We start from the raw sequence: 144,179 nt of genomic DNA on the forward strand, positions 1-144,179 counted from the left end.
TACACTGTACAGTCACCATCCACTTCGTTCACAAAGTGTTGAACAGGTGTTCAACTCTTTGTGAATGAAGAGATCGACTCACCTGACAGCAACTCAATGCATTTACATGCAGACTTTCTGAAGTTCAAATTGAGTATTAGAATGATGAAGAAAGGTGACTTAACTGACCTTGAATGTGGCATGGTTATTGGTGCCAGATGAGCTGAATATTTCAAAAAGTGCTGGATTTTCGCACACAACCATTTCTAGGGTTTACAGAGAATGGTTTAAACAAAAAAAAAGAAGAAAATATCCAGTGAGCAACTGTTTTCTGGGTGAAAATGTCTTGTTGATGTCAGAGGTCAGAGGAGAATCGCCAGAGTGCATCCAGCTGATAGGAAAGCAAGAATAACTCAAACAACGACTCCTTACAACCAATGTATGCAGACACACTGAACCTTGAAGCAGACGGGCTACAGCAGCAGAAGACCACACCTTCTGCCGCGACTGTCAACTAAGAACACGAAACAGGCTAAAAGACTGGACAACAGAAGACCAGGAAACTGTTGCCTGTTCTGTTGAGTCTCACTTTCTGCTGCAACATTCAGATGGTAGGGTCAGAATTTGGCACAAACAACATGAACAACTGCCTTGTCTCAATAGTTCAGGCTAGTGTTGGTGTAATGGTGTGGGAAATGCACACTTCGGGCCCCTTAGTACTAACCGAGCATCATTTAAATGCCACAGCCTACCTGAATATTGTGGCGGACCATAATCATTCCTTTATGACCACAGTATACCCACCGTCTGATGCCTACTTACAGCAGGATAATGCACCATGTCACAAGGCTTAAATCATATTAAATTTCTTTCTTGAACATGACAATGAGTTCACTGTACTCTCAATCCAACAGAGCTCCTTTGGGGTGTTGTGGAATGGGAGAGTCACATCATGGATGTGCAGCCAACCAATCTGCAGCAACTGTGTCATGCTATCTTGTCAGCATGAACCAAAATCTCCAAGGAAGGTTTCCAGCACCTTGTTGAATCTGTCATGAAGAATGAAGGTATTTCTGTAGGCAACATGTACCTAAGGAAGTGGCCAGTGAGTGCTAATTTGCTAATTTAACTTCTAATTCATAGGCAAAAGCAGTATAATTTAATGCATTTAATTCGAATTTGCACAGCTCTGCTGGAGCTTTACACAATATTTTCCATATATTTAGCAGTACTCCACAGCACATGTACAGCTGGTGATGGCAATTTTCAGCTTAATCCTTAAGTTCTTAATACTTCTCTAGAGAAATTATCACATGTAGCTCAGCTCGTTGCCATCACTGAATATTTTTTTAATCTAAAATTCCAATATCTTCAAATTAACTGAGACTTTTAATAACAATTTGTATTTAGTAATTCTGATGTAGGGAGTTTGATAAATCAACTGTTTGTTCTCGCTAGTACAGACTGAAAGTAATGCCTTTAATAATCTTGTTTTCACTAAAGCTGCCTTTCCCTTGAAGTGGTCTTTGTCAGATTGATTTTACATCAGCTTTTGGAATTTACCGATGACTGCATTAAATATCATGAGACAGCTTTTTCTACCATTTGCTGTGTGAACTGAAAATATAGGACAAGCTTTGCCCTTGATCTTTATGATTTGTTATGTTTCAGTGAGATGGCTTATGCACAAGCCAGCGGCCTACATTTTTCTCTCAGTATCATTCATTAGTCTGCAAGGAATATATGTATACTCTCCAGGGAGACTCTTGCTCTTTTCTCCACCCCCCCCTCTTTTTCCTCTCAGTCATTTCTGGTCATTCTGTGCTCTGTCATAATCTCTTCTTCCCTCCCACCATCTTTCCATCTCCACACCTATCAAAAATCCTTACTTATTCCCTTTCATTTCTTCCTTCTTCCCAATAATCCCTGACATTCGTAAATCCGACTTTGTGTCTCCTGTGGATAATGACTATGCACAAGAATCAAGTCAAGTGAAACAGGAGGAGGGACCATCAGTCACACAACACCATCAGTTGATGGTAAGCCAGTTCAGACCTTTCACATTCCCTATGCCGTCTTTAATTTGTGTCGCTAAGTCATCATCCATCCACAGACTAAGGTGTCAAACACCTTAGTCTTTCACTATACAACCAATGTATGCAGAGGAGCAGCTGTCAATGCTCACTATACCCTCATTATATTTACTGTGGGGATTGTGGAAAATTCAATGTTGGAAAGGAAAGAAGAAAACTGGATTGCTGTCAGTAGTTTACTTAGAATTTTAATGTGTACATGGAACTTAAAATATTAACATTAAAGTAAATTTAAGCACAAAGCTTAGTGCTTAACAAGTGTGCAAAGTCCTCAGCACACCTGTTATTATGTTTTTTCGTCTTTGCACGATTATATGAAGGTAAACAAAGAGGAAGGTCAAAGGCGATGATGCAAAATTTTGATGCGAATGCGAAAGAAGGCCCTGTTCTCTCATTTGCTGAAGCCACTGTAAGTTACAAGAAAATATTAATAAATGAATAAATCTGTGAGCCTGGTGTTTTTGTGAGGATGTTAAGAGGCTTTCAATGGATTGATTCTTCTTAGCAAAGTTACATAAAGTAATCAAATTAACAAGTAATTTTAGTTCCCAACATCATGTCTTTCAGGGTGCTATTTTTGTCATTATGTGAAACCTGCCTGAGAAACATTTTCCAAAATAGCACCAAGTCACTAGCAAGCCTGAACACACTTAATTTTCAGAACTGATCCAGGAGCAGCAGTCAGTGACTTTTCACAAAATCTAAGGTTATTCCTGAAGGAACTTAGGCAGCAATCTACACTCAGAGGCCTCACAGGCTACAGCAGCAGAAGACTACACCAGGTGCCACTCCTATCAGCTAAGATCAGGAAACTGAGGCTAAGATTTACACAGGCTCACCAAACCTTTTGAGGAGTGCATCCTGGATTCAACCCACATTTATTGGAGGTGTTCTTTGGAAGTGGTACATATAGGCTTAAATATATATTTTTAAAAAAATCCAAGGCACCCCCTTTTCAAAAATAAAATTAAAATACCTTTAGTTTCATGGCAAAGTTATGTAAAAACCCAGCACACAGGCCTTCATCAGGGAATAAAACAGAATCCACAAGCACACTGAATCTTTTCTAATGGCAAGTCTTATTGATCATGACATTAACAACTATATTCCTTAGCCACTTAAAAGGGAATGGCAAATCTTAATTAAATATGATAAAAGACCACCCCCACCCCAAAAAGCACAATAGCTCAATATTTTACTTTAAATTTCAGGCCAGGCTGTATAAAACATATTCATACTAGGACAAAGTTTGGTTGCAAAATTTAGCAATAATCAGCACAAGCAGCACTCTGAAAGTTTAATATTTACTCAAAATTCATCTCTGTTATTCTGATGCACAATCCAGGAAACACATGTGAGAGGAGAGGTGCAAACTGATATGTGGTTCATGCAAATGAAGGAGGTGAATCTGAAGCTGCGTTCCTACAGCATTTGTGGAATGAGTCTCACATATCAGTTTGCGGGCAGCACGGTGGCGCAGTGGTTAGCACTGCTGCCTCACAGATAGAATACCATCTGGAAGGCCTGGGTTCTTTAAATTGTTCACCATCATCCTACACTGTAAAACCTAACAGTATATCTTAATAAAAGAAATACGTTTTTTTTTAACTTAATCTGCTGAAAAAGTTGGAGCCACTCATTCCCACAAATTAAAGAGAATTAAAAATGAATTGTTGAAGTTCTCACTCAGTTGTTTTGAGTACACTTAAATTTGTTGAGTATTTTAAGTTGTGGTAATATAGTTCCAGTTAGCTCCACTGAGTCATTTTCTTGGAGTTTACCTTATATCATTACAAAAAATGTAAACACCACTTCATCTTTCACCTTTCTGTTGTTGTTTCTATTTCAGTTTTTAAATAATCACATACCAAATATGCAGATAACTGTTAACAATCCCCCAGAGTGTAAAGATTTGATGTTGGTCATATCAAAAACATAGAATAATTAATTAAATCAGTAACCATTAAATAAGTTGATTCACGGAAAATTCACTATTTAATTGAATAATGTTTGTATAAGTACATTTGTAGATTTAAAATATAGAGGCACTCATAAACGCCTGGGTGGCTCAATGGAAGACCAGGTGACCATGCATGCCACATAGTGCAGGTTCGCATCCCGTCCTGTGTGTGGTAAATTCCCTGTCTCTCTTCACTGCTGACTGTCAAATCCCCCCGCCCCGCACACTTAAGAAAAAAAAAATGGCAGTCACGGTATGTTTCCTTTTAATTAAATCAGAGCATTTTTGGCTTTATTCATCCAAGCTGCTTTAACACAAAATATCTGAGCTACTTTTACTCAATGAGTAATTTTTTCATGCTTTAAATGTTTGAGTTAATGAACTTAAATGATTCAAGGCAATCGGTTTCCTCAAATAATTTGAGTTGAACTAACTCATCGGGTTTTACAGTGTATCAGTTTTGAATTGTTCACAGTTTTTACCTAATACCTGAAAAACATGGAAACATAATCACATTCCCATTTGCTTCTTCCTAATTTGACATATGTTGAAGAATTTGGATTGTGGAGAAGCAAGATATTATTAAGCTCTTTTATATAAACTGAGGTTATGTTGCGAGGATGTTGGCTTTGTGCAAAACTGTACAACCTTATAATATACAGCGCTCCCTACTCTGAATGTTTATCTAAGCCTTTTATTGGTCTTGAGTGCATATCAACAAGAGACATTCATGCTGTGTCTGTAATGACCCCCCTTGTTCACACACTGATAATGTGCTTCACACTCTGTAGTAAAAAATTTTGAGACACACAACATCCATTTCAACATCTACTGTATATAAAATGTTTAGCTTAAAACAATATGTGCAGAAAGTGCACATGGCATGACAAGAAATCTAACCCCAGTTCCAAAAAAGTTGGGATACTTTGTAAAATTTAAATAAAACAGAATGCAGTGACATGCTAATTTTATAAACCCACATTTTATTCACAATACAACATAGCAAATATATTAATGCTTAAACTGAGATATTTTACTAGTTCATCAAAAATATTAGCTTATTTTCAATGGATGGGCAACAGAAGGCTGGAAAAGTAAGTGGTGCTAAACAGCTGGAAACAGCTGGAGGAACATTTTGCAGCTAATTAGGTTACCTGGTAACAGGTCAGTAACATGACTGCATATAAAAAGAGCATCTTAGAAGTAAAGAGAGGCAGAGGTTCACCAATCTGCTACAAACTGCATTTACAAATTGTGGAACAACCTTCCCCAATGTAAAAATTGTAAAGACTTTGAATATCTAATCATCTATAGAACACAATATGATCAATAAATCCAGCAGCTGGTCTTCTCAGTTCCCAGATGTTTACGGACTGCTGTTAAAAGAAGAGAGGGATGCTACTCAGTGGTAAACACGACCCTGCCCCAACTTCTTTGAGATGTGCTGCTGCCACCAAATTCAAAAATATTTTTCTTAAAATATTTCTCATTTGGTATGTTTTCTGTGTTATATTGTATATAAGCGTTTATGAGATTTGCAAATCTTTGTGTTTTGTTGTTATTTACATTTTACACAGCATCCCAACTTTTTTGGAATTGGGGTTTGGATGTCTTAGAAAAATGAGAAACTGCTTGAGGGGCAGAATGAGGGTATCATACAAAACCCTATAAACTCAACAGTGTTAATGCAACAGATAGCTGAGGCTTCACCTGCAGTGTAACCACTAAATTCAACTACTCGAATGACACGACTGCAGGTTCTGAAGTTTGAATGAGAAAATTCAAGGACACTACAGCGTGTCTGTATGCTTTTTGTAATGTGCACCATCTGACTATTGTGAGTGCCAGTGCAATCGGATACAATGTGGTAGGACAGGTGCTACAAGAACACTATGGAAATCTGCTACCCGTCACCTGTTACTACTTACCCATGGAACACTGAGCCCTCCAGGATGAGAGGGTTAAGGTGTACACGTGTCAAGCATGAAGAGCTAAACACTTCAAAAAGGGAAAGCAATGGCACATCATTGACCTAAACATGATGCAGACAATATTTTGACAACAGAAGGGGAAAAAAAAAGCAACTTGAAGCATTCCATATTTGCATCTGGTTGCATGTATTATGCTGATTAGCATTTGTTTAATTAGCTTGAGCTTGAAATGGAGACTATTTAAAACTGAGTTTGTACTGCAGATTAAATCAGCAAAATATACTGCCACTTTAATGAAAGCAGAACAAACACACAACTGATTACAAAAGGCTTACTCAGAGACTAAGAGGGGAAATACACAGCAGGGGCTCAGGGATCAGATTTTGCAAACCAAATCAAAGGTCAAGACAAATATTACTTTAAATATTTATAATTAAATTGAAGAATTGTGATGTTTTCACACTGTACATGGACCTGGTGAATACTAGCTCATAACAGCTTGTTGACAAACGCATGACACTGTAAATGTTACATGATTCTAATAAAGCTCCGCTGAACTGTGCAGAAATTAGGGAGGAGGGGACAGACTGTGAGGAGAGGTGGGGGGAGAGAGAGAGAAGGACGCAAGAAAGGAGACAGAATGAAAGAAAGAAGCGAAGGAGAGAGCAGCATAGTATGAGAGACACCGCGTAGGCTCGTCGTACCGACGTCTGTCTGTCTGCAGCCAGCCGAAGAAAAAACAAAAAAAAGAAAAAGAAAGGGAAAAAACAAACAAACAAGCAAACAAAAAAAAAAACCGCTGACCCCTTGGAGCGCGTCTAACGCCCCGCATCTCCAAGCTGCGTTTTCACCGACACGCAGCCCACATTACGCAGTGAAGACATGTGTCACGGGACTAAAATCCCTGTGTAACTTGGACCACTGTGCCTGAGAGTTAGCGTGTAGTCGGCTGGAAATGAACTGTGAAGGTGGGCTGCACGTCGGCGCATTCACGATAAGACCCGGCGGTTCCGCTCATCACCAATCCACATGAGAAGTTTGACAGGAGCAGGTTGAAGGGAGTCTACCCGTGCTTCCTATAGGCTGCTCAATTTGCTCACTTAGCTCGACCACTTTTCCACAGGACACTGAGGTGAGTTTTTATTTGTTTGTTTTGCGTCGTCCTCGTTTAAAATAATTGGTTTTTATTTCCGTCACAGTAGCAAGTGAATTAAATCACACTTTTCAAAATATCTGCATTATCTCTAAATTATCTCGTTACGTTCCGACAATGTATTTTAAACCAGATTCATCTAGATTTTAATCAACGAAAACAATGAAATTGAAGTTTATGCAGGTCAGTGAACGGCACTGGTTAGCAGTGGTACAGACTATAAGATATGCAGGGAATTTTTTGAGGGTTTTTTTCTTTGCTTTTGTTTTTGTCACACGGCACCTGCAGTACCTGCATGGCATCCTGACAAAGGAGGCGTAGAGCAGCATCCCGAGTTTTAATCTGCCAGAGATGTTTCCTGCGTTGAAACATGTTCCTTTGATGAAGCTTGACCTGATTAATAAGGCATCATGAGATGTTGCTGCTTTAAAATACCACCTTAATAAAGGTCTCAGAAAGGACGTTCATAAATTGCTGGAATAGTGCTGACACTAAGTCCTCCTGTAGGTACTGGGTACTAGATACTAAAATATTTGAGCTCTCACTTGTAGTAGATCATATATGTTAACTGTCTCCAGAACTGACAGGTGATTTAAATATTGTTTAAACTATAGCAAAGATGGAGATGGATGGAGAGAGACTGGAAGGTCCTAACTTTATTGTTTCCAAACTTTTCCAACATCTACATCTAAATGAAAGCATTGAAACATTTCCCATAAGATATGTGCTGTTAAGCCTGTGCAAAGTGTTGATATTTTTACACGGGCAGTAAAATACCATAAGTGTGGTGTTTCATCTATCCACTGTAATTCTCACTAAATGCAGTTGGTGACATGGACATCATGGAGGTATAAAAATATATATTTTTTTTACCCCCCCACACGATGTTGCCTTTAAGCAGCACCTTTGATTCCAGCAGGAAATCATTCGTTTCTGTTTAGATTACCTTAGATTTCTGTTATGAACTGAGATTTTACAAACAGAATATAAGAGAAGAGCACATATGTCTCCCGCGCTAATAAGAAAGAGGTAAAGAACCAGGCTTGACGAGTAAGAGGGCAGCACATTCAGTCAGTTACTGCTCATGTCAGGTCAGATGACAGTATATGATTGAGCGGATACTTTGAATGGCCCATGATATTTAGGCGTAGTTTCTGTTTATGCAAAATAGATATGTGCTGAAATCTCACAACAGTGAGTCCATTTTTCGGTAGTGAATAAAAAGGTTGTGTTAAATGCATTATAAAGCTTGTACCGAGACATACAGTATATTGTTTTATGTTTTTTTTTAAAACGCTGACTTACAAGTCACCTTATCAACCTGACGATTCAGAAGCTGAAGCCATCCACTTCTGGGCCTGTTGTAGTGACTGCTTTTAGATCACTTTTTGAGATGTGGCCCAATACTGCCACATTAAATGCTGTTTAATGTAATACTGCCAGCTAACTAACTTTGGGATTTTTTTTTCAGAACCTTCTGTTTGTGTGGTCACTGTTTCATGAACTCAATGAGCTACTGTTGGTCCAGAATGTAGGTCAGACCTGTTGCAATTAGCCAGCTCCTGTAGTCTGCTGTGAAAACCAAAAAGAAAAATCATTCAGAGAGAAATGTAAACATGTTGCATGCAGTACTAACAGCAGTGCTGCTGACATAAATGGTAATAGTGTTAAGTTAGTCTTCTTTTCTGCAACGCAATTGTCAGCTCACTTCCCTGGAGCAATTGCATTCACTGTTTCACATGACTGCTGAAATGGACTGAGGAGGGAGGAGAAGAAAAACGTGAAATAAGCAGGACAAATGTGAGGAGCTAGAGATAAAGAATTTATACACAGGCAGAGAAAGGGTTCAGAGACGGAGGAGCAGTGAGAGATTTAAAAGGAAGGGGTAAACGCAGCATCATTTATTTTATTTATCTATCTTTAGACTTACCTTTTTTGTTTTCGGTTTTGTAGTTTACCATGCAATACGTTCTCTGCAGACTACAGCTATTTTTTTTTTTTTTTTTTTTCTTTTTTTGATCCACCAGTATCTAAAAATGACCTCTGTGGCTGATTTACAGTCACTGCTTCACATAAAATTTCACAGAATGAACAGCATTATGAAACGCTGCTAACAAAAGTTATAGAGATATTAAACACTGTGAGGCTTTTACAGTGAATCAGCTGCTTTCACAATATGTTGATTTGCCAACAGCCAGTGAGACAAATGAGACAAATAAAAAGAAATAAAAAAAATTTAGATCATAAAACAATGAGGCCTCTATCTGTTTAGATTTATCGTAAGAACTGGAACATAAAAACATTAAAATTTTTGCATGGCAGCTATAAAACAACAGAACAGTTAGCACAAGTGTGAGTGTATTATAGGAAACCCCTTTTTTTGTTTTACCCACACTGATAATCCTGATAAGCGGGCGGTATCCTTTCCTATGCATATTATATGTTCTTTTACATTATAGTTAAGCTAGTCTGTAAAAGAGAAGTGCAGGTTAATGACATGGCAGCGTGCTGACCATGCTGGTTTTGGTGTACCTGACAGGAAATCGCAAGGATGTTTTTTTTTTTTTTTTAAGGCCTGGAGTTGTGCATTTCATGACCTTTATTACAAGATAACTAACTAAATAAATAACAGTTATAGCCTGACCCATTTATTGGCAGTCCAATATTATTAATGGATATTGGCTATTTAAATGGACATATATAACTGAAAATTAAAAAAATAAAGAAGGGACAGGGCAAACGTCGTTCAGCCATGTTTTGAGTGGTGACACTGCATAGTGTGTCCACCAAAGGACACTGTGCAACTTCCCTGTTTGTATACACACCCTCAGCTGAGCTGAGCAGAGAAAATGAGTAAATAAATAACTACACGTGACAAATGTTACCTAAATCTGTTTATGCTTCACACATCTGAAAGGAAAAAGAAAACAGTTGATATATCAGAATATCGGATTTTTAAAATGCAGCGGCTCTAAAAACAATACCTTTAAGTCCCAGTGGATAAACCAAGACAAATACCCACTCCCTTCACATCATGGCGTGGCCACTTGATGCACAGATTACTGACAGCAGAGTCATGTTAGAGCAAAATTAGATCAGCAGTTCAGTCATTGTTCTGGCACACTGCAGTTATCATTAAGTAGGATTTTCTTTTGGCTGATTTCAAACACATTTTCACTGAGTTTATAGAAAACCTTTCCACATTGACAGCATGCATTGCTGGCCCCCAGAAGCATCTGTTTATCTTCTAGCAAATCAAATTACCTCTGATATGATTTCGTTGCACAGAGAATCTTCGACTTAAGATTACAGTCTTAACATGCTCCACAGCCTGGGTTTATGCCTCATTGTATTCTGTCTTGCAGCCTGTTACAGCCTCTATAATCCAGCCGCCCTTCCACTGAAACCATTTTGATATGTTGGAATTTTTCGTTTAGAGGTTTTTGTATTGTTTCGATATTGTGGCTTAAAATAGCTGACTGAAAACAAAAGCTTTTTTGTTCTGCAAAACCACTTCACCTCTAATAAAGCAATGTTGACTTCTTTTTATTTGGGATTTCAGTTTTAAGATCTCTAGAATAAAATAAAGAATTGTGTTTTTATGTTTTGATATTTTTTCTCTCTTTTTTTTTTAATGATTATGAGTCAGTCTCCCCTCTGCTGGCTGCTACAGACATGTTTCTGTTTTTTTGTGCTGAGGATGAGAAGTGGGTCACATGCTTGAATTATCCATTTGCAGGGTTGCATGCCTCAGTGCCAAGAAATTGCAATACGTGGGAGACTTCTGCTAAGAAGACGCAAATACATTTGTGGAGGATGGAAGAGAGAGCTGAGCAAGGACACACACAGGAGAACGGAGGCAGTGATTGTGCAGCCAGACAACCCCGCACCTCTCCCTGCACCAGTCTGAGGGTACACACGCACTACCATGTCCTTGTTGTAGAAGTAGTGAGTGTGTGAGTGTGTGTGCTGTGGAATCACATGCTCTCTCTATGTATGCTTTCATACATGTGTGTGTGGAGACCTGAAATAACTAAATAACCAAATTAGAGCAGTCCAATAATCCAGCAAGCCACTTCCTATAAGAATGATTTGCAGTACAGTACTGTGCAAAAGTCTTGAGCCACCCCCCTCATTTGTTTATATGGAAATACAGTATATAAGAAAAGCAGGTTGTACAATTTTAACTAACTTAAAAGTCAAGTGACCACTTCACATGACTTCTTCAACACAGCCTGAACTCTCTTGGGCAGCATTCTACTATTTTGTTTAATTAGTCTTCAGGAATAGTTTTCCGCACTCCTTGAAGGACATTCAGAGCTCTTCTTTGGATGTTGGCAGCCCTTTGTCCTGTTCTCTGCCAAGATGATCCCACACTGCTTCAGTAACACTGGGGTCTGGGCTCTGGTGGGGCCAATCCACGACTGATAATGCTCCATTGTATGATTTTCTATTCAGTTATGCTTTTACTGCATTAGCAGTGTGTTTGGGATCATAGTCATGCTGAAAAATAAAGACATTGTCAATCAGATGCTTTCCAGATGGTATTGCATGGTGGATCAAAGTCTTACAGTACTGTTCTTTATTCATAATTTCATCAGTGTTGACAAGATTCCCAGCACCACTACCTGAAATGGAGCTCCAAACCATGACAGAGCTTCCACTGTGCTTTACAGATGGCTGTAGGCACTCACTATTTTACATCTCTTTTGGCCTTCTCTGTAGATATTGACAACCATTTGAATCAAAAATTTCACATTTGGATTAATCGCTTCATAAGACCTGTTGTCCGTCTAGTGCTTGTGTAATTTGGCATACCTCTCTCTGTTTCCCTTCGTTAAGAATGGCTTCTTAACAGCCACCCTTCCACTGAGCCCCCTCCTGATGAGGCTTCAGTGAACAGTAGCTGAATCACCTGAAGGGCCAGATGGATCTCTCATGTCCTGTGTCAGGTCTTTGCTGGATTTCTTTTCCTATTTCTAAAGGCCATGACTTTCAGATACTCTTCATCTGCTGCACATAGTTTTTTAGGCTATCTTCTTTTGTCCCCCACTTGTCCAGTTTTCTCTGTTTTTTGAGATATGCCAAGTTTTCATCTAATAGCTCTTTGGGAATCACCTTGTTGGTGAAAAATACTATTTTATGCCTGTCAAATTGTGTTAGCGCTGGGCTGTTGCATAGATTCAATTAAAGAAATGGGAACAAATTATGTGTTTTTGCAAGTAGCTGCTAGCAACTAAGTACCTAAACACAAAATTTAAAACTGGTTATTTGCTGCTATTTGTAGACACAACACTGATTCATCCCTTGAGTTAGGTGCCTTTTTTGTGCTTGAATGAGTCATTGGTCAGTGTTAAGTTGTCAAGTTCTGCTGGCTTAGGCAAAGCAGAGGACCCCAAAGCAGGACTCAGAGGCAGAGCTTATACTTAAGCTTAAATTTTATTTACAAAGTTGAACATAAAGTGAGGCTGGTCAGGAGCCAACAGTACACATTACTGAACTTGAACATGAACATAACTAAGAACGTGACATGAACAAAGAATGTGGCATGAAACATGAAGTGCACAGCAGGGCAGTGATGACAACACTGACCACACAGAGACGAGAACACAACGAGGAACAAGTGAGAACACAGACAATATATACACAGAGGGATAATGAGGGAATGGGCAACAGGTGAGATGACAGCTGACCACAATAACATAGACAAAACAAGGGGAAGCAAAACTAAAACACACAAAGAAGACAAGACTATCAAAATAAAACAGGAAGTGACCAAACCTAACACACACCCAGACCTAACACAGAAAACCTGACAGAGGGAAACAAACATTACACAAGGAAACAATGGGAAGGGAAATTAAACACAGAAGGGCCAAGACATGGGAACAAAACAGACAGGAAGATAAATGAAGAGAAACCTGAATAATATACAAATAACTAAACAGACAGATCACCCAACAACAAACTGAGAAACTAAACTACAAGAAACACAACCCGGAAAATATAACAAGACAAAACTACACAAGACATGAGACAAAGGACTAAGACATGAGAACAAAACAGATACACTATAACAGAAAACCACGGTAACCTAAAATCCTAACTCATAACTCAAAACATAACTCAAAGAAACAAGGCGCACTGGGCCAGTGGCCCAGGATCATGAAATAAGTTGCTTAACAAACAAAAACAACAACAAAACATTCCTCTGAAAATGATTAGGTACAATGACTGGACTCAGCCTTTCATAATACTTTGAGCGGCCTTCAGAAAGCCTGGTGAAATACTGATCCTGATGATATTACAAGTCTGGGTCCTTGGAGGCAAATTATAAGGAAATGAGGGGTGTCTCAAGACTTATGCACAGTACTGTATGTGTGCATATTTAATACCGTATAGTGTAACTTTTGACCCATCGTTCTTAATAAAAAGCACAATAGATTGCCAGAGGGAATGAATGAATGAATCATCTTTTCTCTTCTGCTTAATATGCTGTTCCGGCACTCTCACCATTGATCTTCTCATGGCAGTAATCTCTGTTTGTATAGATTTAAAGCCTTCCATCTCTTGGATGTCATCTGTTGAAGAGTTTCATTATCTCAAAGCACAAAACACTACCTAGTAGCTACCAAACAATTTTCCAGTGTTATGAAGCAACTTCATCCTAAGTACACAGTGTTTTCTTCCTTATAAAGTAGTAACAGCTTATTTGTCTTTAACTACTTTACTTCATGAAGTGTGCCTAAACCATTTTTAAAAATTACCTTATTGTTCGACATGCAACAGCTCACACCCATAATTCATCTTTACAATATTGTCTCAGCAGACAAAGGTAAAACAAGCCGGATTTCTTTGTTGCTGAACAGTAAAAATTATCCAGCGATAAAGATCCTCAAGTCAAGCATGCCCAGGGTAATGGTTTTCTACTTTAGCTATTTCATATTTTTTTCTTTTTTACAATAATCTTCCTCTTGTGTCTTCTTGTTGCCACAGTGAAAATGTAATAACGGTTATCAACGTTTCTTTCTGAAGTAAGATTGACGAAAATAGCACAGAGCAAGATGCAAATCTCAAACTGTCGCATATTGACCACCTCGGGCTTTCTGTCTTTGTCTCTCCCTTCTCCCTCCTCAAACAACCGTTTATATAACATGAGAAAACTTCCAATTGGCTGAAAGTGTGTCTCTGCTGGCAACATGAAAGTTATAAAGCCCTAAATTAGATCAGACAGTATTGTTGCTTTTCCCCCACATGAAAGTAATGTGAGACAATGGTGTTCAAGCAGCTTATCATAATACAGACTGCAGTGGCAGGACAGACTTATTTCTTCTCAGAATTGTTTAGTTCCCTGACCGGCAGGGCGGGACATGCCACAGCCCGTTTCAACTAATCAGGTGCTCAGTGTTACTCTCTGCTTTTTTGTTAAATCTACCAGCAACTAGAACTGTGGTGTCATAGCGCCTCAGTGTTTCGTTACTTCAAAACCATACTTCCTTTCTAATCTTGTATAGTTAAGTATTTTATTCTTTTGGACCTCACTCTTTCTCTCACTCTGTGTGTGTGTGTGTGTGTGTGTGTGTGTGTGTGTGTGTGTGTGTGTGTGTGTGTGTGTGTGTGTGTGTGTGTGTGTGTGTGTGTGTGTGTGTGTGAGAGAGAGACACCTTTGTTAGTCTAAGCGTATTAGGTGAATGACCTTAAATGAGCTAAGAACAAAAGCGGGTCACAGTTCACGAGGAAGCTTTGTTTCAATTTTCACACAGTCTTAATGTGAATGTCTTTTAAGTGATTTAGTGATCTTTAATCATATTGAGATCACTGCTTATTTGCCACTTGGTGGAACACCAGTTAGGAGGTCACAATGCTTGGCCTTGTTGAAAAATCCCAGAACAAGCAAGATGTTATTCAGAAAGAAAAGCAGTCCATTACCAAGTTAATAATTTTCTTAAATTGTTAGGATGACTTTACTCACGAAGGAGTAATCAGCCACTGATGACTCAGTCTTTTGAGTCTTGATTGTACTTTATTATACAAGCATTTGGGTTCATTGTCAGGGTTATCTGCAACAGGACAGGGTGCATTTTTTTTTTTGGCGAATTCTTTTACAGAGATGATGGCGGTTTTGACACTTTCCGTATTTTACAAGGATGATTTTATCTTGTGTGACAACGTAGCTTGAATTTACATATTATGTTGTGAGGCAACTGGCACAACAAATGATGACTTTTATTTTAGAACATTTCTTTTACAATCCTACTTTAATTCTTAAAAGGATACTGAATACTGAATAAGAGTCTGTACCAAATCATTTACAGAAAATATGAATTATGTCAGGAGTTGACATGCATCTGCCATTTGGATCAGCTTCAATCAGCTTTCAGCTGGTAGCACATTAAAGAGAATGGATAAACTTCATGAGTTACCTACAAAATGTGGAGGTGCAAAGCAGGTACTTTTCCAAACACATATGCAGGAGATTCTTCCACTCACCGTAATACAAACAGTGTGATTTTAGCTGTTACTGAACATAACTGAATAAGTGAATGACTGCAGTGGCGTCAAAAGTGACACTTGAACCAACTCAGACACAGTGCACTGACTCAAACTGGTTTAAATGTGAAACAGTAATGTGTGACACTGCGGTTTAATTCCCTCTGTCACTGCTGATTGTTGGCAGGGGCCCTTTGCTTGCTGGGAAAAATGTGTATGCATGCTTGTTTCATCCCCTCCGTTAAATGCATACGTTATGCCCTACTGCCGTTAATGCCCTCCAGCTAGGGCTGGCTGACATAATCTCAACAGAGATCTTTTTACATTGATGGCGTCTGAAAATCAGTCCTGCTTATAAGAATAAGTCATAGCATAAGACATATTGTTACTTGGAATCTTAAACTCATAATTATCTTTACATAGCTTGTTGAATATGCTAAATGTACTTAGAGCTACTTTTATTTATCTAATTTGCTAATGTGGTTTTATCACAACTTATACATATGGTTAAAGGTAATATATAGCTATATAGTTATAGTAAAAGTAAAGGGAATATGAAAAGGATATATAGTAAGAAATGGAAAAAATGAGTAAGAAGTGGCAAAATGTTTTCGGTGTCTCTGAGCAATAGAGCCATAATAGCCTTTTATCATATAGACTTTTATTATTGTAATTCAAGCGGTCTCACAGGAAGTGAGACTCCTTCACTTTTTCTTGGCTCTGTTTTTAGGCTTTAAAACATCACAAAGTCACTGATCTTTTCACACATGATCAGGTTAGAACTGCAAAGAGAGAGAGAAAAAGTCCACAGTGGAACTAAGATGTGGTGGTAAGTTGCAAATTTTCATCTGGGAGAGTGGAGGCCAAAGTCAGCACTAACTTATTTTGTGACATCTGTGGCATGCAAAGGCTTCTTTTAACCCTCAATAAATCATGACAAAGTTGATTATACAATATTAACTTTAAAACCATTCAAGAATCATATCATAATTGTTCTCTATTAGTATTACTGAAGTCTAGCTGCAGTTTCTTAACTCTGCTAGCTTATTAAGGGCATTAGAAACCTTCACTGATTTACACAATTAAATAACTGGGATTAGCATGTCCTTAATCTTATAATGTTATGCCAGGATTATTAAGGTATGCCCTGTTTGTCTCTGTGTATTGTTGGAGCACCTTGTTGCATAAATAAACATATTAATGAACATTTCTTTAGACCTAAATTTAGACTTGTAGACTCTTTTATTCACACTCACCATCCACTTCATTAGGTACACCTTGCTAGTACGGATTTGAACCCTCGTTTGCTTTCACATCTGACTTAATTCTTCATGGCATAGATTCAACAAGATACTAGAAATATTCCTCAGAGATTTTGGTCCATATTGACACGCTAAAATCATTCAGTTGCTGCAGTTTTATCAATTGTACATCCATAATGTAGATTTTTCCACATCCCAAAGGTGCTCTGAGATCTGGTGACTGTGGAGGCCATTTGCATGCAGTGAACTCATTGTATTGTTTAAAAAAAAACAGTTTGAAATGATTTTGAGCTTGTGATGGGGTGCGTCAACAACTACGGCTGTGGAATATAAATAGTGCTCAGTTGGTACTAAGGGTCCCAAAATGTACCAAGAAAATATCCCCCACACCATTACTGTAACTTATGAACCAGTGATACTAGGCAGGATAGAGCCTAGTATCACTGTTTTTCATGTTGTTTACACAACATGAAAGCATTACCTTAGTGGTGAAGCCGGCGACCACATACATATGCCGCGTTGCGGTGCGCGTTCGAGTCCTGGCCCGTCGCCAATTTGCCCGCGTATCTTCTTCTGTATCTTTCCCCCATTTCCTGTCTCTGTCCCCTGCCGAGAAAAGCCGCTGCGGCCAAAAATGCAAAAAAAAAAAGAAAAGTAATTGACCCCTTGCCAAATCATAGACAACTATTATTAAGCACATTTTTTTGAAAGTTGAGTGCAATTTCACTTGCCAGACCCAGATCAGATCATTGCCAGACCTGTTGAATCAAGAAATCCCTTAAATAGAACCTGTCTGACAAAGTGAAGTAGGTTAAAAGATATTAAAAACCAACACAACATTCCACTAGTTGCTGCCATCCAAAAGAATAATAAAATGATTAAAGACAATAATAGTAAAATTATTTGAGCTCTTTTTCCCATTTTTTATGACAGATAATTATGTTTGCTTTATACACAATATTATACCTACTGCCTCAAAAGACAAAAATAAGTAATTAAAATAGGGAACCTCACAGGCAGCATAATTAGTAGCTTTGTTTACAGTACATCCGGTGCAAACACTGTAGAGGGGAGTAAAATAAGTAGTGTGCACAGTGCAGATCACAGATTTTCTTTGTGCTTAATTAGAAACATGATTAGAGGAGACAGACAATAAATACCATTGAGGGGTTCACTCCTATATATAAGCAGGGAAAAACATTTGCCTATAGATTAAACTCCATCATCCATTTCATGTGAAACTTTAAAACCTATCTCTAGCTATTGGAATAGCTCAGCATCATCCTATTTGTCACTAAAATTATAGGTGACATAATAGTTCAATACCATTTCTGCTACAAGAGTAAATGACATCTGAAGCATAAAGCTTTTTTTAAATGTCCTCTTGATGGTGGTTTATTATATAATCAGCCAATAAACAGTAAATCCCAAAATTCAAACTTCCCAATATATACCGTACAACATCCAGCCATAAGGGAAAAGGCAGAATAAAGGGAAACTATTGATAATAGGGATTTGAACCACAGTTCGATTCTGAAGGCTTTTTTCTTTAATCTAAATAATTTTAGGATCACCATCACAAGAAAACATCATAAGTAGAGGCGAATAGAAGAAGTGGATGAACTGATGTTAGCCAAAGCATGCTGCCAATTGACTGCAGAGTTCATATTACTATTGTATATTGTTGGTCTTATTTTGCTTGTTCAATGCACTGGATGATTGCTCTCAGAGTAGCTGACTGGTGGGTTAGTGCAGACGTTTCTTTGGAAAATTGTTGACATATTAGGAAATACGTTTCATCCATAGTGACAGAAAACTCACAGTGAGGTGTGAGCAGTCCAATACATGAGGGGTGTTATCTTCAGCACGCAACACTGCAACTGACACCTTGCTGATATTCAGAAAAGAGTAAAACCTCCAGTTTGACAGAGCTTTATATAGCAGCTTTGCCAGTGCCATTTATCAGTTAATATATGCAGAATCAGATTGTGATTGGTTTGCCTGTTTAATGAATTATTTATCTCCACCTATAGAAATCCACAACAAATTAACCTTTTCCTGCACTGTGGTATAGCGGCTGATGCATGCAGGCCCACACATTACCGAAGTGTACCTTCTTTATATGAATATTATTAGTATTAATATGTCCTAGATAGTATGATGAACCATTAGTTTCCTATTCTTCATAGATTGTCACCAATTGTTTTTAGTAAGCTTTCAGACAAGCAAGAAAAATGTGCAAGTCACAACCATAGTCTCTTTTTATGTAAAGCATCTTGGACTCATTGCCTTCATCTCCCTGCACAAGACAGTTTATGTTGGGCAGTGGTCTAGGCTGTGGTTAGTGTAAGATTTACTTGTCACTTCTTTTTTGCACATCTTAGATAACATCCGCGAAATCTGTTTATTCTCAGGGGAATGGTAGCATAATAGAACCTGTAAGCTGCCACTTTTACCACCCTGGGTTGCAGGCTTTTGTAACAGGCAGAATTTTGGTTACATATTTTTCAAGCGATAAAACCAGGAAGAGGGAATTTCCTTGCTTCTCAAACATACCACTCCTTTGACTTCGTCTGTCTCTCTCCAGAGGGTCTGTGATTGCAGACGTCATGGTGAAACAGTCCATTCAAATCCCATTTTAGGACGAAAGAATCAAGTTTGAAATCTGGATTTCTTTCATTCCACCTGCAGCCAAAGTGTAACTGAATATTTTACCAGACCCTGATTGGTAAACTTGTGGACTGCCTGGTTTTAGTACTGCAGAATGTTCTTTTAAAATCAGAGGCTGGTGTGTCTTCTCTCTTTAACAATATCTTTTTTTGTTGTTGTTTATTTAGTCGAAAAAAGGAATGTTGTATTCATAAACATAAACATGTGTAATTATGTCTTCCAACAAATTGATGCATTCTCATGAATTTCGAATTAATCCATAAAAAATACATAGGAACGGGCGCCAGTTTGTGGAAGCTGCCATGTTGCTCTGCCATCTTGAATACTGTGGTTGTGATGGACTTTGCTATTCTGCCTAATCACGTTTTATGTACGTGGCTAGACACCGACAACCAAAGGCAGAGGAGAATATAACTCATAGGCATTTGCATGCCATGGAGGCAAGTTTTAATTTGTGTCTGCACCTTCAGACTCAAAATATGAAGGATCATGCTATCACCTGAGAAGGGGTCCCCTTTACTAAAGAAGCCAAAACGCGAAGGAAAGAGACAATGTGATTGGTGTCTGAATAAAGTGTCATCCTTTTTCTCCTCACTTCATCTCCTGAACTGAAGTCAGGACACACATGAAAACGTGCATAAACATGCTTATTCAATCCCGATATTATCACAATTACTTATTGTCAGCAGATTAGAGATGCGACCCTCCTATCTCTGGACAGCTGACAATGAGCTGACTAAAAACTAACATCTGGCTTTCTAATGATAGTCTCCAGTATCCTAAAAGTCACATTTTTCTCTGATGAACAGTTACATTCTCACATTGTGTGAGAGTTTATTCACTAAGTGTCCGAGTCCAACAATATTAGATCCTACAATTTCAACAACCACAAAATCAAAACACCAAACACCAGAATAACAATAAAAGAGAAATGCAAACTCAAACATTAACTAGAAGTTAGGAAACCCCCCAAACCCTGGGGCCATGACACAGGTATATTTTTGCAAACTTTACTGACTGTGCTTCTTTGTCTGAGTGCAATCTACCACTCCACTGGCTACTGGCTACAGCCTATTAAAGTGTTGGTTTCAGCTTAATTCAATGATGCCTAAATGATTAAATTTTTTCATAGACGTCATGGGCTTTTTTTCCCCTCTTTTTCTGGGAGCTTGAGGCTGTCTTTAAATAACTAGTCTGGACTTTTTTTCTGGAACTGCTTAATATAACCAGTCTTGACTACATCACTAGACATAACCCCATAACAGGGTTGATTTTAGCTCAGTCACTGTTGATAGTCACTATCAGTACAGTGGCAGCAGATGGCTGCCCCTCCTTGAGCCTAGTTCTTCTTGTTAAAAGGAAGTTATTTCTCTCCACCAGCACCAAGTGCTTGCTTATAGGGAATCATCTGATTGTTCAAGTTCTCTCTTGAATATTGCATGACCTTTAGCTTGCAGTATAAAGCATGCTGATATGACTGTTGTTGTGAACTGTTGCTGTACAAACCAAATTTTAGTTGAATTTGAAAATAAATTTATAAGTAGAAGTATTTGTAAGTTACTGTATTATAAGCTCCTCTCTTCACCCAGGTGTCAAGGACAAATGGCCACAGATCTGATACAATAGCAAAATCAATCATCGACCTGCATTCTATGGTGTCCTGGTGCCACATGCACTTATGGACGCCCTTATGTTCATTATGGACAAACTGTGATTTCCACAGAAGTCCAATAACAGAACACCACTCGGGTTCAAATCAGGCAGGCCAATCATGTCCCCCAAGGTCTCACTGTTGTTGCCTACATGAATGTTGATGTCTACCAGTTGGAGTTACCAGTTGGGGCACCCTCGAGCACCCCACCCAATGACTCCAAGAAGGCTGATTACTCAGAACTGTCTTTTGGTGCATAAGTGCAAATAACAGTCAGGACCCATACCCTGACCTGAAGGCACAGGGAAGAAACCCTCGTGTCCACCGGTAAAACCCCCAAAGTACAGGCAAGAAGCTGAGGGCAACTCCAGACTGGAACAGAGTCCAGCCCCTCTCCAAGAGACTGGTTCCAGTGCCCAGGCCTTGCGTTGAAGTGAGCCCGACTATATCTATCTGAAAGACAAAGACATATCTTTACATTCAGCTACTTTCAGTACTGCTGGTATTTGTTTAGACTCTTTCTCTCTGACTGAGCTTTCTGAGTAAGCTTCAATAGTTACTTCCTCCAATCTATCAACATGTCTATTAGACCTGTTTCTAGAAGTTCTACCATTAATTGATGCTTCAATCTTAAATATGATCAGTCTATCTTTATTAATTGGCTATGTACCACAGGTTTTTAAGGTGGCAGTAATTAAACCAGTACTTAAAAAGTCATCACTCGACCCAATTGTCTTATCTAATTATAAGTCAATCTCCATTCTTTTTCTCTCAAAATTCTTGAAAGAGTAGGTGTAAAACAGCTTATTGATCATCTTCAGAGGAATAGTGTATTTGAAGAGGTTCAGTCAGGGTTTAGAATTCATCACAGTACAGAAACAGCATTAGTGAAGGTAATGAATGATCTTCTTATGCTTCTGACAGTGGACTCATCTTTGTGCTTGTCTTACTAGACCTCAGTTCAGCTTTTAATACTGTTGACCATAATATTTTATTTCAGAGATTAGAGCATGCCATAGGTATTAAAGATACTGCTCTGCAGTGGTTTGAATCACGTTTATCTAATAGACTCCAATTTGTTCATGTAAATGACAAGTCTAATTCACATACCAAGATCAATTATGGAGTTCTATAGGCTTCTGGGCTAGGACCAATTTTATTTACCCTATACATGCTTCCCTTAGGCAGTATTATTAGAAAGCAAATTTTCATTGTTATGCAGATGATACCCACATCTTTATCTATCCATGAAGCCAGAAGATACACATCAATTAGTTAAACTGCTGGAATGTCTTAAAGACATAAAGGCCAGGATTACCTCTAATTTCCTGCTTCTAGAAACACGATGTTTAACCAGATGCTTACTCTGGATGGCATTACCTTGGCCTCCAGTAACACAGCAAGGAATCTTGGGGTCATTTTTGGAGTTGTGGAATGCTGGACCAGCTCTTTATTGTCTCAAAGATATTAAAGTGTGCGTGGGAGTTTGCCCATCCAGCCTGCATGTGCTTTGGGAACATGGTGTGTCTCTGCTTTTTGTGGATGATGTGGTCCACTTGGTCCTGTCATCAGGTAGTGGCTTCCAGGTCGCACTGGAGCAATTTGCAGCAGTGTGTTAAGCAATGAGAATGAGAATTAGCACCTCCAAATCTGAGGCCATGGTCTTCAGACTTAAAACGTATCTGTAACTGATACGTTTTCTCTCATTTTATTGCTTCCCACTCTACTCCCTTGTGATGCTGGCAAATGTTAATTATTAGTGATTTTTGTATCAGCTGACAAAGATGAATGAGGAGGGTCTGTGCATTGTACATGCCACAGTGGTGACATTATTGTTTGTTTTCTGTCCTTTGTAGGTGGACAAAAACAGAAGCATTACACAATCAAGTGTATTGTGGAAAATGATTATGTTAAAACAGTGTATGTTCTCCTTTTGCAGTTTCATGCATATCAATGCGTTTGTGTGTCTTTCTGTTTTACAGATGTTTCTGGTGGCATTGTCCTTTGCCTATTTTGCAAAGGCTCTGTCGGGGAGCTACATGAAGAGCACAATAACCCAGCTCGAGAGGCGCTTTGACATCCCAAGTTACCTAATAGGTGTCATTGATGGGAGCTTCGAGATAGGTGAGTAGGCCTGCCTGTGACTGCTGTTATTTTGTTGTTCTATTTGTAGGCTCTGTGTCATGGGCTCCCCTTGCTTCTCTCGTTCTGTTTTTGGGGAGAAAAATATGAATGGGTCATCAAGATATTCAAGCTTCAGATAAAAGATTCATCAGACTTCCCAGAAAAGGACAGAGGGATGTGTTTGTGTGTGTGTGTGCGCAGATGGTGAGTCATAATGTTGAGCAAGGACATAACCTGAGCTCCTAGTTGTCTTTAAGCTATGGAAAATCCGCATTCCAAAATTTGAAAGATTTTGTTATGTAATAACTTACCTATACTATGAATATAATGTAGTGGTCACATGCCATTTATTAACTGTTTATTTGCCATGTGAATAGGCTAAAAGCAGACTGTTTAGGCCATGTAAAATAATTTGGGATGGGCATCCAACATTTGTCTGTCACCCCGTTCTTGCAGTGCATTCCCAATTCTTCTTTTGTATATGTTTTGCTCTTTCTTTACACCTTCAATTGATTTCTGAAATGCTATTTAACAAAATGTGACCCAACATGAGATAAACTATTACATTAAGCTTGCTCATAAAATAATACTCAAAATTCAGTAAAGCTAGATAACTTAAGTTTGGTTAAATCATTTCAGAATTATAAAAGCATTTATGTCCATGGACACTCGCCAGCCATTTTATAAGGTTTAGTGCAGGGGGCGGCAACCTGTAATCCGGAAAGAGCCATTTGAACCCAGTTTCCACGGAAAACAAAACAGTGAGAGCCGCAAATACTAGCGGAAGCCGGTACCGTAAGTGACGCATATATTGAGTAATGAAAATAAATAAATAGATAAATAAAATGATTTTATTTTAATATTTCAAGATCACAATAATGTTCCAATTTAAAACTACAACAAAAACCGAACTGACAAAAATGAAATGCACTTCAATTGGATACTTACAATTTACTTCTGTGAGCCGCGCAGAGCTGCAGATTAAGCCTGGATGAGCCTCATGCGGCTCTGGAGCCACAGGTTGCCGACCCCTGGTTTAGTGGGTTGGATCCCTTTTTGCCTTCAGAACTGTCTTAATTCTTCATGGCGTTGATTCAACAAAGTGCTGGAAACATTCCTCAGAGATTTTGGTTCATGATGACATGATAGCAACACATAGTTGCTGCAGATTTGTCAGCTATACATCCATGATGCGAATCTCCTAATCCACAACATTCCAAAGGTGCTCTGTTGGATTGAGATCTGGTGATTTTGTAGGCCATTTGAGTATGGGGGTATACACTGTCATGTTGTAGAAACCAGTTTCAGATAATTTGAGCTTCGCAATATGGTGCTTTATCGTGCTGGATGAAACCATCAGAAGATGGGTACACGGTGGTCATACATGGACAGACACGGTCAGCAACAGTATTCAGGCTGGCTGTGGCATTTAAACAATGTTCAGCTGTTACTGAGGTGTTAAAAGTGTGCCAAGAAAATATCCCCCACACCATTACACCATTGATAAAAAGAAGGCTGAATCCATGCATTTGTTGTTTATGCCAAATTCTGACTCGACTATCTGAATGTTGCAGCAGGAATCAAGACTCATCAGGATAAGGCCATTTTTTTCCCGATCTTCTATTGTCCACTGTTGGTGAATTGTAGCCTCAGTTTCACATTCTTAGCTGTCAGGCTTGACACCTGGTGTGGTCTTCTGCTGCTATAGCCCATCTGCTTCAAGGCTCGATGTGTTGTCTGTATACTTTGGAAGTGGCTATTTGAGTCACTGTTGCCTTCCTATGAGCTCGACACAGTTTGGCCATTCTTCTCTAACCTCTGGTATCAACAAGGCATTTTCACCCAGAGAACTGCTGCTTACTGGAGGTTTTCTCTTTTTCAGCCTATTCTCTGTAAATCCTAGAGATGGTTGTGTGAGAAAATCCCAGTAGATCAGCAGTTTCTGAAATACACAGACTAGCCTATCTGGCACCAACACAAGTCAGTTAAATCACAAATCAATTCTTCAGTTTAAACACTCCATGTGCAGAAAGTTGAAGTTTATTGAATTTTTTTTTTTTTGTTTCTGCCACGGCTAAAGCAGAAATGTAGATTGTTTTCATTCAAAATTTTAAGTGACTTCAATATTCTGCACATACACCTTTTACTCTGAACTTGTCTTAACTTGTTTTACATGCTCAGAATTAATGCCCAAAAAAAGTCACAGATGTCATTTTGAAGCATTATTTCAGGGCACTAACAACCAACTTGGAAACTGGGTAATCCTTCAGGAACTCCCAAAACAGAAGCTGCATTTAAAGAGAAACTCAATAAATTTTACAAATCAGAATCTTTGTTGAAGGGGTCATATTGCATTTATTAAAAAAAGTTGGATAAAGCCTTTAAAATCTCAAGAACAAGAAATGGGACTAAGTGTGGATGTGAAAATATGGTGTTAAAAAGAAGCGAGTTCCTTGGATTTTCATTCTTTGGTAAAATAGGTTTAATTTGTAGAAAGTGTACAGTCAAATGTAGTGCCAGTAGTGCCACTATGCATACCATGACTGCTGTACATACTGTTATCTGTCTTCCTCAATGGTCCACTGACCAATTTCTGGGACAGTTATGTAAGTCTAATCCATTCATCTGAAGAGTCTCTTGCAGGTTATAAATTATACATGGCTTGCAGTGCAGACTCATTCCCAAAGAAACATGTGCCATAGAAGATAAAAGTCATTGTGTTATGGTGGCACACCGAACAATAATTAACATTTTGATCTGCAGCATTGTGGGTTGCACACGTGTGTGCACCCTGGTGGTCTGCCAGGGGAAAAGATGGTGCTGGCACCTTAGTCAGAGTCAGCGCGGAGTATCCTGATTCTCTCTATCTCCATCTCTCCATCTCCTGTGAAAGCTGCTTGTCTCATGTGGCCTAGGCAACAGGCTTTTTCTATAGGACTGTTGCCAGGGTAACATAGAGGCAGAGCAGGGCACTGTGAAGAGGAAAGAAAAGGGAAAAAGGACAGTGTGAGGAACAAGAGAGGACAACAGAGGGGGTGTGGGGGTGGAAATAAAGGAGAGGAAAGTAGAGCGTGATAGTAATAGATGCTGATCTTTATAGAGATCATGTCTGCAAGATAAGCTCAGGTGACTGCATATGTCTATATACACATACTACTGTCATTTTCACGTGCTGAATCAAAATTTAAAAACAAACTCATTCACCACTGCATTCTGTATGACTTTGGAGATTGGTCATCATTGACCAGTCACAGCCAGCAGCACTGGCATAATCATCTATAAACTTGTTAAGCTTCCGGCTCACCTCAGTACCCCTCTCTGTCTCTCAGTTCTTCATTTGTTTATAATGTACCACAAGTTTTAACAGGTCTTGGAAATAAGTGTCTTGCTAGCTAGACAAAACTTAGATACACATAATCCATTGATGAGTATCATAGAGAGCATGCTGTTAGAGGGCACTGCTGCAAGAAGTGATTACTATTCTCATTTACCTTAAATAATATTATGCAAAATGTAAGCACTAATAAGATTTCATCACGTCTATGGGCTACAAATACACATTTACTAATATTTGCTATGACATTTCTCAGAGCGGTGTCTCTCCCGCTCCCTCTTTCTCTTACTCACTCAGTCATCCACACACACACACAAACATATACACAGCCAAAGGACTTTTGGAAGCTTTGACGTCACCCCATCAAATAATCCTTTACAATAGAAAAATGTCAGATAGAATGGCATAATTTTTCTTGGGCGCCTTCCACCCCATTTACAATGCGTTTCCGTGTCGATGATAGTGGACAAAGTGCTCTGAAAAGGTGACAGCAGGAAGCCGTGTTTAATTTTTATGTTGTGTTTGCTAAGAACTCATGCCACCATAGCTATCAGGATTTTCACATGAAAAATGAATGCATCAGCTTACACTGACTCTTCAAAATGTCACTCATGCTATTATAATATGAATCTATATAATATGATAAATTTTACTGGCTATGGAGTATATGGAGGATAACTGCCTTGGTCTTTTCCATTATGTTTTTGTATCTGTTTAGGTGCAGAAATTAAAAAAAAAAAAAAAAGAGCCTGTTCATTTTATGCTCAGCATGCAGAGCCATGTCCGAACCAAGCACTGTCAAAAAAAACCTGTATAAAGTAAATGTATGGCGGCAATGATCTGTTCCTTCTCAGTTTGATTATTCCCTATTTCTGTGCTCTTTGGTCTAATCAATGATATTTCTTGCTCTGTCTTCTCAGGAAACTTGTTGGTGATAGCTTTCGTCAGTTACTTTGGGGCCACACTCCACAGGCCCAAGATCATTGCAATGGGCTGTGTATTGATGTCCATTGGCACCTTCATCATAGCTCTGCCTCATTTCATCATTGGTCGGTAAGTAACCAAAGTTAACAGGCCTGTTTGCTGTTTGACTTCAACTACAGTTTCAACCACAGAAATTAATACATGTATAAATGCATTCAAGTACATTTAACTCTGTTCAAATGTTTTTCATTTTAGTCAGGTATTAAAGGTGATGATTTGGGATACAGTTGTTATTAAAAGGTAACATACATTAATCATGGGTAGATTGTAATTTTAGGCTTTTAATCATTTCTTTGAACAGTTCTTTTTTCAGGGTGGAATGATTGTACAGTACACATCTTTAATGACTTTAAAAACAAGGGGCACAAGTTTGAATTTATTTTGGATTAAATGAGCACTTTTTAATCAGAGTATAGCATCAAGTCAATTAAACTTCTGGGATACTGATGTGGTCAGTTAAGTAGCAGAGGGGGTTGTTGCTCAGTTTCAGCAGCTTTGGTGTTGATGAAATTAACAACAGGTGCACTAGAGGGGCAACAATGAGACAACTCCCAAAACAGGAATGGTTTTACAGGTGGAGGCCACTGACAGTTTTTCCCTCCTCATCTTTTCTGACTGTTTGTTCACTAGTTTTGCAGTTGGCTAGGGTCAGTGTCACTACTGGTAGCATGAGGTGATACCTGGACCCTACAGAGGGTGCACAGGTAATCCAACTCCTCCGAGATGACATCAGTATGTGTCATTGCCAGAAGGTTTTCTGTGTCTTCCAGCGCAGTCTCAAAAGCATGGAAGAGATTCCAGGAGACAGGCAGTTACTCTTGGAGAGCTGGACAGGGCTGCAGGACCATCATCTGCTCCTTTGCACAAGGAGGAACAGGATCAGGACTACCAGAGCCCTACAAAATGACCTACAAAATGACCTACAAAATGACCTCCAGGTCACTGGTCACAGGTCACTGGTGTGAATACCTCTGACCAAACAATCATAAACAGACTTCATGAGGGTGGCCTGAGGGCCTAGTGTTCTCTGCCTGGAACCGTGGAGTCCAATTGGCATTTGCCATAGAATACCAAAATCAGCAGGTCCACCACTGGCACACTGTGCTTTTCACAGATGAGAGCAGGTTCACTCTGAGCACATGAGACAGACGTAAAAGGGTCTGGAGAAGCTGTGGAGAACATTATGATGCCTGTAACACTGTTCAGCTTGATTGGTTTGATGGTGGGTCAGTGATGGTCTGGAGAGGCATATTGATGGAGGGATGCACAGATAAGCTAGGCTGGGTTCCTCCTGGTGCAAAACAATGCCCGACCTCATGTGGCAATAGTATGCAGGTAGTTCCAGGAGGATGAAGGAATTGATACCATTGACTGCCCCCCACACTCACCTGATCTAAATCCAATAAAACACCTCTGGAACTTTATGTTTCGGTCCATCCAATGCCACCAGGTTGCACCTCAGACTGTTCAGGAGCTCAGTGATGCCCTGGTCTATATCTGGGAGGAGATCATCAGGATACCATCCATCGTCCCTTTAGGACCATGCCCCCCAAGTAGGGGCATACAAAGTACTGAGTACCATTTACAGTTGCTGCAATGAAACTTAAGCAAAATGAACTAGCCTGTCACATCAGTTTTACCTCCACCAAAAAGGTTATATTTTTGGCAGCATTTGCGTGCTTGTGTGTGTCATTCTGTCTGTAAACACGATAACTCAAAAAGTTTTGAAACTTTGTAGGGATGTAGAGTGGGGTCATGTTAACAATCCAATAAAATTTGGCTTACATCCACCAAGGTCTTCAAGGTCAACTTAATGATTTATTGGTCAAAAATTGACAGAAAGCCTTATAACTTAGAAACTATGATTGTGTATCGTATATAGAAAGATAGGTATAAAATATCATGTCACATTTGACCTTTGACCTCTCCTTCAAAGTCAATAGATTGATCTGAAGTTCAAAGTGATAACAATGCTATATAGCGCTCTTTAAAACTATGTTTCTTACTGGTGCTGAATGTTCTACAATGTCTTGTCATTCTACAATGACAAGATCTATTAACTTCTCATTAGTGATCATGATTAATTACAGCTTGTAGTTTCTCTTTGGCAGCATAAAAAGGATTTGCTTGACAGCATTCATTAGATATACCAATACTCAGAACAATGGGAAAGTCTGAGCTCATGGAAGATCTAAGATGGAGAATTGTAGAGAAGGTCTCTTGGTGTCATTTCTAAACAGTTGCAGATTTCAAGATCATCAATTCAAATATTTGTATTCAATTACAAGTACAAGTTGTTCTGATGTGTCACCACTTTGCCATGGTCTGGAAGAGGAGAAAATTGGTTAGGATATTCAGGAACAACCCAGGAACCACCAAGGCTCAAACATGCCATGAACTGGAAACTGCTGGAACGCCAGTATAACTGGTCACAGTGAAGTGAGTTTTACTCAGAGAGTGCCGACCAAGGAAGATGCCCCTGCTCCAAAATTGACACCTTCAAGTGCGACTGAAATTTGCCGCTGCTTCCATGGACAAACCAAATGCCTTCTGGGGAAATGTTTTATGGTCAGAGGAGACAAAGATTGAGCTCTTTGGCCAATATGATAATAGGTGTGTTTGGAGGAGTAAAGGTAAGGCTTTCAAACCTAAGAAAACTGTACCAACTGTTGGGCATGGTGGTGGTAGCATCATGCTCTGGGGCTGTTTTGCTGCCAGTGGTACTGGTACATTGCACAGAATGGATGGAATGATGAAGAAGGAGGATTACCTCCAAATTCTTCATCACCTCAAAATCTTAAAAGCTAGATGGTTGTTACTTACATATTTAGGTGTTCCAACAGGACAATGAGCCCAAACACACCTGGTTTTGGAATGGCTAATACAGTCTAACATTAAGCTTCTGGAATGGCTTTCCAAGAGCTCTGACCCCTATTGAAAACTTGTGGACTTCGCTTAAAAGCTGGGTCTGTGGCAGAAAACCAAGTAATTTAAATGAACTTTGCCTATTCTGGCAAGAATAGTGATCAAATATCCAGTGTCTGGTTGAAGTGCAACTGGCTAAATGACATTTAACCAGCTATTAGTCGTAGTGTATGTATATATTTGAGCCTGTATGTATGCTTTTGGCCTTGTGTAGATCAGAGAAAATCCAGTATACTTGTGCACCCAAATCTTATTTTTTAGTCATTAACAATGTATGCTGTAGAAAATTCCCTGGATAAAGAACAGTTAAAGAATAATTAAAGGCCTAAAATTAACATGACATTTATGCCCATGATGAGTGTATGTAAACTCCTGACCAAAACTGTATTTGCAATTACTAGTACTTTTTATACTGTATAGACCAATGTCACCGTGTCAGCCTATACCAGCTTGTTGCCTTTTCAATGAGAAGTTTCATTTCTTCTATCACAAAATCACTTAGTCACATGTAACTGTATACAAGTCTCTTTCCAGGACAGTTTAAGGCTTATAACTAGTTGAAATGAGGATCTCTATCTCTAAGAGTCTGACCTGTTTGTATCTTGTGAACAGCTATACATTTGAGACATCAGTGCGGAGGGTAGTGAACTCAACTCTTAACCCCTCTCCATGTCGGGCAGACTCATCAGCAAACCTGACAGGAGATGGTACACTGCCTCAAGTGCCAGCCTCAGGTTTGTGGTGGAGTATTTACACATGCACGCATGCACGCACACAAAAGATCTCTTAATTACACTTGTCTTTCCCTCAAGGTTGTGAAGGCGAGTCCAACCTGTCCATGTGGATCTACGTGCTCCTGGGAAATGTCTTGCGTGGGATTGGAGAGACACCTGTGCAGCCTCTGGGAATCTCGTATATAGATGATTTTGCCACTGAGGAGAATGCAGCACTATATGTTGGTAAGGAAAACATCACCTAGTGGTAGAGATACCCACTGTTATTGACACAGTGCTGGTGCACAACCAGAGAGCATCACATTTATGACAGATGAATGTTATATAGCAGAAGCTGAGGTTATTTATGTGGGAAGAAACTCTGGGTGGAGAGAATCTGTGAGCTTCTTCTGCAAATCACTGGTGAATTTCCTGCTGTAGACTCCCATAGCCACTAAGTCAGTGGTATCGAGATATTTTGTGGTGCAATTCAGGTGCCAGCTTTTTTGAAATGGGCAACATTCTTTACAAGTAGAATACATGGAACTTGTTCTAGACTGTAAAACTGCACTGCATCAGAGGAAAGGAAAGTATAAGTTATGTGAACTTGGATCCTCTACCAGGATCAGTGCCAAAGCCTGTGTCATACTTTTACAGAAAGCGACATGCCTCTGCACCAAAATTAGGCAGGGTCTTCTTTTGCTCGTGCTTTAACTTTAAACAATTTTTTTGCGTAATCTTGCTTGAGGACAGACATGCACACAAACAGGGTAGCACCTATCACATACCCATTAAATGTTCAGCTACAGTTCACATGTATCAGCATTTGTTGGAACACATTAGCATGCCAAAATAATGTGAGGCTAGCAGAAAGCTCTGCTTTTCTCTAACATGAATAAGATTTTTTAAAAATCTGTGTTTTACAGAATGAAGATTAAGTATATTATTAAAAAAAAAAAACATGTTTACTCAGCAAGTCTTTTTCAGGCAATAGTTTTAAATAATCCTGTATTATGAAAAGTGTCATGGTCCTGGGCTGGTGGCCCAGTGTTTTGTGTTCTCTTGGTTCTGTTTCAGTTATTTCTCATATTATGTTTATTCGTTCTCTTTTGTATTCCTGTTTATTTCTAGTCCCTTGTGTTTCCCCGTGTCAGGTCTGCATCTCTGTCCAGTGTCTGTGTGCTAGTTCATAGTGTCAAGTCTGCGTGTACCTTGTTTAGTCACTTCCTGTTTTATTTTGACAGTCTTGTGTTCCCCGTGCTTTGTGTTTAGTTTTGCTTCCCCTGTTATTAGTTTCATTTGCTTCCCCTGTTATTAGTTTCATTTGCTTCACCTGCTGTGCCCTGCTGTTTCCTCTTGCCCTGATTACCTAATGTGTATTTAAGCCCTCAGTTTTCATCTGTTCTTTGTTGTGTCGTCATCAGTTTTCCCTCACTGTGTGTGTCCCAGCACTATTGTTTTGTATTTAGTTCTGGCACCTGTCCAGCTCCAGTTTAGCTGAGTTTATGGTTTCGTGTGTTTTCTTAATAAACCACCTTTAAGTTCTATTTTGTCTGAGTCTGCATCCTGGGGTCCAATCCTGCCTGCCACATAACAAGCTATGACAGAAAAGTATTAAACATGTACACCCTTTTTTTAGATACACCTGTGAGTATGGATACTGGTTATTATCACAAATATCACAAGGGGGCAACTCAGTACATTTAGACATATAAACATGGTCAAGACAGTCTGCTGAAGTTCAAATCAAATTTTTCTCTACAACCACCTCTAAGGAGGTCTGAGGACAATTACCAGACTGCTTCCAGCTGATAAAAAAGCAAGAGTTCGTAAGAGCGTTTCTCAACACACAACACGTCAAACCTTGAAGCAGGTGGGCTACAGCAGCATAGGACAACACCAGGTGTCACTCCTGTCAGCTGGGATCAGGAAACCGATGCTACAGTTCACACAGGCTCACCAAAATTGGACAATAGAAAATAGGAAAAAACATTGCCTGGTCTGATGAGTCTCGGATTTCTGCTACCACATTCAGACGGTAAAGACAGAATTCAGCGTAACAACATGAAAGCATGAATCCATCCTGTCTTGTATCACATATATAACAGTTCAGGCTGCTGCTGATGGTGTAATGGTGTGGAGGGATATTTTTTTGGCACACTTGGGGCCCCTCAGTGCCAACTGAGCATCATTTAAAGCCTACCCAAGCATTGTTGCTGACTATGTCCATTGTTTTATGACCATAATGTACCAGTCTTCTGATGGCTATTTTCTATGTTGTGTGTCTCTTTTGGCATGTTTATCACATCCTAGGTTGTGTGCAGACCATTTCAGTGGTTGGCCCTGTGTTTGGCTATCTACTAGGCTCCCTTTGTGCCAAAATCTATGTGGACATTGGATTTGTAAAAATGGGTGAGTTTAATACCAACACATTTTTTTTTTGTTATTACAAGGCCAAACCATGAGGTTGATTTGCAAACTGTCTACACTCTTGCTGCCATTAACCTCTCAACTTTGAAGACCTATGAAGTACACTTTATTAGTAGTAGTCAGGTTGGAGAAACATTCTAAAATACTCACAGTCCATACTTCATCTAGTTTTATTGTTAGTAATATCATAATAATGTTTTAGGTTAGACTGCTGGTGCCAGTGACAGCTGATGGGAGTTAGTTAAACATTAAAAGGTGATTTCCAAGTAACAGAAGCTGAAATAAAATTATTATAATAAGCACCATCATTGGAGCCAAAAGTTAAAGTTGGACAAGATGTTTTGTAAATAAAAGGAATGCTATTTGGTTGTGATTTCAGGCTCCTGGGGCCAGATCCACAAAACTATAATGACTTAAGTGTGCGTGTGCACACAAAGACAGACCTTATTTTGTTTTAATAAATCACAATCATGCATAAGCCTGATATCCTTTTCCACAGTTAAGTAATGTAAAAATACCTCCAGATATCCATTTGCAACTGGCACCGAGACTTGTGCAACTACATAACAGCTGCCTGTTACAGTAACACTTAAAGTTGTCTATAAAGGCAACTGTTACTGTTACAGGGTTGTGGCTGTTTATATCACTTGTTTCACTAATTATCACATATATTTTTATATGATTAGAGTGATAATTCTTGTAAAGAGATATCTACATATGAATGTGCCGAATCTGTGGGCAAAGGATAAGATTTCTTCTACCCAAAACTTTCCATTCTATCTGTGCAAGTTTGTGCAAACCTCGTTGTTGTATGCAGGCAAACAATGCAATCTAAAACCACTGTGTATCATCTGATGGCAATTTAGCATTTTAATACTTAAACAACAAAAAACTGCATTTGTAAACAATGACCAGCAAATGTCAGGAAATCTTGTGATATTTTCTGAGTCTGAAAAATTGCCAGTTGCCCCCAGAGGCTAAGTCAGCAGACTTGTGGGTGGTTTTTTATGTTGTTGAGCTGATATCTAATCACCATTACTGTCAGATTTTAAATGTCAAAAAGATAATCAGTCTCACATTGCAAGACTGAGAGAAAAATGAGGCTGCTTCACTGCCAGGAATAAAGTTAGGTTAAAATTAAGCTCAGTGCTGAAATCTAAATGAATATAGTTGTAACGCTCATTACTCATGAGTGTTATCAATGAAGTCTGATTGCCGAAAAATTTGCTGATTTAAAAAAAACAAACAAACAGGATTACACTCCTCAGGTTACATTGAATCTTTTATTTCACCTGCATGCAGCTCACCCTAGAAAACTGCATATTCACCTGGTTTAAAGTAATGCAAATTCTTACTGTGCCATGTTTTAGAAATACAAGCAACATGTCAAAAATTGCATTTCCACTGGTACTGTGTACTTAGACTGCCCATCACTTAAATACAGCAGAGCCATTCTTAATGTTACTTGTAACACCTGTTCCCTTCCTTCCATTGGAGGTCAAATATCTGCTGTGAAAAAAAGTTTTAATTCATAAAACTGAGTCTCGATGTTATCAGGAACAGCAACAAGTGGCTCACATTCACTGTGTGCACTGTGTGCACAATTCTAAAGTCAGAGCAGGTGCACAGGATCAGCATCAATTAGGTAATGAGGCCAGCTGAGGAGGAAGAGGGACAACAAAGAGGGAGACAGGAGAGAAAAAGACAAAGAAAAGAGGACAGCATGAAAAGGTGGATGCAAAGGAAATTAACATCAACTAAAAAGAAAAAGAGTTTTGGATCTATTAAAAACACATAAAGGAATCCTTTTTCTACACTGGATTTTATTATGATACTCCGTTTAAAAAAGAAGTTCAGTTTGTGTATTTTTCCTATGTTGTATAATACACCAGCTGTGTCTTCTGTTTTTTGCTGCCCTTATTTATAGTAACAAACACATTCATAACAAAAGATAATTAGAAAGTAGCAAGAGAAAATGAGGAAAAAAAAGAATTAGGAAAAGTAGTTGGAAAAAAATAGCTGGAGTAAAAATATCTATTAGTACAATAAAGTATGTCCATTTTCAAACTTGACGCACACTCTGATTGCTTAGGCTGAACAGATGAGTTCTTTGACAAATTATGAGACTAGGAGAGTAAATAGTACATGTACCCTATTTTAATAAAGCATTACTTACCTTTCACCCTCTGTACCCCAAACATAGAGACCATCACCATTACCCCATCAGATGCTCGCTGGGTGGGGGCCTGGTGGCTGGGTTACCTCATAGCTGGGGTCATCACCCTTCTTTCTGCCATCCCGGTCTGGTTTCTGCCCCGCTCTCTACCCATGCCCAGGCCCCAGGTCCCAGAGAAGTGCACACCTGAGCAGACAAGTTTCATCAAAGGCTCGCCCCTTCTGAAGCACAAGTACTCAGCAGACGAACACACTAGTTTTGTAGAGATGGCCAAAGGTAAGGAAGGCTGTAGAATTAATTTTTGTGTGTGTGAACAAAATAAAGTTTCCTCACCAAAATACATTCTCAGTACCCTGATAAATGTGCTGGAGTTTAATGTATTTTTTTTTTTAATCTTAAAGCATGAATGCACAACATTTTAGATCAAGCATTGTTTAATATCTGATGCAGTGCTTGCTTTGCACATTGCTACAGTGTGTTTGTTGGCATATTATGTCAATATGCCAATAATGTACACCCTATATAATACAAACAAAATGTTGGAGTATATCAAAACATTACTTCTCCACAATTCTACAAGTGGCCAAAAATTCCAGTCTACCTTTACATTTTTAAATCAGGTATCATAATTGGTACGGTTTTATCACCCCTTTGAAACTGACTCATAATGTCTTGAATTTTTCATTATGCAGCTCTGTTTCATCTTACCGCTAAGTCGTGCAGATGTTAAAGCAGCTTTATTTCACTGACACTTTAAGGCATTACCATTACACACAAACTACACTATATGGGCAAAAGTACTGGGCCACCTACACATTACACCTACAGGAGCTGCTCAGCCACAGAAACTAATGCCATCAAGCTTCCAGTGCACACTATTTGTCCTGATTTCAGTGGCAGAGGAGGTTTGGAACTCTGCAGTTATTGAGTCAGCAGTGTTGATAACTTCAAATTAACTATGTGCCTCATCACTTGGCAACCCCGCTCTGTAACTTTACGTTGCCTAGCAGTCTGTGGCTGAACTGCTGTGCTTCCTTAACACTTGCACTTTGCAACAATATCACTTACAGATGATCGTGAATAGGATCGTGAGGAGGGCAGAAATTTCATCAACTAACTTGCTGCAATTGTAGCATCCTATTACAGTACCGTGCTAAAATTCGGTGATCTCTTTAGGACACCCCATTCTTTCACAAATGTTTGTAAAGGCAGACTGCAAGGCTTGGTACTTAATTCTATACACCTGTGGCACTACGACTGAAAACACCTGAATTCAAAGACCCAATACTTTAGTGGCCCAGTACTTTTGTCCATATAGTGTATGTATTTCATATTTTCACACAGGCATGTCTTTTAACTCTGACATTTTTGCCTCCACAGATTTTATTCCAACCCTGCGAACACTGCTGGCACACCCTGTGTATCTGATCTACCTGTGTGTGACAATCATTCAGCTGAACTCTCTCATTGGCATGGTCACTTACAAGCCCAAGTACATTGAGCAGCACTTCAGACAATCTGCTTCAAAAGCCAACTTTCTGATGGGTATAGTACATGTTTCATGAATATTGTGCTGTTATAAATTATTAGTGTGCTACTGCTTTGGACATCATGACGAGACAACCCTGGAAGGCTTTCCTGCTTATTTCATATTGTATTGGAGAAAAAGATCTTGGACATCCCTTGTTTGGTCAAATAAATTCTAGTATGAACTATGGAAACAGCATTATGGTGCAGGAATCATGTGTTTAACATGGTAATTATTATAGATTTATAGGCTTTCTGTCCATTCAGCATTTCCCTCCTACTTTTTACATATGTTGGATCGAGCAGAAAGAGAACTTCAGAGAGTGGATCTTGTTAAAGGAGATCTGGGTTAGCTACATTCTAATTCAATCCACTAACTGCCACAGCTACAGAGACTGGAGCTTTGAGAATATGAGAACTGCTTTGCACATGAAATAAAATATCTAATGAAGTTCATAGCACAAAAAAAGGAAAATATCTAGGTTCATGTGGTCTCATCGAGGGAGATGCCTGCACTGACCAGACTGGCTGCATATGAAAGAGAATGTAACATTAGTGACCAGAGCTAATGACATGGATAGAGATAAAAGACCGTGTCTCCACATTGATGCAAAATAAAGCTATAAAAAGATAAAAAGCAGGGTTCTTTTTTGATCATGGTAACTTGGAACTAGTATAGGGTTATTTTACCTCTGGAGCTGTTGCAGTAGTTTACTCGCAAGATAGTATAAGCAGGTGTCTAAAAAAAATCAAGCTTTGATAAATTATTAAAATGTTATTGTCGTTCTTTGGTCACATGCTTATCTAGCCTTTAAAGCGGCATCTAATGAATCATGTGTTTTGCTGTTTCCATTAATCTCAGGTGTGATAAATATCCCAGCTGTGGCACTGGGGATGTTTTCTGGAGGTCTGCTGATGAAGAGGTTGAAGCTGAACATCATGGGAGCAGCCAAGTTCGCCTTTGGCACGTCCCTGATTGGTTACATCCTGTCACTGTTCTTCTTTGCAATGAGCTGTGAGAATGCCAAGGTAGCCGGGGTGACGCTTTCATATGACAAGTGAGTCGCAAGTGATTATATGGTATGTTGGAGTTAATGACTACGTGTCTGGAAAACATGTTTTTTTCCTAAAAAAACTATTAAACACGGCAGAATTAGTCATCTTAAATGATTACTCACTACGGTGGTTGAAAGCAACAATTAAATACATTATTTCAATCTTTTTTAATATCATACATCAGAGCAATCAAAAATGCGCACCCTTTTATTTGGCATATTAGGCAACCAGTCAGTGAAAACAAGATGAAACCAACACTAAATCATCCCCTGGGTGTAGGTAATGCACCTCAGTCTTAGGACACAGCTGGAGTGACACTGCTGCGATGAAAAGTTAAAAGTAACCAGAGGGGTGCAGCTAATTAGCCCATACGGTGAATATGCTGAAGCTGAAACATGCAATTAAAACCAAAGACTGTATGTGGTAAATAAAATATGCAATTTCCTAATGCTGAGCAACTCACTTATTTACTTTCATAAATGAATGAGCACTGCTCTGGCACCAGTCATTTTTGAAGATGTTGCTGAATGTAAACATGTCCTAATAAGTTTGACTGAAGGTGTAATATATATATATAATGTTCTTATAGTATATCAGCATATAAAATTACAGTGTAAAATTAATGTGACTATATGAAAGGGGTTCCCTGTAGTGATGAATATAGAGAGAATTGAGGCATCTGAATCTGCAGCTCTCTTACAGTCTGTTTGAGCTCGTCATATAGATGTGCAACCCTAAATTTTACTGTGCAAACTGTCACTTGAAAACTAGCTGGTGACCATTTATCAAATAAAGAGCAAGGTATTCCTGTCATCAAAAAGAGAGTGACCTATATTTGCCTGTTGGACGGAAAGAACTCTAAGTGAATTTTGAAATGGGTCTTCGACTTTTTGGGTGTTTAAATATGCTACACTTTGGTAATAAATCATATCACCTTGATAAAGTACATCCAAGATGCCAAGAAATTGAACTGAATTTATGTTTTATACCCAAATTTGAGCCAGCGCACTGGACTTAAGTCAGTGAATTAATCAAGCATAACATTCAACCACTAAAACTAATTTTGGACGTAGATAGATGGATGATGGATGGATGGATGGAATGCAAGTAAATAGTTGTATTCTGGCATTTCATTTACCATATCTTCTGCTTTTTCTAAACAGTTATTTACTGGTGGATTAACCATTACAGCAACATAAAAAAAGTATTCTGGTAATTACCAATACTGTTAATTTAGGGCAGCCATGGCATAAACCTTGTACTCGGTGGTGGTCTAATAAATCTGTACAAATTTAAAAAAAATATATATATATTTGTTTCTCAGTTGTACTCTCTTTTTTGTCTTTCTTCCAGCATGGATAGGATATCTTATGATAAACACTCGCTCTTCACAGCCTGCAACTTGAACTGTTTTTGTTCATCGAGCGACTGGGATCCAGTCTGTGGAGAGAACGGCATCACATATGTTTCTCCGTGTCTTGCTGGCTGCAGCACCTCTGTTGGCTCAGGGAAAAACACAGTAAGTTTACAAGAGAGTAAATACAATACAACCAAAATTGGTTGAAATTACGGAAATAAAGGCTTTGTTAGTGTCTTGGCTGTTTTAGACCTTGGAGTAGTTTTACATCCCAACTGTATATTGCACAACTTCGGCTGGCTCAGAAAAATAATGCAGGAGTTGTGTTCATACAGTTAATTTGGACAACTTATGTTTTTGTCATGGAAGTCTTTTGATGTGAACTTTAATGTATGATTCACGGTGCCTCATTTTCAAAAACTAAGTATTACTGAGAAGAGATGCACTGTCACTCATCCGTGTACTTTCATTTATTCTTCATCACGAGAATGAATGAAGTTTTCAGCGTAAAACCATCATAAGACTTGCACACTATCTGCAATGCTCATTATGCACTGTTGCAACTTGTAATAAATGCTTTAACACAAGAAAACTACACTACACAAAATCAGTTATTATTTGCAGATTATCTGAGTTCTATGAAAGAGTCCATGTTGAACTTGGCCAAATAATAAGATAAAAATAGCAATAAGAGCCTGAAGTGCTCTTGGTTTAATTTCATTACATTAAATTTAATTGCTGGTAAAATCTCAGATGTGGGCTGCAGTTCAGTGATGTGGAACCAGGCTACGTTGGTCTTCACTGTCCCATAGCTGGTCTTTAAAGGGGGCTTTTTATGCTAATTCTTGGACACTATTAAATTCACTTTACATGATTCACAGTTAAAAGTGCATCCTTTGGTCTGAAATAAGCAATTTTAGCTCCTCTCCCTTTAAGGGCACCCTTTGCGCATTGACCATATTTAGAAAATCCCCTCACTTTGATGTTGCAACTTTGGCTTTTGGCTCACAGAGATTACTTGCTCATATGCAGACTTCGATATTTGAAACTTTGGCAATGTTTAACAATGAGTCTCCACCATTGTAAAAGCATATTAATTATCACAAGACATACCAGGACTGGTTTTCCCAGAAACTTTAATTGCACTGCACTGTCACATCTTTTGAAGATTTTTGAGAAATTAAAAGGAGCGCCATGAAGCAGGGTTGTCAAAGTATTGATGTACTTTCAAGCTGGTTTCACACATGAACCTTGGACAATTTCACGAGAATCAGATTTGGATATTTTCCACAGTTGCTTTTCCTCACATGTAGCACACAGGAAATCAGGAAATAATCCACTTCTGATGCATTTGAGTCCACTTAATTTAAGTGAAGGAGCTCCATACATAGAGTGCATGAGACAACATCAGCGGTGATGCCAGATAGTTTGTATAGTGGAGGCCAAGTTCAGACTGTCTTATGTTAGGGAGGAACAGTATAAAAATATTAAAATGTTGTAACAAGTTAGCATCTGAAAAACACAGACAGAGCTCCGCAGCATAACAAATCAAATGAATATTGACTTTAATTGTTTTTTTGCAACGAGCAATGTGCACATTTACACATATGGCACTGTAGAAGTAACTTCATGAACATGCAGATTTTTCAGTATCTGATGGTAAATAGCACTTTGTGTTCATCTACATATCCTACAGATCAGCTGTTGCATACAGATACGTATTTGTAATGAAGCAGACCTCTGGATAAATCCTGCCATTCACGGCTGCCCTGACCTTCAAAACCATGCACAGTCCCCATTCATTTTTAACACGTTACCCTTATCTATGAATATAATGACTGTCCTTTAGTTGCCTCTGCTTTATCTAAATTACTGTGTTATTTCCTCATATGTAAAACCTGCTGTATTACTTTTCTTAGAATACACACAGCCTCCTCAGGTGTGCCCCTTTACAACCTGCTAATTTGCACTGCTCTCCCAATGACGCATTTTTATTTATTTATTTTTTTTGCGATTGTGGCCTTGCGCTAATTTGCAGCATCTAGTAATCACTAATCGACTGTGTTGACTAGAACAGAAAAGTTAGTTAAAAGTTAACTGGTCTCATTCCTCTCCTCCGTGAATCGCCACCTTATCGTGGTGGAGGGGTTTGTGTGTCCCAGTGATCCCAGGAGCTATGTTGTCTGGGGGCTTGTCCCCCTGGCAGGGTCTCCCATGGCAAACTGGTCCTGGGTGAGGGTCCAGACAAAGAGCGGTTCAGAAGACCCTTATGAGTGAAAAAACAAGGGAACAGTTTACCCTGCCCGGGATAGGGTTACCGGGGCCCCACCCTGGAGCCAGGCCTGGGGAGGGAGCTCGAGGGAGAGCGTCTGGTGGCCAGGCATTAGCCCGTGGTGCTTGGCCGGGCGCAGCCCGAAGAGGTTACATGGGCCCGCCCTCCTGCAGGCCCACCACCCGCAGGAGGTGTCGTAGGGGTCGGGTGCAATGTGTGTCGGGCGGTGGCCGAGGGCGAAGGCCCTGGCGGACCGATCCCCGGCTATCGAAACTGGCTGTTGGGACATGGAATGTCACCTCTCTGGTGGGGAAGGAGCCTGAGCTAGTGCGTGAGGTTGAGAGATACCAGCTAGACATAGTTGGGCTCACCTCAACGCATGGCCTGGGCTCTGGAACCAGTCTCCTGGAGAAGGGCTGGACTCTGTTCCAGTCTGGAGTTGCCCTCGGTGAGAGGCGGCGAGCTGGGGTGGGTATTCTTGTATCCCCCCGGCTTGCTGCCTGTACGTCGGAGTTTTCACCGGTGGACGAGAGGGTAGTTTCCCTGCGCCTTCGGGCTGGGGAACGGGTCCTGACTGTTGTTTGCGCTTATGCGCCGAATGACAGTTCAGGGTACCCACCCTTTTTGGAGTTGCTGGGTGGGGTGCTGGAGAGTGCTCCATCTGGTGACTCCATAGTCTTGCTGGGAGACTTCAACGCTCACGTGGGCAATGACAGTGAGACCTGGAGGGGCGTGATTGGGAGGAACGGCCTGCCCGATCTGAACCCGAATGGTGTTTTGTTATTGGACTTCTGTGCAAACCACAGTTTGTCCATAACAAACACCGTGTTCGAACACAAGGATGTCCATAAGTGCACATGGCACCAGGACACCCTAGGTCGCAGGTCGATGATCGATTTTGTAATCGTATCATCAGATCTGCGGCCGTATGTTCTGGACACTCGGGTGAAGAGAGGAGCTGAGCTGTCAACTGATCACCACCTGGTGGTGAGTTGGATCAGGTGGCGGGGGAAGATGCTGGACAGACCTGGCACACCTAAACGTATTGTGAGGGTGCGCTGGGAACGCCTGGCAGAAGCCCCAGTCCGGGAGATCTTCAACTCCCACCTCCGGCAGAACTTCGACAGCATTCCGAGGGAGGCTGAGGACATTGAGTCCGAATGGACCATGTTCCGCACCTCCATTGTTGAGGCTGCTGCTCAGAGCTGTGGCTGCAAGGTGGTTGGTGCCTGTCGTGGTGGTAACCCCCGAACCAGATGGTGGTCACCGGAGGTGAAGGGAGCCATCAAGCTGAAGAAAGAGTCCTATCGGGCTTGGTTAGCCTGTGGGACTCCGGAGGCAGCTGACAGGTATCGACAGGCCAAGCGGAATGCAGCTCGGGTAGTGGCCAAAGCAAAAACTCGGGTGTGGGAGGAGTTTGGTGAGGCTATGGAAAAAGACTTTCGGACGGCATCGAAGCGATTCTGGCAAACCGTCAGGCGACTCAGGAGGGGAAAGCAGTGCTTCACTCACACTGTTTATAGTGCGGGGGGGGTGCTGCTGACTTCAACTGAGGCTATAGTCGGACGGTGGAAGGAATACTTCGAGGACCTTCTGAATCCCACTGACACGCCTTCTGTAGTGGAAGCAGAGTCTGGGGATGAGGGGGATGACTTGACCATCACTGGGGGTGAGGTCACTGAGGTAGTTAAACAACTCCTTGGTGGCAGAGCCCCTGGGGTGGACGAGATTCGCCCTGAGTTCCTGAAGGCTCTGGATGTTGTAGGGCTGTCTTGGTTGACACGCCTCTGCAACATCGCGTGGAGATCTGGGGCAGTGCCATTGGATTGGCAGACCGGGGTGGTGGTCCCCATCTTTAAGAAGGGAGACCGGAGGGTGTGCTCCAACTTTCGGGGGATCACACTCCTCAGCCTCCCCGGTAAGGTCTATGCCAGGGTGCTGGAAAGGAGGGTGCGTCCGTTAGTCGAACCTCGGATTCAGGAGGAACAATGCGGTTTTCGTCCTGGTCGTGGAACGCTGGACCAGCTCTTTATCCTCTCAAGGATATTCGAGTGTGCGTGGGAGTTTGCCCAACCAGTCTACATGTGCTTTGTGGACTTGGAGAAGGCATTCGACCGTGTTCCTCGGGGTGTTCTTTGGGAGGTTCTGCGGGAGTATGGGGTGTCTGGCCCATTGTTGCGGGCCATTCAGTCCCTGTACAACCACAGTGAGAGCTTGGTCCGTATAGCCGGTAATAAGTCGGATTTGTTTCCTGTGGGTGTTGGACTCCGTCAGGGCTGCCCTTTGTCACCGATTCTGTTCATAATTTTTATGGACAGAATTTCTAGGCGTAGCCAGGTGGCGGAAGGCTTCTTCCTTGGTGGCCTCAGAGTCTCATCTCTGCTTTTTGCAGATGATGCGGTTCTGTTGGCTTCATCAGGGGGGGGCCTCCAGCTCGCAGTGGAACGGTTCGCAGCCGAGTGTGAAGCGGCTGGCATGAGAATCAGCACCTCTAAGTCTGAGGCCATGGTCCTCAGCCGGAAAAGGGTGGAGTGCCATCTCCGGCTCAGGAACGAGTTCTTGCCTCAAGTGGAGGAGTTTAAGTATCTCGGGGTCTTGTTCACGAGTGATGGGCGAAGGGAACGGGAGATCGACAGGCGGATCGGGGCTGCTTCTGCAGTGATGCGGACGCTGCCCCGGTCCGTCGTGGTGAAGAGGGAGCTTAGCGTAAAAGCGAAGCTCTCGATGTACCGGTCGATCTACGTTCCTACCCTCACCTATGGTCACGAGCTTTGGGTAGTGACCGAAAGAATAAGATCGCGAATACAAGCGGCAGAAATGAGTTTCCTTCGAAGGGTGGCTGGCCTCTCCCTTAGAGATAAAGTGAGGAGTGCGGCCATCCGGGAGGGACTCAGAGTAGAGCCGCTGCTCCTCCACATCGAAAGGAGCCAGTTGAGGTGGCTCGGGCATCTGATTAGGGTGCCTCCTGGCCGCCTCCTGGGTGAGGTGTTCCGGGCATGTCCCACCGGGAAGAGGCCCCGTGGTAGACCCAGGACACGCTGGAGAGATTATGTATCTCGGCTGGCCTGGGAACGCCTTGGGGTCCCTCCGGATGAGCTGGAGGAGGTGGCTGGGGAGAGGGAAGCTTGGGCTTCTCTGCTTAGGCTTCTGCCCCCGCGACCCGGCCCCGGATAAGCGGAAGAAAATGGATGGATGGATGGATGGTCTCATTCCTCACTGCTACAGCAGACATGGACTGTGAATGAATGAATGAAATCTACAGTAGCACACTGTTTCCCTGTTGTGTTTGCGGTGCCAAGGTAAATGTTACTAAGGGCCATCATTGGCTCAGGAGCCACACGCTGAGAACTCAGGCCATGTAGGAATGAACAACAATGTCAATGCTGTGCCATGCAACACTTTTCTATTAAATATGACCTCTGACCTCTGATTATTGTAGGGTCTTTACCTACAATACAAACACCTTGAGGCGACTGTTGTGATTTGGCGCTATATAAATAAAATTGAATTGAATTGAATTGACCTCTGAAAGGTAACTGTTATTGACTGGGTAATGTGTTAACTGTTATAATTTATGGTTATTTTTGCTTCAGTGCCCCTTGCCAATATGAAACAACATTGCTCCAAAGGAATTTCTTTTGTTAGATGTTAAACATGGTCATGCAACATAATGTCTAATTGTTAGACAGTATGTTGCATGACCATGTTATGTGTGAATATGTTAGACTCTAACATATTGGTCACAAATTTGCCATGCATGTTCAGTTGGGTGGAGATTTGATATTTAAAAAGCAGCTGCCACCACCCTGCTAGTTTTTCCTTTAATTTGCCACCTGCATATGGGTGTCTATGTCCAGCTATGTGTGGTCCTATGTGTGTGAATATCTGTGTCTCTCCAGGTCTTCTCTAACTGTAGCTGTATCGGTGTGGCTGGTAACTTTACGGCCAGTACAGGTCACTGCCCTCAAAAGGACGACTGCGACAGGATGTTCCCGTACTTCCTGGCTCTCTCTGTTATCACTTCCTTTATCATCTCTCTTGGGGGGACACCAGGCTACATGCTTCTCATCAGGTCAGATTGAAATTTAAGAAAAATAATAAGAAAGGATTCAAAATGACCTCATTATTGTTGTCCACACTGCTATAAAAATCATACACTGCTCAAAAAAAATTAAACACTTTGAAAACACATCAGATCTCAATGGGTGGGGGGGTGTCATGCTGGTTATCTACACTGATATAGACTGGGTAATGTGTTATAGACCGGGTAATGTGTTAGGAATGAAAGGATGCCACATTGTTTGAGAGAAATGAAAACTATCAACCTACAGAGGGCTGAATTCAAAGCCACCCAGAAGATCAAAGTAGAAAGGATGCAGCAGGCTAGCCCATTTTGCTGAAGTTTCATTGCAGCAACTCTAAATAGTACTCAGTAGTTTGTATGGCCCCCACGTGCTTGTAGGCATGCCTGACATCATCGGGGCATGCTCCCAATGAGATGACAGATGGTATCCTGGAGATCTCCTCCCAGATCCAGGCGATGGCATCACTGAGCTCCTGAACAGTCTGAGGTGCAACCTGGCGCCGTCTGATGGACCGAAACATAATGTCCCAGAGGTGTTTTATTGGCCAGTCAGTGGTATCAGTTTCAGCCTCCTGGAACTACCTGCATACTCTCACCACATGAGGCCAGGCATTGTCATGTATCAGGAGGAAACCAGGACCCAGTGCACCAGAATAGGGTGACAGTGGGTCCAAGGAGTTCATTCTGATACCTAATGGCAGTCAGGGTGCCTGTTGCCTAGCCTATAGAGGTCTGTGTGTTCCTCCATGGATATGCCTCCCCAGACCATCACTTATCCACCACCAAATCGGTGATGCTGAACAGTGTTACAGGCAGCATAACATTCTCCACGGCTTCTCCAGACCCTTTTATGCCTGTCACATGTACTCAGTGTGAACCTGCTCTCATCTCTGTGCTCATCCTGCTCCTCCTTGCACAGTGGAGTAGCTGATGGATTAAGGACCTCCTGCAGCCCTGTCCAGCTCTCCTAGAGTAACTGCCTGTCTCCTGGAATCTCATCCATGCTCTTGAGACTGTGCTAGGGGATGCAGAAAACCTTCTGGCAATGGCACATATTGATGTGTCATCTTGGAGGAGGTGGACTACCTGTGTAACCTCTGTAGGGTCCAGGTATTGCCTCATGTTACCAGTAGTGACACTGACCCTAGCCAACTGCAAAATTAGTGAAAAAACAGTCAGAAAAGATGAGGCCTTAGTGTCAGTGGCTTCCACCTGTAAAAACCTATAAAAACTGTTTTGGAGGTTGTCTCATTGTTGCCCCTCTAGTGCACCTGTTGTTGATTTCAGTAACACCAAAGCAGCTGAAACTGATCAACAACCCCCTCTGTTACTTAAATGACCAGCTCAATATCCAAGAAGTTAAATTGACTTGGTGCTATACTCTATTTAAAAAGTGTTCTTTAATTTTTTTTTTTTTTTTGAGCAGTGTATTAGCATTTATATCGCCAACCCTCAATTTCTCAATTTTGGAGCCACTGGAATCATCATTTAAAGGTCATGTAGCAAGCAGTTTGGTAATTTCCTCACCTTGAAATCTACACACCACAGATCTGGGTTTGGGATGATGGGGATTCATACAAATGAGGCAGCCAACATTTCCTTGCCAGTATTCTGTTTGGAAGTGCAGGCTTGTTGGAGATAACCTGTGCTGTGCCTGACATGCAGAGGAAGAAGAGGCAGAAACAGCAGGGGCCAAAGACAAAAAGCTTTAGTCACGATGGGCATTTTTTAGCTGCCACACATGGAAACACTCACATTCTGAACCAGTTCAGATTTAATAAAATGTTATTAGACTAATTAATCACCATGTACACAGGCTCAAAGTCACAAGGCTTTTTGAATTTAGTTAAACTCAAACAGCCTTGTGACTTTGAGCACAGAATAGACTTGTTGCAACCATGCCCATTTCTAGTGCAACATCCTTCTGCAGCCAAATAAAATCTATATATAAATTTATATCTAAATAAAAATGTGTGTGTTTTGTGACTGAAGAAAGAACAACAGTAAATTGTGGTGATCTATAATAGTATAACTATTACAGCTGATGTTTTGCTATATGACAGGTGAATAACACAAACAATGTGTTGGCATATCTGCAGCCACTTGTTTGAGAAATGCAACGCTAGGGAACACCTAAATAGCTACCTTTATTAAATCGTGTGCAAATTGCACCTGACATCTGCAGGGGAAAGAAAAGGTACTCAGTGCCGCAGACATTAGACTGGGGTGTCAAATAAAAGATGATGCAGGAATATGAGGCTCACCAGTCAGCGCTTTCTTTCCATAGTTGGCCATGCAACAGGCTGGCGACCTGTACAGGGTGTACACCCCCCCATAGTTAACCATCTATGATATGAGATGCAGAAACAAAATCATTTGATGTTGCCATAAAATTTTTTTTTTTTTTTTACTTTTTAATCATCTTTGTACATGTACATGTACGTGCTCTGTACTTGTTGCTGTGCTTCCATGCACAGTTGAAATAGGGTCTGTTTCTGTTTTGTACATGAGAGCCATATCACATATTTTGGACCCTTTAGAACAAGCTTGTTACTAGTCAATAAATGTGACATTTGGCTTAATTTGATTCTTATTTGTAGCAGAGGTTGCAATAATTATTGAGTTTGTCCTAAATGTTCAGTCATATTTGTTCTAAAATTTGTTATGGTGATTCAGTTACTATTGACTTTTACACAATTCTACACTCGGTAGTTCACTTTTCTGACTGCAAACTTGATGGCTTGCATCCATAAACCCTTCAGAAACAATGACATTTATTTGTAGTTATTTGTAGCTGACTTCCTGTTATTAGCAATGGCTACATGCTTGTCTTTGTCTGCCAAGCTTCTAAAAAGTGGTTTTGACAAATGAATATTTTTAAAAACATCCGTTCCGATGGTTAGCTGACAGTGAGAGAAGTTCGTGAGGACAAATCTAAGGTCTGTTGGTCACAAATGATTTCAGTGCTACTTTCACCGCAACGTGAATAACAGCTGCTGACCTGCCTGTCCCAAATATGTGGGAACACATTTCGTGACTGTAACTGACAACTATGATAAGCTCCTTAGAGTGCTGGTAATTAGCCGTGACAGTAGGCATCAGTGTCTACAATCACATCACACCTGGTTAAAGGAAATAAAAATGAAGCTTTCCGTTAGCTCAGCAGCAGGTACAGAGCTCTACTGTCCAAAACCTAATGATGTCTTTCAATTATGCGTTGTGAAGATATGAAAATTTGCATCTGAATGCTAAGTTACCTAAAGCGAATAGTGACTGACAGCAAACGATGATCAGGGTTGAAACAGTGATCTAGAAATGATAAATGAATATTTATGATTTCGAGCTCCCTTCATAACAAGGAAGTTGCTGTGTAGTGTATGAAATATTTGTTGGGCCAGTGTTTTAAACTCTGTTAGCCCATCCATCAAAGTGACAGGTGAACATTTTGTCTAGCTGACCAGAGATGGACTGTTGCTGATAATTTATTTAAATGAATTTATCTGATTTATGACAATAACATGTCAAGTAGAGATGTAATAGTAAAATAAATGTTATAACCCACAAGACGAAAGTTTGAAGCAGCTCTTTGTAGCTCATGCAAAGGTTAACATTTGTTGCTGAAGCTGAAAATGCATTTCATGCCATTTTGGATTCAATCTCTCCTAAAAGCAGCACTGGTGCTCATGGAGTAGCTGTAGGGCCACTCACAGAGCCCGCTTCATAATACAAGTAATCTTTTAATTCTTGTCATAATGGAGTTTTCCAAGCAGCTGCTGAATGCAGTTCACTGACGCACAACCAGTCTGACTTGTGTACACACAAGAGTTATGTTATAAAGAAACATCTTACACACCGTCAGGATTTTACCAGATAGATATGTGACATACAAACGGTATACACGTGGTCCATCCCAAAATCATGTGTCCACTAGTATTAAAATTGCAATACAGCAGCCTCTGGTGGTAAACTGTGAACTTTACACTGAAGTGTGAGACTTTTTGGTAAGTCATTTTTTAACAAAAGTTTAATTCTTGCCTAAATCATCATATTTTCAATGTTTAGTTCAGTTTTTTGTTTTTTCTGAAAAACCTGAAAAAAATGACATCGTCACCCTCTTAAAATAATGGCCTGTAAGTGGCCCGTACTAATCGCTTGTTTTCAGCTTTGCCCTCCCTGTAAATCCATCCAGATTTATGTTAAAGTAATTACACGTCCTATATGTGAACACATAAGTACACGCTTGACTCACACACTCAGGAGCTCCTAAAGCCATGTCAGCTGATCCTGCTGGATTCCAGTGGTCTGACAGGAATGTAGGTACTTTGTGCTGTGCCTGTGTAGTGATCTTATTATTTCTCTGTTCATTTTCCGAATTGTATTTCTAATTTAAAATAACAATAATAATAATAATAAAATAAAAACAAGCCTTAGGAAAGCCAGTTTAGTTTCCATAAGAATGGTAAAAGTTACCTTTTGATAGTTTTACCAAAATATGTTGCACATTATAAAACACTTTAGTGTTTAAGTCCTGAAACATCAGGGGTTTAAATGTTATATTTGCAGTGGCTGGAGTAACACTGTCATTACCTCTGAAGTTATTAAGAAAATCTTTTTTTTTTTTAATTAGTAACAATTAAAATTGCTTTCACTGACAGTGAAAATATTCTGTTTTCTGTTTTTTTTCTACTGAAAAATGTCTGCATTGTTTTGTGGATGCAGGTGCATCAAACCACAGCTGAAATCTTTGGCCCTGGGTTTCCATGCATTGGCAACAAGAACTCTTGGTAAGTGTCCATATCTGTCTGAGCCCATTCTGTAGTGGGGCAGGCTCAGTGACTTGAGACTGCGATTAAAAAACGTTATCTTGGTTTAACTCTACCTGAAAACCTTTGGCTTGCTTGTTCCAGATTTCAGTCACTGGAAATAACAGATACACCAAATGTTTATTGAATTTTCTAATTAGCAGTTAGCTGCTGTTTCAGGTCCAGGAGATGTGATTGTGAAAAGACTTTATTTTTATTGTCTTACAGCAGGGATCCCTGCACCCATTTACTTTGGAGCAATCATTGACACCACATGTCTAAAATGGGGTCAGAAAAGGTGTGGGGGTGTAGGAGCCTGTCGGATCTACAACACCACCGCCTACAGGTAGCGCTCACATGTGTACCATTCAGACTTTTGTGGATCCTTTTTTAAGTAGTCAGAAGATTCATTTAATAATGCAGTCTAAATGTGGCATTATGTAGACCCAGACTTCCTACATTTTATTTGTCAGAAGAACTGCTAAACACCTAACTGGACCTACTTTAATAGTACTTCTTTGCTTTAATGTAAACAATTAGATGCTTAATAAGGGCATTCACATTGTAACCTGCAACTAAGTATCATTAGTTTAGGCCTTGTAACACAGACCCAGAGATCCACCGCAACCACCGCTTACTAGGGAAAAACAAACAGTTGGAAAGTGGTTGCTGGCAGTCGCTGTGAAATCAATTGCTAAAGCCCCGGTCACAGACCGGTCAGTGATCCCCTGACAACCAAAGGTACAAACAGGTTGGTTGCAGCAGTAAGGCACGACTTTTACACTGAAGGTTTTCTGATTTACATCGCACTTTTTCAAACTTCACTACAGCTCGGCGAGTAGTTGGATATTGTGTGCAGACAAGTCGGCGTCTTCCATACAAACTACAGGTGGCTGCAGCAATCTGCTAGCAGCCAAAGCAGTTGCAAGGAAGCTTTAAGTACAGCACTTTCCAGTAACCTCCGACTTCCAGTCTGTGACCCACTGGAACCCATACATGTGACATTATAAATATAAATAGTTTATAACCCCACAATTATTATTATTAAACATTAATAAATATTATCTAATTAGCCTAGCTCAATTTTCTGATACATTTCAACCTAGTGAATCTATTGCTGCATTGATTAGTCACCATCTCTTGTCTAATTTTCATCAAATCAATCTTTTTCTGCTTCTCAGGATAGCATACCTGGGCCTGACTCTGAGCCTACGGACTATCTCCTTTATTATTTGTATCCCAGGCTTCATCCTGCTCAGTCAACAGCTGAAGGAGGAAGAAAGAAGCGCCGTCCACGGAGCTCTGAGAAACGGTGGAACCGAACTGGAGGTGCTCAGGATGGAAGAGTTAGTTATTTCTAATTCTGACCAGCCACATCACACATCAGAGAACAGCGCAGATAGGCAGACACGGCTTTGACAGATCCAGCAGAGCTGACGGCCGCAAATGCACCCTCATTATGTACAGAGTCATGCTGTACACATGCACGCTCGCTCACATGAAAACAAGATTTGCAGGGAATCACTTGTTGTCCAGTTGTCTCTTGTAAAGCAGATATTCTATATTTGTACTGCTGGATGTGTGAAGGCTTTGTAAATTTGACAGAAATTTGATAGAACTAAAAGATTTCTCGAATGTACTGGCTGTTTTTCCTTAGAAGAAAAAAAAACAAAAACATATTTTTAAGTTTTCATGCCAATTAGAAAATGTGACTTGTACAGACTACTGCAAAAACAGTACTATTTTGAACACCAGCATTTCATAAGCTGCCTCTTTAAGATTCTTCTTTCGGCTGACGTTATTCCTCCTGACACCACTGTTACTGAACTGAAGAGGTGAAGTGGCCTTACAAACCAGAGGCACAGCAGCAAACTGACATTTCCTAAAAAGGAAAATCTGGCCTTTTTTTAAAAGACCCCCTCACACCCACCCCACAGTGTTAAAAATATGAATGAGTTGTTGAATTGTTTGGACATTTCAGTAACGCTTAGAGGACTTGTATGTTGTTGATATGATGTTCAGATATGTGCCTCATTCACTCAACCGTTACCTCTTAGTGTGTGCATCAGAGACATTTAAAACTGTATTTCATTTTTATTTTTAAATTTCAGAGCATGGATCTTTACTCATTTAGGAAAAAAAAAAGTTTTAATACTGACTGACTCTAAAACTTTTGCCTTTTACTTAAAACCCACAGTTAGATCTGACTGTATTACAGTTTGGGTTTTTGTGGTGTGTGTGTGTGTGTGTTTTCTGGATGTCAGCTTTGGGTCCTTTGATATTCATAATCATTAGAAATGGAAACTGCATTTTCCTGCTTGTATAGTGGATGCTGTTCAACAGGCAGCACAGTTTTTTCAAACTCTAGACCCATGACACTTACGTCTGAGTGGCGTTAATGTTTTATTTTCACACACACCACTCACTAAAGTTGTTAAAATGCTAATAATTGGTGTTACACCAAATTTGCTCTGAAGCATCTCAATTGGGCTCCTCAGGCTCTGGTATTAAATAACCCTCACTGTGCCTTGGAAGAGGCAGAGATTGTACTGTTGCAACACTGATAAATAATGTACTGTATTTTCTCTCAGTCTTTGGACAAAAAAGAAAGAAAGAAAAAAAAAATGAAAACATTATGGTGTGACGTGTTATCACAGGAAGTGTGCATTTGTTGATGTGTAAATGTTTTGTTTCCCCATCTTCAGCCATCATCGTATACGTTTTACTGGTCAGTGTTTCTACCTTTGTGTTGTTTATGCGTGTTTGTGAGAAAGAAGTTATCTGTGTCAAAACTCAGAAACATCATGGTTTCCCCCCTCAGGTTTGTACTCTTAGAATTTATCCCCAATGCCACACCCCTTTTTTGTGAAATCGGACAGCGATTTCTCAAAGTTATATAAATCGAATGTGTAGCATGTTTATCCTGAAAGACGCATACAATGAAAGAGACTTTGTCTGTCATCCTGGACATTCTATTTTTTTTAGCATTTCCTTTCACTGAGAGCACACAGCTAAAATCAGAGCTCTGTTCAGGGATCAGAGGTTAGTTGAAGGCATACAGGCTGCTCTTGGTGATGTTTTGCAATGACTCATAAAGTTGTGGATTTGTGATTGCTCCCAAATTGATGGCCAAAATACTGATATGATTAAAAGTCAAGTACTGACAAACTAGATCATTTGTGCAATAGTAGATGTGTATATGCTGCCGCCCACCTCTAAAATTCATAATGGCTACCTTTCTTTCGACAACCCGTTTGCACAGTATCACACACTCATTTTTAAAGACTATGTAAATCCGCCCAGCTCAAAACTCAAGACCTGTGAAAGGGTTTGACAGACATTTTAATACAGACACACTTTACCAGAGTGTTAATTTATCTTCTTCAGGAGGTTGTAGACGGCAGTAAGTGGATCAGACAGTTTGAGTTCAAGCCCGTAGAGACTGTGTTTGATGTGAGTTTGTTTTTGAGGCCAAATGCGCTAAGTCGGTCTGTCTCTCTCCACTTTCAGCCCATAAAGCTGAAGTATGATTTTACCTGATGTAAGTATCAGCATGGAGGGGGGGTAATTCTGAAAATTGGTCTCCCTGCATGATTGTATGTTTATGGCTTTTGATGATAAAAAGCATTGTTTGGCCTATTATTACAGGTAACAAAAATTTGTCGTTGTATTGCTCACCCTAAGTGTATGAAAATCTTTTTTTTTTTTTAAGTAATATGCTGGTTTCATAATATTTATAGTAGCATAAACTCTTAACGTGTGAAAATTAACAGTATTTACCATGTAGCTTATGTTTTGCTATTCTGCAACATCTTAGCACTGATGATAACCTGCAATTTAGGCTTTTCTGATAATGCTAAATATGGCTTCTGGCTTGTCAGCTAAGGGGATCTGAACTGAAAAGATTTAACAAGTCATTCTTTGCTTTTTGGTTATCTTATTGTTGTGAAAGAATGTTAGAGAGCCTTTTTAACATTATTTAACAAAGTGGAAAACAAAGGGGCCAGTTTTTTGGTTTTTCATCAAGGCTATGTGTGACATGCATAGGTGGGAAAATCAATGAAATCACGTCTCAAATGCAACACTTTATGAATAAAACTATTTAAAAAAAAAAACCTGTTACTGAAACCTGCTTGTTTATCAAATCTCGATTTCACAGTAGCAGGTTTTAAGCTAGAAGGGGCTTGATTCATGGATAAATGAATGCCTCAACATCCTTTCACAACAGCATGTGGATTGATAGCAGAGGATCAGCCGTATTGTATCTTTGTCAGTAATATTCTGGTTTCCTTTAACTTTCCAGTCAAGTGCCAAATCAGATTTAGGGGTCATATTTTTTATATATTGGGCTGAAGTTGTATCACTCCAGTAACAGAATGATCAGTGTGACTTGAAAGAGGCATTCAATTTAATTTCGCAGTCAAGTTTTATTTCAAGGTCATGAATTTACATGTTTTGACAAACTTGGAGCCACAGCACACACATACACCCCCCCCCCCCCCCCCCCCCATTTGGCCAAGATGCCTGCATGGGGTGACTGTCATCTTCAGGTTCAGGTTCAAGCTCAAGCTGACAAACTCAGAAAGGAACGGTGAGGTGCAGAGAAAGAAAGTCATTAACTCAATAATGTAAGGCATTTGCTTGCATTAAAGAAATCAGAATGTAAATAATTTTCTTGGATTATTTTTGTAAAATTTCAAGGAATATCTTAAATGAAATATTAAAATAAAAGTTTTATTACCCAATCATATTATGTTTTTGGTGTGATTTATTTAAAGGTGCTTGACTATGCAGTCAAAAAAGGGCAGAGGAAAAATAAACTTTATTAAAGAAAACATTCTGCATCCACTGGAAAGGCACTTCAATCTGATTTCTGTACAACAGCACAACATGGAAATGAATTCATAGTACCTGAAAACTAACTCTGGTAAACCGCTGATGAAAGACAAACAATCTTGTGATGACAATCTCGGGTCTTCTTTCACGGTGACACGGACTTGTCTGGATAAATTAAATGATCAAAAATAATAAAAAGGATACATTCTCGCTTTGTGACACAAAATACAAATCCCAGTGAACCGTGTGGCTTAACACAGAAAAAAAAACTCCTGTGGATCAGAAAAACGCCCAGTAAAACATTCTTACACCAAAATTTATGACTGTTTTTATGTGACAGCTCTTTTTACAAGTTCAAATTAAAGGAGAAAAGCTAAACAAGCAAAAACAAAAAACAGGTGCTGTCTCCAACCATGATCATCCATCACAACTACACAGGTAAAAACAACTGGCACATTGGCTGAAATACAGCAAAACAAAAGTGAGGCTCATTTATCTCAGTGCAACTGTACATGCAGTCTGTATTCGCATATTGAAGTTAAGCTCCAAGTGGGTGCAGCAAGTGACCCCGCACAATAAGAAGAGAATAACTGTAATAGAAAAATGCTTTTGTAGCCATTTACCACAGTTATGGATTGCTTTAACTTTTAACCCATCTCGCACTCCAGCATGTGCAAAGTGGCAAACTGACAGAAAACACCCATTTTGTTCAATATTTGACATATTAAGTGCTCTGTGATCAGTCCTGAGTCAGTTACTAACTGAACTCCAGTTGCTTTGCACAATTAATCTGCCTGATAGCGTATGCTTGAAATAGAAATCCTCTTAGTCAGGCTGCGCCAGGCAGAAACAAATATTACTCATTCCATTTAAACCAGTCCAGTGCCCTAGTAAAGGTTTAACTCTTTTGAAACCACCGCTGCTATCAGCCAAAAGTCTGTTCCTCATCAGACGAGCCAATCCCCGTTATGTGATTATACACTATGTTACAGATGGTAAAGCATGTGTTCCAAATGTCTACGCTGTAACACGATGAAGTGTTTACCCAATTTATATTATATTATATTATATTAATTATTTTTATGTCAACCTTTTACTTTCACATTTACTAGTCTTCTTTCTTATTTCCACTGTCTTGCAGATTCTGAAAGGAAAGAAAATGAAAACATCAGTTAATATATTACACTGCATCATGCATTTATTAACTGTTAAAGAAACTGAATCGAATCTGCAGTCTCTCACTTGTGCTTCAGTGTCTGAACAAAACAAAATCGGAAGCCTGAGCTTTGATGATAAATTGACGACTTTTTAGATCATGAAATATGGAGGACCCATAATGCCAATCTGAGGCTGCCTGCCTGATGTTAATTGGCTTGAATGTCACTTTGAATTGTTACGTCGAGGTAGTGAATGACCCAACAAATCATCACCCTGCTGTGTTTAGAGCTTAACATTACCTGGAGCTCCTGATGTTCTTTCAACAGTCTGTCATACTCCCTGGCGAGACCCTCCATCTGCTTCTTCATTACATCTGCCTCTGACTGGGACTCATTCAGAGCTGCAGAGGAAAACAATGACACATTAACACAAGGCATCCCCCTGTTTTTGGCTACCAAATGTGACAAATTATAAAAGCTACAATCATTACATTCACTTTCCAGGGAAGGCACGGACTATAGAAATAAAACTAGCAAAATGTTAAAGCCACAGTTGGCATGTGGAAATATACATGAATATTAACCTTTTTCAGAAGTCTTCACTTCTTCTTTCAGTTTCTCCACTTCTTTCCGTAACAGGTCCATGCCCTGAGCAGTAGCCTTCTCACCCTGCCCTTGCATCAGAGTCTGACAACATAAAAATACATAAATTCGAGTTGATAATCACATATAGTTAATCCAGTAACTCCAGTGTAAAACACTGCATATTCCATAGAAACTGAACCTTCAGAACCATCATGCAGGCTATAAATAAACTCTGGATATGGATTAAAGGTCAAAGTTGAGGTCTATTTTGGATACCTAAGGGACCAGGTTCTGACAAAGAAGCAGATGGTGCAGAAACAAAAAAAACCCCTCAAAAAACATGTCCATCATGAATCAGGCAATTTTATGGGACTGCAATCAGCTGAGTACTCTCTTAATCTGGGTGTGGACTATGGAACCAACCGGCTAATATGTGTTATTAAAATCTGTTTAATCATTTGACAACTGTCTAACTTATTACTTGTCCAATGCGAGTTACCTAGATGCAGCTCAAGAGTGGGTCATCTGCTACAACAAACAACAGTGTAGGTATCTTTGTGCCATTACCTGCTTCAGTAGTTCATTGTCCTTCATGTATTTCTCAGCAGCCTGGTTAGCATTCTCAGCCTGCGCTTGAAGAGCAGCTGTAGTCCCAGACACCGACGCCAGCTGGTTAATCAGCGTGATCAGTCGCTTCATAACGCTGCAAAAAACCCCAAAGAGGTTAAAGGAAATCCAAGTTCAAAGTTCAGATGCTGTACCAGAGCACAGACTCACAGCCACAGGAAGACAGCAAAACCAGAGATGTAGAGGTTCCTCTGGGCTCTAAAAAGCTTCATGTGCAAGTGGTCGAACATATTTGGTTGCAGCTTGGCATCTGTGGCGTGTTCTTTAGATGAATATTTTCTCACTTCACGGACAGCATCTAAAGAAAAGAAAGAGATGCGTTACTAACCAGAAATTTGCATTTTGACTTCCATGTATGAACTTTTTTTTAAATCAGAGAAGAAAAAAAAAGTCTTGGTGATGAGAGTAAATTAATTAAATGTGATTTTCACATTTGAACTTAAGTCCAAATGTGAAAGCATCAAGAGTGAGGATACAACCCTAAATTCATCTAAAAGCTCCCCCATTAACCCAAGAGTAGTGTTTAAAATATGGAGAGAGGCGATTTTACACTTACCGAGGAAGAGAACGACAAGTATTATGATCATGGTGAGAAACACTTTGTTCCAGAATCTCGACATCCAGCTCCAGATCCTCAGCTGGAAAATACTCTGCCATCTACACAAACATTTACAGGCAGATCACTGTGGTGCACAGTATACAAGTTCTTGCTGAATCTCCACAGAAACACAGAAACAAACACGCATACATATTTTAATATCAGCGGTAATACAAACCTGACAGACATACACAGTGGCAGCATTATTTCCCGTTTGCATTTAAACAAATAGTCTCCTTTTCAAAAGACCAGTGTGCAGACAGACATATATCTGTTACTTACCTCCTGGCAGAGATGAAGGGTAAACAGAGGATGACAATGATGCCAATTTCCACGTAGAGAAACAGGGCCACAGCAGTCCACTGTAACGTCATCTTTGCTTATGGCTTCTGAAGATGAACGGCCAAAAGAGCGGAAACCTCACAGAAAAGGGGGGAAAAAAAAAAAAAAAAAAAAAGGCATAAAGTAGGTCTCACCAGCCTCCCTGAACAAACTATCAGGTATGGAGAGGGTAAATTACTTACTGTGCGTGCCTATTTCTCAGTAACAATAACGCTACTGTTGAAAAATGACTACATTAATCCTCCAGTCTATTCATCGAAACGTAAACTCACAGTGGCTCAGTGTGAACCATGTCAAACTGGCGTTAGAGCATCACTCAGTGAATATGTGCAAAAAGTGACGGTGTTATATGTTTGACAGAGGCAAACATATAATGCTGGAAATTATTTCACTCTTTTTTAATCTTTAGCAAACGCTCAACATCAAAGATACGTTAACATATTAGCTAACGCTAACGTTAGCTAATATGTTAATGGGTGATTTAGAAACAGCCAGATATTAAAACATTTATGACTAATATGAGGACTGCGATAACAAGTTGTGTTATATTTCAAATATAAATACATAAAACTTTCCCCAAAATCGTCAAAATAGTGACTGAAAGAGTTACTTACGAGTTTCTAAAATCAACCACAATAAAGTTCGTCTTCCTGCTGCTGAGACTCAGCAACCAGCTGAGGAACCTAGCTTCCGCTGCAGCTTTCAAAATAAAGGTTAAGCGATGCTATTTATTTATTTATTGTTACCAAACATTAATATAAATTTACTAAGTACTACATATTGTCATTTTCACTGCTGTTATTACTGTTAATTTTCAAACATTGTTAACAGAACGGAGCTTTCCATTTTCACTTTACTTTGAAGGCAAAAATCAGTAGCCTATTTTTACCCTTTATATTGATTGTAGTGTTTTTCCTTTGTAATCTCTAAAGCCAGTAGAAATCTTGTGATCTAGTAGCTCTTTAATAAACATGAAAAACAACAAACCTATGTCCTGAGATGTATTCATCAATCAGCATAACTACAGTACCAGTCAAAAGTATATTCTGTTTAATAACCTACATGATTATTTTTCACAGTTGAGAGATGAAAATAAAATGATAGAGACAGAAAATGATACAGCTACAGGTTAAAAATTTTTATTTGGCATAAAAACAACAATAAAAACGAATGTCAAGCCATTACATTTCAACGTGCTCATGTCCCGAGATCATGTACCGATCCGTATGTATTCTGGAGGTAATCTATTACAGCTGAGGTACTGGACAGTGAATTGAACACTTTTCTTTCGGGCTGGGAGCTAACCCTCTCCAGCATGTAGATAAGATGGTGGTGGAAGCATGTGAATGGAGTGCCCTGTTCAATAGAGATGTCCACCCAGTCCCATATACACTGCAAAGGAGTTTCCTCATAGCCAGCAAACATGGCAGGGTTGGCAAGTAACCCCCGTGCAGCCATTACACCTAATAAAAGACAAGGAAAAAAAATGAGCCAAACAGAAAGACTGCTGTTGAGATGATAAGTGCCCTTGTTGCACTTTTGCTGAAAACAAACATACCATCAACACCAGTAAGCTGGTGAGTAGAATCCACATCACGGAGGTACTTTATGTCTCCATTGGCAATGACAGGGATGGATACACTGTCTTTAACCGTCTTTATGGCATCATAATGAACTGGTTGGTGGCGTTCTTCTGTTGTACGGCCATGGACTGTTATCCACGATACGCCGGCTGATTCAGCCTTCTGACATAGATCCACTGTCTGCCTTAGGTCCTTGTGAATTCTGTTAAAGATGACAGTAACTGTCATAATATAATAATAATCATCATCATAACAATAACTGATAGGTACGGTTTTAAACCGTACCTATTATATATAATTAACAGAAAACTCGATCAATATGTACTGCTCGAAAAAATTGAAGGAACATTTTTTTTTTTTTTAAGTACAGCATCAAGTCAATTAAACTTCTGGGATATTGATCTGGTCAGTTAAGTAGCAGAGGGGGTTGTTAATCAGTTTCAGCTGCTTTGGTGTTAATGAATTTAACAAGGAACAGGATGAGCACTGCCAGAGCCCTCCAGAATGACCACAAGCAGGCCACTGGTGTGAATGTCTCTCACCAAACAATCAGAAACAGAATTCATGAGGGTGGCCTGAGGGACCAAATTCCTCTAGTGGGCCCTGTGCTCACTGTCTGGCATCATGGAGCCTGACAGGCATTTGGGGCCCTGTGCTTTTCACAGATGAGAGCAGGTTCACCACATGTGACAGATGTGAAAGGGTCTGGAGAAGCCATGGAGAACATTATGCTGCCTGTAACATTGTTCTGCATGACCGGTTTGGTGGTGGGTCAGTGATGGTTGCACAGACCTTTATAGGCGAGGCAACAGCACCCTGACTGCCATTAGGTATGAGAATATGAAGGCAGTTGCTGGAGAATGAAGGAATTGTTCACACTGACTGGCCCCGATGCTCACCTGACCTAAATCCAACAGATCACCTCTGGGACATTATGCTTCGGTCCATCTGATGCCTCCAGGTTCCACCTCAGAATGTCCAGGAGCTCAGTGCCCTGGTTCAGATCTGGGAGGAGATCCCCCAGGACACCATCAGTCGTCTCCATACACCGACGTTGTCAGGCATGCATACAAACATGTGGGGGGGCCATACAAACTACGGAGAGCCATTTTGAGTTGCAATGAAACTTCAGCAAAATGGACTAGCCTGCCGCATCATTTTGTCACTTGGATTTTGGGGGTGTCTTCAGCCCTCTGTAGGTTGATCATTTTCATTTCCAGCAAACAATATGGCATCCTTTCATCCCTAACACATTACCCACTCCATTTTCAAAGTGTTCCTTTAATTTTTTTGAGTAATGTCTTGTAGATTTTTTTTTTTTTTTTACATTGTGCAAGTAAGTTGTGAATAATGGTGAACAGAACATTTTTCAGATGAAAAACAATCTCAGTGTTCTCCAGTGGGCAAACCATAAAGTGGTCACAGTGCTTCAAAATGACCCAAAGCCTAGTGTGCTAGTTTTACCTTATTTTGATTGATGCTGTGTAGTTTGGATTGTCCACTTGACTTCTGACTTGTCTCACCATTTCTTTCACAAGTTCAGGCTTGTTAATAAGGCATGCACCATACCCAGCTGACATAGCCCATCTAAAACACACACATACACGCACGCACACACACACACACACACACACACACACACACACAAAAGATAACCAAGTAATGTTTACAAATTTTACTGCTGTGTTCTGAGCACACTGAGTTTACTAGATTTGTGCCCAATTATTGGTACCAATAACTCGTATCTGGAATTAGTATCTGGAATAAAGTGGAAATATTAGGAATAAAAAAATGAAACAGCAGGTTTTCTCAGCTACTATAAAAAAATAAAATCACACAGTTTAAATAATGAAAAGCGACAGCAGGCCAAAACACATTAGTATAAACTATCAGTAGTTGCACCTCTGGGGGCAGCCGCAGTTGAGGTCAACGCCATCTGAGAAAGGTGCCACGGCACAGGCCGCATCAGCCAGAGTCTGAGCATCATGGGCAGCAAACTGCACTATCAGCGGCCGGTCACCTGAGCAGGACAGGGAGTAGTTATTATCAAGATACACGTTTCAACAGCTCACATTAGAAAATTATACATTATGTGGTAAAAACAAACAAACAAAAAAATCTTTGTGTTAAAAAAACAATAGGTATGAGCTGTAAGAAATCAACCCTGTAGCTTATTATACCTCACATTACAATGTTACTACTCACGTTCATTAGTGGTGAATTCACTGTCTCTAGCTTTGATTGATCGCAAGAAGTCAGCAGCAACTATCATTGGGGTGAAGCAGATATCGCAGTGGTACTTCCTAACCAAGGACCTGAAAGCAAGCCTAAGGAAAGACACACTACTTAGCACAGAGAGCATCATGAACGATACACGTGTTTCACCGTTAGCTATTAATTACAATTCCAGAAAGAAAGTATTCCACTTACTTTGAGTATCGAACCATCGGGGCACAAATTTTCAGGACTTTTCCCTTTTCAAACATGTCCATGACACTTGTGTTACCGTTAGCGGTCTTCATTCTTCACACAAGCAAACAATGCTAGCCACGTAGTATAACAAGCTAACTATCTCACGCGAAAACTTTCGCCATACAAAGACTAAAAGAAGACTCCATAAATACTGTAACGCACCAATCCTGCCATACAGAGACACTAAAATATGACTGGGCAGACCTTAAAACGACAATCAGGGAAACGTGTTCAGCGGCGAAAGCGAGGAAAAACTGTGGGTGTGTGTTTGGGACCGCTGAAGTGTTACGTCAGGCAAGGAGATTTATGTTTACATATTTTATCTTTTTTCAGTTTAATATTTAGTATATCATAAACTTTAGCCATCCACTATAGCTAGTTCAGGATGTAAAATGTATTTTATTTAATATAAATAATCCTGAAAAATATAGACTATGGTGTTTGACGTCAGGACCACACATTTACGTCACGCAATGCTGCCTTCAGGTTCTGTAGGGAAAGTTACTATCTCAGCCTTCAAATGAGTGAAGCGCGATATTACAGAGCAGTATCGGAATAAGAGTTTGCTGATTGATAAGTACATTTTAAAAAACGCAGAGTGTTTACTGCAGAGTGTGCTGAAGACAAAATAATAATAAAAGATTCGTCAGTATTTCTGTCTTAAAAGTACAATACTGTGCAAATGTTTTGAGCAACCCCCTCATTTCTTTATATGTTGCTAGGAAAATGGAAAAAAAGGTGCAGTGGTTTACTGAAACATGTGCAAATGTACATAGAAATACAACATATAAGGCAAAAACAGAGTTTGTACTATTCTAATGAGCTTGAAAGGCAACATTTGGTATGAAAACCTTTATTCTTCAACACAGTCTGAACTCTCTCAGGCAGTTTTCTTGCCATTACTTTAAGCAGTCTTCAGGAATAGTTCTCCAGGATTCCTGAAGAACATTCAAAGCTCTTCTTTGGATGTTTCTGTCTTTTGTTCTGTTCTCTGTCAGTATGATCTCACACTGCTTCAATAATGTGGAGGTCTGGGCTCTGGGGAGGCCAATCCATGACTGACAGTATTCCACAGAGTGTTTTTCTATCCAAGTACACTTTTACTGTACTGACAGTGTGTTTGGGATCATTGTCATGCTGAAAAATGAAGTCATTGCCAATCAGATGCTTTCCAGATGATGACTGTACTTTTTTGCATTCATAATTTCATCATTTTTGACAAGATTTCAACACCACTGTATCCCCCCCCCCCCCCATCCCCCTGTTTCTTAAGGGCATGTTTATCTACTGTAGATAAGTTTTCTGTGTAGGCCTGCCATTCCTTTAATCTTCCACTTCTCCACCTGGAGAACTATTGCTCAAGACCACTTCAAAAACAACAAAAAGTCCAGCACCTTAGATGTAAAATATTAAAAAAAAATAATAAAACAAAAAAAAAAAACAAGGGGCACAGTACTGTATATGAGGAATAAATATAAATGGATGCACATCAACCCTAATATATAAACAAACATCAAATGGCAGAAGTTCAACGCCGCTTCCTTTTATTAGACAAATGATTTACATATAATGAAAAGTGAATAAGTAATTCTATGCAATGGTGCAGGTTTCTGCAATATCCATACTTGCCTCTAATCAGAACGAGCCTGCCAGAGGTGGAGGTGTTTTCTGAAGGAACCCATCTTGTGCAGCAATGCTCAAGACGCAACAAACTAATTGAATAAGCACTCACGCTTCAGTACTTCTTCACTCATAATGCCAGTAAGTAGAGCACACATTGCACTTTGCCTCTGCGGCCACAAGAGGGCCTTACAGTAACACAATTCTAAAATTTGTAACTTAAAGGGTAAGTTCACCCAATACTAAAGCATACGTTGATACTGCAAAAAATAAATTAATTAAAAGCACATTGGTATATCCTGATGACCTTAGTGGGATTTCCTAAAAAAAAAAAAAAAAAAAAAAAAAAAAAAAAAAGGCATTAGATGCACAGAAGCTTATAGACTCAACTCACTGGGATTTGATCTGTAACAATGGTTCAAAACTATTTACAAACCTTTTAAGTGTTGTTCCATCTCGAGTAGAAAATAAACCACTCATTCTCTTTTCACTCCATAGGAAATACACATTTCCTTCTTTTACTTATAATCACTTTATTTCAAAGTGGCACGGAATACGTGACTGATGTGAAAACAGAAGGATCACCAAAAAAAAAAAATCACAAGGAAAAAAAAAAAAAAAAAAAAAAAAAAAAAAACCGCCACATTTACCGAGATTCATTTAATCAGCTGATAAAAATCTCAGATCTAAAACATCAACAGAATAAATACAAGTTCAAATCAAGTCACAACTAAAAGGTATAGCAGGGAAATGCAGCTCGTTACTTTGACCAGTAAGCTAGTAAAGTATTCCAACCAAGCATCCTCTCAGTAAACTCCACACTCATGATTCATCTATACTACCTGTTTAATCAGTTTAAGCTTACACATGATTATGAACAGCCTTAATCTATCAACATTTACATAATAGAAAATTAACTGCAGCCATTAACAGTGGCTAGAGGGAAGGTTTGAAGAGCTTAAGCTGTGTGCTGTGCACAAATAAAAGAAAAACCCCTTGTGAACAAACAAAACACATAACAATTTGTACAGTGTGGATAAGTTAGTGATTTCTTAGAATTTTTTTTTTTTATATTAAATACAAAGTATTTAACTGCTCTTCCACTCCTTGAACACCCTCAGCAGTGTTAAAGGTGCTCCACTCTTTGATTACAGCAAACTACATGAACTGAGGGAGGCCTGTTTGCTTTTAAATCTGTTTTAAAAGAAGTCACTGTTCATGCTTGACCAGCTTAATGCAACACAGGGAGAGTTTTGCTGAGAGCAAAATATGCATTGTCCTCATTTTGGTCCATATTAGTCATTTTTACAGCTGATAAAAACAATGCATCATCATAACTCTGGAAACATTTTAACCAGCTACAACCTGAAGCATTCAAAATAATACCCATGCCAGAGGAGACTTTCATTCAGCGGCAAGGATATAAACATGTCAAGACATGGACTGAAGATTAAATCCGTTCAAACCATGTCTTACCTCCTTTGTTCTCCGTAACATGTCACATATACTTCCTGCCCACAGCTTGGGATGAGTTCTTAAAAGGATAGGAGACTACATAAGTGCTAAAAAAGACAAGACAGCAGGTCAGTGGTGGCTAGCCTTTAGGGAGCACCAGTTTAGGGGCCAAGAGAATGTCCCCGGCCATCTGCCCCCCCCAATTCCACTCTCACTGAGGTAACTTTCCGTGGCCCGCCACATCCAGCTCTACGCTGGAGAGGAAACGCCTGGACAGTCGGTGACAGTCGTAGCTCAGCTCTGTGGTATAGACAGTGCTGGCTTTCTTGGGGTAGATGATGGTGGTGCTCTTGAACCGCTGGGCACGGTGGCGAGGCTGAAACTCCAGCTGTGTCATGTAGTGGCGCCAGGTGCTGTTGGACATAGCCATGATGGTCTGCCTGCAGTGTTCAAGGCCTTGGCCCAACGGCTCCAGGGTAACATCCTGGATGAAGTGGCGGTCTGAGTCATAGTGCACTGAAGAGGTGTATCTGTGGAAAAGGGAGAGTGCAGTGATTTTAGTCAAACAAAATAGAGCAAAAGTTTTTGAGCTGTCACATCAAAGTCAACACACCTCATTTCCTTTGGTGGTAATGGATCAAGTGCTATGCCTTCCCCAAAGGACAGCGGGTGTAGCTGTGGGAAAGATCCAGCAGGTAAAGCTGGAACCTGCAATACATGAAAGAGATCCTCAGTGGATACACAGGAGATTTAGGTTCTCTCTGGCCCAGTTTAGTGCCATGGGCAGTATAAAATATGTTTTAAAATATATATATATAATTTTTTTACAATGTAGGCTCAGTGCTGAAGTGGCCCACTTCTCCATGTAGCCGCTATTTGCAGGTCTAAAAATGTTAAGTAACGTTCTCAACCACTGACCATTTCCTGACTAAAATCAAGAATACCTGTGCAGTGGCAACATGCATTCAAAAGTAAAAGTTATTTTTAAGAGTACAGGTTGCAGTTTGCGACCCTTTGTTTTGCTCCGACAGTAAAGTGATTGTCACTACATCCTGTGATCCTAACAAAGATAGTGGTACATACCAGGCAAGCCCTTCCCTCGTCTTCGGACACAGAGTTCACTCCACCGGCTTTCTCTGCGGCCACAGGCAGCAGCCAGGCGCTGGGGCTCGGACTCGGAGGTAAGCCAGAGTCCGGGCTATCAAGTCCTCTTTCAGCCCTGCAACTCATATCCAGAGGATCTCCTTCACATACATTTGGCAAGTTCAAACTGCCAACCATTTCTAGTTAAAAGTTGCAAAATCCCAGCGAGTAAGAGGCAGGTTACGAAAGAAGATTACTTCCAGTATGTAGTTCCTCGTATTCTTCTTCTTTTTTTCAATTATTTAGTTGCAAAGTCCCGCGGTGTTGCTGCTAAGCTCTTCCCGGACAGCATTCACGGCTGCACGCTGGAAAAGTCATCAAGCAGGAGGTAAATCAGTTTCTCACCCCCCAAAAGCCAGAAACTCAAGCTTTCAAACTTATTTATCTTAACGTCTCAAAAACCCCAGCCACTTTAAGCTGTCTCCACAGTGAAAGTATTTAAAGAGATCCGAGCAGATTTATTCCTGTGCAAAGCTGAGAAAGACTGAGGTAGTCCCGCTGCCCGCGGCTCCTCTTCAAACTTCTTTCCCCTTCAAAGGGGTCTTTCAGATCCACAAACACAGGAAAGGAAACGCCTTTCGAATCGTTTAGCGGCCGCTGATTGGTTAGAAGATAATTGGCAACAAGAGACGTGAGCCAGCTATGGGAACTTTTCCAGATCCCCATTCAAATTGCAACCTGGCGAAATCAGGTTGAAGCGTTTTCCTGGTATTGTTCGAAACGTGCAAGTGAAAAGCAGCGTACACCGATGTGATGAAGCATAAGGGAAAACCTGCAGGAAAGTTTCAGTGGGGCACAGAACCCAGACAATACAAACCTGTAACATTTTGCACCCGAATGCACTAATATGCACACTAAATGCAGCTGTTTATGAAAGTGACTTATTAAGGTGAGGGGCACTGGTGTCAGAATAAATGACAGCCTGTGAAAAGGTATCAGATAAGTTTTTGGTGTCTTAAAAGCCAATGTTGGAATATATTTGATATTGAGAGACCCATGGAGCATTTGGAGCAGTGCTGACTGAAAAGACAGATGGACACACATGCACGAAAACATCCTGTCAGTATAGATTAGTTTTAACAGAGGAATAATTTTGACAAAATATGACTGCACGCCTGTGAGATTAAGGTCAAAGATGGCCTCAGTCTCGAAAATGAAGGGAATCCAAAGATCCTGTTTGCTTAAGAAGCTACAAGTTCAGTTTGGGCCACTGTTCACACACAAACAATCAGAACACCTATGATGCGCGTCCTCTTTTAATGAATGGCGCACCTATTTCAACCCCGCACTGAATTAAAACAGATGAGCAAAACCATGGTTATCCTTTAAGTATATTATTTTCAGCTTTAATTAACATCAGGCTTCATATAATCATCCCGGAATAGATATGTCAAATGGAGCAGCCAGAAGCTCTCTGATCAGTTTTAGTCAACAAGTCCACAATCTGCAAGAACACTGTGCAACAATCAAGTAATGTTACAAAGCTCAGGCTTTAGTGTAATGAAACCACAGAAATACGTGACACATCTAACAGTCAAATAACAGTTGAGGAAGCTTCTTCATAATCCACCCTCAGCTTGGGTGCGTATCAGACAGAAAATTCAGCCCCCCCCCCCTTTCTGCATGACAACCAAATGGAGCATGATGGAGTCTTTGAGATGAATAACCGCAACAAAGTTGAAGGCCATGCCAGCCTACGCTTTTCAAGATGTGATTTCACAGTCTCTTCTTAATGAGCTTCTCTAGTTTGCGGATACGTGAGGATTCTTGCTCAGGGGTGGGTGTACTGAAGGACAGAGAGGGGCCGCCGTCTGCTCCCGAGGGTGGAGTGGGTAGCCTTTGCCTGAAGAGCTCCAGCATGCTGCTCTGTTCGCTGCGCTTCAGGCCCTACACACGCACAAAACAACAGTAAGACACAAACAAAAAACAAAAACAAAAGAGCATGTTGGTTAACAATAAGAGATATGAGATATTATCGGAGATAATGTTGAAAGCTAGATGAGAAGATCCACACTAACTGAATATGTTTATTGTGCTTAAAACAAAGAGTAGAAGCAGCTATTTATATTATTACTGGTAGAATCAAGCTAACTGACCTTCATATCCAGAATCTTCTGGAAGGTCTCAGGATTGCCATCAGCCAGGAGCTTGATGTAGTTATCGACAAACACCACCGGAGGTTCATGTGGGGCCATCACCACCTGCAGAAAAGCAGAGTTTAATGTTGGTGACACCTCCTCCTCCCACCACAACCACCAGCATCAACCACTTTCCTGTGAGCCATCACAGGATGACCCAAGAGATGTTTAAATGATCCCACATGGGCCAGCTATGGGCCAAATGAGGGGAAAGGAGGGGCTCCAGCTGATGGAGCAATGCAGTTTTAGCTGCAAACAAAGTTTAGACTATGCTTCTATATTTAGGTACTCCCTCCTCAGACTTTTCTCCTTTTACACACCAATTACTTCATGCACCAGTGGGCAAGAATTAGCATCACCGGTAATTATTTTGGGGGTATAATGAGTCTGGGTGAAAATCAGCTTTACTCAAGAGCAGGCAAAAAAGTTTAATGGAGCACAAATTTTCTGGATTGAATTCTCTTGGTTGATTTATTTTATTTTCCCCCCAAACAACAGAGACCGGGTGGAAAACACAGCTCGGGTAGCATTTCTTGAAGCCGCTACAGAGAAGGCAGACCAACACATGGCTGACAGACCACCCCAATTCCCATCTCATGCATACGCGTCCACAGAGGGGACCAGCTCACAAAATGTTTCTCCCATCTTTCACTTAACTGAGCCTGTCCTTTCAAGCTTTGGTTCTGTCTTCACCCGAGGTAAAATAAATGAGAAGACGAGCTGCAGAGGCAGTGAGCGAGTGGAGAAATCAGAAGCAAAAGAGGCAGCGAGTGAAGAGCAGGCATCAAAGGCTCAGGATCGTGTGGAATTCTCTGCTTTCTTACAAGCTCTGCTGACTGAGTGATTTACTAAGCAACTGTCCTGGAGCCAGGCCAAGAGAAAGGCCTGTGGGGACCTTGTTAAAAAAAAAAAGGAAAGGAAAGGAAAGAAGGATGGAGAGGCAGTTTAGAATGAAAATGGGCATTAGAAGGGGAAGAAAAACAGAGTAAGGAGGAGGGAAATTTATCACACTGAAAAGGGTAGGGATGAGGGTTACCTTTAAAATACTCTCCAGAAGAGAACTTCAAAAGTGGGAAAGAGAGACAGAGCCATGGCAAGCAGGGCTGGGTGTGGAAAACAGCCACGTCTCAGAGGCTTTGTACCGGCCAGGAGATTCCGTCTCAGACAGACCAAAAAAATTCCTGTGCAATTTGAACATAACTAAGTACTGGCTCCCAAAACAGACAGCCCAAATAAAGACAGGTGACAAATTAAAGGAAAACCCCTTCTGCCCCCAGTGGGAGTGGCTTTTCCCGAATGACAATGCCCCAGGGAGTCTCAGAATGGTTTGATGAGTAAGAAAATACTGTAAATATATGCTGTGCAAACGTAATTGTAAAAGGCACTGAATAATAACACAAAAAAAAAACCTTGTCCCAATGGCAAAACATGGTGGAGGGAGCATCACTGTTTAGAGCTGCTTTGCTACCTTTATGAACAGCCATTAGGAGAGGGTGGGTTGAGCAAATCAACAGAACTGTTGGAAAAAGAATAACATGAATGTTTTGGAATAGCCAGGATGGAGTCCTGACAAGCAGCGGCAATAAACATCTGATGGAGGTTGGTGTTAACGGAGAATCTCTAAGTTACTAAATCCAAGAGTTTACTTGCATAGCAGCCAGCACTGAGTGACCTCTTGGTGGGTTTAATATAAGGCATTAAAAAAATGCCTGCATCTTATTAGTTTATTTACATAAAACTTGCCTAAAATTCTAACAGTGAAATCCTGGTAAGGGTTCAAATTATTAAAGACTCTGCAGTTACCCTCAGTATTTTAGCACCTTTCAGCTCATTGTTTTGGCTTCATGACACAGAACTTTAATATTTCGGTTCAGACTTCACCCACTCACCACCACCCCAGCCTGTAGCTGGTGAAGACAACATTTACCAGCTAAAGTGTCAGAGTCTGAGACAAGACTGAGCTAGATGTACATTAGCCATATCACCATGTCAGAACAACAACTCCAAGTAAATCATTATGTTGGTCCTCCTGTGCTGACTGTTAAGTGTTTGATAACTCATTAACCATAACTCTATACACACATCACATATGCAGCTCGTTCTTCTCCTCAGGCGGCAAAAAGGGGTCAAATTCTGCTGCTTAAAGTCATAGTAACATCTACTTGTAACAAAACGGCATGGTTTTGATTAGTGCAAGATCATTAAAGAAACCATAAGATCAAATAAGCCAAAAAAAAAATAAAAAAAATTCAACATCCTACTACATAAATTTTCATTTGGTTAATAAATCTTATTCTGATAATTCTAAAAACAGCAGATTTAAATATTAGCTATTTTAAACTCTAATTTACCCCTGTGGACTTTATACAAGCTCTCCAGGGTATAACTGAAAGCTTGCAAAACAAAGCTGTTCCAGTTCAAAGAACTTAGGCTGCACTTAATTAATTGACACATACAAGAAATCTGCTTTAATCTCAAAGCTTTAAATACTTAAATTGCTCCTTTAACTCTCCCACTGAATTGCAGTTTCTCAGCAAGACAGATTTTAATTTCAAGCCACAGCATCACAGCGAGTGTAATCTAAAACTATCGTTGAGGTTAGGCAGAGGAATTCTTGTATTGACCTCCTTTCACTGGGATTGTCTTTCAGAGGCTTCACTCCAAGCTCAAGGTGGAAGCAATTACCTACAAGGAACCTTGATGTTACACAATGCGTAAAATGTTGCCATAGTACAAAAGCTTCTTTTTTACTGTCTTTGGAAAGCTAAAAATGGTTACAGGAACAGATCTTTATTGTCATTCAGTCTATCATATCAGTAAAAATACTCCTTTTTAATGTATTTGCAATTTACCTGAAAATTTCTTCAGCAGTTTGTTTGGCATCAAGGTTTTTTTTTTTTTCTTATGACACGTCTCCCGGTATCAGATTTCTAGCCTTCGGAATGATTATTCTGTCTCCTGTTGTCACGGTAATGCATATAAATCAATCAAAGTTTGCAGCTATGTCTGTGAGAGCTTTCCACAAGTCATGCAGATCACATTCCAGCTAAAGGGGCCCACTGGCAGTCAAATTCAGGAAAAGAAAAAGCAGACAGTCGTGGGCTGATGTGAATGAATTAACATAATTCTATAATGTGAAAGCCTTCTTAATGTGCGGCAGATGAGTGGAAATGTACGTACGTATATTCGGGGCATTTATCAGGCAGACAAAGACAGGTTTTTCAGAGGCCACGTGGAACGGAGTGTATCCCCGCAGACAACAGACTGAACAGACAATCGACTATGAAATAGTTAGAAGGGTTTGCAAGACAGTAACTGTCTAAGACAAAACAAAGTTTGTGTGCCTGAGGGCCAGAATCTAAGTTAGGGTGTAAAAGCGCCATCAATCTAAACTATTTCTTATACAATCAGCCACAGATCCACGCTCTTACTGGCCAACATAGCATGACCAGAGCAGGCCACACTTAGCCACACATCAAGACTGCCCATCTTTCGGAAGAAAAGAAGGTCTCCTGGGAGTCCAAGGGAAATCAAGGGACAGGCGGGTGTGTGCTGTTTTCTACCCTCGTGGGATAGTTAATTAGGGTGGAGATTAATCTATGGCATCCACATGCTAGTGTCCTCAAGAGTCTCATAAGGGCTGATTCCAGTGACTGCACTCCTCAAGAAAACAACGTCCTACATGCGGCATGGTACTCTGCACGCGTGGGTGTGTGTTTTCTTGAGTAGACACATGGTTGAAAGCATTTAGTTATTTATTTATTTATTCACTCACACCTTTCCACTGGCTCAAAGTCAACCACATACTGAGTGTGTGTATCATGTTGGCCTGTTTAGCCTTCATTAAAAAAAAAAAGCAAAAAAAAAAAGCAGTGCATTAGCTTCATTCCTATTCTTTCATTACCTCCTGTGAGATGGTTTATTTTGTGGAAACATGCTCATAAAGTGTTAGTGTAAGTGGGGTTAAAGAGACAATTAAAGGACTGTTCTGCCCAAAATAAACTCCAAGCAGATAATCTGCTCAAGTGACTCAAGACAAACATTTAAAGCTGGCTCGGCCCTGCGACCACAAACACTCACAGGAGAAATGTTTGTTCAGTCTATTGTTGAGTTCGGTGGAAAAGGAGTTAGCTGCAGGTCGTGCCAGATTGTTCTCGGCTAAATGTTAGTGTCAGCACAAAAGCTCGTGTTTAACGGGATCTGTCGGGTTTCAACATCAAATCTGGTAAACGGCAAATAAAGGATAAAGGAAAAACCCACTTACATAAAAAGGCTCTATCTAACTGGCCAAGCCTTTAAAGGTCAGAAAATAAAGCTTTGGTAGTAAAAAAAATGGCCAGCTGGAATTTAGCAACCTTAGTTAAATAGAATAAAATCTTAGCTGAACCATAAAAATTGAGTATCATTGATACTGTGTTTAAGTTTAACTACACAGTATTCAGAGTTCTCATTTAAATCCATCAGTTAAAGATGCAAGCTCATTCTGAGTTTATGCATGAAGGGTAAACTGTTTAAATAAATCTCCAGTGGGCTTAGAAGTAAGGTTGAGTGATTTTCCAGCATACATTTAAGGATGGTTAACTTGGCTCTTTTTCATACTTGAACAAATATTCACTTGAAAGCTGCAAAGAAATAAGTGCCTGAATAAAGCAGCTGCACTGAAGTCCAGATCACATTAGCGATACCCCCTCCCACTCCTCACCTTCAGTATCATCTCTGCACGTGTCATGCCTTTAACCACTATCTTGGTGTAGCTGGCAGGTGCCTTGCGGAGCACCTGGGAGCCTATGGAGGGCAGATCCAACAAGACTGTCTTCAAGGAGTGAGTGTCAAGGAGAAGCTGGATGGATAGTTTACACAAGACTTAAACTCAGTCATAGAAGACCAGTCACTGAAGAATAATTATCCAGTTAGGTTAGCTTTTGGACAGTTTTGTAGTTTTGCCTCACCACCACAGTGGATTTTAAATCAAACAATCGTGATGCAAATGAAGAGCAGACTTTAACTCAAGGGGTTTAACAATAGTACTGCACTGCCTCCACCATGTTTAACAGATGATATGCTGTGATTTGGACCACGAGCCGTTTTTCCTTCTTCTCCATGCTTTTATTTTCTCATCATTCTGATACAAGTTCATTCACTGGATGTTTTCCATCAAACTCTAACCTTGTAAACCCTTTGTGAGTATATTCATGAAGGAGGCTTTCAGTTGTAGACTTCAACAATGATATGCCTACTTCTTTGACAGTTTTCTCGAGGAGGTAGGCATATCATTTTCTCAAACAAAACAAAAAAACCCCCCACCAAATACAAGTTCAACACTTAACTCCACATCTTTTGTCTGCTTAATTTGTCATGAAATGATGAAGGAACAGGCCTCCCTAATTACAGCCCTCTGACTGGGGAGGACGACAAATAAAAACAACTAAGTCCAAAATAGTTAATGCACTTCTTTTGTTAAACCCCTTGAATTCAAGCTGAAAGTCACATCTTGATTGTTTTATTTTAATATCCCTGCGGTGGTGTACAGAGACAAATCTACACACACAAAAAGTGAATAGACCTCATTATGTATGTATCAGAACAGTAATGCACCTTTGCATTAAATGAAACTTACTTGTTCAGCTCCCACCATGCTGATAGGCTTACATCTGAACAGGTGGTTGATGAATTTGGGAATGAAAGAACTGAGGATAGAAAGAATTGACAAACTTTAGGAACTTTCACATAGGGCTCACAGAAAGAAGCATGAATGTGTGTTTATACACTGTACTTTGTGAACTTGATGCAAAACTGTGTGAAATATTTCCGTGTGGAGGCGAGATTGTCCCTGATGATTGGCACATTTTGTTTAATGTGCATGATAATGGATGTAACGTAAGGACTCTGGTCACCAACATGCTCCACGCTCTGCCACGGCATCTAGAGGGGCAGAAATAAAAAGTTTAAGATACTTTTCCAATTGGTTTATATGATAATTCCTTTAAATGCACTGAAATAAAGCTAGAAAAAAAACAATTGCTGGCAAAAAGACATTCGCAAAACAACGATGCATTTGATTTCAAGCGTATTTATTATAGAAGATGAATGTGTGAGCGCATGACTGTCTTCAACCTTGCTCATAGCAGTTAGAGCGGGATCGCAGGCAGCATCGAGATCCTGAACAAGCAGTTGGATACTATTTGAGATCACACTGTGAAAACACGAAGGGAACATCACCACACTCGTCACATAACAGAAGGTAGGCTTGTTTTTTAAAAGAAATAAAAGCTGGCCTGCAGTTGTCACGTACGTGCTGAATGTGTCCATCTCCCCTGTCAAATTAATTCTCTCCACCAAGACTTTGTCTACCTTCTCCTTCAGTTTCTCTTCCAACTGCAACGCAGAGACAAAAAAAAACAAACAAAAAAACAAAACATGAATGTGCACGTAAACACACAAAAAAGGGCCAGAATGGATGAAACCTTTAAGGCTTTAATCATGAGCGTTTTCCTGATCAAACGTGTCAGTCTGTTAACTGTCACCATGGCAGACATCGTGCACGTTCCCAAGGATATTGTCTCTGCTCATAAAGCTCTAACTGACATGACATAAATGCACAAATGCTGCTTGAACAGATATTTGTACATGCCTGCTGTGTGGTAGCCAGACAGTACTCTGCAGTGCTCAGAATGCTACAGATCAGGCAGAGCTCATCTACAGTGAACTTTGCTGCTTCAGAGCCTTCTTTTTCCTTCAACAGACTGCTGATGGTAAGACCCCCGCTGTTAGTGCTGGATCTGGACAGAGATTGACAAAATGAGAGGCAGAAAATCAGCAGTAGAAAGAATGACATAGAACAAAAAGTAACACAGAGGTCATGATTAATACAAGCAGAAAACAAGAGAAGAAAAAAAAAAAAAAACCCAAAACTAAAAAGGTCTGCTAACTAACTCGGGTAAAGAAGGCAGGGAACGCAGAGAATACTGGGCCAATGAGAGTTCATTCAGGCAACCCAGTCATTAATAAATGTCAAAACATAAATATGTGTTTAAACCCACAACATAGCTCAAGCTCCTTTCAAGGGCCTCTTTCAAAACCAATTCACAGCACACCACACTGCATGGGTGTCTTTCAGTATACATACTAAGTGCATCTATGACAGCGAATGTACACAACTCAGAATGTGGTATGCATTAGTCACCAAGCTCAAGTGTGTAATTACAGTGCACGGATACTCCTTTGTGTTTGTGTGTACACACCAAAGCTAGTGATGAGTTCTTAAGTGGCCAGTGAGCCAGAGATGTTTTTGCTGGTAGCATTTTGGGTTTTGCCACAACTTAACCAACTCCAGATTGCTTACAGCATGCTATTGTAAATAGTATGTAAATAGCATGTAAATAGTCCGGCACATCATGCACATTGTATATAGTGTTATTATTATTAGTAGTATTAAGGTTAATATTGTTTGTTGTTTTTATATATATTCTTTTCTTAATAGTGTGAATTATTATATCTTTATTTATATTTATAATAACTGCGGCTGCTGTTACACCCAAATTTCCCCTCTGTGGGACAATAAAGGCTGTTTCTTCTTCTTCTTCTTCTTCTTATTCTCATTCAGCAAATACAGCGAGGGCTGACGATGTTAGGTTCAGACTTGACTCCAGAACAGCCACAGAACCAGAATACAAGCGTGACATCTGTGTTTGGGGAAAAGTTCATCTTAAATAAATCTGTCAATGACGGAAAGTTTTGAAAATTACTCCTTTTTTCAAATGTTTTTCTTTTTTTTTGTGGAGATTCAGCATCTTACAACAATGTCATGCTGGTACTTTTTTATTTATCTGTAAATTCTCAAAGAAAAACCATAGAAACCACCTTCAGTGCAAAGCTGATAATGTAACGTTTACAAATGACATTTTAGACATATCACTTTTAATTTAGATGACCGAACCTGAAACAATCTTACTTAGGCAGGTTGCCGGAAAGGATCTTCCAGGCGTACTCTCTGAGGAATTTCTGGAAGATGGTTGTGAGAGCTATCATTGGTTCTCCAGTACTCAGTTGGGAGCACTGCACCATACACTTTTTGTAATAGACAAAGAGGTCAGCACAGCTGGGCAGTACTGCTCCGCCCTCCTCTGTGCCAGCCTTGGGAGGGCCTTGTGCCCGAAAATCAGCCACAAACCGGTCAATCAGTTCACCCAGATTCCTGCAGAAAAAAAAAAAAAAGCAGACATGCATGCATGGAATTAAGGCCTTGTGAAATTAATTAAATCAATTACTAACATTATTGTGTTCTTACCCAATAGATCAGTTCATAGACAAAATAACAAGCACACAGAGTCAGATGGATAAATAGGAGAAAATAGTTCAAGCATCAAAATCATCAGTGCTGCAGTCAACAAGTCTACAGCCAGTTGGTGTGGCCCAATCCTGCTGAATCAAGGAACTAAAGCCAAGGACAAAACAAGCAGGCCACTGTTCTCTTCTGCTATGTCCCACTGGGGACAAGCTGATCTGGCCCTTGCCTGTAAGGCCTTTGGACAGAACTAAAATGAGGTTGTAGCTGCAGAATAGGTCAATCCCATCCCCTTGGACAGACAAACACTATTTAATGCTCCAAAGAGCCAAGAACCAGGGGCTGCATACAAGCACCGTAGTCCCAGAACTGTTATAGGAGCCATCACCAACACTGGGGGAGGGGAGTGACTGAGTGAGAATTTAAGTGTGGTGGTAAAATAAGTGAAAGGGGAGGTGAAAAAAAATAGGCAGTAAGAATAAAAAAAAAAAAAAAAACGGATTCGGAGAAAGAGGGTTATAAATAAATAAAATAATGATCAAGAGAAACAAAAATGAAACATAAATTACATAAAGGGAGACTGGAGAAAGGCTACCAAAAAGAAAAAAAATAAAGAGGTGGGAAAGAAAATAGGCAGATCTGCTGCGGCAGCACTTATTCAACCTCCCTCTCTCTCTCTTTCGTTCAGTGTCTGTGGTTGTGCAGCTAATGGGAAACATTTATGCCACAGTGGATAGAGGAACAACGGATGGAAAGACAGAAAAGGGAGTGAAGTAGAATAGGGGTGGGGGTCTGATTGATGAGTGGGCAATGGAAAAAGCATGCATGTGCCAGCTTTATGCGCAACCTGCTCCCAATTCTGGGTCTGTGTACCCTGACCCAATTTGATCTTCTCTGCTTCTATGAGTGTGTGTTGCTCACTTGTCTTGAGATTCTATGTAGACATATAGATGAGGTTCGAAGCACTTGGAGACAATGCCATGGAAAGGGTTGTCTGGAGCTTTGGGCTTCTTTGGCTAAAAGAGGCAAAGAAAATGCATCATTAATGAGCAAAGGTAACAAGACATTTTTATGTTGCCTCAAGAAAATTATTCAACAAAGGAAGCAATATCTGACAGCACCATTATGTTGCCCAAAAATATCAGATGACGTTAATCCATGTCAGCTCACCTTAGCAAGATCTTCATCCTTTTCTGTGCCCGCATCCTCTGCTGGGTCATCCTCCAGAAAGGGGTTAGTTGGGTCTAGTGGGCTCTCTGGCCTCTTCTGCTATAAAAATAAAGATAGAAAATTTTCAGTAGTGCTCAGTTAGTAGCGCATGAAAGAGGTTGATTTTCACTAAAGAATTTGTTATATATATATATATATATATATATATATATATATATATATATATATATATATATATATATATATATATATATATATATATATATATATATATAAATAAAAAGCTGTTTAATATTAAATGTGGGATTTATTACCTTTTTGTCAACACAGACCAGGCTTTCATGAAGCTGCACCTCCAATAATTAATTCCACTCAACCAAATCCCTGATTGAATTACCAAACCAGCATGGGTGTTAATTGAACTGAAGACAAGAGGGACTCTGTCTAGGCTAAACATTATCAGTTCTGAACAAGCCTGGCCTACTTGGCCATGGCAAAACTAATTACGCCCCTTATAATCCATCCATTCTGTGTATCACTTCCACCTCCACATGGCAGAATGACCTGGATTAAAAGATTTCTTTAGGCTGTGACCCACCAAAAGCACTGTGTGAGCAAAATAAGCTATAAATCAACAGTTTCATGTAAATAAACAAGAAAAAAAAAAATCAAAGATATGTTTTGACTCACTGGGATTAATCAGCATCCTCCCATTTGGCTTAAACTACAACAAAACCTAACTGGAAGTATTTCAGCAAGCATTAAGTTCCAGCTGGAGAGCACATGTTTTGAATCAGTTTACCATGTGACGGTATTCAGATGACCTTCCATATAGCAAGAAACGTGTCAGTGAAGGAGTGCATTTATGTCGCAATTATGATCAAACTTCCTCTCCCTAAACATTATTTGGATATTTTCAGCTTAAAAACTCCAAGGTGGCTCGCATTCAGCAGGCATGAATTGTTAGCCATGTATTGTTTGCTTTTCTTACTCCGGGAGCATCCGTCAAAGTGCATCCTGTGAAGCGTTTAGCCAGCAAGCCCTCAAAGTTCGTGGTTCTCTGAATGGCAAACAGAAGCAGTTTCACCTCAATCTCCTTAGCCCGCGTTCGCATCACTTTGGCTAGCTCTGCCCTTTGGGAGTAATAGAAAACACACAAAGCACAGATGTAGTGTCAATTTGAGCATGTTACCTCTAATTTCTATAATTTCAAATTCCAAAATGTTTGACACTGCTGCAATTTTGACCAGATGGTTTTCATTCCCAGTAGCAACACACTGTTCCTACATACTTGGTCTTCTACGTTTTCTCCTGTAGAGAAGACGTAGAAGACTAAGCAGCGTTTCCCACTAGGTCACTGCTCATGTAGGCCACCTACGTCAACTGCGCAGAAAGCTGTACCAGATCCAGGAGTCAGGCCTGGCACGCCATAACAGCGGGGTTCGTTTCATAAAGCCCAAAAGTCCTAACAAGCAATTTCTCGATTTCTGCCTGGATAATTTAATTCAAATTCACCTCAGCTGGACAGACACACAGTATTCCCTAATCAGCATAAATTAGACAATTATACACACCATAAATCATAACCTAACTTTCGTGTCAACACATGCCTCTCGATGGGTTTTAAATCATGTGTTATATGCATATTTACCTGGTGATGTGGCAGAACTCCACGGCAATACGCTCTGTCATGCACCACTCTTCGGGAAACATGCGCCCATATTTTTCTTCGTAGTCCAACAACTGCCGCTTGATCCAGGCGTAGCGGCGGTCAATTTTATCAAGCCAAGCAACCTGATAAAACAGGGATGGATATTTCTTTTTAAAATGAGATTTGACTCAGCTTCCCTCTATTATGGAGCTGTAGAGTAAATAAACAGTTAGCGCTTACATCTTGATTTTCCTGGAAGAGGACCAGATACTCTGAGAGGTGCTGCCTAATAAACTTTTTGATGATCTCTTGCTTGATGCGTGGGTCGAGCACATTTGCCACCAGGCAGGCATCTCTCAGCACGTTACTGGGTCCACCTGGTCTCTGTGAAAATTGTTTGGGACATGCAAAACATGTTTTTTTTTATTTATTTTTTTTTTTTTTAAAGAGAGGTAGATAAAGAAAGGGGGTACTTCAAAATGGAGACTTCCAGAAGAGATATTTACCTTCGAGCCCTGAGAGGGGAAGGCTTCTTCAAAATCTGCCAAGATCTGAGTCCCCAGTTCGCTCTGTGCCGCCTTTACTCTAGAGAGGTCAAAAATGGTCACTAAGCAATTAACTGTTATCTCAGTCCATCTTGCAGAAATTAGAGCATTTTAATGTAAACCTCCAAAAATACAGAACAAAGTACAGAGGCAGAAATATTTTGGTTCACCAGCTACTCTGACTGAGAACTTTTATGACTAACAGCCAGTTAATAGAACCCTTATTTACATTTTTGCCCAAAAAGTCAAAGAGAAAAACATTTTACAGCTGTCAGCCTTTTATTCACAATTAAATATAGGCACGGATAATGGGTCAACTGTGTTTTTGAATGATTATATAAAAAAAAAAAAAAAAAAAAATCACCAGTAACCAGTAAAATACTTTGAAAACTCAAAAAAAGAAACAAAACATCCAAGCTAGGTTAACTAAGTACAGCACCAATGGCATGACAGCCATTCCAAATAAACAGGAGAGGGTGGAGATGCAATATCGCTTTTGGATGTCTCAACATCTCTCGCTCTTCTGATTGGCTTCAGAGCATAAGATTCTAATTATACAGTAACTCCGCAGCTCGCAGTGATTTCTGTGGCATCTATGTGGCCACAGTTGAGCAGTATGACTCAGACAGGGGGAAAAGCATTAAGCGATAAAGTGAGAAAGGCTTATTAAAAAATAATCAAAGTTAAACTTGCTCAAAGGTGACAGCTACACTGGCTCCATTTAGTCACGGTTCAAAGTGCTGTCTGAACAAAAAAGGTTAATTTCTCAGTGAATTAAACAGAGGAATGTCAAAGAGAGCCTGACAGAAAGCTATAACGTGCATATTAGCCAGTTAATTTCACATTTTTAAAGAAACCTTGCTTTAAAAACAAGAAAGTTTGTCTGTGTAGTATTCTCTTGTCTGCATCTGTAGTTGTGTGCTTGCTAATTTGTATTCCTCATAGACTACAGTCTGTGTAGCCCGTGTTTCTCTAGGAGAGGTCTTGATACTTTCTATTGACTGTCCAGCATCCAGCTGTCAGCCCTGCCTTCATATCTTCCCTCCTCTCTGTGCCTTTCCTATCATCCTTCTCTCCAGCAGAGTCACTTCTTCCACGCAGCTGTTATTTGGTATGAACACTGTCTACCACACCTCAATCAAAACAGAACAGAAGGTCATCTTTTTTTTGTTTTTATGGATCAGCTCTGCTTTAAACCTGAATATTAAACTGCTTAACATGTCCCATACTGATTCTGGTGTTCTTGGAAAATATTAGTAAAAATGGAAATCTGGGAAGAGCTTTGTGAGACAACAACAGCACAACTACGAACCGTGTGTGTGTGTGTGTGTGTGTGTGTGTGTGTGTGTGTGTGTGTGTGTGTGTGTGTGTATGTATCTATGTGTATGTATCTATGTGAGGCAACATTCAGACAGTGGCACGACTGACTCAACAAACACCATCAAACGAAGAATCGTTTTAGAGGTACGGGACTGATGAGTGACATTGAAAGAATGATTAATCTCAAGGACTCGGTGTGAAAAATGCATTTTCCGCACACATACGCAAAAGGAATACACAGAGATGAAAACACAGCCTCAGAAATAGCGTGTTCCTTCTCTCTCACAATGGAAGAAATTCTGGCATAATGCAACCCTATTCAGTGAATTTCCTTCCTGTGTTTCCCTGTATGTGTGCAATATCTGCATAAACAGGATGTAATAAGCAACATTCTTCACCTACTAGTGTAACCACTTTCCAACTGTATTTCAGCTGTAAGGAAAAAAATCACCCTGTGGCTACTAGAAATGAGATCTTGAGTTATGCTTCTCATCAAATTGTCCATACGAACTTGAGCAAAACACTAAATGGACTTAAGAGCTGGTGCAATACAGCAAATATGCAGAAAATATACAACATGGGAAAAGGAAAATGAAAAAACTGAGACAGAATTAAACTTACGGAAGCACACACTTTTTTCTGGCCACTTCATTAGTTACATCTTGCTAGTACCAGTTGGACCCCCATTTACTTTCAGTATTTCCTAAATTCTTTGTGGCACAGATTCAGCAAGTTACTGGAAGCATTCCTCAGAGATTTTGGTCCATATTGACATGGTAGCATCACACAGTTGCTGCAGATTTGTCAGCTATACATCCATGATGCGAATATCCCATTCCACTGCATCCCAAAGGTGCTCGATTAGACCCACATCTGGTGACCGTGGAGTACAGTGAATTCACCGTCATGTTCAAGAAACCACTTTAAAATTATCTGAGCTTTGTGAGGCGTTATGCTGGAAACAGGCTTCAGAAGATGGGTACACTGCGGTCATAAAGGGGTAGACATGGTTGGCAACATTATGCTGTGGCATTTAAATAATGCTCAGTTATTACTAAGGGGCTCAAAGTGTGCCAAGAAAATATCCCACCACATCATTACACCACCACCAGCAGCCTGAACAGGTGACACAGGCTGGATGGATCCATGCTTTCTTGTTCTTTATGTCAATTTCTGACCGTACCATCAAATCTTCTTTTGTTCATTTTGGATGAGCCCAAGCAATGCATTTTCACCAAGACACCTCTCACTCACTGGATATTTTCTATCTTTCGAAACCATCTAGAGCTGGTCGTGTGGGAAAATCTCAGTAGATTCTGAACTACTCATGCCACATTAAAAGTCACTTAAATCACCTTTTGTCCCCATTTTGATGTTCAGTTTGAACTACAGCTGACAGGCCAAAAAGCACTGAGTTGCTGCCATGCAATTGGCTGATTAGATATGTGTGTTAACAAGAAGTTGAACCACTGTTCTTAATGAAGTGGCCAGTATAAGGTTAATTATAAATACAAAATTCTGTCAAGTAGAAAATACATTAACAAAAAATAGTTTTATTTCTCCCTCACAAAGCTATACACACACATATTTGTTATACACAACAAATAAGCTAAATACACCAAACTGTGTTTTATTTTAGATAAAACGTGACTTAAAAGGATTGAAAGAAAAGCAAGTATTATAGCAGTATTAAATTAGTATTACAGCTGTCACGTGATTGGCTGATTAGGTATTCACATTAACAAGCAGTTGTGTGTGTGTGTGTGTGTGTGTAAGTTACCTCTCTGAAAGCTGTCTGATCTGGGGTATGCCCATATACTTGTGGAAATGTTCGAGCACGTTGACCACTCCCTGCAGCAAGTTGGCCACCTCACCATACTGCCTCTTTCTGGTCATGGCTCTGGAACATAAAACATGTGTAAGTATTTTTGGAAAAAAGTTAAAAATCAATCCAAACCTATATTCTAAAGTAGTTAAACCAAACTCCTCTATAAAAATGTGCATCCATATCAGGCTAGCATCATTCCAGCTGCATGTCACTGGCTGTATCTTTAGACAGCTATAAGAACAATGTGCAGTTACTGTTTCTATCTATATGAAATGAAGGTGAAAGATGATGTTTCACATGTTGCCGTATGCAGTAGAAGGTTTTCCCCTAGCTCCAACAATTGTTCTGCACCACTTTTAATTTTGAAGTAAAATAAAACTGTTGTGTAGCTGACGATTTGTTGGTTACATTATACAAGAACCGTGGGTGCAGATGATACACTAAAATCACTCATTACCATGCTGGGGAACTTTCTGAATAGTTCTGTTGTTATACCCACTCTAAAGAGTCGACGCCCCCCGCCAGCATATGCAGGTGGTTCAGGGTGGTGATGGAAGTAGTGAGGTGGCGCTTGGCATGATCCAACTGCTTGATGTCCCGTGTAATCTCTTTGACCTGTGCAGGAACAAGTCGGACAGGATAGGCAAATAACCCACAAGGAGAAAGGGCAGAGAAAGCAACATGTAAAGAAGGAGGCGGTCAAAGTAAGACAAGAAAGAAGCACAAAAAGGAGAATGAATCTAAGAGTGGTGCACCGCATGATGCAATATGACAGAAGAGACAGAGCTGGATCAACAGCGCACCCACTGCTTTGAGAAACTATTTTTCCTAGATGCCTCCTAAGGGAGAGTCGGCTTGCCACTACTCCCCCTCATCATCCCAACTCATCTCCTATGTAAACATTCATCCTACTGGCCTTCCCATGACTAAGGCACATCACCTGGATTTTAAATAACTTGCCCCACAGTCCTCTGTTGTAACAGGAGGATGCAGACTGTATCTCGCCCCTGCAAGGGTCAAATCACCAGCGAGCTTCAGAAAGCTACCTTTGTGTGTGTGTGCTTGTGTGTACCATTTGTTCAGACTTCTCAGCCTTGTCCTTAATGTCTTTGATTTTTCCAAAGAGCTGCTGGATGGCTATCTGGGCCTCCTCCAAAGCCTGCACAAAATAAACAGAGCAACATGATAAGATGACTGCTACTATATAAAAACCACTAAAACAGTTAGACTCACACATTTGCATGCTAAGGCTTGACTAAGTGAACATCTAGAGACTTTTCTACTTGCTGGCTGGCCATCCACTAGAGCAGAATACAAAACAACAAGAAAAAAAAGTCTTTAATGGTTCTTCTTCAGGAGGTGTAATGCTGTCTCCATCTTCATTGTGAACAAGTCAACCTAATAAGTGCCCTTTAAACTCTATTCTCGTATGTAATATATCATAAATTAAATAAATGTCCTTGATTTTATTTCACACTGATACCTTTCTTCCCCCAAAGCAACAAATAAACAACTCAAATTCATTAGCAGAGAAAACGGAAAGCCTGCCAGGAACAGTTGGTAAAACTGATTTATTCTTTAATAAACATTCAATTAAAATCTGTCAGTCTGAATAAAATCATCAACTTCCTGATAAATCAAACTTTCAAAAGTGAGTTGGACTTCTAATGTTTTGCTGTGAGAAGCAGGTGTTGGCTGGAATATCTGTCTGCCATTTGTGGTCGTGGCTGCCTGGGTCAAATTTCCATGGAATGTTTTTTTTGTTGTTTTTTTTTTTTTTATTAATGTGGTCTCAACAGTGGCTTTGGTCCAGGTGAAAAATGATCCTGCTAATGCTTATTCCCAGCTCTGGAATGGAGCAATGTCATACATACTAATTATGTGTAGAACTGACACGTTAACTAGATAGCTGACATTGATAGATCCTAAGCTGACATATAAGCCATAAGGCTAAGCACTGCATAAAGGCTGTCACTATAAAGGCTAAATACATCATTAGCAGCTTTAACAGCCTATTAAGCCAGGGCAGATTAGATAAAATTAGACAGTGAAACTTGTCAGATAGCTGAGGTGCCATTCTAATATTTCCCCATCATCACACATGGCAGCTGTTCTTTGATAGTCCAGACATCTGATGCCAAGGTAACCGGCTTCATTTGGCCCAGTGCTGTGGTGGCTCTGCAGACTCAGCTTTGACTGTCCTCAGACTCTTTTGAGCACAGGGAATGCTAACAGCTGGCACCAGCTGTGCAAGGAATTTACCACTTTTAAAAGCACCTATAAGAAACAAGTAGACATCGAGTTAACAAACACGCACCCTGACACATAAATACAGCTCGCACTGACAGCGGGGGATTCATTTTCCTTCCTGTTTGGTGTCAAAGAGCTGTGATTGCTGACAGTCTCCTGCAGACATTCAGCAAAAGTAAAGATGACACAAAATGACCAGTTCATAAAGTCAGGAAACCCTAATTTGGCCTTTAACCCTACAGAGGGCGTTCTAACCTGAAAGTTCTTAAACTAAAACGGCATCTAGTTATCTGCCTCTATCTCATACCCTCCTTTCTTTTTATGCTTCATACCACCCTTTTGGTTTTCATGTAACTGGCGTAATTAATTGGAAAAAATGAGAGGTTAAGTGATCACTCTTTGATCTGTTGGTTGGGAGGAAGAAGTGCCACTGAATCTTTAAAGAGGTTCCCTGGAGGAGTTCTTAAACAAACAAAGTGCACACAAGAGGCTTAAACTTCCCAAGCTGAAATTTGTCGCTCATGCAGACTCAGCTGAGTCAATCTGGCTCGCTTCCTAGCACTCATTTCCTGTATTTAGCCTTGAGGAAAGCTGAGCGAGACCACTGCCCAGCAGGCGCCTCCATGCCAGAGATGTTATCTGCGCTCCACACAAACACGCACATCCAAACCAGTGTATCCCTAACATGCAATAAGCTGCACATGTTCCATGGCACATATAAGGCTGTATTATGGAGTTTAGACAAGAAGCAGAGAGCTTTGTTTCATTGTTTGAACACAGTTGGGATGCATTTTACTTCTCCCTCTGGCAGACTCGGAGTAGCTTTCTAAAGTAAAGGGCATACTTAATGTTACTTCTGAGTTTTGTGCCAAACACAATAAATCTGATCAACAGCTGAAACCCTGCCTGAACAGCTTTCCTGTACATTTCAGGGAGACAATTTAGACAGAGGAGAAAAGCTCAGGAAATCACCACTCATGTTAAAAAGGTTTGCTATAGCCAAGTCTGACAGAAAATAATATCAAAGGCAGCATTTTTTTATGCACTGTAATGTATTTAAGAGTGGCCGGCTACTATGCTGCTTCTACTGTTTTTCTTGAGAACTTTATACTCATTTCTTGGCATAGTTTTGACACAATATGCTTTAGGATTTTACAATAGTCACATTTAATGAGTTATAATGAATATAATTGGGATATAGACTCAGAATAGTGAGACAAAAGACAGTTTAGGGAGTGCAGTAGACTAAAGATGAAAGCATGGAAACCACAAAAAAAAGCTCAACGGCCAATTTTGAATTAACATTAAAACAACAATCTAAAGCAACTCTATAGGAAGACAACCTGAAACTGACAGAGCTATAATGTGCGTACCACTGTGCACAACAACTTATTACTATGATGATCAAGCTCAAACGATGCAGTGTAAAATGCACATTGACAAGTTTCTAAAAACAAGAGTTTTCTTTCAATTGCTAAATTATACGAGTTAAAGTTTGCAGCCATCATGCATAACTGCTGCCAGGAGAGCACGGCAAGGTCAAGCAACCAGTTTTCCCTCACACGCACACCTAAGCAAGCCTTCCTCCACACCTTACTGGGTTTGGACTTGGATTAACAAGTAAGCACATGCACCATCCAAAGACTCAACAACAACAACATCTACCAGCCACAGACAGATTATTGTTTCAGTGCACCAGCCACTCAACAGTAAATCATTATTTTGTGCTTTAAATCTACCAGCTGCTTTTTAATTTTTTTTAACCATTATTTGGAGGCTGGTGCTAATTTCCCATAAGCCTGAATAGCAATCAGTTAACAGGACTGTGAATGGCAGGCAGAAAATGATAAATTTTTGGTCTTGTTCTTCCACAAATGAAACATCCATAAACCAAAACAACATCCTTAATTTTCATTATAATAAAAAAAAAAAAGCAATAAATGCAAAATAACCTCTTCATTAGTGCCATGGCATTATTCTCAGATGATTGTGGAGCAGGTGTGCATGCAAAAAAAAAAATCCATGTTGCCATGCCAACGGGCAGGCGAGAGGATGCAAAGACAGCTGTATGTGGCAGGAACCTCACAGGTTTGCAAACCCTAGCAGATAAAAATATTTCTGTGTGTAGTGTGGGATGCACACAGCCAGATTAGCAAAAAGGCTCCCAAAAATCACCCTCATCTTCGGCACGTCAGGTAATTGCATCTGTAATATTTTCAGTCATGCATATAAGCCACATATGAACACTGCCATCATTTCTTTAGCTAATGGGAACATTCATGCCATCACAACTCAGTTTGGTTTTTTATGCCACTTCACACCATTTATTATAGTCACCATGCTCAGTTTAGCTTCAGTGCTGTCTGTTGTAGCGTGATCCAAAAGCCAAATCGTCAAAGCACTAGTCAATAGTGATGTTTCTGTTTGTTGACAAATACATACAGTACCAGTGGAACCACATTTGTTTTTGTTTTTACATGAAATTAATCAGAAATGCTGGAAATGAAAACCAATGTCAGAATCGCTCATGGAATAATGATAAACGCACTGAAGTCAATGGAATAACTGATGGGATAATTCATGATTTTTTTCTTGGGAGTGTGGTCAGCAAAGACGGCAGTGCAGAAGAAGATGCTAGAAGCCGCACCAGTAAAGCTAGACTGGCATTCAATGCCTTGCGACCTTTCTGGAGCTCAAAAAAAGTTGAGTATCTTGAGCATCATCTGTTGTTCTTACTGTTTGAAGAAATAAAGGCAATTAAAAAAAAAAAACATTTCATAAAACAGTTGTTCCATTCCCTTCACAAACAAGCAGATTCTTGGTCTTATGGATGCCATTTAATGAGGCTGCCAGCTGAGGATCTCTGAAGTGGCTGTTTTTCAAACTACAAACTCTGATGTTCTCGTGTCCTCTTGCTCAGTTTGGCACTAGGAACTGGGAAAGGATTTTCTAATGATCAGGTAGACTTTTAACATGGTAAACAGCCACTGGAACACTAGACAGATGGTTGTTGAAAATTGGCCTTTGAAGACCCACAGATATTTAAAAAAAAAAAAAAAGCTAAATGGTTTACAATGATTAAAATGATCATTTCCAACATTTCTGGGAACTGGCCCATCAAAATCAAAAACCTGACCTGATTGAAATTTGGTTGCTCTCATGCACCTCTGGACCACTTATTTACAGATCTCTCCTAGCAATTCCTGATATGACCACTTGCCCTGTGCACTCTGTAATTTCACCATGGTCCTCAAACATGTGCAGAGGGGAGACATCAACGTGTGTTTCAAATGACTCGAATATTGTGTCGAGGATCATCACTGGTCATGAGAGCTGTGTCTATGGCTACAATCCAGACACCAAACAGCAGTTTTCAGTTTAAGAGCCCACATTCCCAACCCTGACGTTAATGTAACGAGTGAGAAGTGCGACATAGACATTTTTTTCCCCATCAACGCTGGGGGGAATTTGCCTCCACAGTTTTTAGTCATAAAACACAACCAGCCAAATTTAAACGAGGTAAGGTTTCTGTAGGCCTTTCCCACAAATTTCTGATCACACCTGGTATATTAAAAACAAAGCTGGCGGCTGGTAAAGCCACCAGCGCTGTGCTCTGGTTTAATCCCTTGTACTACAACAAAGCCTTAATCACATTGCCAACTCTTAAAATGTATTGAGGGATGAACACTGCATGTGCAATTAATTCAACACACTGAATATCTTATAGTCACCAGACTCTGACCACTAAGACAGTCACATATCCATACTCTCAGCCAACAAGCATGACAGTCTGACTCTAAAGAAACTACACAAAAAACTCAAGGGAAGTCATACCCAGAGCACTTCAACTTTCTCTCTCTTCCTAATTTGCTCACTCCATCCTCCATCACAAAAGTTACTATCATGGGTTTCAACCGGAGGACTGCAAAGAAGGAGTTCAGTCAATAGCAGAAATGACTAAATTGCTGATCTTGACATTTTTACTCTATTGCTGTCTGTATGTTTCAGTTGAAATGAACGCCCCTCCGTCTTTCCATCTGCAGAAAGGATTTTCCCCCTGGAAAAGTTGGAATGGCTCTGTGGGGTTGGAAAAACAAACTAAAATTATTGTGTGAGACTGTTTAATGTTATTGGTCTGGAGGGGATTTAAAGGGTTTCCGCTACCAAACAGTAGCTAACTGGGAGAGACAGGACCAATGAGCCAGACTACCTGACAACAATGCACACCTAATCACATCAACTGGTCAGAACACGTAGGGCTCACCCATCAGGTGTCACATTCACTTTAAGCCACAACTCTTTGAGTGAGTGAGGACCTGGATTAAATCAGGAGGTGCTGTTCTTTTTGATCGTGGTCTCACAAAAAAGGCAAAGAGTTCAAAGCCTGAGTTTTAAAGAAATCTAAGTATTTACATACGGAAATCTATTTCACAGACGTGTTTTCCGTAAAGAGGGGCAGTAGAAGCTGCAGGAATGGATCTGAGTCATATTGTCCTTTTCCATGGAAGCAATATGGAGAGACGAAAGAGACGGAGAGGGGGAGGGACACTGTCTTCTGGGTTTGTTGCAGCCAGTGGCACCATTCTAACTTGGAGAAGGATGCAATCCTGAACACCACAACTGATGAACGCACGTTATGTATGAACATGATTACTTTTCTTTGTCTCTGTACTTCACTGGGGAGTACAAGGTCTTCGCAATGTGTGTTTTCACATTGATTGAACTACACCAACAATGTCAGTACAAAATATTATTCAAGGACTTCTTTTAAAACCTATATTTGTTTTTGTTTTTTTATATCTGAAAGAGATAATCAAGAGGACTTTTACATGTTACTTAATGACCCAGGGGTCAACTTACCTGTCTGCCATCTTGGCCTACATTGGTCTGGCCTCTGACAACTGTCCTGATGTTGTCATCCAGACGCCTGTCAAACATGGCACAAAACGGCAATTGATTCACACTGACAGCCAAATACAAACAAGTAGAAAAATGACTATTAAATGTTTAACACTAACTCACCGAATCTTCAGGCGAATCTTGTTTACCACATCATCAATGTTAGCCAAGGACTGATGGAAATACAAAGACAGGAAATCAGGGAAATATAATGTGACCTTACCTTATACATTCCAAAACTTAGTATTTTATTATAAGTTGTAAAACTAATACCATTTTTGTTATTCTTCCATTTGCATACATTTAACAGAAAGCAAACCAACACTGAACATAAATGCTGCTGCTTTTCACAGATTTGTGCTTAAACAAGGAGGTAGCTTTGCTTCAGATACAATTGGAATATCTATGCCTCATATCCAGGGCTGGTATAACCCTTAACCTAAGTATTATGCAAACAACACAATAAGGTGAAAACGCCTGCACAACTATGCTCTCTTCTTGAAACAAACTATAGGGTTATAGTGACCCCTTATGGAACGAGAGGATACACATGTTATGATATAGATATGTCTCAAATTTTATTGGCCCAAAAAAAAAAAAAAAAATTTAAGTTAGCCCAAACCCAAGAGGAATAAGACCAATTATTATGAACGAAGGAAAATCTGACTAATTTAACTACAAATGCCCATATTTCAATCTCAACTACAAAGAAAGTAACTAGTGCCCTCCATTTAGCCTCGCAGTCAGGTTTCTTTCTTGATCAAGCTATCACATGGACCAATGCTGCATTAGCCAAAGTCCAGGCCAGCTGAGGTAGTCAACTGCTCTTCATGACATTCATCTTGCATTTAACCAATTTAGGAATTTCAGTGGTGCACCAACACATTCCATTTGCATTAAGTGTCCACCTTGGGTCGTGTACCTTCAGATGTGGAGATATATTGGAAAATTATTTAGTCCTCACCAGGTCTTAAAATTAATACAACCTGAGATGGACAACACGTGACATGTTGTAGCATTTCATTATTTATTTCACAAAAATTAAACCAAAATGCAGAAGCAGTGTGTGTGAAAAACTAAGTACGCCCTATTGGTCTTGTTTGTCCAAACGACATTGTTTCAGAAGTCTTGTGGTTTATCCACATGCAAGTTTGCAAACATTAAGCTGTGCTGCCATGTTCTTTTTAAAGAGAGGAGGCGTTCTGCTGGCAACCAAACAATCCATACTTGGTCAGTCTTCTTCTAATTGTACTGTCATGAACTTTGACATTTAACGGGCCTAACTGAGGTGCAACTCTTGGGTTTGTTGCAGTTTCTGTGAGCACTGCATGGTCGGACCTTGGTGTGAATTTACTGGGACATCCACTCCTGGGAAGATTGGCAGCTGTCTCGAGTATTTTAACTTTCATTTTTCTCTTTGTAGAATGACGGACTTCAAATTGTTTGGAAATGACAATTGCTTCTCTAAGATCACTGTCTTTCCTCCTTGCCATTTCCATCAGAATGCTCCAGACCAACAAACCTTCTGCTTTTATTGTGGTGTTCACACTTTGTGATGATCAGTTTAACAAGTTCATTTGATTACTAACTCCTGGCTGCTACTTACCCTCTTGATTCATATGGAAGGAGAAAGGGTGCGCTTAGCTTTTCACACACTGCTCCTCATTCTGTGGCATAAAATTTCAAGGCTTATTATGAGATGACCATATTATATATGAATGGCGAGAATATGGGCTTTTCCCACTGTGGCAAATGACCATGAAAAACACTTCCCAAAGACTGTCACTTCATTTGTGTCAGTCTGAGCCTGGGCCACATCAATTTGTATAATTGACATAAACATATACACTACATTGCCAAAAGTATTTGCTTATCTGCCTTCACACGCATATGAACTTGAGTGACATCCTGTTTTTAATCCATAGGGTTTAATATGACATCAGCCCACCCTTTGCCTTTGCAGCTATAACAACTTCAACTCTTCTGGGAAGTTTTTCTACAAGGTTTAGGAGTGTGTTTATGGGAATTTTTGACCATTCTTCCAGAAGTGCATTTGTGAGGTCAGACAGTGATGTTGGCTTGGCTCACTCCAGAGACCATGTCTCCACTTCTCTAGGGTCCAGTGGTGGCGAGGTTTACACCACTGCATCTGACACTTTGCATTGCGCTTGGTAATGTAAGTTTGGATGCAGCTGCTCAGTCGTGGAAACCCATTCCATGAGGTTCTGTTCTTGAGTGAATCTGAAGGCCACATGAAGTTTGGCGGTCTGTAGCGATCGACTCCACAGAAAGCTGGTGACCTCTGTGCACTATGAGCCTCAGCACCTGCTGACCCTGGTCTGTGATTTTATGTGGCTTACCACTTCGTGGCTGAGTTGCTGTCAACAGTTGACTGTGGAATATTTAGTAGCGAAGACATTTCACAACTAGACTTGTTGCGCAGGTGGCATTCTTTTACGGTATCCTGCGGGAATCACTGAGCTCCTGAGAGCACTCTTTCACAAATGTTTGTATAAGCAGTCTGCATGGCTAGGTGCTAGGTTTTATACACCTGTGCCCATGGAAGCGACTGGAACACCTGAATTCAACGATGTGGATGGGGGAGTGAATACTTCTGGCAATATAGTGTACATTTCAGTGTAAGCCTGACTGCAGACAGTTGTGTAGCACTTCACTGTACCTGCTCGGTGGGGAAAAGCGTGTTGATGTATTCAACAGCATTGAAGTCGGCTCTATCCAGCGGGTCTTGGCTGGGGAAAACCTTGCACACAAAACACAAACAACGTTTGGTCGGAACCTCACGGCAGACACCTATTTCACATGGGCTAACCGACAGATAACTAGTCATTCACGGTATGATACCCTAACATTAAACAAACAAAAACAGAAGGTAAAAGGTAACGTTAAAGTGTTCATATTTTAATTATATGACACGAATATTGTGAATCAAACACGGTTAACATTACGGTCAGATTGGTGTTTAATAGCTAGCTTTCGTAGTCCAGCTTTTTTTTTCCGTGCAGGAAGCAAGCAGGATGGTCAGCCTGAGCCTACCTGCCGACAGCTGTCAGCACACCAACACAGACCTACAACAACAGCTTACAAAGAAACGCTACGACGTCAAGCGGTTACCTGTTCAATGGCTAGTTGCACCTCTGGAGTTAGATGCAAAATAGCCTCCAGATCTTCAGCAAATTCAAATTCTTCTTCTTCCATCATTGTCTAAACAAACCCAAAGCAGAGACCTCTCCGGCATATCACTTCCTGGTCAGGAGACTTCTGGGATACCGATGACGGAAAGGGTAATGCTGCATTTCAGGACTGTCGGAATTTACAATAATCTGTGAGCGATGGATTTCCATCACGCCCCCGACCCCTCACTCTGTTTGGACGCAGATTTCATCCTTTGGACGCCCTTAGAATTGATTACACTGTAAAAACTCCATTGTAAAAAAAATAAAATAAAAAAACTGACTCTTTAATTCTCTGTTATGTCTTTAAGAAAGACATAATAAACCATAGCATTTTTTTTAAAATTTGTCCAGCTCAAACATCGAGTACACTTTATGAAATATATAGTTGTTGTGTGCTATGCTCATAGTGAAAACACATTAATTTTCATATAAGGCTTAATTCATATTAACTTAAGCAACTTGCACTGCTTAATTACTGTACTTTAAAAAAGGTTGATGTTAAAAAGACATGAGAGACATGTCAACAAAACCAAAACAAAAAGTGGATTTTCAGCATTTTAATTGTTATATTCTACATGCATTAAACATTATTTATTTATTTATTTATTTATTGTTGTCCAAAATAATATTTTGGATCCACTTTTTCAACAACTAGATTTACATTTTGTCTCAGGACAAGTGTCATCTACGTAACAAATATATGTGTTAGTTTTTCCTGCATGGATTCTTTTCTAGTTCAAGGGTGGAACAGAAAATGTCCTGCAATTGTTTTTTTGGGTTTTTTTTTTTTTTTTTTACTGATTTATACTGCATAAGAATACAATTAGAGTTAAGTTATATCAAAGTTACAGCCGCTTTGAATTATCTTGCTAGATAATGCAAAACCTTTTTTTTTTTTTTTTTCATATACAGGGAAACATGATGGTGTTGAATTAAATTAGGCATGAAAAAATCTTGGATATCCAGCGCGTTCTTATTTTCCAGCTTACAAGAAGATCCTAGATATTGTCATTATTCATGAATGATGCCTTCCACCAATTTTTGCAGGACCATAATCTGCAATCTGCACAAGAGCAGTTAACAGCAGGAACTCTTGAGAAGCATGATGGGACATCTTCAGGTCCCATCTTTTCTCCTGACTGTGCGAGCGGTCGTGTGTAGTTTCAAAACTATTAATAGTAAATATAATAAAAAATGTGCAGTGCACTTAGAAAATATGCACTTTTCACTTATTTACCCCCCCCACTCTCTAAAGCCTTGTGTGAGATGAAGTGATGAAAATCCCTTTCCAGACCATTCTAATTAAATTTTACACTGCTTTACAAGCTCTTCCCACACTGACTATCTGCCTTCAACAAGTCTTTAAATCTCCTTGCAGCTCTGCTCTAATCTTAATATATCACAGTCTGCTCTGGCCTGTAAATGATTCCTCGGACAAGGTGCCTGATCCTTCTTGTAAGCACGGTTTTATCAGATTATCAAAATTATCTTGTTATATATATATATATATATATATATATATATATATATATATATATATATATAAACCTGCTCCTTAAACCACCTTGTCATTTAAGGAGCAGCAGTGCCTCCTGCTGTTACATGAAGCAATACACAAACACACATGCAGACATGCCTCATTTTATAGTAACTGTTTGAAATGTCACAGTCAAAACTTTACCGTGTAAAGAAAAAAACAAACAACAAAACTAAAATACAGAAAATTTCCTGTGTTCATAGGCCCTGAACTTATTCAAGATGGACTGACACAGAACAGTAAAATTCTACTCTACTGTAGTCTGATGGAACAAAATGTGAAGACCTTTTTGGAAATCCCGGGGCTGCATTTTGCTTTCAGAACCATAGCAGCTTGTCTCCTCAGTTCAAAAATGCTTATAGAGTGCTGCTAGCAGAAGAGATGATGCAACACAGTGGTAAACATGGCCCGGTTCAGACTTTTGACATTAAATTCTAAATGAGCGTACATTTTTCAAAGGACAGTACAAAGATAGCACATCAAATGCTAATGCTACTTCATTCTGTTTATTAACTTTGCACACATCATCCCACATTTCTTGGAAATGAGATTGCAAATTTTATCCTGTTAGACTTTTAATCAGTTCTCCCCAGTGCTGAGGCTGGACTTCCTCTAAACAAGTTATAAGATGTTGTTTTTTTTTTGTTGTAGAAACATTTAAAAGTCAAGTTCAGTTCCAATATTTAATCATCCATTCATTTCCCCTTGCTTATCCTTTTCAGGGTCATGGGGTGGGGGTGTCAATTGCTGCTTGTTTGTGGGTTTTTCTGTATTCAGTTTTGTCTTCCAGTAACTGAAAAGCATACTTTACTAGGTTGAGATCAGGTGACTGACTTGATCATTGAAGAATATCTCATTTCTGTTGCCTTGAGAAACTCTTGGGTTGCTTTTGCAGTATGCTTTGGGCCATTATCCATTTGCACCGTGAAGCTCTGTCTGATCAGCTTTGCAGTATTTGCCTGAATCAGAGCAGAGAGTATAGCCTTGCACTCTTCACAGTTCATCCTGCTTCTGTCAGCAATCTGATCATCAGTAAATGCTAGTGGCCTGGTTCTGCTGGAGGCAATACAGGCACATGTAATGTTTTACTTCCACCATGTTTGACAGATAATGTGGCGTGATTCAGATCACAAGCTGTTCCTTTCCTTCTCCATACTTCTCTCTTCCCATCATTCCGGTACAAGTTCATCTTGACTTCATCTGTCCAAGTAATTGTATTATTATTTTCTTTTCCAGTACTGTACAGGCTCTTTTGATGTCTGATCTGGCCTCAAATCCTCATCTTTTATCTGTTTAATTTGTCATGGGATAATGAAAGGATGGGCCTCACCTGGCCATGGAACTGTCTGTCAGTTAATTGAATTACTTTTGAGCCTCTGAAAATGTGAGACTGTGAATAAAAATGACTGTAATAAACAGTTAATGCATTCAATTTCTTAAACCGCTTGAATTAAAGCAGAAAGTCTGCACTTAAATCACATATGCTTGATATAAAATGTGCTGTGGTGGTGTACAGAGATAAAACTGGAAAAAAAACGGAAACCATCTGATGAATTTAGAGGAAAAATGTCTTTGGTGGAAACGCTAACAAGTGAAGCATTTGATAAGGCAGCCCATGCTTTTTTTGTAAGGGGCCACAGGCCAACAAGATTATCAGAGTAAAATATATTAAATGAATGCAGAAAATGAAACCACGTCAGTCCAAGTGCTTGAGTAAATGTCTTTAGTTACTTTCTGTCACCACTTTAAACACATTCAGAGTGAGATTGGAAAAAGCTGGGTAGACAGAATGGATAGATAACCACAATCATGATGGCACTTAATTAGCAGGACGGTTTTTGATAGCCTGTGGAGAGCCATTAACTCCTAATGCCTGAGCTGAATATGCTGGACTCTTGTCACTAACAGCTTTTTTTTTTTCTGTCAGGCCTTAGTTGGGAAGCGTTCGAGTGAAAGAAGATTCAGGTCAAGCAAAAACAAGTGGTCTAGCAAGGCAGCGCATTCCCAAGTCTCAGGAGAGGCAGAGAAGGCAGATGAGATTCGTTTATGTCATGATAACGTCATCGCAAGGTCTCGGGCTTATTTGTGGAGATGGAAGTGACGTCTTCCAGGTTCGTGTAGAGGTCAAGATTTATAGCACTTATGAAAATAGTTGATTCAAACTTGTTAAAAAAATAGATTCATAAAAGCAGTGTAGATAACATGTTTTTGGCATCATTGGATGCAAAAAAAAAGAAAAAAAAAATCAGTCAAACCTTCCATCATATCGTAGTTCAAGGGAGTTCAAGAGATTGGCATAGGGAAGAGATCTGATCCAAGGTGGGTAGAGAAACAAAAATCGATATAAGAAGAAAGAAAACTCAAACGGTGGCTTATGATGAAGACTTTTATTTGAAAGAGCTTTCCTGCTTAAATCCTGCTTGAATATTAATCTCACCATTAACAGAAAGGAGGAATGCGAGCAAGAGGCGAGTAGGATGCCCAGATCCCAACAAATTAAATGAATGAATGAAATTAAACACTGTGTTTGTGTGGGACACATCAACAATACTAAAAGAGTCTGAAATTTTCATACTTAACTTTTACATGGAAAAAAGATGGACTTTAGGAAAATGTGTGTCCTGCAGAACCAATGAAAATGTGGGACATTGTCTCAAGATGTGGGACAGGGGGACAAAATAAAAATGCTGTGCAGTTCCACATAAAGAAGGACACCCACATTTGGCAAACACTGCAGTTCATCAAATGGCAAGTTGAGGCTGCCTGCACAAAGATAAAAAATGGTTTTGGTCTCACAGCTTCACCAGCTGTGGGACCAGCTGTTCTAAGTTTTAACAAAGGAATGCAGTGCATTTGACATCAACCCTGTAAAAATACTTCAGAGACATGACAAAAAGCATCACTGACCAGCCACACTGTTTATTTTGACATATTTATGTAACATGAAGGACAGTATTACCCAGCGTGTCCACTTTTCCACAAGAGGCCTGAGAACAATGTGTCAGTCATAACTTCTCAAAGTTTCCAAAAAGTAAGCTTCTTTCTTCCAAAACCAGCTACTTCAGCCATAATTGGCTTCTGGAACAGGACTAAAGCCTTGCAGTGGATACGATAGGCAAGGATTGGATTGTGGTCCAGGGATTTAACTCCTGGAAGAAAAGGAAGGAATTTTCAGTGATCCTTGCAGAACTAAAGTTAATTCAAAATCCAATCCAATCCATGATTCTGCATTACAGGTTCTCCACTGAATGCTGCACTGGCTCAACATTACTGTCTTGTTTATTAGATATTTTATTTAATAAAATACACCTAACGGAAGGCAATCCTGTGTAATTATGATGTAAAACAGAATTATAGGGCCAACAACCAGTCAAGTTACAGGTAACATCCATGTTTGACCGTTTGGCAGTGGGGAAGTGGGTAGGACTTGCAAGAGCAATCTTGTGGGCAATCTTTGATTAGGTAAACACTTTGGGAGTAAATGCAAAGAGAAAATAAAATCTGAGTCCCAAAGGCAACCACACATTGTTTTTAAATGGTGTGCTGGCACCTCTTTGACATAACTGGTGAAAAACTGTTGTGCTCTTTGCTGCTCCTTTCGATGCATCTGTGTGGCGGGGGAGAAACCTTCTGCATGGGCAGCAGCTTGTTCTCCATGTCTTTCTGCCCTGGCTTGTATTCAGCATATTTGAAGTGAAGATTGAGCACTTTGAAGAAATTTCATAAGTTAGCACCAAAGATTAGTGTCATCAACACTATCACGTCACAGTGAAGCTGACTTTTTTGGATATAAAATATTATCACTTCACCATCATCCTATTAGATATTTGTGAAATGTCTAATAGGATGTTTTTTTTTTTTCTCTGAATCCTTGAGTTTGGGAAGTCATGGTAACTTTAATTATTGACCTTTGACAAGCAACCTCTAATGAGTGGAAATTAATGTTTGTGCCTGATTAAAACAAATTTCCTCTAGTGTTCCTGAGATGTTGCATTCACAATATTAAGAGTTCAGAGTGACCCTAACCTTTGATCTTTGACCATTAAAATTTGATAATTTCTGCTTTCAATGCAAGTGAACATTTGTGCAAAATTTGAAGAAATTCATAAAATGCAGTAGTGGCTGATTTATTTATTTTTTTCAGAGGACAATACCAGCCTGACTGACACAGGGCTTTTAGGATGGCTAATGATGAGTTGGTGATTTATTTATTGACATCATTTGAGATGTGAATATCTGAGTAACTACACGTCCTAGGCAAACAAAATTAAACATGTTCATGTTGAACAACACAAAATGTATTTCTCAAAAATCAAATAAGAAAATGTTATAACTGATTTTACAAGCCTTCACAAATGTTCAGTATGCAGAGGACAAGAAGAAGTGACAGGCCTAAAAACCTATTGACAGCAGATGTACAGTATCTGAAAGTCATCCATCCAGGGGGCTGGAGCCTACCCCAGCTGCCATAGGCGGAAAAGCAGGGTACACCCTGGACAGGTCACCAGTCTGACGCAGGGCTCTCTCAGACAACTATTCCCCTTGTGGGCAATTTAGAATCACCAAATAACCCTAACTCCACCAGCTGCACGTCTTTGGACTGTGGGAGGAAGCCAGAGTAACTAGAGACAACCCATGCAGACATGGGAAGAACCACTGTGCCAGCGTGCTGCCCTTATCTGAAAGCCATGTCCTTAAGAAACATGAAAACATCTGTATAGATCTGTAAAAATAGACAGGCACAGCACCACAGACTGAACAACTGAACTAAAATCGAATAATTTTGTCGACACAATAGGGCTTGAATATAATGGGCATTCATTCACATATAGAAGTCCCATACATACAGCTTTAAGTTACTGCATATTAGCAAAAAGCAAAACTGCACCATTGTTAGCTGCATTTAATGTTGCTATATCACCATAACTCAAAGCAAGTTCTGACATTGCTGAGCCTCAGTCTCTGTTTTTGCAATCTTTCCAAACCTTGTCAGTTGTTTAAAACATTTCAGTTGGTCAATCCACTCAAGCTTTTTGTGCTTTATTGCCACCAGGCCAAACTTGACATGTACAAGAAAAGTTGTATTGAATTGTGGTGCATGTGTTTTAACTCTGGCATTTATGCCTTATTCACTTTGCTTCTTCAAGACGTCAGACGCTATGTAACAGAGTTTTCTTTTTTCTAAAAAAAAAGCTAAAAAAAAACAAAAAAACAAAAGAAAAACAAAAAACAAAATCCAGTTATTTACACAGATATACCAAACAAACAAACAAACAAACAAACAAACAAAAAATCCAAAACAAGCAATTGGCTAAGAATTATTTAAAAAAAAAAAAAAAAAAGCAAACACTCTCTTGGTCTGTGTAATCATTTCTCTCTGTGAACAACCTCCTGAGGGATCTGCGACATGTCTTATACATGCACAGTGGACACTCGTTTTCATTTGGCTTCCTGGAATAGTATTCATAGACCTAATAATGACATTCAAACAAGAAAATTTCCACATATTAGGATCTAAATAGTTTGTTTGGCAAAGATGGTTATAATGCATAAATAATAATGTCTCATGCATTATTAGACAAGTAAAAAAATACATCAATAAACAAACAATCCACACCCGATACTGTTGTAGACGAAGAGCTGCTGCAGAGGAGAAAAACTCAAAAGGCAGACATCCAAGGCTGGCAGCGCTACATACTTGGCAATCCAGTCAGTCTTCAAGCAGCAGCCAGACAGCTTTCTGATCAAGCTTGAAAACTGATCAACTGAACATGCAGATCTTGCCATATGAGCACTTTCTTTTCCCTCTTGGTGTCCACCACTTATCTGAATGTAATTTTAAATCAAATATTATCAAACCGTGGTATATTCAAGATGATGTTCCTGCTAACATAAAATAAAATTTGGCAAATGGTACAATAAGGTAGACAGGTTTGGTATTAACACTGGTAATGAACCATGAACTCAGTGCCAACCCCTTCAAGTCAACATTATTTTGTTGTTGTTTTCCAACATATTTCGCTTAGCTATGTTCAGGGGCGGTTCTAGGGGCGGGGCCACAGGGGCCTTGGCCCCATCTGAAATCTGATTGGCCCCCTGAAGTGCCCCTGTCCTGTCACTCATCTGTCCTTTGTCCGAGAGCGAGGATCAAGTTATAGGTGGATGCAATTCCATGCCGAAACACCAGTAGCGCTAATGAGCCAAATAGGAATGCTCAGCCTGAATAAAGCTTACAGAAGAAAAAGAAGATTTGAACGATCTTGCGGAGAAAGTTTTTTTTAACCCACAACCAATGCCAGTCTACATTTTGAGGAGTTTGTTGGTAATGATAAGTCATAAATCCCTTTTTACTCACAGCTGTCACACAGCGTAAGTCTGACAAACATTAAATTAAGAAGCAAAGTTAGTTAAGAGTAATGTTAACTGAGGCCCTACTTGTGTTTGGACATGAGTGTTAGCATTTCACTAATTCATGTAATATTAATTCATGTACTTCTTTGTAATTTGCATTTGTGTGTTTACATTAACTATAATGTTTGGCAGTACTAGAGAAGAATATGAAAAGAAAGGGTCAGTCTCAGGTGGGGATTCAACAGTTTTTGAGCAAAACAGTGAGTCTGCCAGCTGAAAATGAGCAGGGTGAGAGGAGGGAGAGAGCAGCAGAACACAGTAGACCAGAGGCTGGTCAAGAGCAGGGCACCTTCAACCCCATTTCATCAGGTCAGAAATCATTTAGGGAGTGCAACAACAGTTAATGCTGTAATGTATGAAATGTCTGATATTGTTATTTAGTGAAATGGCACATAAGTTCACTGAATTCTTACACTTCATGGTGATAAGATTTACCCTAACTGTAATGTAATGGCTTTAATTTTTATTGGTCCGTATATCACCACAAATACTTGGCCCCTCTATGAATACTGTGGCCCCTTGATGGCCCCTTACTCAGAAAAATCCTAGATCCGCCACTGGCTATGCTCCACCAATAGTATCCGTCATCTCAGTCCAGACTTCCAGATTTGCAGAGGGGAGGGTGAGGAGGTAGTGACAGGGTTCTGCCAAAGCACAGAAAGTGTTCTGGTCAAGGAGAATTGTGTAAATGTATTTCTTCAATTCATAACACGCATATTGACTTCTGTAATGTTAAATGAAAGCAATGACAGACAAGGAGGTTGGAAATAAAGATGTACAAAGTTTATTACTCTGCCTTATAGTTCCTTTCCATTATATCTATACTTTTATACTATTAATTTAAGACTATATCTAAACTACTGCAATATTCACAGTATTCACAAGCACACTAGTCTTGGTTTAGTTCTGGATTTTGTTCTAGTTTAGTCCCGGATTTTGTTTTGGTTTAGACATGGTTTAGTTCTAGTTTATTCCTAGATTTAGTCTTTTTATCCTATTTTAGTCCTGTAGTTAGCTCTGGTTTAGTTGTAGTTTAGTCCTAGATTAATCCTGGATTTTGTCCTGTATTAGGACAAAATCTGGATTTATTTCTTGTTTAGACCTGTATTTAGTCCTGGTTTAGTTCTTGTTTATTTAGTCCATTAGTAGTGCTTTTTTTCTGGGTTAATCTTCATTTTTAATTCCTTGGTTGAGGCCTGAAATAATCCTCATTTCGGTATATTTTAGGCTTTTAAAAAAGATGTAAGAATTTTATTATACTGCTTTATATTCCCTTTCCATTATACCTATACTTTTCCTCAAATGTTCACAGTATTCACATACAGACTAGTCTTGGTTTAGTTCTGGATTTTGTTCTAGTTTAGCCCTGGATTTAGTCCTGGTTTAGCCACGGTTTAGTTCTATTTTATTCATAGATTTAGTCTTTGTTCAGTCCATTTAGTACTTTTTTTAGTCCTGGTTTAATCTTCATTCGTAATTAAAATGCCACTTAGAAAGACATATTTTCTGAGGTGGGACTTGGCTTGAAAACTTTGAGAACCTCTGGACTATTACAACTAAAGGTTGTCCTTCACCAACTTCACCCTACAGTATGCTGTGACCCTGTCCTTGCTACTCTACCTCTGTCTGACATACTCGGTTGTGTTGCTTCTGTCACCTGAAACTGATGAACCATATGAACACAGAGGGAAACCATTGGATAAGATGTGTGACTTGACTAAGTCCAAGCGACTTACACACTTTGAAAATTAGCTGCGTATGTCCCGCTTTCTTTTTTGCCATCTCTGCCATTCCTAGCTTGCTAGTTAGCAGCTGGTCACTGCATTGATCGCAGCCGTACTTGCTGACATGGTAGTGACCACGTAAAAACTGTATTTGATAACAGGAAAGTCCTTGTATGCATCTTGCCTAAGGCCAAGGTTGAAATTCATTGTGTCCCATAGGAGAAAAAACTGTCTTTAAATGACATCTTGAAATCTCACTGTACAGAACATACCTGCTCTGTTTGACACTAAGCAGAATAGGAGCATGTGGTTCCAAACTTCCCTCTAGCAGTTAAAATTAACATTCAGATTGAAATGTCAAGGTTACATTTGATATGAAGATGTAGAGAGCACTGCAATCATCACATTTTGCCTTATTTTACCTTTCAACACAGATGTACATGCTCACTTGTCTTGAAGCTGATGAAAATAAAAAAAGGGAATCAGAATAGTGATAAAGTTTGAAATGTAATGAATTCAGCCACATGGATGTATTTAGATTTTGCAATTGTCACATTGGCAGGTAAATTCAAAATGATTGCATTGGTTTATTTGCACTATGACCATGGGGTGCAGGGGGAATTACTTTCTATGACACATACAATTTAATTACTCACATAAACTGAGCTGCATGTTTTATTGATGAACGTTCACGACAGAGTTAAATTAGAGTGTTCGAAATGTAACTTCATTTGCTTCCTAAGCAAATGATTTCATCAGGAGATTTTGAATCCAGTTAGCACAGTGCCTGGAAATGCTTGCGAACAAGTTGAGCGAAAGCTATAGTGCTATAGTGTTCAAGTCCAGCACTGTAGTGTCATTCACATTTAAATTCTTCTTCTTTTTTTTTTTTTTTTACAATTTAAGTACCATATGATGCTTTTCAGCTGTTGGAAAGTACCACTGATTTGACACATTGCAGCCTACTAGACCACATCTCTCCTACATACAACTGCATGAAAAATATAAATGAAATATATTTTATTTAATGTAAAGTTTAATTCTGTTTGTATATTTGTGCAAGCTGCTGGCCAGGCTATATTATTAGGCCTATCCTCACACCTGTGCATGTGTGTGCATATCTGTGACAGATGGCACATTTAATAAACTTGCTAGAATGGTCGCCTTCAGGCTTGGCATGCCCAAGATGTGGGGAGCGACCTTGTTTATTATGACCTGTTATGACTGGGAGTGCCTATTGTGTGCATCAACAATCAAAGCTCCATGCCACTTCTTTTATCTCAAAGGGTTTTCAGGCAGATACCCCCTTGGATACTTTTGCAGAAGAGCTTGCAACAAGGGGGAAAAAAATCCTAAAATAGCATTCAGATTCAGTGTCCCTGTCATAAGATTTCAGCAAAATGTTTCAGAAACTGTAAGTTTAATTGATGTGGCCAGGGTCAGTGCAGTAAAAGTCCATCTATACAGGTCATCCAGTTAACACCATATATCCTTTTATAGATTTATAAAAATATGTTACAAAAACAACAAAACAAACAAGCAAAAACTATACTTTAGAGGTATACAGATGGGAAGATTACCTCCTGTCTCTTTCTGTTTTAATGCCATCTGTCTTAATGCCATCTCTTGGCTATGGCTTCTTAATCTTTTCACATTATTATTACATAGTGAAATTCAAAACAACCAGCAAGTATTCAGAATTTCTTCTTTGAAAGTAGAAGAAACACAAACATGAAAAGAACTAAAGGAAACCATCAAACCAGGAAACAGCCTAAACAAAGCAAAACAAAAGTGGGAATTTAATAACGCTGCATCAAAATGGCACATATTCTGTCACTCAGAATATACCGCTTAAATTGTGACAGAAGGTCCTTCCACAATCTGGTGTAGCAGTTGAGCAGGAATGAAATCCATTTCCTTTAATAACGCACGGTGCAGAATGAGACAGAGGATCAAAATTAAGAAGGAAGCATAGGCTATATCACATTCAGCATAGTGAATGCTCCTTCTGTACATAAGAAAAACAATTTGTATTTGATTAAAATAAATCCTTTTAGGATTTTGCTCCTCTGCAATCTCCCTCCATCCGTCTGTTTTTGATAGCAAAATTTGCATTTCTGTCTTTTGTGTTTAATTTCCCCTCATTTTGACTGTCCTCCACCCTAATTGCCTTTTTTTCTGCTATATATTATTGAGCTCAAAAGTGCTATGACAAACCAGAGAATTAGAGTGTGTGTGGGAGGGTTTGGGTGCATCCATTCAGGTGTGGGTGAAAATGACCGTGAAGGGGTACGTGTATGATTGAATATGGGTTGTGTGTTCCCAGGAGCATGTGCATGTGTGTGTGTGTGTGTCTGTGCACCTTTTGTGCCAGGATGTGTTGGACTAATCAGAGCATGGAGGATCCTGTAGTGGCAATAATAGTAGCAGAACACAGGACGGTATAGTAATGTCTCTTTCTATCTCAATCTCTCTCTTTCTTCCTCTTTAAATCTTGATTTCAGTGTCTGTCAGAGAAATCAACAGGGTAATTACATGCATGATTATGTTGCTCTCTTTCATGCTGTCTTTCTGGTTTTCTTTGTACTTTTTCTAAAATATTCCAACTGCTTTCCTTGCTTTCCTCTCCGGGGATATTTTTGAGTAAAAATGAGGCTTTGTGCCAGTGTTCTTTTCATGGCGTCAAGGCGGATAATGTAAAAAATAAGGAGATGATATGGAAGAGATTCTGAGACAATACACCATATGTGAGGCAAAAAAAAAAGAAAAAAAAAAAAAGAAACTAGAAAAGTAATCGTGGAGAGAGATTAAGACAAAACAGGGAAATACGAGAACTCCTTTCCCCCCTTCTGATGTTATTTGCACAATGTGCTTGACTCTATCTACAATCTATCAAAAATGAAACTAGTTTATGCACATTGAAATAAACTGGATTCTTCAGTCAGTGCTTGGATTACTTGCTTTGAGAGGCTATTCAAACATAATTTAGACTTTTGTCAAACTTCATAAACAATTGCTTTTTATTTTAAGAGTCCTGAGAAGCCGCTTTAACGTCCCACTCAATGTGCTCTCTCCAGGGGCACGTTATACTCCACGTGTATACTATACATAAGGTTTGCTTGAAACATTAGAGATCTTCTCTTCTCTTCTCTTGCATAATCACTACCTGTTTAGACTATGATTGCCCCTAAATATTGATGAGTACATTACAGCTGTGTAATTAGTTCACTGAACTCATCTATTTTTGTTGGCAGATAAATCTGCCCTCAAGCTGTTGTACTGGCACACAAGCACACGGAAACGCAGGAAGAAACACACTTAATGAGGCCGGAGTTCTGGGATCTTGAGAAAAAAAAACAAAAAACTCAACTGAAATTAATGGCAAATGAGATAAAGTGGAATTCTGTCAAATTTAAATCACTTATATAGTGTTTTAAGTACTAAAGAATCACCATTAAGTGACGGCACCCTTCACTGTACGTTTTTCATTTCAGCCCTCGACTACTTCTGCTATTATTTGATTTGTTTCTTTAGGTGTAATGTGTAGGTGGGCCACTACCTTTGTACATGTTAGCAATTTTTTTTTACATTAGGTGAGGAGTTCTGCCCCATCTATAGGTGAATCATTTTGGTAACACCCGCATTCATAGAACCTTCAGGAAGCCTGGATAGTGTTGAAAGCTATTTTGTGTATCTTTTCTTTTTTTATTACTAGATAATACCAGAGATGAATCTTGATAACTTGATAGTAACAATTTGACAAATAACAAAATTATTGTGAATAAGAGCACATTTAAAGGGCACCACCTCAACTCCGAGGTGCTCCATGAATGCATTCTTGATAACATTTACGATACATATTGAGTCATCTATAATCCATTTGAGGATTTTTTTCCCCCATATAACGCTACGTTTATTCTCTTTTACCCTTCATATCAATTAATCTTTGCCATTTAAATCCTCAACACCATCGTTTTTTGATTTTATAACCTGACCTTCATGAACAATGCCCCAGTAGTGATGTGCTTTGATCATATGAATTAAATTTTCTCTTGACCCACTTGCAAGCCCAAATGTACAGTCATCATGCTTACTTGTTAGTACTGACTTCATCTGTTCAAGTGCAACCATCGATTTGTGAGTCATCACTTTATTAGCCTTTTCACCTTTCTGACCACGTCTTTATTTTTTCACAGCTCTCTGTCTCAATTACACAGAGCAAAAATATCTTTAAAATTACATAAAGCAAAGAAAGAAAGACATTGTTTTGTTCTGTCTTGCGCTCTTGTTGCAGCTTTTGAGGGCATGTATTTCCTGTTAGTTGGTGTTAATCTTGCCTTCATAAAACATGTTAATGCCCAGTGTTAATCGGAGCTTCTACCGAATGTGTTTGTGCGAACAACAGGCTGCTAAATGTCAACTGTTACTGGATTATCTGCAGCCTGGAACCCCGTGATAATGATATATGGAGTATGCGCCTCTGTGTGGGTGCTTTGGAAATTGCGCATGCGTGTGTGTGGTTGCAAATGTGCATGTGGTGATTAACACAGGCCATTTCTATTTTCTTGGCACCCTGAATGAATCCCTTTTGAGTATAAATCCTTTATTCTGCTGCTTTTATTAATCAGAGAAAGACAGGGAGAAATCGCAACAGAGGAAGAAAGACTGCGCAAAACAGAAAAAGATACCAAGGCAGAAAAAAAAACAAGACTGAAAAAAGACAGAAACTAAGTGTGAGAGATACACAAAGAGGCAGAGAAGAAGAGTTTTAGAGTGGTATAATCCCTGTTGTGCTTTGTTGTTGCTCCTGTCTGCAAGGTAGTAGAATTCAAACTCTCCATAAAAAGCTAGGCTTGGACTCAACTATCCCAACTCATCCGGCAGTCATTGCCATAGTGTGTCATCTACTGTTCTGTCAAACTGGCAGCCAAACCAAGAAAAATGTATCACCTCAGAAGATTGACTCACTTTCAACACTTTCAACTATGAAAAACCCTGATGATGTTTTGCATACTTTACATATGCAAAAATGCTTGTTTACATACCAGAACACATACAAATGATGAGTTTGTACATTAATGTCAGTGAACTCTGAGGTCTAGTAACTTGACTTAATTGATCACTTGTGTACTGTTTGGTGTCATAAAGCTTTTTTTGGAATCAGTTTAAAGGTTTTATATGACTTGCACAGAGACTCAAAAGGGTGCAAGCTTGAAGCAAATAAGTGATAACAGGTGAGTAGTTTTCTAACCTGTTGTCTCTTCTGCCGGAAGAGAAGACAGGTTAGTGTTTAGCTGGAGAAAAGATATGGAATTCGAGTTTTAATTTCATAGGAGGGTTCTGAGCTTACTTCTCATTGTCAGGCAGCAGAAGGGGTGAGTAGGCTGGATGTTTCCAATAGGCAGAATGATGGACAGTGGGCTGGCAGGTAAGTGCAGGTAAGTGGAAAATCTGTTAAATCAGTCTTGGAGGGTTGTCCAGCTCAGAATTGGGGAAAGTTGTAGCAAATCAAACAGGCTCTGCCCATGGGCCGGGATGACAGCACACTGCCTGAGACCTGAGGGACGGATAGGAGACGGAGAGAGAAACCAGGCCTGCCTGGGCCATGACATTTGGGTCAGGAGAATAATGAAAAATGTTTTATTGAGCTATTATTATTATTATATGGAAATTATTTGTGAGAACAAGGACTGGTTTAAAAAAATTTATGTATACCAATTTTCAAACTGCCTGTTCCACTGGCATTCCTGATGGGTTGTGTGCCTGCTCAGACCTACATACAGGGCTAAGCTAGTGTCAGTAATAGGGAACTACAGTATTTCCAGTGTTACATTGCCATTATCAAGCACTGAGCTTCATATGTGGAGGCAAATCTGAAGTACTACTGACATCTTGTTGGGAGAATCAATAAATTCAATTCAATTCAATTCAATTCAATTCAATTCAATTCAATTCAGTTCAATTCAATTCAATTCAGTTCAATTCAATTCAATTCAAAACAATTCAAAACAATTCAGTTTTATTTATATAGCGCCAAATCACAACAACAATTGCTTAAAGGTGCCTTATATTTTAAGGTAAAGACCCTACAATAATACAGAGAAAACCCCAACAATCAGACAACCCCCATGGGCAAGCACTTGGTGAAAGTGGGAAGGAAAAACAAATTTTTAACAGGAAGAACCACCTAGCAGAAAGAGGCTCAGAGAGGGGAAGCCGTCTGCTGTGACTGGTTGAGGGTGAGAGGAGGGAGACGGGAAAAAAGACACACTGTGGAAGAGAGCCAGAGATTAATAATAACTAATGATTAAATGCAGAGTGATGTATAAACAGAGTGAAAAGAGATGAAAAAGAAACACTCAGTGCATCATGGGAACCCCCAGCAGCCTAGGCCTATTGCAGCATAACTTAGGGAGGGGTAATGACTGCCAATCACAATTGAAAGGGCCTTTGTCCTACTGGAATAAGTTTGTCCCTTTTGCCTTAGTTGACTGAAAACAAATCTAGACAGGTGTTTTTAATAAAAATGCTCCTCAACTCACAGATGAGAACCTGCTAGGTTTATAGGTCTCACAGATTTAGAGTCCATTTACTTAATTACATTAAATCTCCAAATTATGAGACAGTGCACAGTGCGCAGTGGTTAGCACTGCTACCTCACAGCTACAATGACATCTAGAAGGTCTGGGTTTGATTCCATCTTGGCCCTGGTCTCTCCGTGTGGAGTCTACACCACTGAAGATGTTTCTCTTCTCTCCATATTATTCACATGTTCTTTACCCCCCAAAATTTCTATATTACTATTCATTATATAGTTACCTTTAAGGTGATGAATTGCAAAATTTTAAATATTTACCAATGGGGCTGGTTAAATGAGCCACAATCAATTTGGTAAACAAAAACAGGATGTCTATGGAAATGTCTATGAAAATAATAACAAATCATATCACCTTCCTGTCTACTAGGGCTCAAGTAAATGATATAATTCTTCCATCTAGTCTAGACATGATAGACAGATGTTTGCACTGCCCCAGCTTAAAACAAATATTTTCTTAATGAGTGAAACTTTTGCCTATGACATTAGAATCTTGTTGGAGATAAATGGTAATGAACGTGCCAAGTGCAAGTTTATCATTTTCCTTATAAGACTTCCATGACTCACTGACATGCATCTCCATACGTAGGAGACCAACACCTTTCAAAGCTTGTAGATAAAATGTGGGAGCTGTGAGTGAAAGAAGGGAATGTAGACTCATTTGAGAGTATGAAATCATTTTTTGAGATCAGCAAACTGCAGAGCACAGTCAGTGCATAAAAGCTCATGTTTCTGCCCTTCAGTGCAGTATACTGCAAAATGTGGCTAAACCCAAGTCTGCTTTGGTGTAACACCAACTGCTGACTTCATCACTGCAGGAAGTCTTCATTGATCCAACCTCTGATTGGTTGATGTGGCTGCAGTTTGAGTCAAATACCTTGGCTGCATTTTTGATTGAAACATTCAAAAGGTCTACCCACTGCAATGTCAAAGTCTTACCCCATCCTACCTGTGTAAAAAAGATTTTTTTGTTGCCTCAATCAAGACAAAATGGTGGTCAAAGCTCGATATTGGAAAAACAAGCTAAGAATAGCAGCCTCACAGCTGCTGCCCAGCTTTCAGAGGATCTCCAGTACAAAGGAAGCCCACAGCATTAGCTGAAAAGACTGCAGAACTACAACTGCAGCTCTTATGGAGCAACAATCAGCTGAAAGTTTTCCAACTACACTTTCAGGCATTAATATGTTCACAAGCATGCAATCAAATGTACAGGGAAAAGCTCCTGTTTGTGATGCATTTTTAAATTTCTCCTAGATATTTGTGATTAGGGAGTTGTATTTTGTTACAGTACTTGGGGACAATGTGTTAGTTTCACATCATAACACAACAAAGTCAACATGGCTTACCAAAGTATGAAACACTATTGACCAGAATGAAGTATAAGGTGCAGCAAAGCCAAAATGTAATGTCCTCATATAAGGATGCAGGGCCTATCTTCTGACTCAACCTGTAATTTGATCTCAGCTACATCCCTGTAAATTTCTGTAGCTGCATCTTGCCTGGATGACAAAATCTATCTATAGAAAGGGTAGAGGCAGACTGACAGTACTTTACAAAAGTCTAAGCCACTGTTAAGCCACTTAACACTGACCTATGAGTCATTCAAGCATTCAAGCACCCAGTTCAAGGGATGAACCAGTGTTGCGCCTATACATAACGTACAACTTACCAAAGAACCCTTTTTAAATTGTATCTTTAGGCACTTTGCTACTTAAAGCCTGTTGCAAAAACACATAATTTGTTCCAATTTCTTTGGGTGAATCCACCAAAATGGCAGAGATAACACAGTTTGACAGACATAAAATAATATTTTTGTGCCAACAAGGTGATTCTTAAAGTGCTTTTAACTGAAAACTTGGCACATCTCAGCATGGTGTGCAGTGTGTCCTTAAAAGAGTTCAGCAAACTGGGCCAATGGAGGAAAAAAGAAGAAGCCACAGGCCTAAAAAACAGTATATGATCCAACATCCAGCAAAGAACTGACACACGACCTATGAGAGATGCATCTGGCCCTTCAGTCAATTCATCTACTGTTCACTGAAATGGTAAGAAAAGCGTCCGATTGACAACAGCTTTATTTTTCAGCTTCATTTTTCAGCATGAAAATGATCCCAAACACACCACCAATGTAGTAAAACCTGGATAGAAAAGCACACAGTCATGGATTGGCCTCCTCAGAGCCCGGGCCTTAACATTATTGAAGCAGTGTGGGATCATCTTGACAGAGAACAGAACAAAAGGCAGCCAACATTCAAAGAAAGATTTAAATGGCCTGGAGAACTATTCCTGAAGACTAGTTAAAAAATATAAGAAAGCTGCCTAAGAGAGTTCAGGCTGTAATGAAGAATAAAGGTGCTCCTACCAGATACTGACTTTTCAAGCTTGTTAGATTGGTACAAATTATATGTATGTTTGCACGTTTCAATACACTGCTGAATTTATTTCTCATTTTTCTAGCAAAATGAGGGATGACTCAAGAATTTTGTGCAGTACTGTACATAAAACTAATCAATTTCCTTTTTTTTTTTAAAGGAATCTTTAAAAAAACACCACATTTAAGAATTACATTTGATTGAGGTTGATAATGGGTCTACAAAACATGATCTCATAAAACTCTCACACCAAGCATCCAGAGTCCTGTCTTGGGTTAGCAATTTGGTAGTGATGACAAAAAATATTGTTGTTTTGATTAAATATGAATAAAGAAGAGGTGTTCCAAGTTACCCTGGAGTTTTCTGTAATAAACCAGACCACAACCTTCCCTTTAGATTTACTGCTGCTCCTTACTGATATGTTACAGATCGAATTATTTTCTTATTTCTTGTAAAATGGAATGCTTTGGGTCTATGAACTATCGCATAAGCCCACCTTATACATTTTCTTCAAATTCCTAATAACAACCCGCAGTTGAAAAAAAGGTGACCTTTGAATCACCCGTCCTCAGAGACGGCTAGAGAAAGCACCAAAAGAAGAATGACTCTACTTGGATTCACTCAGTCATACGAGCTTCGAGGCAGCTGAAAGGAAAAAGGATAGAATATTATATAGATGTGATTTGATCATTCTTTTGTTCATCCTCAGCTGTAAGCATGCATATTTGCCACCCAATGTGGTGCCTACAGTCATTCTGAAAGGGTTTACCTATCCTTGAAGACGTAGCACAGTGTAGTGCAGCCACTGGAAAACTGCCAACACAATTTGTATTATTGCTCTCCCATTTTAGACGAGGTAAGCACGCTTTACTTTTTTTTTTTTTAACAGAACACAAAGGCATTTGCTTGTTGAAGGATGCTGGAAAGAAAATGTTGAAGTCAATGTTTAAGTCTCCACAGCTTTTTGACAAAAAAGGCTAAGTGGTACAGGTGTAGTTATCCGAAATAAGAGCTCGGCAGGAGCTGACTGTAGAGGACTATTAAATCAAGTGAATATAGATTTTAGGGCCCCTTTGTTAGTCGCTTTTGAGATGCCAAACTGGCCTCTCAGAAACTAACTCATTAAAATGTTTCTGTGCAGTCATAGCCAAATATTTTAGCAGTGGGACAATATTTTGTGTTTCATATACTTTGCAGCTTCTTTTTTTATTTAGATGAATTTTGCATCTTTCTGTGATAAAGTGAATCATAAGCATGATTTCATACGTTTCAAAAACTAGTAGAAACCACACAAACAGTATGTTCAGTTCCTGTCATGAACAGTTTTAAGCCTAGGCACACTAATTAACAAATTTCATGAAATGGTGACTTTCTTCTATATAAATTATAGATTTTCTTGTCAAATTTAATACAGTGTAACCTGAGTTCCTGCCTTGCTTTGCCCATCAAAGTATAAAGCCTCATACACACAACCTCCAGATGCCCATATCTAGCAAATCAACTTTTTTTTATCAAGTATTAAAAAAATAAAATAAAAAAATAAAACTGGTGAATCGTCTGGCGAATGTTGAACTTTAAATGCCATTGCTGAATCTGTCATTCTGTCTTTCAGGCTGAGTGCTACATAGCCTACCTCATCAGTGATCACCACAGCGATAAGGTCTTTGTATTATCCCATGAGATAGTCGCAACAGAAGGAGAGTGTCCATCAAAGATTGCACAGTCCATTGAGCACCAAATTTTAAGGGCATGGATTTTAGTAAGTTTAATCATAATCATGAATATTTAGTAAATATTTTTTGACTCACGGTGACCACTCTATTAAAATCCATGTTTTTTTTTTTTTAAATGCATAATCATAAGTTAAGTGGTGTTAATTTAGTCTCTGAGAAATGCTTGAAATTTCATTGAGTAGTTCCAAAAACATTCACAATGAAAGCCGATCTCCCTTTCTTGTCAGGTTGGGTATCAGAGCTCTGCAATTACCACCTACACAGTTACTGTTAGCAAACAGAGTGAGCTGGCAGCACGGTGGTTAGCACCACTGCCCTACAGCCAGAATGATACCCAGAAGGCCTGGGCTCACTTCCACCTCCACCTCGACCCTGGCCTGGGCCTCCCCGTGTGGAGCCTGCATGCTTTCCCTATGTTCGTGTGGGTGGACATCCCACAGTCCAAGACATGCATATACTGGGGTTAGGTGAATTGGTCACTCTAAATTACCCATTGGTGTGAATGGTTGTCTGTCTCTCTGTGTTAGCCCCCCCCCCCCCCCCCCCCACACACACACACAACCCTGAACAGGCTAAGCGGAAGACAATGGATGGATGAAGGGACAGTTACTGTTAAATGTGAATGCATTTGTAGATCCTGGAAAGCATTATACCAAGTAAAAGGCACGAATGATCCCTCGGAAGATCTCAGAGCAGCAATAATACAGTGTTCTTACAGGCTGCATAGTTCTACTTTGAAGTGTAGTGGTGATTGCATGATCCAAAAACTGACAATAGCTCAGTTTAAAATAGTGCATTAAAGTGGAAATGAAACACTACATTGATTAAGCCTATTTTACACTGTGGAGCCTTACTGTAAAACACATTGAAGCTAGATTTTTAAAATAAGTGTTTTCAATTACAATTTTTAGAGCATCTTTAGCGCCATCATGTCTGAGTACAGAAAATTATGCCACTATGTTATTGTGTTGGTTGCCACTAATAGTCCAAATTAGTTTATGTTTGTTAAATAGTAACACAACCAATAACTCAATGGAAAGCAAGGAAATTAAAATTAAAAAGCAGTTTATGGGAGTCACTTTAGCGTTGCCCCAGGCTGCAGCAGTGAGTTTTATCTTAAAGACTATGGAAAGACTGCCCACTCTTAAGCAGTAAGTGGTTCTTCATTGTTGACTAGCTGCACTGAAACAGGAGAATCCACCGGTTGGCTGTAATGTTCAGGTTTGTAGAGCACTTTATTAATTGAGGACTGTATGGAAGTTAGGGTTTCTTAGTCAGGTTTACAAGTTGAAGATGCTGTCCCCTCTGTGTGTGATTTTTCCCTCTTTGGGTCGGGTGTACATGCACATCACATCACAACCACAACTAATTTTCTTACAGAGGCAGGATCAGGAATCCTAACATCCATCAGCATCTCTGCAGGAAAAAAAAAATCACTGCCTTACACTCTCCTTCACTTACATTTGATTGATGTGTGCAATGTATCAAAAAAGCAGGAGCCTCCTAGGAAGACATGATAGAGCTTTTGGAAACCTTAATTCCTTGTTTTTCATCCCTGAATTGGATAAATGGAAGAATATGGATGGACTGATTGATGGAGATTACTGTGGAAATGTTTAAGAGTGACCACGTTGTCTCACTGAGTGGATTACTTCTTACTAGAAGTAAGACAAAAAACAAAGTCCAAATGTAAGTCAAAAGTCCAAAGCCTAGTCAAAGTCCGGACTTAAATCTGATTAAGATTTGGCATGATCTTAAACGGGCTGTTAATGCTCAAAAATCCTCCAATATGACTGAAGTAAAACAACATACTAAAGATAAGGCCTCCTAAACAGAAAATGTGTTTACACAATGTTATTAATAATAATACATTTGAACCTTTGTACACTTTTTTGTAAAAATGGGATGTTGCCATCAAAGAACAGAAGATATATTTTAGGTATTTTCAGCTCCCTGATCAGCAGGACCAGTTTCACAACGATAATTTCCTTCTGAGTAAAGCGATTACTAGAGGGAAGAGGTGACCCTCAGATCCATCAGCTAATAGCATCCATTATTCAGACTTTACAAACATGCCCAAAAAAATTAAATAAACATGTGCATATCAGTTAGGGTCGATTTCATATGTTAAACTGCATTTTGCATAAAAATAAAAACAAATTTTGGATGCAGAAGCCTCATCTACTCCTTCATGTCCTCCTTTGCTTCTTATTCTCTATCCTCATCTTCTGCTATTTTTGTTTTTTTCCCCTCTTTCTTGCCTGCTTTCTCCACATCCTCCTTCCTGCTAATGTGGATTTCTCTATCTTCTTCTGGTGTCAGCCGTCTCCGTCACCTCCTGCTGTCTCCCTCCCTGACTGTCAGTCACGTCATTTCCCTTGAGGCACAGTTGATTTATACGGAGACAATTCAAGACAACAGACAGTAAAACAATAATGTCATAAAATCTGGCTTGGAGATCAACACAGGGTTTCACTTGGGAGTAAAAAAAAAAAAAAAAAGTAAGAGATAAATAAAGATCAGCATGTGCTGAGGAGAAAGAGGATCAGAAAGTGGAAGAAAAATGACATAAAGAGGTGAATGAGGTAAAGAAATAAGGAAAGAGTAACCAATAATTAAAAGAGTGAAAGGGAAAAAGGTGGAAGTTGTTATAAATATTGTCTTTTTTTAATATATACTGGGAAAAAAATGTCTGAAACTGTGAAATAATGTTTCAGGAGTCAAAAGTCAGTTTTTATAAATATGTGACAGCTGTTCCTTTCCAAACTGTTTGAAATCATCCTACTTCTGACTAATATGTAATGAATACAGAGAAATAAATAATGCGATAATTTTATGCCCAGTGGAGACGATTCATTGTAATAATAATTCATAGAATGTGGTTTTGAACTTAAAGCCTTAGTTATAACTTCAAACAGTTGGCAAGTTACTGCATTCAGTTTCAATTTAGTTCTTTGTTTTTTTGTTTTTTTTGTTTGCACAAGCTGAACACTCACTGAAGTGATCTGTACCATAAAAAATTATTTTAGTGTATTTGACATTATTCTAGATTTCATCCAGAAGTTAGGTTCAGTGTTCACATGAATCAGTAGACATGATTACCACAGACATGCCGGTAAATAACAATACATTTTTTTTTTCAAACAAATGAAAACTCTCAAAAAACAATTTTCAGGATGCTGATGCAGGGATATGTGGGCGAAGATGCACACAGATGAGTCTTCCCATAACACAGCAGGCCTTCAAATGAACACTGCTGAGTGGTCTGTGACTTACAGCGCCGTGGTCCTTCAGTCCTCCTGTTCTCTCTTTCTGCCCGCTCTTTACTTTCTCTCTCTCTCTCTCCTCTTCCTCTGTCTTTGTGTGTGTGTGTGTTTGAGTTAATCGCACCTTTCAGGGGCGGTGCCTACCACTGCCTCCGCCCTGCAGTCCTGCACGCCTGGGATTAATGAATTCACCTGTTGGTGATTGTCTGATTTGCTGTGTGTGTTATTTAAGAGGAAGGAAGACCTTCAGTCAATGCCTGATTGTTAATCTCGAAACAGTTGCTTTCACCTCACCTGTTTGTTCTCCTCTGCCCGGGAATCCAGTACTGTTTTACCAAGAGGGTTTTCCCTGTGGAGAGGGCCTGTCTATATTGGAGCCTTAGATTCACTAACTGGAAATCTTTCAGCTGTCAAAAACTTGCCTTTGCTTCACTGTAAATAAACCTGTTAACTTTTGTTTTGAGTCTGCATCTCAGTCCCATCCGCACCATAGACTGTGACATGCAGCTGGAAACTTAGTAGCTCTTGACACACTAGACTTGACAGCTGGATTTTTGTCAATTTGATGCGAAAGTTATTGTTGTGTTTCAGAACAAAATTGGTGAAACTGTTGATGCAGTCATGCAGTGGGTCACAACGGGACGTGCAGGGAGTGATCTGAAAATGGCAGCAGCACTGGAAGCAGTACACAGGTGTAAAAGTAGATGACTTTAAAGGGAATTACAGACAAATTTACTTCAGGTATGTTTTAATTTGATTTTTTTTTGAATGAATCGAGTTACATAGTGTGACTCTGTATAGTGTGTTTGTGTGTATGTGTAAGTGAGTGGGTGGAATGTTCTTGGCAGTCAGTCTCACTAGGCAATGTACATTTTAGCCATCAACTACACCCTTCTGTTATTGTTGTTGTTTTTGTACCATTTCTTGCCCTCTAAAAATTGAACAACAAATTACTTGAAGTATTTGTTTTTCGTGTGATTTCCACCTGTCCAGCTGCATTGCTTCTTCCATGAACCCAGCACTTCTGCCATAGAGTAAATACATTTTAGTAGAATAGCAGAAGTGAACCAGAGTCATTTGTCAGTATTTTGGTGAAAGAAAAGCTTTCCCAGGACCAAAAATGGGCATTATCAGAATAAGAGTGAGGGACAGTTTTGAGAGCAGAAATGCAGTGATTTGATTTTATTTTTATCTTCACACACCAACAACATAAGCTTTTGTAACATAAGCTTTTGCAGGCTTTGTCGGCTAATATTTGGGCTATTAGTGTCAATGATTTGTGCTCAAACCTTGTACATCATGATGTAAATTTGCTGAACAGCCTACTCGCTAACTCACGCAAAGCTCATAAATCAGATCTCATAAATCTAATCATGTTCACCATGAAAACAGGACATTTATCAGTGGAAAGCTGCAAGGCTTATATAACATGCATTATTATCATGATTACAAAGAGCAAAGGAAAGAGAAAAGGCGGGAAAGGAAGCAGGGTGACAAATAATCATCCATCTGCACATCATCCATCATCTGTATGTTTCCAGCAGACAGTGCAGCTTGAATAAAGGTTTACATGTATTTAGAAACCAAAAGAAAATGTTATTAAATGTTCTTATTATGGCAGGCATGATTAGCCCTGAGAGTTATACGATTGTGAGTTCTTGTATAAGTGCGGCCCAGGCTGTTTGTGCGTGTGAAAGAGAAATTGTGTGTACCCAGTGGAAAATGTGTGAGTGCAGGCTGTGCAGCTGAAGGTCATTCTGAATAGAACCAGATAAATGAACTGGAGACACCAACAAGCTTATTACTGTAGCACGCGTACCCACACAGCACATACACTAATATAACACACACACTTGCACACGCTGCAGACTTATTACAACTGCTGCAGTGACATGAATTGCTCCTCGTCTGATTTCTTCTCCTTGCCTCTTTATAAATCTTGTTTTTATTAACTGGGGAAAAGGTTTACAAATTTTAACTGTGGCTTGATGTCCCATAAACATTATCAGTTACAGTCCATCTCTAGAAAATTATATCAAATAAAATAACCTCAATTATTGCTGATATTTACGTCCCACTGGTGCAGAGATGCTAGAAATAAAGATGCTATTTGTGACGCAGCACGGGAAAAGCTGCATACTGAGAATCTGCATACTAAAAAAACAAAAACAACAGAAAAAGCCAGACACAAGAACAACCAGACTTTCCAATATTTTCAGTGTTTGTTATCTTAACTTCAATGTTTGCAAATGCAGTGGAGGAAATAATTATTTGATCCTCTGCTGAATTTGTAAGTTTGTTCACATCCAAAGAATAAACAGTCTCTAATTTTTATGGAAGTTCCATTTAAATGGAGACAGACAGAATATCAACCAAAAATCCAGAAAAAAAAATTACATAAAAATTATAAATTGATTTGCATGTAATTGAGTGAAATAAGTATTTGATCACCAAGCAAAACATGGCTTAATACTTGCTGGACAAGCCTTTGTTGGCAAGCACAGCGGTAAGATGTTTCTTGTAGTTGGTCACCAGGTTTGCTCACACCTCAGGAGGGATTTTGACCCACACCTCTTTACAGAAACTCTAAATCATCTAGGTTTCTTAGCTGCTGCTTGGCAACGCAAAGCTTCAGCTCCCCTGACAGATTTTCTGTAGGATTGAGGTCTGGAGACTGGCTATGCCAAATGATCTTAATGTGCTTCTTCTTTAGCTGCTCCTTTGTTGCCTTGGTGGTATGGTTTTGTGTTACTGTCATGCTGGAAAACCCAACTGCTATCCACACAGTGTTCTGGCTGAGGGATGGAGGTTCTTGTCCAAGATTTTACAGTACATGGCCCCGTCCATTGGCCCCACAATGCAGTGAAGTCATCCTGTAACCTTAGCAGAAAATCAGCCACAAAGCAACACAACTTACGTCTGTTGTGGAGAAAAATTCATCTTGTTTTTGAACAAAATGCGGCCGATTAACATTTTTCTAAAATGCTTACATTTTCTGTACATACAAGGTTACCAAATAACAAAATTCTGGATCTTTGTGCTATTTACAAATGCGTGCACACAGCATGTTGAAAATGAAAACCTAATGTTCAAAACCTTAAATATAGTATAAAACACATAGTTCTGAAAAAAAAAAAAAAAAACAGCAGGTGAAAAACGTAAACAGATCATTGAAACAAAATACAGTAATAGATCAACCACAGCTGATTCCAATCCCAGTTAGAGACACAGCCAGGTGCTGTCAGTGACACATAAAAGGGCTTGTTTGGAATGGGTTTGGTTAATGTGGGCACAGGAGCAGAGGGAGTGAGACAGGAAAGAAATCATGTCCAGACAAAGAGGAGGAATATTTGGGCGAGGGAGAGGGAGAGGAGTAAGAATGCGTAGTGGTGTTCAGCAAAGGGGGAAGAACTACTGTCACTGAAATTAGAGACACCATAATAGACCATGATAGACTTTGGATGAACTCTACCAACAACTGGTGCCAGAAGCAGAAAGGGAACAGGTGGGAGGAAACATGAGGACATTTGTGATTACATGGGACAATGTAGCATTCCACCATTCTCACACCATCATAAACTGGTTTGCAGACCATCAAAGAATGATGTCCCTTTTCCTTCTGCCCTACTTGCCTTTCCTCAACCCCACTGAGGAATTTTTTTTTCAGCCATGAGGTGGAAGGTGTACAATCATCAGCCACACAACCAAATGTCCCTCCTGGATGCAATGGATGCTGGCTGCAGAGACGTTTCAGCTGAAGACTGCCAGGGCTGGATAAAGGATACCAAGCGTTTCTACCCCAGGTGAATGGCAAGGGAAAATATCAGATGTGAAGTGGATGAAAACATGTGGCTAAATGCTGAGGACCGTTCAGACTGACAGTTTTGTGTTTTGTTTTTCCCCCTTTTGTGCCTTTTTGTGTGTGTGTGTGTGTGTGTGTGTGTGTATTTTTATACATATGGGACCAAGGCTAAATTTTCTTTTTTTTTTAGTTGGGCAGCAATTTTATCTCCCTACTGAAATATAACTTTTACTGGAAGATTGTCAGACTTTTTTTGTCTACTCTACATCCATACAGTACGTAAAACCCACTCACTCTGCACACAGTATGTTGCCAAAATGCACAAATTTGAGCAGAAATGACAAATGTAGTAGATTTCAGCAGAAATAAATTTATAATAAAGAAAATGATTCTGTGGACAAGTGTGCTTTATATACATAACAAGACCAGGAGTCTATCCTAATTGATTGATTGATTGTAATCTGTGTGCCACATGAGCACACAGATTGAGCACACAGATGGTTTTCTGTCTCTCTCCATTAAAATGAAACTACTGTAAATATTAGAGACTGGTCATTTCTTTGTAAGTGAGCAAACTTACAAATTGAGCACGGGCTCAAATAATTCTTGCCCCGACTGTATCTCTCAAAACTATGTAGTTTATAATATAGTTTATTGAACAATTTATGATGCACAGATTGCACATAAACAGTGCATTGTGAGGACCCCCCCCATGCAACGATATGCAACGTGAGCAGTCACCCAGTGAAATTTGTCCCCCCAGTGATGCTGGTGACTTTTCCGTCTTTAACCTTTGGTGATAACATTGTGTGAATGCTAATCGACTGTCAGTTGCTTGTAAACCTAGTGGAGATTTTAGCAGCAGTTTAATCACTTGCGAATGTGAAAGTGAGTGTTTATCTATTTGCGTCCTTACTGAAGCTCAGTAATTCAAAGAACAGACCTCATTTCAATCAAGCTGAAATTTCATAGAAAATAAACATAAATGAAATCTGTGTTTTTTCCATGTTAATCTAGAAGGTTAGAAATTTTTGCAAAAATAAAAAAATAGTTTTAATTTTCTGACTGGATTACATTTTTGAGAAGCTTACCGTGTTGCCATTCTTGTGTTTTAGATTCAATATCTCCATCGATTATGACAATAACAAAAAGTACATTACTAATTTAACTAACTACCAAGTAATTTGAGTCACGTATAATAATTATTTGTAAACCCTCTCAAAATGAAACTATAAGTCCAAATTTCAACATGACCCCCCTAAACTTTTAGTAAACCTGAGGATCTGAGGATGTACTTCTCATCAAGCAACTGACATTGACTCATGCAATCCTGTAGATGTTGTCCATTCACACGCAGAAAATGTGTCAGGTCTTCTAGAAATATACCTTGCACCTGCCTACAACTGTCAAATTGACAGCAGTAAGTTTGTGAATTCTGCAGAGGAGAAACACAGCGAGGGACATAACAGAAAGTGGCTGTCTGGATTTAGAGTGTGAAGCGTCTGGTTCAACTGAACTTTGTCTCATTGATATTCACACTTGTATTGACAGACAGTTGGCCGAGCTAGAAAGAAACGCTGCTCGTGTCAGAATGTTCAGGAGGGGTTTATTTTAACAAACATTCACTCCACACATGGGTACTGAGGCTACACTTCAAGGATATCAAACAGAAACAAAGAAGGCCCCGGAGAAGTTTAAACCATCCTTACTTTCTCACCTCTGCACACCTGATCAGTTTGTACTGTGATTTCATTTCTTGACTTATTTTAAAAGTGATACGCTCTTTACCAGAAACTGTATTGCGTGCATGAGTATGGCTGCATGGAGAATATCAAATAATATCATGATGCTGATTAGAAAAATACCATCTACTGCTCACATTCTATATGTATTACTTGAGCCCCTGTCACACATAGACCAGGGTAAATGATAGCAGCATACAGTATAGTGGATGTCTCTTGAGTGTATGTCACTTTTCACTTATTCCATCAGCTTACTCCATCCATGATAGGTCCATTTCAGAGAACTGAAATAGCTCTCAGCATGGAAGCAAGGGGACATGGCAAGCTGACATCAGTGAAAATTAGAGTCATGAGCTCCCTTTTTTTTTATAGGGTGTAATGCATGTGAATTTAATACAGTGGCCTAGATCTCAGTGCCCTTCTTAGGAAGCCTGACTGAAAATGCAGTGATACAAACGGAAGCCCGCACTGGCTTTGCACCCTTAAAGAAAGAGAGAGAGAGAAAAAAAGGGAATTATAGTAATTATTAAACACACTATTGTAATAATAAATATGTTTCAACCTCCAGCAATAGATACAACTGCATATGTTCTGTTTATTTACTTAGATGTGAGTTTCCCCTTTGAGGAAACAAAAAACTTTAAACTTTACTTCACTTGTCACTGTCTGAAAGATAATCTTGTTAAGAAAAGGAAAAAATCACTCACTTTATAATTCTAAATCTAGTTCATTGAATGTAAAAGAGGCCACCGTTTTTGGGAACATGAAGATCTGGATTCCCCTGTCTTTTCATTCAGTCTCATTGTGCCATATCTTGGCTTTCACACAACCCTTCATGGCCACGTCCCAACAAGCAGATTATGTAAAAGATTAAACAACATTTTTGACAGATCTGATAAGTGGATGAGTTATGCTTATTTTCTGTTCTGTCTTGTTTTGGGAAATAGAAACAGAAATGAAAACAAATAAAACATTTTATTTATATACATAAAATGATCTCTTTTGTAATGAAACTCAGATATGATAATCAAAAGCAACAGAACACGAAACATACAAAACTTTGCATTTAATTCTAAATCTAGGGTGTGCATAAGTCCGTTTTCTGGGATGACAGAAAATGGGTGTGTTTTTTTGTGTGTGTGTTTGTGTTTCCGTGTGTGTCAGACAACAAGTAAATCCTGAGTAGCAAGACATGCATCACTCCATGCTGAGAGCCTGGAGGAAGTAACAGACTGGTAGGATGTAGGAGGGTTATCTTGCTCTTACTTTCTTCTCCCCTCTCATATAATTTTCTTTCTTACTTCCTCTGTCTTTCTTTCTGACCACAGGCCCTCCTCTCATTCCCTCCCACTTGCATTTAAGAAAGAAAGCATCTTAAAAAGAAGCCATCTTCCTTTTCAGACCCCTAATCCCCTGTCAATTCATCTTCTTTTCTCCCATACTCTCTCATTCAGCAGACACTGAAATGTCAAACACATGATTATCTGAATTGCTGCTCTCCTTTATCCCTCCCAGTTGCCCTTCTCGTCCATCTTTCTCTTTCCCCCACCCTCGTTTCCACTTTCTGGTTGGGATGTTTATGATGATTTCTTAATTAAATAAATACAGAAAATAAACTTCCAATTTTTTCAGTCTTCTCTGCCAGTTTCCTCAAATGAATAAGTGTTTACACTTAAGTGTTAATTGGAATCAGTCCATTAATAAAGCAGATGTAGTTTTGAAGTGGGTGTTGAAAACTAGGTCATATAAATATAAACATAGCATTAAACTGATGCAATTTTTGCACCCCTAGAGTTGAACTAGATTGATTGTGTGTGTGTGTGTGTGTGTGTGTGTTGTGTCTGTTAAGAAATAAAACTACACGTCCTTTATGTAAGTGGTCTAAATACAGTAGTAATGACTTGATTGTAATACAAATATGAACTCACACCAAAAGATTGTTTAAATGTGGATAGAACTGAATTTGCTATAATTTGATTACTTCTGACCCAAGATAAAGTCTTTATGTTTAAACTGTATATATGATAGAACCAACTCAAATCACCAGACAGATACAGCTGTGGTCAGAAATTTACATCCACTCATCATGGGCATGTCATGGCAATTTTGGCCTTTTAATGATTTCTTTGAACTGTTCTTTTTCCAGCATGGAGTGATTGTATAGCATACATATTTAATTTGAAAAAACAAGAGTTGGGAGCACAAGTTTTTAGATTTTCTCTAACCTACACAGGGTCAAAAGTATACGTCTCAAATATATACATACACTCACTTGAATCTTTTAATAAGCGGTGCTAAAGCTTCTAACCTGACAAGGCCAGGGCCTGTAAAGTTTTCGTTAGTGATCATGACTGATTACAACTTAGTTTCTCTTTACCAGCATAAAAAAGGGTTGTTTGACGGCACTCATTGGATTGACCAATACTCAGAACAATGGGAATATCCAAGGAACTCAGTTCAAACAATTGTGTATGTAAGTAAAAAAGTTACGTGGATGTGTCACCACTTTGCCAAGGTCTGGAAGAATGGGGTACTGGTACATTGCACAAAGTGGATGGAATAATGAAGGAGGAGGACTACCTCCAAATTCTTCAACATCACCTCAGATCAACAGCTGGATGGTTGAAACTTGGACACAGTTGGATGTTCTAACAGGGCAATGATCCTAGAACACACATGAAAACTGGCTTTGGAATGGATAAATCCAGCTAACTTTAAGCTTCTGGAAAGCCTCGACCTCAGCCCTGCACCTTTGAGGTTCACAGCTGTTTTTTAGTAGCGGTGAACACTGAAAGAAACATCTCCCCATTCATTTAGATACAGCCAGAATACTTGCTGAATTGCATATCTTGCTTCTAGAAGTACTTTAGTGTAGCTTAAGAAAGGAACACTCCTTAATATCGCCTTATATTAAATTCCCCAGAAATTCCAGGGGGACAAACAGGAGTAAGGAAGGCAGAACTAGAAACAACACAAGCTTTTATTATTATTTTTTAAATTATAAAAAAAAAAAAAAATTGCCTAGCCATAGAACAAAAAGGGGGAAAAAAACTACAGCAAAACTTATAAGCTGATAAAGGAGAGGGTATAAGTTAGCAAGGTAATCAAAAACAGCACTGGGAGTACAGTCCTTGATCTACAGGCAAAAACAACCACAAACACAGAGCTCAAACACTACTACAACAAAGGCACCATGGCCCTGGTCACCTCCTCTTCCTCAGCTTAAGTACTACCAGTGCTGATTGCTGACTGGAGTCAGCTGTGTACAAGAAGGGCGATACCTAAAAATCGAGAGAGAGAGAGAGAGAGAGAGAAAAAACCACTGAACAGTCCACAGTAGGCTTACTAAGGCTATAACATTGTGTCAGCTTCATTTGCACCACAGATTTGGGTGAGAGAATGAAATGAATACTCATTTCTTTCAGTCTTCACAGCCACAATGATTCAGATGTTTAAGCAAAGAGCCATTCTACCTTAGAACCGTGGTATTAAATGAAATCTCTGGCTAGGCTTTTTGAGATTTGTGAGATGCTTTTATTTGATGCAAAGCAATTAAGTAATTTCTTAAGATCAAATCAGAGTGTGTCTACTCTTTTTCTTATAATCAGTGGAAGACCTGAAAGACCAATGAACAGGAATGAATAGGGTAGCAATCAATTTCTTCTAAACTCAGAACCATGTTCTTCATTAAGTCAAGCCCACATAGATCCAGGTTCTTCATTGAGTAACACCCACACTGATCCAACTGCATTACTATCACATAGTGAGGGTCTCAAGAAATTCAAAAACACACGGAAAACAGATGTTAATTATACCAATAAAGTCAACTAAGAACTCAGTGACACAGGTCTAGAGAATGTACCCCCAGTCATTGGTGAGTGGCTACTGGCAGTCATTGACTGCAATCAATTCAATGAAATTCACTTAAGTTTTATTTATATAGCACCAAATCACAACATACAGTCGCCTCAAGGTGCTTTATCTTGTGAGGTAAATACCCTACAATAATTACAGAGAAAACCCAACTGTCAAAACAAACCCCTATGAGCAAGCACTTGGTGACAGTGGGAAGGAAAAACTCAATTTTAATAGGAAGAAGCCTCCGGCAGAACCAGGCTCAGGGAGGGGCAGCCATCTGCTGCGACTGGTTGGGGCTGAGGAGAGAGAGACAGGACAAACTATATGCTGTGGAAGAGAGCCAGAGATTAATAATAACTAATGATTAAGAGTAAAAAGAGGTGAATGAAAAGAAACACTCATGGGAACCCTCCAGCAGCCTAGGCCTATGGCAGCATAACTAAGGGGTGGTTCAGGGTCACCTGATCCAGCCCTAACTATAAGTTTTATCAAAAAGAAAAGTTTTAAGCCTAATCTTAAGAATAGGGAGGGTGTCTGTCTCCCGAATCCAAACTGGGAGCTGGTTCCACAGAAGAAGGGCCTGAAAGCTGAAGGCTCTGCCTCCCATTCTACCACAAGTAACCACAAGTAAGCCAGCAGTCTGAGAATGAAGTGCTCTATTGGGGTGATATAGTACTATTATGTCTTTAAGATAAGATGGGACCTGATTATTCAAGACCTTGCGTGTGAGGAGAAGAATTTTAAATTCTATTCTAGATTTAACAGGGAGCCAATAAAGAGAAGTCAGTATGGGAGAAATATGCTCTCTCTTTCTAGTCCCTGTCAGTACCGTATTTTTCGGACCATAAGGCACACCGCATTATAAGGTGCACTATCAATGAACGGGCCTATTTTCACACATAAGGCGCACCGGGTTATAAGGCGCATGATAAAACATATGTAGAGTGAAGCAAAAGCATCAGGTAAGTCGAACTTTATTCAACTCATTCACAATAACTCAGAATATTGTTCAGTTGTAACAAATACAGAAAAATACCCTCACATTTTAAATCATTCATCGTCCACAAATCCATCAAATTCCTCATCTTCAGTGTCTGAGTTGAACAGTTGGGCGATTTCAGCATCAAGCATGCCCGGTTCCCTCTTGTCATTGTTCATTGTCTCATTGTTACTGTTTTGTTTTCGGCACACAGCAACCATTTAATTGTTAATAAAAGGGCAACTTTTGCTGGCAATCTCTCACCATCTTCTTCAGCATCTTAACAGACACTGCAATATATTCTTTATTAATGAGGGTAAGAACAAGTCATTTTTTCATTTTATATATAAGCTCTTCATAAATCCTGTGCACCAGTATATTTACTGATATAAGCAAAGAAAAATATAAAAAAAAAAAAAAAAGAAAAAAGAAAAAAGGAAATCCCTTTTTGACTCAACACCGGAAACCTGAAAACTCCGCTGTCACCGTGTTTTGACAGCGCTCGTACTGCGTCCCGTCATATGCTGTGGTATCGCCAGGACCTGTCTTTGGCACCGAGGAGAACAGCACACACACCCCCGGGCCTCGATTCGTCCTTTAGCAACTTTTGAGACAGTCGACAGCGAGTTTTGTTACAAAAAAGTTGGCAACAGCGCCGGGCCGCTGATCGCCAGATTATGCACAAATATACGGGCCAGAATAGATGGAATCCATCATAGTTTTCTGCGGTTTACTGCGTACGGTTTCTATTTTTGGAACAATGCTTCCACTTCTTGTTGAATTTATCTCCGGCGGCTTTGGCTGCTTTCCACACCTGCGGCGCTGCACTCACTGCTTGTTCCTGTCTAATATCGTCAGTAGAATCATTTTGTGAATCTATGATGGACTATTTTAGAGAATTCAATGAAGCCTTTGAACTGATCTGCCAGACTGCAGGAAATATCCCTGCAGACCACACAATGGTGCAGTGGTGTGGATTCTTCGGCCATCGGTGGTCAGACGGCAGCGCTCAACTATTTGAAAACCGTGCTGGGTGTTACCCCCCTCCCCCATTGTACGCTTATGCTCTGGAAAATGTCGATATTTATTAAACGTCCCTTACCAAAGTCGCACTAAAACATTTTGACAGATTTTTGAGCGCAGTGTACCACATAAAATTGTTTCAAGGTCAGTAAGCACAACAAGAATTCATACATATGTGGCCCGGTCAGCAAAGGACAGGACTGACACCAAATAAAATTTAAAATGGGTCTTTATTCCCCGACTGAACTCATAATAAAGAATAAGAACAGCGTTAATTCTTTGTTTTGAGGTTAATTAACAAATGTCTCAACTTTAACAATACACTGTGCCCCTGCCTCCTCCAGTCTCAACACCGCTCATGGACACAGAACTGATCAACGGCTGTAGATTGAAAACAAAATGGAGGCCTAAGCTTTCCTACTGTGTACAAATCAGATTCCCTATACAGACAACAGCAGTGGCCTCACTTTTCTGATAAAGAAAACAAAGACAAGAAGAAAAGGAATAAAACAATCAAACACATTCACAATATTACAACACGACTAAACTCTATACCCTCAATAAAGTTAATCTAAACAGTGTTTTACAGCAAAACAGTACATAACACTTCACATCATAACACCAGGGAATAGTCGGTGACTTACTCTGACTCCAGTGGTCAGCCTGTGCTATAACACACCACCTCAGCCTATCACTGGATTTCTCCCCTCTGAAACCAGCAAGAGCAAACATAAGCTCAGTCTCTGAAAATAGCGCACACACCATGCACGCTGGATCACACGTATATGTTGTGCCTTTGGTCACTTACGCTGCTCCACTGCTCTGGCTTTTCCACACCGTGCAGCAAACAATCGGTTTCTCAAGCAGCTTTGCGGCGATCTGATGGCGTACGGGACATTAGTCTGGCCTCTAGCCTCGATCTGAAATCTCGCGGGATTTCCGCATTCTCGCGAGACGAACCAGCTTCAGTGAGAATGACAACAATGCTCCACCAGGTGGGGCTGTTTAACCCTCTATTTAATCGCTTCCAATTTCACCTGGCTACACATAAGGCGCACCGGATTATAAGGCGCACTGCCGGTTTTTGAGGAAATTTAAGGATTTTAAGTGCGCCTTAGCCCGAAAAATAGTTACTCTAGCTGTAGCAGTTTAGAACAGCTGAAGGCTTTTCAGGGACCTTTTAGGATAGCCTGATAATAATCAATCACAATAGTCCACCTTAGACTATGGTACCCAATTGGCAGTGCTGTCTAAATTATGTGACGGTCACTGGGCTGGCCTTGTTTTCTTGTTGCCTGTGTCTATCTCTTTCAGGTAACTAGTGGGTGGAGCTGACCCAATTTTTAGATGCAACACACCTGAGCACATCAAGCTCAGATGCAGTATAAAGCAGCCCTGTTTGAATTTGTTGGGGTTCTTTTTTGCTCCTCTTTGGTTTATGGAGGCTGTTTGGCTGACAAAGTATTTTAGTCCTTAGTTCTGGCACAGTCTCACTCATACAGCCTCCATGCATTCAAACATGGCGTGCATACTAATATGCTGGCACCCTCTTTTTATCACATACTTTGAGCCGGGTTGTGACAATTGGCAGTGCCAAACAGGCAGTGCACACATGGCTCCAACTGAAGTCACTGGATAACACAACCGGGTGTTCAACGCACTACCATTTGCATTTGAATAAGCATTTTAATTTGTTTTGTCACAGATGAACATGCTCCTGATCTTCCTTGCTCTTTTTTTTACTTCAACAGTCAACCCTACAGTGTACAATGTACCACGATCTGCTTCCAGATTGTCTTTATAACATGTGCCTTAGCTTTCCAGTGTCCTCCTCTTTGCTGAAAATTTTGATTCTGATGTTCTTGATGTTCTGTGCCCAACAGTCATGAAAGTGCCATTTTGTAATTGTTGGGCACAGTTGTCTGGTAATTTAAGACAAGGTTTTAGTCATAACAAATGTCTGTCCATCTGGCTGTTCAATCATTCATTCATTTCCTTGAAACCAACATAGTTGAAAAGACACAACTTCTGTTTCTGGTTTGCACTCTTCAAAGTTTCCCAGCCACTTAGCAAGTAGTTGATGAGTGTTTGCAGACAAGTTTCAGTCTTCCTTCCAAACTACAGCCAAACATGGCCTCTGGTGTGCTGCACCTCACTATATACCTCTTTGTGAGCAATTTCACCTGGTGATCTCCAGCAACCACTTGGGGAATACACATTTCCCCCCTAGCGACTGGTAGTTACTAGGCAGTGGCCAGCCAGCTCTATGCCAGTGTGACTGGGTCTATACAGGCAGAGATGAAGTTGTATGAGACTAACCAAAATGCTTTGGTGGGGAACCTTTCAAATTGTTCAAATGCTGGTTGTCACAGAAAGCTCTGCAGTAGGGAGTGAAGCATATCATTGTTTTAAAACTGCAGCAATGGCAAGATAAATCTAGAAAATGCACACACACCTGCCTGTATACAGTCAGAACAAGAGGCCATATTACTGCAACAATCAGAGCAATCTCCACTCCTAAATCCAACCTCATTAACTGCACCTCATTAACACAAAGCATAGAATCTGCTCACCATCTTCCAACTGCGAGATGAAGGGAGCCCAACAACAAAAATATCCTGTATGTCAACAATATGAGAAGCAGATAACAAACATAGCAAAATGTAAGAGTTACATGTTTGAAAATATAGTTAGGACAGTGGGCAAGTAGAGAGTGATCAGCACAGATGGGACCTGCACAGGAGGAAGCAACCCAAATGTGACAGCCAGTGCATACAGAAATGTCCTGCTCTCCCATTTTAAATGAGCTACATAAAGGAAATGGGTCACTTGAGCACAGAAAGGCCATTAAAGTTGATTAGGCACTGTTTCTTTTGGCCCAAAATACAAAGAGACATAAACCATTTATTCACAAACGTGTGCAAGTCAAAACAATGAAGCGCAAGGGAACCAAAAGGCACCTGTGGTAAGAGTTTCAAAATCTCCAGTCAATACACCTGGTTTTATTTGACCCTGTATTAAAGGAATATATTTGATGCTATAAAAAGACAATCATAATGAAAGACAACAACTAGCAATTGTGCAAAGTTTAATCATGACTCTGGAGATCTGTAAATCTCAGAGTCCTTAACATTCTTAAAGGAATGGAAAGAGGCTTAATGGACCTGCTCCGTTAGTGATCGGAATATGCACTTACAAGCACAAATGGCATTTGAAAATTCACCTTGCCCGCCCACCCAAGGCCATGGGTGACCATAATCACACAGCTAATGAGGCTATTGGCTACTCTCCAGGCTTCTTAGAGATTGGCAGTCCCAATAGAACTTCTATTCAGGATTGAATTGGAAGACTGCCCAGGGTCCTATAGCAGGGTGAGAAAGAAGCTAATGGAATAATTTGTGCCACTTAGGACAATCAACTCCCACCTGCCCTGCATTGTTGTGCTACAGTTTTAGTGGTGTGTACCCCCAAAATATGCACAACCCATCTTTCTCTCATTTGGTGGGTGTGTCCAAATTAGCAGTGCCAAACACAACTTGGGTGTTCGACATGTAACCATTTGCAATTGAATTAACATTTTAGTTTATTCTGTTGTGAACATGCTCCTCATTTTCCAATTCTAATTTAATAATCAGCCTTGCAGTATAATATAGTATGTGGTCTGCTTCCAGATTATCTTTATAACATGTGCTTTAGCGTTCCAGTGTTCTTGTCTTTGTTTGCCCAACTGGACTTAAATCTACATGTCATTGGTTTGGATTGTAGGAGGTAACAATTCTTACACGAGCATTTACAGTTGTTAAACTCTCAACTGAGCCAGTTTGTATTTGGCTGTTACCCATGTGAATACATGCTTCCAGTCCTTTGAATTAAATACAGCTCCTGTTCTTTTAAGTATCCCTTCACAGAGGGTTTTAGATGACAGCTTTATATTTCTGAATTTCAATCTTAGCTCCACTTATATACTTAGAAGTCTATAAACGCCTCTCAATACAGAGCTTGAATGACTAAGATACATTCCCCGTGGGGCCTGAAGTAAACATCAACCATCAAAAGCGTCATGCAGTCCCTCTTTTAGTGTCCAATAAGCCATGATTAATTTATTATTCATTTATTATTAAAGCCTGAAAACTGGATAAACGAAGGTAAGAAGGATACACAGATCCATACTTTTTGAATTTGTGCAGCTGTTTGACAAACAAGCCAACGTGTTCAGTGGTATTTAGCACATAATTTTAATAAGCTGTTTCTGAGTAGCTGTTTGAAGAGCTCAAAAATGGATAGTAGCCACTGGTTTAAATCACCCATATGTTAATAGAATTATAAAAGTCCTTCATTTCATAATCCATAAAAGTAAAAGATTAATTTATAGAGAAGCATATGTTGCTTTTTTAACAGTAGGAAGTTCTAGGTGATCTACATGAAACACAGAGAAACTGAGTATTCATGGGAAAGCGAAAAAAGGATCAGAATTGAAGTTTGAAACATTTTGAAAGCATTAATCTTAACAATGCAAAGCCAGTGAACATGAATGTGAAATATGATAAGTACATTATATCTTTCTTTGCTTAACAGGGACCAGATCCACAAAGGGTGCAGGTTTTTATCAGGATCTTTTTTCTACCATAGTAGACAAAAATAACAGACTGACAGTTCCTGCAAACTGGGGCTTCTGGGACCAATGTGTAAATGTTTGTTTTAAAACAGTATATTAAAAATAACTATAAGTTTCTTAATCAATTAACCACTTAATTAAAAAGTGGTTAATTAACTTACTGTTGTCTTCCTATCAGCTTAAAGAAGTCTGGCCATTCTCCTCTGATCTCTGGCATCAACAAGGCATTTTGGCCCAGAGAACTGCCGCTCACTAGGTATTTTCTGTTTTTCAGACCACTCTCTGTAAATCCTAGAGATGGTTATATGAAAACATTGTAGTAGATCAGCGATTTGTGAAATACTCAATGTTCAAAGTCACTTTGATCACCTTTCTTCCCCATTCTGATACTAGGCCATTTTCACCATGTCTTCATGCCTAAATGTGCTAAGTTGCTGCCATGTGATGGGCTGATTTGTGTTAATAAGCAGCTGAACAGGTAATAATGTACACTCACCACTCTTTAATAAAGTACCTGGTGAGTATTCATTTGCATTAATTTGGTTGGTTTTTCCCATAAAGAAGTGTTTAAATGTCCATTTTTCAGTTCAGCTAAACATGGAGTCCCTTATTTCTGCATAAAGTTTATGGTACCTGCTTTTTCTTCACTTCCTCTCTATGTAGCTTTTAATTTACCTCTGTCGAAATTCAGGATATATATATTTTTTTGCCCTGAAAGTGTGCAATTTACATATTTTCCTTTCCTATATCTCTATTTTTAACCCATATTATGAAAGTATTCACTTAGTCTTTCTGCACTTTATTCTTTCCCTCTCTAATCAGTCACTTTCCCATTTTTCTGCCCCCATCACCCTCTCCCTCTCCTACTCCTTCTGTTTGCTCTTGCTTGTGCTTATTTAAATGTCACACTTTCATTTTAAGTTGGATCATTTTCTCTGCCAGAGGGAAAGAAGGAGGAGAGGAAGAAGAAGGAGATGGGCATAAAGGAAAAGGCGAGGCAGAACATAGCAGCTTTAACTGTAGGAGTTCACACCTAAATTACAGGGAAAGGCAGAGAGGAGAAACCAGAGAGGGAGAGATTTGATTCTGTAAGTGAGCAATATTAGAGAAGAAGGCATGACTCAAGTAGGAAATCTTGCAGCTCCCCCCCCATCTTTTCACAGACAATGCTGGAATTGAACCTGAAACACACTGTAGAATAGAGTTTTAAGCACAGTGCAGCATAGTCCAGCATACTAGTAAGTAAGTTTGATAACTTTTTAAATATGAAAAGTGCAGGCATAAGGAGTACACTGACAATCGCAGCTTAAGCAGGTGTTATTTTTTGATTTTAAGAGTATTCCAGTATCCCTAAATTTGACTCGACATTCTAAGATGAATTTTTAATGATCTGTGTATTGAAATTGGGTCATTGCAGCTGCAGCAGCAACAGCAGCAGCAGCAGCAAACTAGAATACATACAACTGTCTGTGGAAATGCAACATACCATCTACTTGTATGATGTTCAGGATAAAACTACAATTAAATTCAGGCTTGGATGCAGTGAGAACTCCTTCCTTAGGTGAGGAGATGAGAAATTCATGCTCTCTCTGTATATTAATTTATGTTTGAATACGCTAAAATAATCAAAGAGGCAGTTCAGTGTTTAGTGAATTATGCTTACCTTTTTGTTTTCCTAAGATTCAAATGATAGCTCATAAATATCTGTGCATTATTTATTTATTTTTTGAGGAAAAATCACATACAACAGATGTAGCAACTTCAAGGTAGTTTCATTCATGATAGGACCGTTTAAATGTGCCACCCGCAAAAATGTTTACACTGTTTTGATCCGTACTGTGACAAAAGTGTTTACACAGATTTTTGTGCATTCTTAAATACAACACTTTGAGAGCTTCTTCTTCTTTCAGCTATTCCCTTTAGGGATCATCTGCCACTATCTTACCCTATCCCTAGTCATCCCCTCTCACACCAACACTCTGCATGTCCTCTTTCACTGCATCCCTGAACCTTCCTCCTCCTAGCAGCTTCATCTTCAGCATATTTCCTCCAGTATATAAACTATCCATCTTCTGCACATGTTCAAACCATCTCAGCCTTGCCTCTCTGACTCTGTCTTCAAACTGCTCAACTTGAGCTGCCCCTCTGATACACTCATTTCTAATCTTGTCTGTCCTGATCACTCCCAATAAAAAATCTTAGCATTTTTCAACTCTGCCACCTCCAGCTCTGCCTCTGTGCCATAGTCTCCAAACCATACATCATAGCAGGCCTCACAACCATCTTGTAAACCTTCCCTTTCACTAGTGCTGCTATCCTTCTGTCACAAATCACCCCTGACACTCGTCTCCCCCCTCTCCACCCTGCCTGCACTCTGTGCTTCACCTCTCTTGTGTATGGTCCATTGCTTTGAATAGCCAGAGTCTACCAGGAAGTAAGAAACAACTCCACATGTTTAAACATGCAAAATGTTGTTATACTCATATTACTTTTAATAGGAGCCTTATTTATTTGCTATTGTTGAGAAATAGTGAATGGACAATTTGACATCATAGAAATAACATATGTGAACTCTGCTGTAGCATAAGTGGATTTGCCTGAAGTAGAGCCAGTAACAGATGTCAAGGCTCTCTCTCTCTTATTCTCTCTCTTTGTGTGTGTGTGTGTGTGTGTGTGTGTGTGTGTGTGTGTGTGTGTGTGTGTGTGTGTGTGTGTGTGTGTGTGTGTGTGTGTGTGTGTGTAAGCACTCAAACGCTCCATGATACTTCTCTCGGGCATCTGATGGCTCTCAGCCTAGCATGCCTGGGTAATCACTGGATTGCTTGGCTGCTTGTTGTGTGTCTGTAAGCACGAGTGTGTGTGTGTGTAAGACTGCGTCTGATGACAGTAAGAAAAGTAAAGTAGAGCATACTGCCACGAGATGCAGAATGAACATTTCCCCGAGTCTACATTCCCTACCAAAATGTATCTTGTCTGCGTGTCGTGGCTTTTTCTTTTAAAGCCTGCTTGCCTGTGTGCCCTCCCAGAAGTCTTCATATTTGCACACCTCCGTGTTCGTCTGCCAAACCTTTCTAAGGGTTTTCTGCATTCTTGTCTCTCTTCTCACACACTGCACAATATCCTGTCTTGAAAATCTGCTTATTTGTATACAGTATGGTACCTTGCTTGTCTGCTTGTCTACTTTTCTTTGACCTTTACGTCTGTCTGTCTATTTGCATGCTCTCTCGCTCTTTGACTCTGTGAAAAAAAATTGTTGGAGTTATTTTGAATCCCTTAAGCTATGTCTAAAATGTAGATTTATAAATGTAAAAAATTTTATCTCTGCCACTTCCATGTTTCTGTGCCTTTCAACTTGTCCATTTCTTTTGTGTTCTTATATCTGCTTCTAGCTGCCTTCCTTTCCATTTTTCTGTCAGTCTGCCTGCTTGTCTGCAATTAACCTCACTAATTCTGGTTATTTTCTCAGTCTCATTGTCCTGACTGTTTGATTTCTGTGTCTTTGCTACTGTTTTCCTTTGTCCATTCATCAGTAACCAATCCCCCCCCCCCCCCATCTTTCTCACTTATTCTCTCAGCTGAACCATTATTTAATATATTATGCTTCCTTCCCAGTCAGGATCATTTTCTCAGCATTGCAGCAAGGGGGTGGCGCTGTGGGCAGGGACAAAGGTGGAGAGGAGCAGCTGCTAATCAGCAAGAATGGGAGGGAAGGATGATAGGAAGACAGGAGCAGAGATGAACAGCTTCTTAACTTGGGAAGTTTCACCTGAATTTTATAGGGAGGAAAGGATTGGAGAGAGACATGGTGGCCAGGGAGAAAAGAGAGACACAGAAAGGGGAGACTAAATGGATTAGAATAAAGGACAGCAGGGAAGGGTGGAAGAGAGAAACATCAAAGCTGCTGAGGGAAAATTGTGTCTGGCATAGGAGGGAGAAGAGCAAAAGAGACACAGAAGGAAGCTAAAAAAGGACTATTACTTATCATAAAGCTGACAGCAAGCTTAAGTTGGCTGTCAGACAGCCCTACCTGGAGACCTGAACCTACCATCAGTCTCTGTGGTCAATCATCAAATCCAGGTCTCACGAGGTCCTGCATTCACTTGGCTCATTAAAATAAGAATGTGCTTGAGTTTCATCATTAATTTGATCTAAAGAAACTTTTGATTGTGTTAAGAAAAGGGGCTGCCATAACAATCTGCATCACCAGCACCAGTGGGTACTTATGTGGTATGATGACCATGATGATTTCATTCTTTTTTTGATTCCGTATTTATTTAGCTTTGTGATAGACCGGCGACCTGTCCAGGGTGTACCCCGCCTTTTGCGTGATGGCAGCTGGGATAGACTCAATAAAAGATGGACGTAGCTACGCCACTCACTGGTTTCCAAAATCCTGTTTTGAAGCTTCGAGCCACTGCGCCATCTTGGTTGCACAAAACTGGATGTGACCAGGAAGGGGGGAGGAAACCACATGTTCATTGGCTAATTACTTGTGATTGACAACTCGTTAGCCAATGAGTGTGCGTTTTCATACCACAGGTAATCCTCTATTTTGAAACATATGACCAAGATTTACAAAACACACCTATTCTTTTTTTATAATTACTTATTACTTAAGCAGGAAAGTGTTTACAGAGGTCAAGTCAGAAAACCATCCTGATACACACAGGACCCTGGGGGCAGGCATGTTACTCAGAGGTTGATGACTCACTCAGGTCCTCACTGCTGTCTGCCCCTCAATTTTATTTGCACTTTAGACATTGAGGGTTTTGAGGGGGCAGTGTGGGCGAGAACTGACAACCAGCAATTGGGTGCTTGTGGCACAACTGTCCCCTTTACTCACAAAACATAAATACATACACTTATCAAAACACAAGTTGGGGGTCACTCCAACTTCAGAGGGTGGGTAGATGTGGATGAATGTGTGTCTTTGTGTATTTGTCACAGTCTTTGTGGGTGTATTTGGGAGGGCAGTGTGTGTGTATTTGTGTATCTGTGCATATGTGGGTGTGAGGGTCCGTCTGAGACTTCCCTCTTCCTTCTGCTGGGACAGGCAGGGTCTTCATGGCTCTTGATTGGCTGCGGGTGGCCCGGGTTTCCTGGGTCTTTCTCTACATGCCTCTGGCTTCTGATGGGAGGAGCTGCAGCTTTCCACCAGTAAGTACATTTCATGACATAGACACAAACATTCACGCAATCACAAAACAACAAAACTGTTGGTTTGAGTAGCCATACTTTGTTTTGTTTTGTTTTCCCACATAAATTTAGTTTTCCAAGTATTATTTGCTTTTTTTTTGTATGTTTTTTTTTCCCCCTCTCTTACAGGTAGCGGAGAGTTGGGTAAGATGAGCCAGTGGGTAAGATGACCCACCCCCTGTATATTAGCAGCTATGCTTGTCTAGGGTCATGTGACCTTGCTTTTAAGTGGCAAACATCATTTCAATCATACCGAAAAAGGCAGGAGTACATGTGACAAGTGTTACGATTTTTTTCCACGACCCTTGTCAAAGTAAATTTTTAGCATTTCATGTGAAAATGAATTGAAGATTAATTTATTTTAAGGTATATTATCCATGGTATATATTGATGGATTCCCAGACTATAAAACCACGTCAATCATTTTGTTAAAGATTAGCCTTATTAAAACTGGACCATTTTGTCCAGAATGGCTGCTATGGGGCAAAGTGAGCCAAAGGCCATGGGGTAAGTTCAACTTACCCCTGCCAAAAGCCAATAACTGTCATCCATATTTTTTCACATTGCAGAAGAAATATTATGCTAAGATTGTATAAAATTCACCACAAAATGACAAATAAAATTTCCACACCGGATTTTTAAAATCCAGAATTTAATTTTTTAAGCACTTAAATGAAATCAGATAACATTCATTTTTTTTGTTTTCTATTTGTTTTCGACAAATTAAAAAAACGGGAAATGGCTCATTTTTCATTTTTGGGTTACCAATTTTGAAATGGTAATCATGAAACAAGTCATTTTCTGATTTTTGTTTTCTGATTCCTAAACGAAAATCCACTGGCCGCAAAGTACATGGACCATTTACACCCTCACCTTAAAGTTATTGTTTATCAGTGGTAAATGAAAGAAAATCAAACCATACCCAGCTGGTTTTGTGTTGTTTCAGGTAATCTAAATTTAAAAGGCTTTGTCTGGAATTTTTTTTTTTAAGTCTGTTTTAATACTGGAAAAAATAGATGAGTCACTTTACCCAGTGAACTGGTTCAACTTACCCGGTGCCTGGGGCAAACTGAGCCACTGGAAAACTTTTTTTTGTGATGTCATATTTCCAAAGCTGTTTGTTATAGACTAATTCTTATAATTTCATTTGTTAGACAACAATCCAAATTATAAATTGATGTTTTCATTGTACACCTGTGTCATTTAATTTCGTCTGTAGAACCAAAAAAGTAAAAAGTGGATCATCTTACCCCACTCTCCCCTACAGCAGTTGATGAACCATTTAATTTATTTACTTGTGCTCTATCCCCTTTTTCTATTTTCTCCCCATTCTCTCTTTTTTTGCTTCTCTCTTTCTTCTTCTTTTCTTTCTTTTTTCCCTAAGCCTGTCAACTCTGGCACAGGTATACTTATGTGAAAAATAACACAAATAAATAAATAAAATAAAAGTACAAAAACATTAACAAGAGGAGCCCATAGAGAATCTACAGAACTCTGGAAAAGCAAATATGTTTGGCACAACACTGCATTCAGAGCACAGTTCTGCTTGCAAAATCTACCAGACATGACAGGCTTTAAAAAAAAGAAAAAAAAAAAGAAAAGCATTTTCCCACAGACTTTTATGGGACCGGAAGTCTTTTTGCATCCACAACGATCACTGGTGGCCTTTGGATAGAGTGCACATTTTTAGGCACTTCCACACTGACTTCATTTTTCCGACCCAGAGGCTGCGCCCATGTTTTTTGGTTAAGCTCCAACCTCCCATGTCCCTGAATTACGCAAGCAGCTAAGAAAATGGATTGCTGCATGATTGGATGGATGGATATGTATTTATTTATTCTCATAATCTCTAATGCAGGATAATGTGAAGTCTGTAAGACCCAAAATAAAGACTATACTTGGCTTTATTTCATGTGATGAAATTAAGAACAATAAAGCATAAATCATCCCAATGACCTTTTGCTTTACCTGTTTTGTTAAGTTAAGCAGCTAAAAAAGGCTATGTTAGGATGAAGAAAAAAAAGTCTACTCTTACACTTAATTTATCATACTTTATAACATGAGCCTAATGCCTTGCATAACAGTGCAAGGACAATGCTGTTTTTATTTCCTGGATTGACTGCAGCACTCGTTGACTTTTTGCATGAAATATTACAGCCTTCACTGATTCTGTAGCTGCAGGGTAAAAGTGTTCATTGCATGCAACACACAAATTGATATAGATTGTGTGTCATTTGGTAGTGAGTGGGATAATTTGGCAAGAGCACAAGAGGAAATCTTTTAGCTTGAAGAGTTTTAACAGCATAATCCAGAGTCTTCCCCCCATGTTTCTTTTTCTAATTTGAGGACGTCTTCTGCTGCCTCTGACACCCAGATGTCTTGTTTCTTTTGCTCATGTTGACTGGCTCAGTATTTAATAGCTTATAATGTGAATACCCCTTTCTAATCCCACAGAAGACATTGAAAATTATATAAAAATTAAAAAAAAATGTATTGACTGTTGATGTCAGTTTACAAAAGGCTGTTTTTTTGTTGTTGTTGGTTTTTTTTTAAGTACAGGGGCATTTAAATACTTATGAGGCAAACAAAGTACCGCCATATCCCAATAGCTAAACATCAGAATAAGTTGATTGCCAGTAAATCATTAAAGACGTGTATGAGTGTTTCCACACTGCAGTGCTTGTGTCTCTAGCAAACAAGCAGCAGACTTTCAACAGAGAGCTTGTGTGGGAACACTCTTTAGATCATGTTTAATTAGTGCTTTTTTTTAAACTGCAGCTTTCATTTGCTGATTCAGATATTTGACTACTAGTCATTTGGCCACATGAGCTTTTATTAATGAAAACTCCATAAAGGTTTTGAAAACTAGCGTTTAAAAGTATTTTATATTGGTGACAATAAGTCTCCTTATTTCTATGGCTACTAGACATCATCCTCTTTGAGACTGTCTCAATTTAATGCAGATGAGGGCCCTCAAGTAATGTTAAACAAAACTGAAGAAACAGTAAGTGTTTTGTGACGAGAAGTAACCTGAACAAGAGAGTAAATCCCGACTCTCAAGCATGGCTGCATTTCTTCTTTTGTTAACAAGCAAAAATCCTGCAGTCATTTGAACGTGTACAGATGGCATCAAATTCAGCAATGATCCTCAGCTTTGCGGATATTTTGCGCACATGGAACCCAGTGAGAGCAACCAGTGAGGAACAAGTGATACCTGTAATCTTAACAGAGACTGAACCAAAGTAGTATTAGTCAATGGTAAAGCATGAATGTAGCTTTGCTTCTTGCAAAAAAAAAATATATATATATGTATATATATATATGGTTTATCACACAGGCACATTCCACATTTCAAATCACTGCCTTGGTGTAGTATGTGCTTTTTCGAGTACCCTTCTACTTCACAATGGAAGAATCAGCTTTGCAAATCTCTTTACCAGATGGTTCCCACCAGAGGAAGTAGCTGAAAGCATGGACAGTAAAATACAAGATCGAATGTGTGCTTAAGGAAAAGAGAAAAACCTCAGGAAAGTTCCCTTTCATTCATTCTTCTTTTGTTCTAATTTCTGAGCCTTTATGGGGAGATGAGAAAAAAATAAATCTATTCTTTAAATTCTACCCCCCTACATGGAAACAGATACATTGGCATTTTTGCTGAGTTAAATTTACTCTTTGTGTTTGTAACACCTTAGTCGTTACAGGGTTTGGACCAGATGACAGGTTCGGCTATGGAGAGTAGAGTTAGTGTCACCACAATTAAGGACCACAGACCAAGAGAATAAATTTAAATTAGCCGGCAAGATTTATTTACACACAACAAAAACCATAAAAGACTTTAACAACAGAAAACACAACAGCATACACCTTCCTGGTGTATAATCCCTCTTTTTGTTATCTTAACCAAAAGAAATAACTTAAATTTAGGGTTATTTGTTCAGTTCCCTTTGGTTTGTCTGTTTGAGTTAACTCAGTAGTCACTAAACCTAGTTTAGTTCTCTAGCTTCAAAATCTATTTATCTATTTTATTCTTATTTTTTTTTAAAGTTAATACAAAATTAGACTCTGTATTCAGATTCGGCAGACTCAATGTTATGTTAGGTTTAACCAACAAAATAGTTTGCAATCTCAATAATATCACAGCAGTACCACACAGGGTCATTCAATATTAAAATAAAAATATTGAACCAAAAGACAACTCAAAATAATCCAGCAAAAGGCTGAACAAGGTGCGATGCACATGAGAGTCTCTTTTCTTTTGTCCTGCTGTTGATCCCTCTATTGTCTGTGTTCTGCGCTAGTCTTGAATCCACTGCTGTTAGCAGTCAAGGATAAATCCTACCAGTTCGGATGAAAACGGTCAACACTCCGCAGACAGCATGTTGCTCCACATGCACAGATCAGCAAATTCACAGTTCATCAGGTCCGGTGGCTCGCCATCTCGTTTCACCGCGTATGAAGTCCCACTTCAGTACTAGCTCAACTTTTCTCCACTCCAACTTAAATGGCCAAGTCCCATTCAGCAATGTACACACGTCTGAAGGGCAGGATAAAGTGGAAAAACAAAACAATTTCTCAAAAAATTAAAGATATTCTTTTAGATAAGTTTCCTTTGTTTAATAACGGCAGCTCGACGTCTGTGTGTCTGCAGCGATCTTG

General features: G+C 39.6%; 4 protein-coding genes across 6 annotated transcripts; 1 reads left to right on the top strand and 3 right to left on the bottom strand.

Moving 5' to 3' along the window:
* The first annotated feature begins 6,770 nt into the window (after window positions 1-6,770).
* Window positions 6,771-55,467, top strand: LOC115790152 (solute carrier organic anion transporter family member 1C1-like). The gene is made up of 15 exons (XM_030743824.1): window positions 6,771-7,095; window positions 10,856-11,028; window positions 23,172-23,313; window positions 27,568-27,700; window positions 31,169-31,290; window positions 31,369-31,515; window positions 33,583-33,681; window positions 35,903-36,151; window positions 37,256-37,420; window positions 38,265-38,460; window positions 39,812-39,977; window positions 45,987-46,159; window positions 50,891-50,955; window positions 51,202-51,319; window positions 52,155-55,467. Exons 2-15 carry the CDS (start codon window positions 10,933-10,935, stop codon window positions 52,390-52,392), a joined length of 2,109 nt encoding a protein of 702 aa, XP_030599684.1. The 5' UTR covers window positions 6,771-7,095; window positions 10,856-10,932; the 3' UTR covers window positions 52,393-55,467.
* A 1,444-nt stretch (window positions 55,468-56,911) lies between these two features.
* LOC115790153 (tRNA-dihydrouridine(20a/20b) synthase [NAD(P)+]-like) lies at window positions 56,912-63,461 on the bottom strand. Of its 2 annotated transcripts, XM_030743826.1 has the most exons (12): window positions 63,132-63,461; window positions 62,907-63,028; window positions 62,604-62,721; window positions 62,166-62,288; window positions 60,656-60,903; window positions 59,059-59,155; window positions 58,735-58,835; window positions 58,329-58,476; window positions 58,119-58,254; window positions 57,551-57,653; window positions 57,267-57,367; window positions 56,912-56,953 (listed from the first exon to the last, which is right to left on the bottom strand). In XM_030743826.1, the coding sequence occupies exons 1-12, from the start codon at window positions 63,221-63,223 to the stop codon at window positions 56,918-56,920; spliced, it is 1,425 nt and encodes a 474-aa protein (XP_030599686.1). In that variant the 5' UTR covers window positions 63,224-63,461; the 3' UTR covers window positions 56,912-56,917. The 2 variants fall into 2 exon arrangements, with proteins under 2 accessions (XP_030599686.1, XP_030599685.1); XM_030743825.1 differs by lacking the exons at window positions 56,912-56,953; window positions 57,267-57,367; window positions 57,551-57,653; ... (2 more) ...; window positions 58,735-58,835; window positions 59,059-59,155 and adding an exon at window positions 60,242-60,581 and having other exon boundaries at window positions 60,677-60,903.
* Window positions 63,462-65,407: 1,946 nt separating this feature from the next.
* On the bottom strand, window positions 65,408-67,909 carry rflnb (refilin B). Its single transcript, XM_030744162.1, has 3 exons — window positions 67,332-67,909; window positions 66,862-66,956; window positions 65,408-66,778 (listed from the first exon to the last, which is right to left on the bottom strand). The coding sequence occupies exons 1-3, from the start codon at window positions 67,527-67,529 to the stop codon at window positions 66,460-66,462; spliced, it is 612 nt and encodes a 203-aa protein (XP_030600022.1). The 5' UTR covers window positions 67,530-67,909; the 3' UTR covers window positions 65,408-66,459.
* Window positions 67,910-68,704: 795 nt separating this feature from the next.
* vps53 (VPS53 subunit of GARP complex) lies at window positions 68,705-94,752 on the bottom strand. 2 transcript variants are annotated; one of them, XM_030744105.1, is made up of 22 exons: window positions 94,609-94,752; window positions 94,157-94,237; window positions 91,600-91,649; window positions 91,438-91,504; window positions 85,400-85,486; window positions 84,827-84,942; window positions 84,280-84,399; window positions 81,141-81,219; window positions 80,875-81,018; window positions 80,635-80,777; window positions 79,975-80,116; window positions 78,984-79,079; window positions 78,735-78,829; window positions 77,481-77,723; window positions 76,161-76,308; window positions 75,822-75,904; window positions 75,644-75,722; window positions 75,303-75,451; window positions 75,147-75,216; window positions 74,232-74,369; window positions 69,488-69,592; window positions 68,705-69,278 (listed from the first exon to the last, which is right to left on the bottom strand). In XM_030744105.1, exons 1-22 carry the CDS (start codon window positions 94,693-94,695, stop codon window positions 69,108-69,110), a joined length of 2,493 nt encoding a protein of 830 aa, XP_030599965.1. In that variant the 5' UTR covers window positions 94,696-94,752; the 3' UTR covers window positions 68,705-69,107. The 2 variants fall into 2 exon arrangements, with proteins under 2 accessions (XP_030599965.1, XP_030599964.1); XM_030744104.1 differs by having other exon boundaries at window positions 68,706-69,278; window positions 78,984-79,082.
* Window positions 94,753-144,179: the final 49,427 nt, after the last annotated feature.

The sequence above is a fragment of the Archocentrus centrarchus genome, chromosome 13 (assembly GCF_007364275.1).
Source record: "Archocentrus centrarchus isolate MPI-CPG fArcCen1 chromosome 13, fArcCen1, whole genome shotgun sequence".
NCBI classification, from domain to species: Eukaryota; Metazoa; Chordata; class Actinopteri; order Cichliformes; family Cichlidae; genus Archocentrus; species Archocentrus centrarchus.

What these genes read in the sequence shown, in the direction of transcription:
- vps53 (XM_030744104.1), bottom strand. Translation starts at nt 94,695, where the DNA reads ATGATGGAAGAAGAAGAATTTGAATTTGCTGAAGATCTGGAGGCTATT. An exon ending in TCCCCTCTCAGGGCTCGAAG is followed by an intron (nt 81,019 to 81,140) that starts GTAAATATCTCT and finishes CAATTTTCACAG; the next exon opens with AGACCAGGTGGACCCAGTAA. An exon ending in CTTTCCGGCAACCTGCCTAA is followed by an intron (nt 76,309 to 77,480) that starts GTAAGATTGTTT and finishes ATCTCTGTCCAG; the next exon opens with ATCCAGCACTAACAGCGGGG.
- LOC115790152 (XM_030743824.1), top strand. Translation starts at nt 10,933, where the DNA reads ATGGAAGAGAGAGCTGAGCAAGGACACACACAGGAGAACGGAGGCAGT. An exon ending in TGATGGGAGCTTCGAGATAG is followed by an intron (nt 23,314 to 27,567) that starts GTGAGTAGGCCT and finishes CTGTCTTCTCAG; the next exon opens with GAAACTTGTTGGTGATAGCT. An exon ending in GAATGCAGCACTATATGTTG is followed by an intron (nt 31,516 to 33,582) that starts GTAAGGAAAACA and finishes ATCACATCCTAG; the next exon opens with GTTGTGTGCAGACCATTTCA.
- rflnb (XM_030744162.1), bottom strand. Translation starts at nt 67,529, where the DNA reads ATGGTTGGCAGTTTGAACTTGCCAAATGTATGTGAAGGAGATCCTCTG. An exon ending in ACGAGGGAAGGGCTTGCCTG is followed by an intron (nt 66,957 to 67,331) that starts GTATGTACCACT and finishes CATGTATTGCAG; the next exon opens with GTTCCAGCTTTACCTGCTGG. An exon ending in TTACCACCAAAGGAAATGAG is followed by an intron (nt 66,779 to 66,861) that starts GTGTGTTGACTT and finishes CCTTTTCCACAG; the next exon opens with ATACACCTCTTCAGTGCACT.
- LOC115790153 (XM_030743826.1), bottom strand. Translation starts at nt 63,223, where the DNA reads ATGAAGACCGCTAACGGTAACACAAGTGTCATGGACATGTTTGAAAAG. An exon ending in TGAATTCACCACTAATGAAC is followed by an intron (nt 62,722 to 62,906) that starts GTGAGTAGTAAC and finishes TGTCCTGCTCAG; the next exon opens with GTGACCGGCCGCTGATAGTG. An exon ending in AAGAACATCAGGAGCTCCAG is followed by an intron (nt 56,954 to 57,266) that starts GTAATGTTAAGC and finishes CTTTCCTTTCAG; the next exon opens with AATCTGCAAGACAGTGGAAA.